The sequence below is a fragment of the Pyrgilauda ruficollis genome, unplaced genomic scaffold (genome assembly GCF_017590135.1).
Source record: "Pyrgilauda ruficollis isolate IOZ18807 unplaced genomic scaffold, ASM1759013v1 scaffold17, whole genome shotgun sequence".
Lineage (NCBI taxonomy): Eukaryota > Metazoa > Chordata > Aves > Passeriformes > Passeridae > Pyrgilauda > Pyrgilauda ruficollis.
The window spans coordinates 8,729,654-8,871,533 of NW_024515875.1; the positions used below are offsets into that span (position 1 = coordinate 8,729,654).

General features: G+C 44.4%; 6 protein-coding genes across 10 annotated transcripts in view; 2 read left to right on the forward strand and 4 right to left on the reverse strand.

The window, feature by feature from the left end:
* Positions 1–25,854: 25,854 nt before the first annotated feature.
* Positions 25,855–47,200, reverse strand: CD58 (CD58 molecule). 2 transcript variants are annotated; one of them, XM_041463985.1, is made up of 10 exons: positions 47,023–47,199; positions 39,759–40,052; positions 38,801–39,055; positions 36,253–36,348; positions 33,893–33,955; positions 33,656–33,712; positions 32,015–32,062; positions 30,488–30,559; positions 29,519–29,587; positions 25,855–27,267 (listed from the first exon to the last, which is right to left on the reverse strand). In XM_041463985.1, exons 1-10 carry the CDS (start codon positions 47,063–47,065, stop codon positions 27,254–27,256), a joined length of 1,011 nt encoding a protein of 336 aa, XP_041319919.1. In that variant the 5' UTR covers positions 47,066–47,199; the 3' UTR covers positions 25,855–27,253. The 2 variants fall into 2 exon arrangements, with proteins under 2 accessions (XP_041319919.1, XP_041319920.1); XM_041463986.1 differs by lacking the exon at positions 30,488–30,559 and having other exon boundaries at positions 47,023–47,200.
* Positions 47,201–51,963: 4,763 nt separating this feature from the next.
* Positions 51,964–70,692, forward strand: PLA1A (phospholipase A1 member A). Its single transcript, XM_041463902.1, has 11 exons — positions 51,964–52,039; positions 54,450–54,651; positions 55,490–55,667; positions 56,386–56,494; positions 59,272–59,373; positions 60,184–60,273; positions 61,125–61,292; positions 62,347–62,436; positions 62,895–63,003; positions 66,798–66,962; positions 68,253–70,692. Exons 1-11 carry the CDS (start codon positions 51,967–51,969, stop codon positions 68,335–68,337), a joined length of 1,371 nt encoding a protein of 456 aa, XP_041319836.1. The 5' UTR covers positions 51,964–51,966; the 3' UTR covers positions 68,338–70,692.
* Positions 70,693–70,816: 124 nt separating this feature from the next.
* Positions 70,817–81,868, reverse strand: POPDC2 (popeye domain containing 2). Of its 2 annotated transcripts, none has more exons than XM_041463900.1 (4): positions 80,922–81,868; positions 78,485–78,593; positions 74,720–75,224; positions 70,817–71,262 (listed from the first exon to the last, which is right to left on the reverse strand). In XM_041463900.1, exons 1-3 carry the CDS (start codon positions 81,464–81,466, stop codon positions 74,766–74,768), a joined length of 1,113 nt encoding a protein of 370 aa, XP_041319834.1. In that variant the 5' UTR covers positions 81,467–81,868; the 3' UTR covers positions 70,817–71,262; positions 74,720–74,765. The 2 variants fall into 2 exon arrangements, with proteins under 2 accessions (XP_041319834.1, XP_041319835.1); XM_041463901.1 differs by having other exon boundaries at positions 74,858–75,224; positions 80,922–81,867.
* A 5,299-nt stretch (positions 81,869–87,167) lies between these two features.
* On the reverse strand, positions 87,168–89,568 carry LOC121351722 (cytochrome c oxidase copper chaperone). Its single transcript, XM_041464086.1, has 3 exons — positions 89,341–89,568; positions 87,771–87,879; positions 87,168–87,374 (listed from the first exon to the last, which is right to left on the reverse strand). Exons 1-2 carry the CDS (start codon positions 89,457–89,459, stop codon positions 87,795–87,797), a joined length of 204 nt encoding a protein of 67 aa, XP_041320020.1. The 5' UTR covers positions 89,460–89,568; the 3' UTR covers positions 87,168–87,374; positions 87,771–87,794.
* Positions 89,569–101,989: 12,421 nt separating this feature from the next.
* CFAP91 (cilia and flagella associated protein 91) lies at positions 101,990–133,538 on the forward strand. 3 transcript variants are annotated; one of them, XM_041464097.1, is made up of 18 exons: positions 101,990–102,108; positions 102,957–103,030; positions 105,123–105,274; positions 108,105–108,188; positions 109,495–109,560; positions 111,300–111,481; positions 112,191–112,368; positions 112,705–112,862; positions 113,105–113,287; positions 113,439–113,581; positions 119,701–119,817; positions 122,842–122,913; positions 124,197–124,343; positions 126,833–127,054; positions 128,293–128,441; positions 129,636–129,727; positions 132,943–133,213; positions 133,293–133,538. In XM_041464097.1, the coding sequence occupies exons 3-17, from the start codon at positions 105,147–105,149 to the stop codon at positions 133,194–133,196; spliced, it is 2,175 nt and encodes a 724-aa protein (XP_041320031.1). In that variant the 5' UTR covers positions 101,990–102,108; positions 102,957–103,030; positions 105,123–105,146; the 3' UTR covers positions 133,197–133,213; positions 133,293–133,538. The 3 variants fall into 3 exon arrangements, with proteins under 3 accessions (XP_041320031.1, XP_041320029.1, XP_041320030.1); XM_041464095.1 differs by lacking the exon at positions 101,990–102,108 and adding an exon at positions 102,375–102,498; XM_041464096.1 differs by lacking the exons at positions 101,990–102,108; positions 109,495–109,560 and adding exons at positions 102,375–102,498; positions 110,352–110,417.
* Positions 133,539–140,790: 7,252 nt separating this feature from the next.
* Positions 140,791–141,880, reverse strand: part of GSK3B (glycogen synthase kinase 3 beta) — a 149,400-nt gene continuing 148,310 nt past the window's right edge. The window contains exon 11 of the mRNA XM_041464119.1: positions 140,791–141,880. This exon is cut by the window's right edge and continues 4,745 nt beyond it. The gene's annotated coding sequence lies outside the window, so the exon portion shown is untranslated.

Sequence of the window (141,880 nt, forward strand, 5' to 3'; positions counted from 1 at the left end):
TCTTCCATTTAATTGAAACCGAATCAGCCTGTGCATAGTCAAGGTTAAAAGTTATCTTCTGCCACATTGTTCTGCAATGTCTCACTGGCTGTCAAGACCAGGTCAAACACAACAGCAGCTGTGGTTCGTTTGCTGCCTTTTTAGTGAAGGAATGTCAGGCAGTGCATCCTAGAAATCCAATGTTAGTAGCAATTTTTTCTCCGTGTATGAAGTTAAAACTTGTAGTAATGGCAATCCCTCGTTCTGTATATCATTCTAAAAACATAAGGGGCCATCATCAATATCCAGACACAACCTTGGATAACAGCAGCAGAACTACAGCTGTCTTTCCTCAAGGTGATTATTTGAACCCAAACAAAATCTGTTTTATCACCTCTGCTCCTGCTTTTGCCTTCACACTCAAAAATATCATGTACAGGCAATACTACCACACACTCCACTGGTCTTTGCTCCTCTGAGCAGCACAAATCTTTCAGTCTCAGAGGTCCAGCCATGCCAGTTGTCTATTCAGCCCCTGAAAGTCCTGGCATACACAGACCTGCTCATGAGGTCCTTGTCTTAGCATTCAGGTACTTCCATTGTTTCTCCTAGTTTCCCATATACATTGGTTATATAATCTTGGATAGAGTATTGGTTTCCTGCTCAAGTTAGTATTACACTCCTGCTCTCATATGTTCCTTTGGTCATCATTGTATCTTAATATCTGTGCTCCTCCTTCAACTAAACATGAAAAGCCAGGATGGAAACCACACAAATCCCACCTAAAAAGCCCAGACAAAATCCCAAGCCCTCCTCGTTATGTCTTAGTCTAAAGCCTGTCTCGAGTGTCTCACTCCTGGCAGGCTGTGTTCTTCCACATGCACACTTGAGCTGCCAAGGAGGGTCCTCTTTCTCTGGATGACTTCAAAGAGAAAACACACTGCTGGCAGGAGTTCCCAAAGAATGTCAGTGCCATGGATTTGCCCTTCTTCTCCTAGGACATGGTTTACTGAGGTATGTAAAGTGCCTTGAGCAGTATCTGCAGTCATCCTTCTTCCCTTTCAGTGGGAATCTAGCTCCCTCATTTGTCTCAACATTAAAGGAATCACTGGATTATTATTTTTCCTGACAAGCACCTTTTCAATTCCAGATCCCCTTTGTTACAAGATTTGTCTTAAAGTGTACCCACTCACACAGACCTATTTCCCCCGGTGCACCTGCTGGTCTCTGTAGCTTCATTTTGTCTTTCCCCCTTGCCCTTTGCAGTGCTTCCTGCAGCCTCTTCTTTCCAGGTTTATGGACTCATGCTTCCCTGGCATCTGACCTCAAGCCATCCCTATCTCTTCTTTTAATTTTCTTCTAGGTTCAGTTTTTCTCTCCTTCTTTTTGCTATTCCACAAGCTTTTTCTTGAACTCCAAATGAAGAAGGAGTGAAGAAGCAGGGAAGAACTTGCATGTGCCTGATAAACTCTGCTCTGTTTGCTCAGAAGATATGGTAGAAATGACCTGAGTGCATTCCTGTCTACACTGAAAACCTGAAATCCTGAAAAGAGATCTCAGATTTCAGCAGCACAGAAGTTGAAATTTTAATTTAGATTTACCCAGATCCCAGCTCAAAAGTGGCCTGCTGATTTAAAGCAGAAAAGCAGGCTGTAGCAGCACAAGGCCAGAACATACAACAGCCTTTACTTCAAGGCAGCAATTAGAAGTTTGAATGGAGAATCTCATTTCTCCAGGAGGTGGGCAGCTACTACTACTTGCATTGTACATGACGGTGACAGAGGTTAAGTTACCTGCATGTTATTGTTGACCCAAGCTAGCTCCAGACACCTCTGTTGTCTGCTCCTTGGCACCGGGTGAGAGCTGCCAGGAAGGTGGGGAATGCCTCCTTTGTAGATAGCCTAACTGTGCTGCCTTAGAAAACACAGGTGGAGGCAGAAGTGATGGACATATCTTCAGCACTGTCATCCGAGTGTTTGAGCCTCCCATCAGAAGCACAGTCCTGTTGCCAGCTTGGGTACAGCACTGTTCGGCACAGCACCATTGGGTAGCATTCCTTCAGTGGAAAATATGTGTTTCCTCCACAAAGTTTCCATCCCAGATAGAAGGGTTGTGTCGTCTAAGGTGAGTGACATGATGCTCCCTCTTGCTGGGCCGAGGAGCAAATTGCCACAGCACAGCAAAGGACATTGTTGTCATGGGCCCATTTCCCCATGTTGACCTTGCTCAAGGTCATGCTGCATGGCAGCAACAGGAATAGAGTGTGTGAATTCTAACTCCTTATCCCACTTGACCCAGAGCCAGGCTCAGCTGGGAAAAAGCAATATCCGTCCAAGCGCAGCGGCGGTGCCCGGGTGTTGTTGTGCAGCTCAGGAACAGGTTAACACTCGTGCTGAAACCCCCCGCTGTGCACACAATAGGCAGCGAGAGGTGCCAGCTCTGGAAGCTGGAGACCTGGGGACACGCTGTGCTGGAAGTGCTGGGGCCCCATCCAGCTGCACCAGCACTCCCTTGCCCGTGGGACTGCGAGTTCCTCCCTGGGAAAGCAGCAACGCCCAGCTGACTGCGCTCCAGCCCTGGCAGGAAAACGCTGATTTTATGGACAGTGCCCAGCTGGGGTGATTAAGGCTGTTCAGCAATGCATGGTCCCACGAGTGAGTGGTGTGCACACCTCGGAGCACACCTGCACTCTGGGATGCTTTTTGTGCTTATTTTTCACTAAGTTCTGTGCGTTTGGGATGCTTTTTCCTAGAGAGGCAAGGGAAGAGCAGAGTGTGCTACCCCACTGCCCACCAAGCAGCTTCAGCTCTGCCCCAAAGGCCCTCCTGGAGGAGGATGTGTGGTTGTTTACCCTCATCGAGACCTATCAAATCTGTTAGCGTGGACCTTGCAGAGCCTGAGGGATTTGGGCACCCAACCACTAGGGAGTAAAATGTGCTGCTTTGACTTCGGTGGAAAAGGTCATGCATCGCATGCTACTGCCAGCTAATGAGAAATTAGTCTGGACAATTGATCAATACACAATCTCCTCCGCTAATCATATTGATGGAAGATGAGCTCCATCCCCCAGGAAGGGCAAAGGCCATTGAGCTAAGCCATTTAGCAGCATTTATTTATATCCTTGGTGGTTCAATAATTTGAGTCTTGCCCAAAAGCATCAGGCTCCTGAGGGCTGGGTAATATTGTCCAGCTGGAAAAAAAACCACAACACAACAAGTATTACTTAGCAGAAAAATAGCCTTTTAATGGAAATGAACACTTTTAAGGGAAAATACATTCCTTTTCTCTGCATTTCAATCACACATGTACATACCAAAGAAATTCTGAAATATTCTATGTAAATGGTCATAAAAACATTTTCTAGGGGGTATACTTAAAAGAGTTCTCAAGGTCTCAGGACATATATTACTCTCAGTTGCACCAGAATGCCTTTCTGTAGAAGCCTACTTATTCTATTAAAATAGAATTTGTCCCCCACTCATCCATCCTAAAACCATGCCTTTCTTCTGGCAGGCACAATCCATTTTGTAAGAATGCTGGCCCCATAGGTAAGGTGAGTTCACACTTGTGTAACTAAAGCCTATGTTGAAACACACATACACACCGAGGGACAAAGATGATGTCAGGCACAGCTGTTTCTGCAACACAGCTGGTTTCCCGGCTTCCCTATGCAAATCCCGCTCTTTCTGAGCTGCAGCGAAGCGGGTGGTAAAACTGTCAGTTGGAAGTTGCAGCTTGTCCCTGCCTGGTGTGTGGTGCTTAGGCTGTCCCTGCAAAAGCTGACAGAGCCCTTCCGCTGCACTACGTAAACTGTGGAGAAAGGCACTGGTGCTCCCAAAGAAGCTGTTTACTTACACAGTTGCCTGCTGGTACTTATTTACAGAGTCCTACTGACAGCCACCAAATCTGCTTGTATAGCTCTGGAGACAGTTCAAACTCTCTGTTCCCAGGCAAGTGATTAATGGTGTATGGAGAGAAATTGGGACTGAGGATAAAACTGAGCTTTCAAAACAAGAGCCTCTGATCTCAAACTGAACAAACATTTCCCCTTGCCTGTGTCAGCTAGTTTGATTTCCAACAAAAGAGCAGATTGCTTGGGAAACCACAGTCACGCCAGTGAATTACTTTTCTACAATCCGGAGAGAGTTCTCTCAAGCACACTGTCCGGCTCTCTCAAATCAGGTTGAAGGCAGAGCTCCCTCTGCAAGCAGCTAGTGCAAATGACGCTCAGAGGAAGGTGTCCCAGCTCAGACCTTGTAAGGAACAAGACAAAACTCTTCAGAGCCTCACCTCCTTATTAACCCTTAACTTATAAATAGCCATAGGGCCAACTTGTGCTTGGAAGATGCACCCAATCCTGCCAGCAGCAGATCCAAACATGAAGGCATCAAGGGAACAGTTAACTCACCCTTTGAAAGGACTACAGAAGCCAGAACAGTATTTTCTCACCATATCAAAACATCTCTGAACAGGAAAGAATTACTGGCATTGGCAAAGAGGTGCTCCACGCAAACAGGTCTGTGGCAGCAACACAGAGAGCGCTGCGATAGCAGGAGCCCAAGGTGCAGTGTCTGGATGGCGTGGTCAGATAAGGCCCCATCCACAGAATGTATGAAATGTGCTGGGTGATTAAAAACAGCTCTGAAAGCCCGTGGGTTTTAGCCTACCTGTACAGAGCACACATGCAATATAGACTCATATACGTGCACGCACACACACACACACACACACACACACATTACTCATGCTGTGGAAAGTGCACCCAGCCCGAAGCCATTGCCTCAGGCTCTGCCAGTAACTGATGGGATCTTGCTGAAAAGTGCTCTAAGCACAGGTTTAACTCTGTGTGAGCCTCTTCCAGCTGAGCCCATGGAGAACGCCGCTATTGTGAGGGCCAGAGCCTTCCTGCCATGCCAGCACACGCAAAGGCTGACGTTTCATAAGCCGCCTGCCATCGGGAGGACAAAGTCCCGTTGAGTGGGCATTGGCTCTGCCTCCCCTAGCAGATAGCAAGGGATCAGCTGAACTCCAGTTTGGCAGCCTCCCATGGTATGGCACAATGCTAGCCAAGCATGTGAGGCAGAGCCATTATCAGTGCCCTGCTCCTAACAAAGTGAAGACATTCTCTTTCATCTCAAACTAATATTTGTCCCTGTTCTTTCCAAGTAGAGGAAAAAAGATGAATGCTGTGCCAGATCCCCTGCTGTGATACATATCTCCTAATCTCTGGCTTGTATGGTTACAGGGAGGCTGCAGGCATGGGAAAACACTTAAACATCCGAATACAGGATAACATCCTGAAATCAAGGTGTACAGTAGAAACAATAAATAAAGGTTCTTTGGGAAGGAGGGAAGACAAAATTAATTCTGTGTGTTTTCCCACCACAATGGCTAAGGAAGTTAAGGATTACAGAGGGCAAGTGAAGAAGGCTGGTCCAGTCCCTTTTGGGAGAAAGAAGGTGCTAACTGCCCAGATTCCATATCCTGCTATCTCCTCAGTTGCCTTTATCACCAGAGGCAGGAAAGATGAAGTTCTAAGACTTTTCTCAGCTCTTTAGTCCTAATTTAGGGCACAGACAAGTCAGCCTCATGAGTTAGCCAAGATACTGAGCACTGAAGGAACTTATATCTGCAGAGAGTAATCCTGATTCTGCGTGACCATTGTGTATTTTCTTTATAACTTTAACCTATCCATGAACTAGATTCACTTGAATTTCTACTTAAAAATAATCCACCTGTAAACACTGACTTAGAGCTAAGCTGAACCTAAGTGATGTGACATATACTAGAGACAGACACCCTGTTCCTGCTAGGATGCTGAATATTTTACACAGAGATCTTCTGGAAGCTGCTTGCGTGTCTATTGGCCATGATGTAGTGGAGATGCTGAGTCCACAAAGCACTGAGCTGCAAGGTCCTGGTTCTAGGCAGGCAAAACAGGACACCTGATAACAGAGGGGTGTCTGTTCCTCTGCAAAGGTTAGACCAAGACTCTAACAAGCAGGGAGGCAGGAGAGAGGCACAGCTCAGGGGGTCACTGGAAACTAGTTCAGAATGACCTGAGAATGACCAGACTGCCCTCATATCTTCAACCATGTGAGCCCTCAAGAAATCCCAGTAGAGAAGGCACTAGAGAAGATTTTGCTCTATGTGATTGCAGCTCCCTGAGTCAGCCAATTGTGGAAATAGAAGACTAACATTCATTCAACACATTTTGCAGCTAGCTCTTGTCCAGAACCAGTTGATGACACGTGGCCTCTGAACTGTGCAGAAAGGCAGAGAGGAAAAAGAGATGAAAGCTCCTGTATGGCTCATGCCAGCAGTAAGCATACGTAAGTGGACTACAGATACCAAGAGACAGGTTTCAAATCAGTCTCAGGTCTTTTGCACCTATGTCTCCCCTGAACTGGAACTATTTCACATCCAGCCAACTCAGAGCACAGGCAAGGAGGTGGGCTTTGCCCCTGCTGCCTGTGGAAGGATGTGCCCTTGCTGGCTTCAGGAAGGAATGAAAGAGTGCAGTGAGCCTGAAGCAGGGCAGATTTTCAGCTGTGCTTTTTATTCATGTCCAGGCTTCCCCAGTCTTTGCAGATATGGGTCTCTTCATACCATCTCCCTGTGGTGCTGGCTGGAGGGGGGAGGGGGAGCAGAGTGAAGGAGAGCTGGTGATAAAATGGACCACACATCCCTGGAGTGCTGAGTGCCCTTTACTCACCAGCTTTCCTTTCCCTTAGCAACCTGCTAAACTTTGATCTTTGCAGGTTACTACAGACCTCTGACACAGCACCTGCACCCCTGAAGCCAAGACAGCGTTTGGCTGGGTGACTCTGGAGGTGTGAGCAGGTGCCTGGTCAAAGGGATACGTCAGGAATGCAGAGATACCCAGCACCACACAGGGGACAAAGCCCAACATCACAGCCAAGAGGTTACAGAGCAGGCTGGGCAGCTGTGTGCAGCCTGTGGGGTCACCTCAGGAGGTGACCATAGCACAGCACTGCTGTGGTGTGTGATACATGACAGGGAGTGGAACAGGCCCTCATCACACGTCTCACATCCAGTGGCTGGGCATCAGCAGACCTGCAAAACACAGTTAGCCAGCCTTGGAGCATGCACATTTCTTGACTCCTCAGTCTATTCCAGGCACTCCTTCTGTATCCGGGTGACAAGGGTCACTGCAGTCCTTTCACAGGGTGCCAGTGAAGCAGTAGGGAAAGAGCCAAGGTAAACTCTTGAAGAAAAGCAAAAGCCACCACAAACACAACTGACTGAGCCCAGCAGGAGCAGGCGTGTGCTCGCTCTTGTCCTTTTAAACAGCATTCAGAGAAGTAGTGTTATAAACCAGTGGCTGCTTCCCAGGAGGCAGGAGTCCTGGCTGCCATGGCCAGCCGTGCCAGTCCCTTTGATTTTTGGCTTTGCCTAGGCCACATGACCTCTATGTTTCTCTTTCCCTGCTATTACAGCATGTGGCAAAGCACAGGGACTCCTTCCAAAACCTTTGCCCTCTTTGAGAGGACCAGCAAAGGACCAACTCAGCTTGGCACTGGCCAGCGAAGACAGGGACAGCAAAACGCCAGTGTCAAGTACGCAGGCTGCCTGCAGAAGTGCTTGGAGCACAGATCTTCAGGAATTAAATCCCCAGGGAAACAGCCACTGTTGCCTATCTATTTACTTCCAGCCACAGAGCTCTGCCTCCACAGGGTCACTATGCTGAGTGGTGGAAGGCAGAGGCTTGGGCATCTGTCTCTACAGGGTACCTGGACATGATGGACACAAGCCAAATATCTAAGACACACCTGAGACCTATGGCCTGACCCACCCTCTGCCAGTATCTCAGCTTCTACCCCTCAGCCAGGGCACTTCTGCAGCTGGTGGAGCCCCATCTGCTGGGGTCTCAGCCCACCCTTTTTATCATAGCACGTGCCCTTCATGGGCCTCCCATATCTGCCAGGCTGAGCAGCCACAGAGGAGAAACCCTTTCCCCTCTGTGTAAGAGAAAAAGCTTCAGAAAGGCTTCACAGCAGAGAAACCAGACTGGCTCTCTTCTACCCCCTCCCAGAGCTGAAATTACCAGCTATTTCAGCTAAGGAGACCCTTCCCTGGGTGGCTAGCACCTGGGGATCTTGCCTTTAAATCTTCATTTTTTCCTGTATGTCAGTCAAGTGAAATTATTCACAGATGCTTTTTAAAGTACTGGATGCTATCTTACCAGAGACTGTCTTCTTAATTGTGTTCCTGGTTGACAGCCTGCCAGGGCCTCTGCACCGTGTCCAGGAGTCAATATTTTATCTAGAAGTTCAAGGGAAGCTCGGTGGAAATTGTGCTAGCCTTGAAATGCCAAAGGTAACTCGTAAATATTTCCTTCCTTTCCTTCCTGAAACGTTGCTAGTAGAAATGTATTTTCTGAAAGGAAATGGCTCCAGACCTAGGCTAACAGCTGGGGAGATTATTCATGGAAATCAGTGCCCTGAGGCTCTGTATCACTTTCATCTGTCTTTCCAAAATCCCCCACCTTATGGAGACCAAATGCATCACTCTTCCAGGGAGGTGAAGGGAGAGCAGCTCTCCAGCAGAGGAAAATGTGCTCATCCTGAAAAGGTTTCTTTGTTCTCATTGCACGGGATCGTTTTTCTCCTGTGCAGCAGATTTATGTGAGGAACAGCAGTGGCACAGGGCATAATGATTCCATTTTGTTTAATAATTAACTCACATGGTCTCCGCGTGCCACGCGTTCCAGCAGACGCTGCAAGGCTGTGCCAGTGAGAGAGCCAAGCAGCAGGTGGGCAATAAGGAAAAACCCATTTCTCCTCCTGCTCACTGATGTTGTGCCCTGAGCAGTTCTGGGGTTCTGTTACCTGAAGTGCGCTGTCCCAACAGCTCTTAGAACTCTGCAGGCTCAGAGTATTTTACTCTGAGTAACAGTGCAGAGTTACTGCAGTGAACAGTGCACAAAACAACTGCGGTGAATTTTTTCAATGGGGAACATACAGCAACTAACTCAAAGAGCAAAGCCAAACTGTGCAGTAAGAGTGAATGGAAGCCAAAATCCATCTCACTGCTTTTTTTTCCAATTTTCCAGCTGCCATCGAGAAGCTCTGTCTTTCAACCCATCTCTGCTTGGTTTGCAAATGGCCAGGAAATGCTTTACAGTGAAAAGATACATGCTTCAGGAGAATTTGCTGGAAACTTTTCACCAAACTTTTCTCAAATGTATTGCTGGTTCCTCAGAACCAGATAATTTTTGGAGAAAAGATGTTTTCAAAGAATTTGTCAGCTTGAGATACTGCTGAGGGAACCCCTTTTCTAAGTATCATAACATTTAGATTTTTTTAAAAAGAAAAAAAAAATTACTACAGATATACAATACTTATACAATACTTAGTTGTCAATACAATAATACTTAGTTGTTAAAAGCCATAAGGCTCGATATAGTAAGATGGTTCTAAAAAGACCACTTTAAGGTTACTGAAATGAAATATTTCAAAAGGGGCTTCCTCTCCCCTAAAAAAATATAAATCATTTTAAATATTAGAGATCTAAACTTTTTCTCCAAATATAAGGTAGACCTCTTTCCACAATATCTCAAACATTTGGGAAAGGGGAAATCTCTTTCAGCTCAGCTTGGCTTTTAAAAAACCAGAAAACAATAAAGTAGAATGGAATTTGGCTGGAAAAACCCAAAAATCTCAACCAGAATCCTTTCCTTGAGTGAAAGGAACCCTAAGGTTATCAGACACACTTGCAGTCAAGGCTGAGGCAGCTGGAGTTTTAGCAGCACTTCCCTTCCTGACCAAACGCCTGAGATGCCATCAAGTCCACATTGCCTGGGACCTGAATTCTGTTCCTCTATCTCTGTCTATTTTAAGGCATATCCCATACACGGTCCTTTCAGCTCCTCACAGTCAGGAATGTGGCTCTTCCTGGAAACCACCTGCTCAGGGAGACAGCTGGGCTTTTCCTGAGGGCCGGATCTACGCCGCAGCCCTCCCGGGTGGGTCAAGGTGTCCTCCTTGCAGGGATTCACAGCCTCAGCACTCGGGGCAGACCATCAAATGTGGGAGGCGCTTTGGTTTACACAGTTACCACTTGTTACCAGCCCTCAGGCATGAGATCACGGTACAGGTAGAACCTGGCACCCACATTCTCCCCACCTGCTCGACACGAGTTTCCTTTGCAGGCCTCCTCTGCCCTCTGCGCTCATCAGGCTGAGTCCTGCTGATCGCTGGTGCCAGGTGACTGCTGCTCCATGGCCTGTGGAGGCTGCCAGCCAGGCTTTGTCACCCTGCCTCTCCAATGGTCTGAAATGACCTTCAAGAAATTGGCTGCAAGGTGAAAGTACACTAGCAGGTTGAAGCTGGTCACTCAGCATCCAGGGATTAGCGCAAATGAGCAAACAAAGCTGGTTTGATTTGTCTGCAAGACATCCTAGTCTAAAATTCAGAGCTGCAAGCCCCAGAGCAGAAGCTAAGAAGAGCCAAAGGCCAAGGTAATTCAAATTCAGAGGACTGGAGGACTCTTGACTGGGCTACCTGGGACAAGGATGAGAGCCAGTGAGAAGTGGGAGAATATTATTGCAGACCAATAACTGGTTACTGAAGTCTGGATGCCAGTCAGTGCCCTATCTTCTCTTCTACAGTCAGCCTCATGGAAATTCTGTATGATGGCATCATCCTTGGTTCAAAGAGGGAGAGAAAAAGTCCAAACCACTTCAGTAATGGACAAGTTCCAGAGGAAATCCTTGAAAATTCTCCCCCAGCTGAATGTCCTAGTAATGTTCCAGTGGTTCCTGAGAGCCCTCATACAGATTTTATCTGCCCTGTGACTGCTGAATTGTATCATGTTACTTACCCTCTGAGTACCCAGTCAAGAACAGACTGGCTGGGGGGATGCACAAATGCACATTGGCACCGCAAGATCATCAGGTAGTTTCTTAATTCCTTCAGAGGAGGGTTGAGTGATCTGGGAAGAGTGTGGAGGATCTCAAGAGACCTCAAATCCCTGCTTTTTTGCTCAGCAGCACCACATGCCTCCTGTGATGCCAGGTCTGTAAGGTCGGTGCCCAAGCTCAGGGCATAGTGAGGAATTATAGCTAAAATTCTCCCTCTTCAGTCCTTGAACATGCAAAGGGTGGCTCCACAATTCTTCCCAGGGCCATCCAGCTCAATGATGTGTGACTAACTCTTTCATTGACCAAAGACCAACCACTTCCCTCATGTGACCTTACATAACTGTTCATCTATTCCGTTAATGAATGGAGCTTGAGAAAATTTCCATTGCCTAAGGCCCTTAGGGGAAAATGTGCGAGCACTGTCTCCACCTTTTGTGTGCCGATGTGGGATTTTCCTATGGATTAACTGAATACAGTAGTATTATTTTTTGGTTGCTGTCATTGGTGACTGAAATGGTAAACTAACTGTTGGGTGCCAAGGGGGCAGGGAAAAAAAAAAAAAAAGGAGTCTCCGCCTGAGCCAGAGGAAACAGGAGACTCCCCCTGCTAGGAGGAGCAACAGGGACGTCATTGTGTCACCAATGTGGTCAGGGACTGCAGCTATTCCCAGGCAAAAGCTGCTCTGTTTATTCAGCCCCGAACAGAGCCAAAACACCTCCCAGCTTCTCCTCACTCCCTGCAGAGATCCAGCAGTGCCAACCTGCTGGCACCCTGGGGGCCAGACCCAGTCCTGAGGCTGGCAAACATTCTCCCTGGCCTGCCGTGGTCAGGATGGAGCAGTCTGATGCTGGCAGCAAAAAGGGATGATATGCTCCTCATGGGTATATTGGCATGTCAGAGGTACCCACCCCAGCATTTACAGCAGGTAGGAACTGGCAGGAAGATGGGAATACTCCAGTATTTCTAAAAGCCCCTACCAATGCTTCAGATTTCCCTGTTTTTACCACTTCACAGTGGTGCTGCCTAAGATACAAATTATTTCCATCATAAAAGTCCTTTTGCCAGTGGAAGACTGGGTAGGGCAGAGCTCAACCTCTCCCCAAGCAGTGTCATGCATGTAAAGGTGCCTGCAAGTGCTAGAGACACATGATTTTCAGAATCAGAATTCATGTTTTTCTCTGAGGATGTACTTTGGAACCAAGGAATATTTTGGATGTGCAATGTGGCCTCCCCAAGGTGTGGGCTACAAATCTCATGGTTTCGGAATGTTGCTGAATCTATGAAGGTGGCTAGCTTGAACAGGACATGACTGGACTACCATGATGGATGGGAGTGGCAGCACTGAAATAATGGAGGATGCTCCTTTTTCATTTTATGGGGAGAAAATGCAAATGTTGCTCAGGCTCCTGTAATGCCTGGTCCATGAGCAATGATAAGTAAATATTTAACTGCAGAAAGAACATTGCCTTCCAGAGACTGAAGCAGTCAAGTTAATCAGTTCCAGACTATATTCAAGTCATGGGTGTCAAGAGGACAATACAGGTTCAAAAGCCTTAAGGATGTTCAAAGTCTGCTATTACACCTCAGCAGTTGCCATGTCTTCCCTGGGATGCTAAAAAGGAGGATATTTTCACCTGCTGAGAAAGCAGGATGATGAACTCACTCAAAGACATGCTTCATAGGGTGGGGGAAGGGCTGAAGATGTGGCAAACAGGAGTTTGAAGATTGTCTTGTTGCATCCAGATGGTGCTTCAGAAGCTTGGGAGAGGAGGCTGCTGCAGCAGCTGGACTGGGAAAGCCCTCAGGCGGGTATGGAGACATTCCCTGCCCTGGCAGCCCATGGGATGTTCACCATCAGAAATGACAGAAGTTGCCACTGGTAGGAGTTCTCAGGCTTTGGAAAGTGCTCAGTTTCTGCCAGACCCTCCTCTTACACAACATATTTCCAGTTGTTCTTTTATGCAAGTATAGTTTGTTCTCATCTGTCTCTCCCTTACAAAGCCAGTCTGTTTCCTTCAGAGATTATGCACAGAAGGTTGTTAGTACTCATGTCTCTAATAAAACAAGTTTCTACAGATATGAGTTCATATTTTCATATAATGTCTGTAGGGCTTGTGCTTCACTCTTGGAGCATTGGAAAGAGGCTTGGCTTTCAGCACCCTTTCTCCCACCGGTATGAGCAGTTGATGAGCTGGGATCTTGGCTGCTCTTGGCTGCTAATTCACCTCTAACTTCTGCTGCTGCTTTGGAGTTGAGACATCTCTGTGGAGAAAAGAAAACACTTCAAGAATATATTTATCTTTGGGTCCATCTGTCCTCTGATGTATTCCCCACAAAACCCCCTGAGGTTCAAGGCACATATTTTCACTCCCCTGTTCCAGACATTATTCTCTAGAGCCCATTTTGCTTTAAAGGGCCTCATTTAAAGTTGGGAGGAGAAAGGAGGAAAGGGATTCAGTGTCCTAGTCCATTTGGATGACCGAACATCTCTTAAGTGCTTCAGCCAAAGCACTCATCATTTGCTATTTGGGGTGCTTTTTTGTTAACAGTCAAGAGTCATATATTTTATCATGAAATTGCAGTGTTTGTATATTATTCAAAGCTCAACTCCTCCTAGAGAAATGACAAATCAGAATAATGGTAAACTGAATTCTGGCTACAAAACAAAAAAGCAAAAGTCTGTGTTGCTATTTCTCACTTTGGATTTAAATCCTCTGGACTGAACAGCCCTTACCAGGCACTGTGTAAAGTTTTTTTCTAAAATAAGATGACAGGGGTCAGGGGCCCAAGCTAAGCTGATTAGCACAGCTAAAGCCGTATCACATTGCTACAGTGGGGTCATATGATTGATCACTGGGATAAATATTTAGGAAGCTTCCCAAGGGAAGGGAAATAGATGGGACTGGCCACAGAAACCAGGCAAAATGGGCAACAGGACTGTAGCTAACGATGGGTCTGATACCATTCACCTGCCATAATACAGATCAAAAAAGCAGGGGTAGCTCTGCCATGGGCATTACCTCTGCCCTCAGCCTCTCCTTTGGACACGTGTTCTGCTGCACAGGACTCTGCGTCACCTTCACTGACAGGCAGCTTCTTCAGCAGGCAGGACAGAGAGGTGTCACTGTGTGCCACGCAGCCCCCATCCCGCCAGGCTTTGTGGCTCAGGTCACTCCTGCTCCCCTGTCCCTGCAGCCAGGGACAGCCCAGTGCCCGCTGCGCGCTCTCAGCAGGGCAAGTGGCCTTTCTGTGGCTCTGACTGTCCCGTAGGCAGCAAGGGACCCTCCGCGAAGGGCAGGCGGGCCAGGAAATTTCAAAGGGGCTCTGACAGCCCCCAAACCATGACAGTATGTGAGCAGTATGTGGGGGAGAGTGGAACCCAGCTCGACTCAGCCCCTGGTTCCTGCTCTCGGGCCGGGTTGTGCCCCTGGTTGTGCTGGGCCTCTGCTAGGAGGGTGCTGCTGTGCTGGCCTCAGGGAGCAGAGAGGCCTCTGGGCCCCCTCTTCCTACCGTGGGCAACATCCTGGCCTGAGCCCAGGCCTCCATAAGCACAGCCAGGGTCTGACTCGGCTGTAAACCTGCTCACCATGAGGCACTCAGAGCCCTGACATGAAAAGTTTCCCAAGCTCCCTCCATAAGTCACAGCAACCAAAATTGTCACTGGGAGGGTTGAAAGACAGGAGGGAAGGAGGTACTGCCCCAGTGACCACCTTGGGGCCTGCTGCAGCCCCCAGGGAGGCTCCTTAATCCTGCTGAGACATGGGTACCTAAAAGGCACAGGAGCAAGGTGCAGGAATTTAGAAGGATAAACATGAAAACAAGGAGGTTGTGGGCAATGGAAAGTGAGCACACAGCCATCCTGGAGAACCTGTATTATTAAACAGGTGTGAATGCCAACTGCCAGCTGCTCTGGAGGGGATGGAGGGCATTTGTTTTCCATACATGTGGTGCTTTTACAAAACCTTTCCCCCATCAAACTTAAAAAATGAAGCTGCCAGAAGTTAACCTTCTCCTCTAACCCCAGTTTTACCAGCTCTCATTTCTTCACTGTTTTCCTTTCCTGCCTTGTTGCAGACCGAGGTTGTTTGCCAGAAAATAAGACAAAGGCTTGTTGCTGCCAGAATCTGCCCTTCCAACAACAAGGAATAGCAGTAAGTGAGCAAGTAGGAACACACAGAGCTGTACAGAGAGCAGAAGAGAATGGCTCCTATTATTTTGGTAAGTTGCTGTTGACTTTGAGGCAGGACTCTCAGGGAAAGGTAACAGCTGGTGTTAGATAAATGATACAGCTAGAAAAAAAAAAACAGAAGAGCTTTTAGGAACACAAATCCTTCTTCTGAACTGAAGCAAAAGGTTGCAAACATCAGCCTAAGCACAGATTGGAAAAGTTTCCTCTAAGTCTCTCTCTTTGGGGAAAAAGGAGGCTTCACAGGGAAAGAACTTGCCTTTCTTCAGGGAGCAAAATGGACTGGATCCTCGATCCCAGTTCTTGTGCGTTGGGATGGTGCTTCCCCACCTGTAGAAAGCATGGCTGTTGCTGAATGCACCAAACCAAACCTGTTAAGCTACTCCAATAGCACCCCCAGTACTTGTGCAGCATTGGCAGATGCTCTGCCCCATTGCACCGCTGCACACGAGCAGTTTGTAAGTGCCACTCAGGCACAGACTTGTGAAGTTGAGCTGTGATTTACAGTGGCCCCAGACATTTCAGGTCAGCTTATGCAATTGCCTAATTCAGTCTTTGGTGCAAATATTCATTGTATTTTACAAAAAATCAGAAAAGAGCAGTTTTTAGGGAGAAGCACCAGGGTTGAGCAGAGCTCAGGAACTTTATTAGCACTAGAAGAAGCAGGTGAATTAAGGAGGCTCAGCATAAAAATGCTTTTGAGCTGAGATGTGATGATGGTCAAAGAAGCAAATATGCTCTGCCAGGTTGCAGGGTCAAGAAGCAATAGTAAATTGAGTAATCTCAAAATGGCCAAAGGACTGGTCTCAGGAACAGCAGACAGTTCTGGGATCTGTACATCTGCTTGATTTGAACTGCAGCACCATTTGTCCTTGGGCATATGCCTTGGCTTTGACATAGTGCAGTGGGGATCACACAGGAGACTGCACTCAAGTATAATCACATTGTGTGTCATGGGAGAAACCCAACAGCCTGTGGGTAGCAAACTCTGCCCCTGGTGCTCAGCCACACAATCTTCCTATTGCACAGCACGGACACTTTCTGACTTGCTGTCTCAGACCTGCTTCACCCTCTGCTTTCCCTCTGTCACAAAACTCTGGAGATGCTTCTCCAGCAACAACACTATTTTGTTCAGGAGGGAAAATCCTAGGGCTGATCCACCCTGCTATCAACAAGCAGGTGTCTCAGATAGTAACAAAAGAACCAGCATCAATAATGGAGAGGGGAGAGAGAGATAGAAGTGCAATGAAGTGGAGAGAGGGAAGCCAATCAACCTAATGAAATAAGGTACAAGGTTAGTGAAGGGCTATTTATAGACTCCAACTGGTTCAGCCTGGTGCACTTAGAGGCCGGTTCAAACTGGCTTCTTAACAGCAGTAATAATCATTACTGAAAAGAAAGAGGAAAAAAAAAAAGTGAAAGCTTGGAAAATTCACTGCCGGAGGTAAAGCTTTAGAGCTGGGTCTGGCTGGAGTCAGAAGTAACTGCATTACTGAGAGATTGAAAGGTTAATAGGAAACCAGCTGACACTGAAAGGGAACAATTAGAGAGGTTAAGGGGCTTAATATTAGATTAATGGTTGCCTGGAGGAGCAAAAGCAGAGATTTCAGGAAAATGGGAGAATGGTGTGCAGAAAACTATTTTTTTCACAGATGAAGAGCCCCAGGTCTGCTCCTGCCACTCTCTGGATAAACTGGAAGAAGATGGCTCTGTCACTCCTTGCCTGTCTTGCTCAGACTCCTGTTTCCATCTTTCTTCCTCTTCTCCTATCTATTTGTCTCCTGAAGTCTCTTTGGGTTTGTTCTCCCCAATGTAAGCACCATCTGTGCAGTCTTATCCTAGCATTTTTCTTGTGTTCCTCCTCTGTCCTCACTCTATCTCCATAATAAAATAATGCTTAGTATTCGTAAGCACCATCTGTGTGGTCTTATCCTAGCATTTTTCTTGTTCCTCTGTCCTCACTCTATCTCCATAATAAAATAATGCTTAGTATTTCCACAGCCCTTCATTCCTCTCCAATGTGCTGCTCTCCGGAGGCAGGGGTGGTGGGAACTTTTATTTGCATTGCCTGTAACCAGGACTCAACGCTTTACAAGAGAAGGAAAAAAAAAGGTTTGACAAAGATCAGATGACATATCTGTTCCCCAGCATATTCTGCATAACTAGGTGGGCAATAATAACGCTGGTGAGGTCCCTGACTACATAAGATGAGCTGTTCTCCCCTCCTCTTCATTATGAGATGAGTAGCAAAGGATTTGGGATGGACTCCTTGCACCTGTTCAGTGCAGACTCCCCAGCTGTAACATGTCCTCTCCCATTTCCCCACGGTCACTGCAGGGACACAGTCCCTGTGCAGTCCCTGTACCTCAGTGCCACGAGAGCCTTGTCACATAGCACCACCATCTGCTGCTCAGGACCATGCTGGGAGCACTGAACTCCCTGCACCACTCTGAGGGACTCTTGAGACGCAGGGAGAGATTCTTCCCTCCTGCACTTTCGGTGGCTGCTGCACTCAAGGACCTTCCCAAATGCATGTGCTCCTTCCACAGGATAGGGAGAACTTTCCCCAAGTGCCTGGCCCTTGATGGCTGCTTCTGTAGTCAAACAAGTGCAAACTGGCTGGATCCATTTTAATCTTCCACTGCTTCCCACAGTGCAGCCTCCCCTTTGAAAACCTCTGCTGCAAGATTAGAAAGCAATGCTCTCAGCACTTCCTTCTAGGGAAGTGTAAAAGCCAGGCTGGCACTAGAACACTTTGCAAGCACCCAACAGAAAAGTTTCCTCATTTGTGATAATGACAGAAAATGTCCCAGCCTAGAGAAGTTATGGTGATTCATGGAATATTAGCCCCAAAGACTTGAAATGCAGTGTTCTGGCTTAATGCAAACCCATGGGGTCCTGAGGAGAAAAAACCAAGGAAACTCTGGCTGGCATCAGAAGGCAACTCAAGCTGTTTGCTCTTTATATCCATGACAGCTGAGCACTGACTTCTTACCAGTGGGACACTGCTAATCAACAGAGAGACCAGAAAGATGGCTAGAGAAGCATTCACTGGATGGGTCTATCCTCAAGTCCCTCTTTCAAGCAGCCTCATCTGCTTAAAAGAAATGAGCCTGAAGGGACAGGTCCTTCCTGTCACCTTCCCATTCCACATAGGAGCACTTCTCAGATCTACAATAAAGCTTCCCTATGAGCCTGGCCAGCCACATCCCTGGAGCTGCATGTCTGCTTCAAAAAATGTGATATACTCTGAATACTGGCCTCTGCCAGAGCCTGGGGGTACCCATCACCTGCAGCCTGAAATGCCCCAGAGTTCAAAGCAGATTTCAGCTAAGGATCTTGAAGTGCTGTACAAACAGCCATTAATCCTCAAACCATCCCTGGGAGCCAGGCCTGTAATTATTTAGCACACCATTTATCTCTGGAACTCTCTGTGCCCGTTCTCCCAGCCTAGGGATGAAGAGAGGTAAAACAATAGCTACCATTTCATAACAAACTGCAAATTAAATCGACCGCAGCTCAGCCGTTAAGGGAAATGTTACCTTTTTCCATAATCACCTCCTGCAGGCAAGTGCAACAGCTATTCTTTAACAGCTAGGTAAACTTTGACAAAAAAAAAAAAAAAAAAAAAAAAAAAAAAAAAAAAAAAAACAAGCTCTGAGTGAGACAGCCAACAAGTGGCAAAAGATTTCCAAGAGCAGAAATCAGGAATCCTATCTCTTGGTTTCTTGATTTATCAACTGAATTGTCTCTGCTGCACCCCTCACCCCCCTTAAAGATGACCGCCAAGATAAAAAAATGCTGCCTATGCCCTTTATGTGACTTTGTAATAGATTAAGGAGCCTGTAGGATTTCAGTCCAATGGAAAAAGATTAAGCTTTTTTCCACTTGTTTTCTTACATTAGAAATGCAGGTCTTCTGGAGCCTAGAAGTCTCCAGTCTGTCTAGATCATGACAAAACTAGGACCAAACAAAGACAAGAGGGCAAGAACGGAGTGGAGAAGAGGAGAGGGGAGAGGAGATCGAGCCAAACTCGCAACGTGCTGTTTGCAAGCAACAACTGCATAAACACAGTAACAAAATGACGCACAAAATATCTGTAAGAAATTACGTGCTATTCAAGAGTTGATTTTCCTGCAGCTCCAGACAGGGTGTGAGAATCCACAGAGGTCAAACTCTGAGTACCCCAGGAGATCTGCAGAGCAAGAAGAAGAGGGAAAAAAAGAAAGAGATCCTCGCACCTCTTTTTTTCCTTCTCAAACAGAAGCCTTAAGTGGCCTGAGATCTCAAAGAAGACAGACCCATCCCATAGAGGAATGAAGAGAACTGGGTAATAAAAGCAGATCAATGGCTGTCCTTTCTCTGCCTGCTGTGTTGGCCAGATTCATGCAGAGGAATCCCTGGAGAGAAGTTGAAGGGAAGGAGCATGGGTATGGGTGGAGTAAACCAGTAAAACAAAAGGCAATTAAAAAGTGAAGCGGAGATGGAGAAAGCGACAGAAGGACAGGGCTGGAGCAAATGTCAGCACACAGAGGAAATGGTCCCACTTCAATCCAAAAAGCAGAAAGGTCACTCGGTGATAAAGCTGCCTCTTCTCTGCCCTCTTCCTACACAGCTCCCTCCCCTCTCTGTTCCAGGGAGGCAGCAGGATCCCTGCTCTGGTCTAATCCCAGAAGGCAGTAAAGGAAAAATTCAGTCAGTTCCAGCTGTACCTGTTTAAACTATCTCTGCAGATGGGAGGTTTAATTAGAGCTAGTCTGCAATATTCAGGCTTTGCACTGCTTTAATAGCCTGGGATCAGAACCTGTGTGACCAGAGGATGGAGGGAAGGGCAGTGAGGGGCCGGGGGGTGTTGCAGCTCTATTGAAAGAAGTGCAGTAGAACAGGTCCTGTCTAGATGTGGCTAAGGAGTACACAGACCACGTTCGCACAAGGGCATTTTGTTGCAAGCCACTGAGTATTTCAGGGGCTTAAATCCAATTCAGGAAGCAGAAGCCTTTCCTCAGGAAATCTGTTTTTCCAGTTCTTTGCAGATAGCTCCTCCAGAAACCTCCAAGCACAGAGCATTAAATAATAATCTATTAAAATTATCTCCCTCCTGTCCAACTACCTGCCAGCAATGCTTCATTGCTATCTCTATGTATCCTGAAACCCAGGAGAAGACCAAGAACTGCCTGCAGTAACCAAATGTAAATCTTGTGGCAACCCCTTCCCTATGTCAGGGAGCAGGTAAATACACTCCAGACTGGTGCCTTGAGCTATCAGGAGACCATTCCCCCATTAGAGGAAACTGGAAGGGATTGTGACGAGCTTTTTATCGAATGCCACAGCAGCGAAGCAATTGCTGATCTTAGAGCGGTGCCTGCTGGCCAGTCATATCAGAAGCACTTGGAAATATTTCCACAGTGGATAAAATTGCAGTCAAGTTCAGGAAAACATTTATACGGAAGAGGTGCATGTCCAGCTCTGCTGTGCTTGTGCCAGAATCTGCCATTCAAGTTCCCACCTGCTGCAAACAATCTGTCCTAATTCACAAAATTAGGTCTGGTATTTACTTCTATCAGATCTCCAGCCCCACACTGTTTCTTCTCTTTATTCATTAAGGTTTTATGATTTTCAAGCCAATCACCATGTAATTGATGACTTTTTATTATTTTTGTATAACTGATGTTATTTTGATAATGCAATTCCCTGTAAAATTTCAGCTTCTCAACAGTGTCTTCTCAACAAGATCCTTAACCTGTTTGGTGTTGGATGCTGAGAACATAAGGCACTTCGCATCACTTAGGCCTTTTGAAAAGTCCAAAATTTTACAGACCATTGCCATACAGAAACATGCTCAAAACAGCAACAATGCCACTTGTGCAGGCTGGGTGAAACAGCTGCCAAAGCCACTGTTCTTTTACTGTCCTTATGTCATGCTGGTCAAAGAAATGATATTGTGGGTGAAACGGCTCTGATCACAGAGGTAGTGTCTTGCATGCTTACAAATAGAAAAATACAAAAGAAATGAAATTAGGAAGTAATTATGTCCAGAGATATAATGTAGCACTCTTATGTCACTGTCACACAGGTATAACAAGGTATTAAACTGGAATTCATCCTCAGCCTGAGGATCTGGAGACAATTTAGATATGAACAAAAGAAAATAGGTAGTGTACCTTGTAATTCCTGAACTTATATTATGAGGGAAAATAGAGTTCTATCAGAAGATTGGAATTATGTCCCCCCAAGCCCACATTTCTTCCAGATAATGACACACACCTCACAATACACACAGACACAGATCTCTACCCCTAAGGCAGGAGTTTAAAATGGCTAAGATTGGTAATGGCAGAGGGCTGTATCCTGTTGTAGCATCCATCTTCATGGGTCTTCCAGAGGCTGAGACAGTACAGCAAACTCTCTCTTGGACCCATGTTTTCCCACTGATGGCAGGTGGGGCAGCCTCAGGTAGAGATTTCTCATTACTCACATCTGTTTGCTGTTTTGCTGCACTTGAACTGTCAGTTTGACATTTTACATCCTCAACATGAGCCGGGCAGATATAGGTGGGAGGTGGGCAGGCAGACAAAAGCAACAATAAGGCTGCTAAATGCCTTTCTGAAGAAGAACTGGATGTGATCTGTACATCTGTTTGAGCTCCCCCATGCTGTACATAAACCAAAACTTTCAGCTGAATATGTAAGGTAAACACTGGCCAAATGTCTGTGTTGAACTGGCAACTGCACAAATTTGAGCTGTCCTACTGTCTCAGAATATAAAAGGACCCTCTCCGCACATCCACTCCAGCTTGGGAAATGGTCAGAAGCTATGATGTGGACCTTATAACTCAAAAATGTCTGAAAGAAAGTGACTTGCTTAAAAGTGCATCTTGGGTTATGCGCAAAAGCTTGTGGGTTACACAAAGTTAATGTAAAAAAATCAAATGAAATCTTGAAGCAGATAATTCTTCTATCAACAACAGGAACCTGCTGAAAATAAAAGTCTGTTTTGAGAGCTGGGTGAATAAGGGAAGACTGCAGAAAATACTGAATTCAGCAATCTCTAGTCTTCAGTATTGGACTTCGCCACTGCAATGAACTTCTGTCCTAATTTATTTGGCTTCAGAAAGACAGAACTGAAAAACAACAGATAATGAATAATTATTAATGTGGAGCACATTACTAGTGATTACAATGTTCCAAATCACCATATGAATGTTACCACTGTGACACTGTAGTGATTAGAAAAAGCATATTATGAGTTCAGGTTAATATACTCCGAAGTTGACCAGAGGACTTTCACACTTAATCAGTGCTGTTCAGCAAAACTCGTGGTTCAGAGGCATGATGGAGCCTGAGAACTGTAGTCTGACTGCATTCCATACAGTTATTTACTTGGAGATCATGTAACACTGATCCCAAATTAGGTATTGTTTCCCATGACCTTTTTGCCTGTTAGGTTGGCCACAGGAACCAACCAGCTCCACACCACTGGAAGCCAGTGAAGCTTTTCCCATGACCCTGGCACACTTCGGAGTAGATGTAAAGGGAGATGTGATCTGCAGCATCCCTGAGTCACAACATCTTTTCACAGGGAACAAGTTCCCCATCCCTGTGGGCTGGCTCTCAACCTCAAAGTCCCACAGCCAGTTCCTCATAGTTTTCTTATTAAATCTGAGCTTTGGCCCATCCTGCCTCCTGGCTTTGCATTACCCTAAATCCTGATGATATTGGTGAGATCAGCTCCCCAGGGATACAGGCCCCTCTTTCATATGTCCTAAAGATAAGTTTAAATACTGAATGTCTCACCAATTTCTAATTTCTCTAGGGAAAAAACCCAACTATATTGGCCCTTGAAAACATCTACAACCAACCATCCCACATGGCAAATCACCCCCACAGTCACCAAATGCCCAATGAGTAAGTGGGCAGCAACCTGCCTCCTACAGCTCTTAATGCAAAACAGCTAATCCATAGGTGATTAATCTCAAGGAACATTTTTCTCTCCCTCTGAATCAACAGCCTTCCTTGGGAAGCTTCACACTCCACACAGCAGAGGGAAGCTGGGAGTAATTTCCTGCACTGCTGGATCTAAGTCCTGCCCCAGCAGAGCAATGTCACCCAGACATACAGAGCTTCAGGCTGCCATTCTGGCACTTAAAGCTTCTTGCCTCTTTTTCAGGTGTTGTCTCTCTGAGACACCACCACCATCAAGGTGATTAGTTTAGTTAAATTAGTTGTTTAGTTTAGCTTAACATTTACTTAAAACTGAGCATTTGCAACTGGAGCTGAAACATCTGAAAATGTAATTCTCAACCAGACCTAGAAGAAAATGCCGATATCAGTGGAAAATGCCAATATCTGTTGCCAGGACTGCAAGACACAGCTTATTGCAGTACAAGGCCAGCATTAAAAAAGATTAATTTATGGAATTAATTTATGTTTGTAGCCCTAAAATTGTCTGTTTTGCAGTACTCTGCACAGAATTTCCGGACCTTCTATCCACTTACCCCCACCAATCACTGATTGTTCCGTTCACTTACATTCCATCTTCCCGCTCCAACTCTACACTCTCTTCTCCCCTCTCTTCCCCAGGAAGCAAAAGAGAATCCAAACTACACACTTGAAGTGCACTGATACTCCCCAGTGAAAAGCAATATAAAGACAAATATAACTGGGTATGAGATAGAAGAGCAAAACACATTCTAAAATGGAAAGAAACTTGCCATTTATAAGGCTAGGAATTATTTTTTTTCTAGGTAGGGAGGCACAGCTGATAGAAAAAGCTGATAAGCTTTGTGACCCACAAGCATATTCTCAGATATCCAACAGGGATGAAGAAGCAGCTGCATTTTTCATATAAAACTTCATAGATTAGAAATTTAAACGTGTCCTTGAGCACAGGATACACTGGTTTTTCCCATGACTGCACTTGTTAAGCCACATTGGCCAACATGGTGCCCCACAATTAACCTTACTCACCACCTTTTAAGGAGGAAAATTCCCTTGAGGTCATGCCTAAGGCAAAGTTCCTCAGAATTTTGCTACATGCTCCTTAGGGTCCCTAGAAATGTTTCATGTCCTTGTACCTGCCCCATGGTTCAAACTGCACCCAGAGGCGGTCGAGCACACACGCCCACCTCGCCCTTTTGCTTTGGGTGTCCCTAAATTAGGCTGCTACTGCTTGAAGAGGATTGCAAACCTGTGTTCCAGCAGCAGGATGCCACACACGGTGTGTCAGCTCCTTGCAGTTTGCCAGGCATAATCAGTCCCTGGTTTTAAGGCACAGATACAAGTCAGCTCACAAGGCAGCCACCTGCTGGCATTCCTGCTGTCCCAAGTTTTGCTGCAGTCCTGCTCCTGGAAGCCAATCCTCTCATCTCTGCTTGTGCAGCTCCATATGAAGCTATCTCTTAGGCACTGATGAAGGCTGTCTCAACTCACAGGACAGCTTTCACACTGGAATCCGTAAGAGATTGTTCCCAACATTTGCACAGCCAATGCTGATGTGTGAAAGATGCAACTTTTCAACCAGCACAGAGAGATCCAGCACAGTGTGTTTGCAAACAACTGAAAGTTGTCATGTCAGCACAACATAAAGCTGCCTGCATAACTGTGGCTTGAGTTTTGTGACCAAAATCCACACTTTCAGCTCTACAGCAGATATCGAGCTTTGATCTCATTTATTCTGGGATTAATTAGGAATAACATCTCCTGTAGTCACTGCTTTCAAAGGTTAAAGCTGGTATAAAGCAAGGAGTCAGGACTAAGGAATCAGTCAGGCTACGTCTTGTGAGCACAAGTACTTAACAGCAGTCTCTGCTCACTCTGAGTTTGTTTATTAACAAAAACAGGTCTTACTACCAGCATCAAGGATGTTGGAGGGCATGCTCACTTCCTGAAATACAGTCAGCATTTCCTGGGTTCAAGTTTTTCACAGGCCAAAAATAACTGCGTTCCGAGTGAGCTTCTACTCTCTGCTATTGAAAACTGCCTGTTTTTCCATTCACTGCCAGTAAGATTGGACAGAAGCTTTTCACAGAAAAACAAAGTTTATTCTTCTTTAGTTTCTGTGAGGACATTTGAAGAGAAGAACGCAGGGAATGGCACTGCAAATACTGCCACCAAAACCAGCAGGAGGTCACGTGAATTTATTCTCCCAAATGTCTGACTTCACATCCTTATAGGAAAAAAAACCCCAAAATCTACCCCTCATTAAACCAAAGAAACAACAATACCAATTAAAAAAAAAGCTTCACTGTTGCTTGGAAAATTGTGGTTTGCTGTTCTACCAGAAGTTTCTCATGCACAGAAGAACCTGTGCAAGGTAAAAGAGTGAAAGCTGGCAGTGAGAGACTGTAGTTCTTGGTATTATGTCAGCCTGCCATGTAAATGGGTTTTTCTACTTCTGATCAAGCTCCAAAATTCCACAAACTATTCTGAAGACTTCCAGCAACTGAGGTTAATTCACCACAACTACTTTATTTTTGAAGGCTGTTGCTTCTTGCTTTGGAAACAATGTCAGTTATACCAGCTGTCAAAGAATTTTCAAAACCACACTATATGAGACCTTTCTGTGTTGTTTAGTATGAAATTGCATGGGATGAATGGAGACCATGACACAAACTGGTATAATTTCTGGAAGTAGTTTCAGCCAGTTCCACCAACATTTTTTTTACTATTATTTCTCACATTAATAACAGAAAAGAAGGCTTTGCCCAAGCAGGCAAACAAGCTATAGGTTTGCTTTTACCATGATAACCACAACAAAGGATATATTTGTGTGGAGACTTGTTAAAGTTATTGAGAAGCAGACAGCATTATCCTGATAAATTTATTGAAGGTGGAATGGAGAAGGACACTTGGATCAGGAATACTGATCCCCAAAACCCAGCAATCAAACAAACAGATAAAAAACATCTATAAAATACATCATTTTGGTTGTGGATCAGTTAGTAACTTTTAAGGTTAAATTAAAAAATGCATGCATATATTACAAAAAGACAAGGTTTTTTACATCTTAAATATTTTTTTAATAAATTACATTTACAGAGAACAGTAGACATAAAAGGTTTAGTCCTATCAAAAGTGACTTTTGAACGTTTGTACACTGTACAGTATACAAGCTGTACACTCATGCAATACAGCTGCAAATAGAAGAAGAAATTGTGGGAGTGGAAAGGGCAAAAGTCGAAACAAGGGGAAAGCTGAAGCTTCTGATCTTCGGTTACCAGTGCCAAACCTTCATGATTCTTTACACATACCATGTTCAAAATGAACTAAACTGGCTTTCAACTTTCATAAACAGCCCGCATGTAAACATAATGAAAAACCCTCCATAGCTTGATGTTCTGAAAATATTAATGCATGGTGTTTTTCTTTTTGATACTTTCTAAACTTCATTATATACACGACCTCAGTTTTCAAGTTTTTGTTCTAGTCTAAAGCAACTTAAAAACATACTATTATTTCCTAGGAGTGAGTAGAAGTGAGATGACATTCTCAGAAAAATATGAAGAGCAAAGGCTTAAAAAGTCCTAAAAGTTCAAAAAATATAAAAAGCTTTAGGAAAATCCCAAACATGTTGTTAATAACATCTTTGTTCCAGTGCACCAAGCTGAAATGTAGTTTTATCACAGAATGAACCACTGTCAGGAGATGATCCATTTGCCAGGCACCTGGCAAATCTAGTACATAGCTTTGTCTAGAACCAAGACTAGAAAATGCAAACTTCCACCCATCTGGGCCTGCTGAAGGATAAAGTTTTTTTTCTGACTGTAAAAAGACACTGACAAAAAAAGTGAAAACCAATCAGTTTTTCATTTGGAAACATTCATGCAAATATATAAAACTTTGTAAATCTCTAAATATTAACTACAAAGAGGCTTTAGTGTGTTAGTAAAAAAAAAATCCATAAAACACACTATATAACAAAACATATGGCTTGTTAAAACTGTACATAAAACAATTCAAAAGATTTTGTCCATGATTTGTGCTATTTGTCTTCACATAGTAAAACTAGAAAAGGAGGCTGTCTTTCCTGAGGAAGAAAAAGAGGCACTGGAAACAGTTCAGCCTGTCTTCAAGGGGCTTATTGATGAAGTTCTGACAACTCCATTCCTTGTGGAAGCCCTTCAAGTGTAAAGGTAGCACCTCCTTCATCATTGAATTCTACTGCTTCTCTTCCATATTTGTTTGGGCAACAAAGCAATTATTTGCTTATGCTTTAAGATCTGAAACAAAAGAATAGGAAAAGCACAAAGGTAAACTACTAGGTCTTTTCTTCTAGAAATTGAACTAGGTACACGAGAATACTGCAGGCTTTAGATACTAATGAGGTGTTGTGAAGATGCACCAAGACACTGTCACATGATTCGTAACAATCCAGTCAGAGCAGGTACACGACCAATGGTATCTGATGGCCCCTAAACATTTTACCCAAATTATCTCTTTATGATTAGGCACATTCCAACTGGACCACTTTTAGAACATTTATTACTTACTACCAGCCACCTGCTAAGCAGCTGGTAACCTGCAAAGTTGTTCTGACTCCATGACTTTGGATCACATAATCAGGCAATTAAGACACCACTGCTTTTCAAATGTTTTATGTCTATAATCTCAATATCAGCTGTGCATCACACATGCATATGTTGCTGCTGCTATTTCTTCCACACAATAATGCCAGGTGCTTTTGGAGTTTTCTGTTTTGAGGACTGAAAATACAGCTCTTATTTGACAAGAAGACTGAAGGCCAAGGGAAGTTACAGTGCAGGAAGTTCAAGACTACATGCCCAGCCTAACTCATCACATGAAACATGCATCAGCCTCTAACCAGGCTGGTTTCCAACAAAGCACCCACAAGCCCACTTACACTGGTATTTCCACCTTGTTGCACACATAGCAACTCTATAAGGGGAGCCACCTGGATGAGCCAGGACACCATGCCCTTTGGTCTTTGCTCCCATTTTGATAGCACTTCCCATCCCTTCAACTAATCTCCAGCTCAGCATCACTCCAGGACAAGATGTCAGGAGATGGTCCAGGAGAGAAGAGTATGGTGACATATGGTACACAGCTCTGTAGGTGATGACAAAAAGAAAGCTGTCCCTAGCTTGATTCCCATAAGGTCCCTGGACAGGCTTGAAGTATTTTTATGATTCATGTGTTTAAAATCCAAGCAGGTTTACTGCTTTACCTTAGTGACAATACTAAAGAACAAGATCAAAAAGCCAGTTGTGTGTGTGCACGTTTGTTTGCTATTTCCTCATATCTGTGCAGTTAGAGGGTCTGAATATGAAATAGAGGTCTGTCACTTTACAGCTTGAGGGATAAGCATCAGTTTTCATTACCCCACCTACCCCCAGAACACACAAAATGTTCTGTTCTCACACAGTTTGCAAACAGAACTGAAGCAAGCACAGCTGCATCTGGTGCCTCAGCATGACATAACAACAGACCAGTTTCAGATGCTAAACCTTTAAGGGTGATGCAGGAGCACAGTTGGTTAGCCCAGCAAAGCAGCACATCACGTGGACCAGGAATAATAATCTGAGTTACTTCATTTGGCTTTCAGTATTACTCATTGTCAACTAACAGGATCTGACTCAGTTCTTACGACACACCACACCTTCCTCTGCAGCTCTGCAGACTGTTCCAAGTCCGTTTCCTGGTTTCATGACAGGTTCATCAGCAGTTTTGTCTGCATTACAGAGTCAGGTTTTTTATACTCAGTCCTAACTCTCTCCCACCTTCCCGCTCATCCATGTTTTCTCATATTCGGAGATTTTTTTCACCCCTCTTTTCAACATTGTCTTCAGCAAATACCAGAATTAATAGACACAATAGCTTGGTTGGTAATTCAACAGAAGTATCAAACTTGGCAGAACAAAAAACTGCAGCAGTAAGGTGCCACTTGCTTTCACACTGCTGTGCATTTGAGAATGTTTAAATGGATTATCAGCAGACTCAAAAGTGGACGTGCACAAGGCAGTCCATTAAAAACGCACTTTTGAGAATGTTTAAATGGATTATCTGCACCAGACTCGAAAGTGGACGTGCACAAGGCAGTCCATTAAAAACGCACTTTTGCAGCAGTAATAACATTTTAAAAATAAAAATACTATTTACTTCATCATTATAATTTTTAAATTTTTATTTTGTGCATGTTTTATAATGTATGTCATACTTGAATATTGTAATAATTGTATATAACTTAAAAATACACATAAATTTGGTGTGCATGTTTGAAGTATTTTTCTGATGTGGTAGACAATCACAAAAGGATTGGTGACCACTCACCTACAACACAAAAATCAGAAATTAGTATAAAAGGCCCACAGTTACACCACTCAAGTAAGGACTGTATAACAGACAAAATGACATTTTTCCTTTTTTTTTTTCCAAGAAAGGAACATCATTCACAGTCAGCCTCTGTGTCAGTCAGCACACTCACCCGGGACAGAGAGCTTCACCCTCACATACCTTCTTCAGTGCAGCTGGAAGAGTTGTTCGGGTGCCCCCCATTTTCAACTTCTGTATCCTGGGTCACTTCTGCAAGGACAAAGGCAATACTCAGACAATCCTGGACCTCACAACACTCTGCCTCTCTGCCCCAGATGGATCAAGAACACTCTGACCGGGATTTGGACCATTTGTTTGGCAACAATAGTAACCCTGACCAACACGCCTCACTCCCATGGGATCACCATCCAACACCTCCCTTCTCTCCTCCATTCCTGATCTGCACTGTCTTCACAATCCCTCACCCACCCTGTAAAGGCCAAGCACAGGAAGCACTCAGCGCCCAGGGTGCCACCCATTAGGTGGCATTAGGCAAAAGTCTGAACAAAGAGTGCTCCACAGTCCAGGCACTTACCCCCTTCATTCATACCATGGCCACCTGCACGGTTACTGCGTGCATACACAATACAGAAAGGCTCCTGGAGAGCATCCATGAGGATGGTGAAGGGTCTGGAGGGGAAGCCTTATGAGGAGTGGCTGAGGTCACTTGGTCTGTTCAGCCTTGAGGAGACTGAAGAGAGACCTCACCACAGTCCACAACTTCCTCGTGTGGGGAAGAGGAGAGACAGGTACGACCTCCTCACTCTCATGGCCAGTTACAGTACTAGAGGACATGGCACGAAGCTGTGTCAGGGGAAGTTTAGGCCAGATATCAAGAAAAGGTTGTTTCACCCAGAAGGTAGTTGGGCACTGGAATAGGCTCCTCAGGAAAGTGGTCACAGCACCAAACCTAACAGAGTTCAAGAAGCATTTGAACAACACTCTCAGGGTTATGGTGTGATTTTTGGAGTGTCATCTGAAAGGCAGAAGCTGGAGTCAATCCTGATGTGTCCCTTCCAACTCACCAGATTCTATGATTCTATGAAGGGACCATGGCCAGTTTGCCTGCCAGGTTGGCAGCATTGCCTGCTCCATAGAACAGGCACTTACCTTCCTGATTTACACCATTCTTAGATATCTGCTTGTCTTTCAGGGCCCTGTCATTCTCATTCAATGCTCTGTCTGAAAAGAGATCAGAGAACAACTGCAGTCCTCAGGAGTACAGCCCATTGCTTCTGCCCCTCCCCAGCACAGGCCACTGCTCTGTGCAGCCCAGGGCTCAGAGCACACCTTCCCCTCTGCATGTTAAGTACTGCTGTGCTGTCAGCAAAAGCCCTGCTTGAAATTGCTTTGTACACACGTTTCAGAGGACATCGTAGCCTTGTCTGCTATTTTCCATCCCTAGAGCAGTGACTGCCTGTTCCCCAGGTGCTGCTGGCTGCCCTGCACAGAGGTGCACTAACTCCCCTGCCTGATGTTCCCATTCTATTCTGCATCTCGTGTCCAAACACACAACCTTTATCTATGGACCTGATTTCTCTCTTGCCTGAACTGTGCGTTTCCCTCCTTTCTACTTTAACTCAGGTGTAAAATAAGCCTCCTTTGCCTATACCCATGTCTATGTATATGGAAACAATTACACAAGTGATGACACAGTCCTGCAGTGCACCACACCTTCTACACAATCCCTGTTTCTCTGGATGAAAGAAAGCTGTTACAATCCATGCAGGAAGAATAAACAGCAAACCCCAGGGGCTTCTGAATTTTTTGTTTCTCTGGATGAAAGAAAGCTGTTCCATACCCACTACAATCCATGCAGGAAGAATAAACAGCAAACCCCAAGGGCTTCTGAATTTTTTTGAGTTTCTTTTTCCTTATTGTCATAACTGGTGATTTTTTTCCTTTATAGGAAAGACTTCTGCCTTCTCCAACCCCTTATTATTAGCCTGTGGAAGAGTTAGTGAGTGAATGAATCACTAGTGCAAAAGACTGGGGAAAAAACTGACATTTGTTCTCGACTTGAACAATAAGGTTGAATTTCACTAGTCCTTTGGAGTTAAAAGAACTTCTAGAAAAAATACAGGTCCCAGAACATCCTTAAAATTTGCACTGACTGGACTAAGAAAACAAAACTGGAGCTTTGCTTAACTGCTTGATGAATGCAGTCAATAGACTTTTCTAAAGCACACAGCAAGTGGAAGATACAGCAGGCTTTGGTCCATAGAGAAGCACATTTCTGGATGAAGTATCTCCCAAATATGAATTCTGCAAGCTGGTAAGATCCCATCTCTAAATTGGTGATGAGGCTCTTATCTTTCTTCCGTGTTTAGTTCTTTTTCCCACAGATGGCAAAAGCAGCATCATTCTCATCATATCAAGAGGGAAGATAAAGCCCCAAGAGGGTGTTGCTCTGTGTTGATTAACAAACACAGCCTCCAGGTCTTTCTGATTTCTCCTCTACTGATCTACCCATCAACATTTACTGTTCCTAAAGCAACAGGTTCTTCTAGGCCAACAGGGAAATGGCAAACTTTGTACTCAGGACATGCTAATATGGCCTGGACTACAAAAGACCATGTGCAAAATTACTTTTCCCCTTCATATTCCTCTGGTTTAGGCCTCCATCTCACTTCTTACCTGCTTCAGGTTCTTCATTCTCACAATGAACAGCGTGTGAAAATGCAGCTGCAAGAAAACAGAAATCCTTTTCCAGAAACATGTATGAAGGTGGCACAACAGTCTGCAAAATATGCAACTCAGCCCTCAAGTGACAACTTTAAAAAGCTTTAAAAAGCTTATAACACTTTTTAAAGATATTCCTGAGAACCACTATGTTATGCCACTTTAAGGACTCGCAATTAATTTAAACTTCAACTTCCCTCCAGCAACCACTTAAGGTCCAGACCATAACCAACATTGTTTATATTTATGCCTAGAACTTTACAAAAGTCTAGCCAATGTAGATCTATTGGTAAAGCTGCACAGATCTGACATAAAGAGCCAGAGACAGCTGAGAAGGGAATCTGCATCTACTTTTTTTCATCTGTGTTGCACTAACACTGTAACTTTCAACCCTTGTTCTTTGCAGACCTTAAAGAATCTTTAATAGAAATGTTCTAAAGCACATTTAAGTGTGGTACCAAAATGAGGTTTTTTGGGGGGTTTATTGGGCTTTTTTTCCTACCATCCTCCTAATTTTCTCACTTTCAGATTCATCCATAGTCTCAGCTTCAGCAGGCTCTGAGCCATGGGCTAGAACCAGAGCTTTAACAAATGTAAGGTACCAGACTGAGCACCCACGTGAAGGCACTGTGAACTCAGCACCAGAACAGTCCAAGAGGCCACTGAGCCTCCCACTTGATGGCAGGAGCTCTGGCCTTCCCCCACTAAAACACTGTTTTGTCTGGTAACAGAATATTTCTTAAGAATCCTCCCCTGCTCTCCACAGTATGCAGAGAGCAGGGGAAGATTCTTAAGAAATGTTCTGTTACCAGAAATGCCTTGGGGGTTAATTTTGTGTGGTTCCTAAAAACAGACCACAGTCTTGGCAACAAAACTCATATGTTAAAGCTTATGATAGCCAAATTCACCCCTATGAAAAGGGCACAGAGAAAAGGAGTTGCCCCCTTCCTTAGCTGCTCACTGTATAGAGTGATTTCTACATCCCAACACACAAGAAGCCAGAAAACAGCGCAATATTGCTGCAAATTAAGGAAGTAAAAAAAACCCAAAAGACTCCAACAAAACACTAAGAAAAAAACAAAAAAAAATCCACAGTCAAACAAACAAAAACCCCCAACAAACAAAACAAACAACCAAACACCCCCACCAAAAAAAAAAAAAAAAACAACCAAAAAAACCCCACCTCAATGCAGATTAGAATGGAGAGCAGAAGCCCAGGCAGAGATCTGGACAGGAAGAGAGGAATGACAGATTGCCCTACAGGGTGCACTTTTTCCAGCCCTCATCCTGAGGCCAGCCCCAATTCTCCATTGTTAGAAAGGTAATTCACCTTCAAAGACAGCTGCTGACCAGGAAAATCTCAGGTCATTCACTGTCAGTAACTTTGCCAACCCCACCAACACATTCACTAGGTGCAGGTCCCTATAATCATCCAATACTGGACCTCAAGTGAGATTTTGATTCTGCATGTGCACACTTTGAATACCAATTCAAAAGCTCAGACCATGCAAAAAAAGGGTCAGAGCAAACCAGACTCCCTGCTCCAACCAAGAGCAGGTGTTTAGAAACATTAATACCCCAATACACGTTTCTTACCTCCCTCTGAATTAGATTGTTGTTGGCTGTTCCCAGGGAAAAGTTGCTCATGTTCTCCTATAAAGAAATGTATTTGTTTTAGAAAGTATGTATTAATGAACTGGAAAAAATAATGACACTCACAAAAAACTTACTCCTTTACCTCTCCAATGAAAGATTACACTGACACAGAATAAAAACTGACAAGCCCAGACCAAGTACCAGTCTGATTTCCACACATTTGTGACACTATCTTACCTGAGCCATTTGCTGGACTGTTATTCTGAGCAGTCCTTCTTTCTAGTCCACATTTAATTATACCTGCACACAAATAGAATAATTGGAGAAATTACTCAGAAACAAAGTTTTGCACCTCTGGAAACTTGCTGACAACCTCCATCCGTTCCATCCCCCTCTCCAACCCCCAAACCAAAAAATAATACACTTCACTGAAAACATGAAACTGAATACTTGACTTGGAGGAAAAAATGAAATACTGTTTTTAGGGAAAGACAGTCAGTGAAAGATCAAGAGAATGGGTTGTTCCTGTGACAGCAAGTCAGAACACATCTAATCTAATCTAACGTGGAGCTTAATAATTTCTGATTATATGTCTTGTACTTAAAACAGCAAATTTCTACTGTTTGATTTTACCTGTGCAATGCTTATCCTACCAAGGTATAACAGGTTTGTTTTCTTGCATGTTCAGACCCTTATTGTTTCAAGGAAATTAACTGAATTGTTTTGATTCTAACTGATGATCAGTTTTGAGTGACATTCTTTGTGTGTTAACACCAAGAGCAGTGTTGTTTAACACCACCAACTTAAACAAGGACACAGAAGGCACTTTCAGAAAGTTTGCAGATGATATCAAACTGGGGAGAGTAAGGGACATGCTGGAAAGCAGGCTTGCCACTCAAACTGACTTCAACAACCTAGAGAAACATGCTGGCAGAAAAGATGTGCTATTCAAAGGCAAATTCCTGAATCTCTTAAGTCACCCCATGGACCATTACGGGCTGGGCTCTGCCTGGCTGGGAAACAGCTCTGCTGTTTCCTTTCAGGAAAGGACCTGAAAGCATGAACGAGCTCAGCATTACACAGAAAAATGTGCCCTTGCTGTAGAAGGCTTCCAAATACTGGGCTGTGTTAGCAGAATTGCAGTCAGCCTATCAACACAAAAAATTCCTCATCTCTATTCGATATTTGGGACACCACATGTGGAGTACTCTCTCTAGTTTTAGTCTCCCAATTAATGTAAAACCACCATCTTTCTGAAGTTAGTCCAGCAAATGTCCACCACAATGTCTAGGGGCAGGAGCAAGGAGGTGCTGAGAGAACTGGGTTTGTTCAGCCTCAAGAAGAAGGGTAAGAGGATGATGGCTCACTGCAGTCTACAACTAACTACAGAATACAAAGGAAACCCCTCTCAGAAAAAACCAGGAGGCAATGGCTACCAGTTGCCAAAGGGCAATCCTGAGCAGAAATAAGGACAATATCCTTCCCTACAAGAGTGATTCAGCACTTAAACACGTGCTGAAAGAGGCTGGGAAATTCCCACCCTTGGAACTGTTCAAAGTTTGACTGGACAAGGCCTTAAGCAACCTGATCTAGCTTTGAAGTTGGTCATGCTTTGAGCAGCAAGTTGGATGAAACTTCCAGAGATATATTCCCACCTAGTTTATTTTATGATTCCATGCCAACAGAAACTAAATGGACAATGAACAGGAAAGTAAAAGGTCCACATGCAATATGTATCTATTTATGTCCTGATCAGAATATCATCAATTAGTCCTTCCCAGATGGGAGATGCCTCCAGTACTCTTCACCCTGCAGCCACCTCCAAGTGGTAGCCCCATCTGGAAGTCAACATGAATCTTCCATGCAGAGCAGGCATAGGATGAAGAAATATATTCCTGTTTGGGACTCTCTCCAACACAAGGAGAAAAGATAGTGTGCCACTCTTTTTCAAATCAGAAGACAATTTAACACAGAAATCAAAAAACATGGCAGAAAAAGATACAGTGACAGCCTATAATTACTATTTCTGATTAAACGGTCAGATTTACAAAAAAGATACTTGAATTCAGTGTAGGGATGGATCGAAAAACAAATACAGAACTCCAAGATGATGGCAACACAAGCTGTCAGGAGGCACAGAAGGTTCCATTTATCAGTTGACCACACTGAGTTGTCAGACTGGACTCAGCATATGATATTCTGATCTGGTAGAAGCCTGGCCCAACAGTAAATGTGATCTTGAGGGCAGCTTTATAATGCTCTCAAAAAAGTCTGTGAAAACATGCTCAGGTAAGAATGGGAGAGGCTACAAATACTTGGTAAGTAGAAACACACTGTAAATCAAACACCCAGTCTGAAGGAGAACTATGCAAATGCAAACTGCAGTGTTTCCTAGGACTCAGAGCCCAGTGTCAGAATGCAACAAAGTCCAGTACATTATTTCCTTCAAATCTATTCATTTTTGCCTAAATTGGACTTGTTTCTTCTACTGATTTTACAAAACACTTGATGGTCAGAAATTTTCACACATTCTACAGAACCTTAGATGAGTATAATCTGGAAGCACATAAAGCTCAGTTGGGAAGTGTTATACATACCTTTCCTGCGCAGGAATTCTAGGATTACCACTAGGATAACAAATGCAGTAAGGAGGGAAATAAGAATATTTCTATGTCGTTTGTGAGAACTGTCTCCTTTAAAAAAAAATTTAAAAAAAAGAAATCATACTGGTTAGTTAGAAAGTAACTGTATGATACACTAGTTCAGTAGAGCTACAACCCCAAATATGCTTTATAGCTATTTTTTAAAAAGTAACCTCAATAAATTAATGCACCAAAGTGAGTTATTAGCAAAACCCTGAGCCATCTCCAGGACAGTTACATGTTAAGTACCTCATTTCAGTGAAGGCACATCACCCCTTGAGAGGTAATGGCTATTCCAGTTCTTGGAATGGCCTGTGAAAGGTTGGGCCAGATTTCAACAAATGAAATTTCAGCAAATATCTTGTATCGGGTTTGCACTGCAAGGTTTTGATGGTTTCTGTGAGAAGGTGCCAGAAGCTGCCCCCATGTCAGATAGAGCTAATGCCAAGCTGGATCTGCTGCTGGCCAAGGCAGAGCCCACCAGTGACTGTGGTAGTGTCTCTGGGATAACACTTCTAAGAAAAGGGAAAAACTGCTGGGCAACAAAAGCAAGGGTGAGAGGGGAGTGACAATATCTGAGGGAATCTGCCCAACAGACACCAAGGTCAGTGTGGAAGGAGATGCAGGTGCTGGAGCAAGGATTCCCCTTTAGCCCATGGAGGTCCCCACGTCAGAACAGGTGGATGCCTGAAGGAGGCTGTGATCCCATGGGAAGCCCACAGTGGAGCAGCCTCCTGGCAGGACCTGTGGCCCCATGGAGAGAGGAGCCCATGCTGGAGCAGCTTTGCTGGCAGAACTTGTGACCCCTGACCCCATGGGAAGCCACACTGGAGCAGTTCAAAAAGAAGCGTTGCCTGTGGGAAGAACTCGTGGTGGAGCAGTTCATGGAGACTGTCTCCTGTGGGAGGGACCCCACACTGGCTCAGGGGAGAGGGTGAGGAGGCCTGCCCCTGAGGAGGAAGGAGTCTCTGGGATAACACTTCTAAGAAAAGGGAAAAACTGCTGGGCAACAAAAGCAAGGGTGAGAGGGGAGTGACAATATCTGAGGGAATCTGCCCAACAGACACCAAGGTCAGTGTGGAAGGAGATGCAGGTGCTGGAGCAAGGATTCCCCTTTAGCCCATGGAGGTCCCCACGTCAGAACAGGTGGATGCCTGAAGGAGGCTGTGATCCCATGGGAAGCCCACAGTGGAGCAGCCTCCTGGCAGGACCTGTGGCCCCATGGAGAGAGGAGCCCATGCTGGAGCAGCTTTGCTGGCAGAACTTGTGACCCCTGACCCCATGGGAAGCCACACTGGAGCAGTTCAAAAAGAAGCGTTGCCTGTGGGAAGAACTCGTGGTGGAGCAGTTCATGGAGACTGTCTCCTGTGGGAGGGACCCCACACTGGCTCAGGGGAGAGGGTGAGGAGGCCTGCCCCTGAGGAGGAAGGACACGTACAATGAGCTGACTCAAGCCCCACTCCCCATCCCCCTGTGCTGCTCAGGGAGACCTGCTCAGGTAATGATATTGGGAGCAAAGTTGAGTCTGGGAAGAAAGGAGGGGTTTCAGGGAGATGTTTTAGATTTGCTCTTGTTTCTCATTATGCTGCTCTGATTTTGACTGGCAATAAATTAAATTCATTTTCCCAAAGTCGAGTCTGTGATGGGAATGGCCAAATGACCTCTCTCTGTCCTTGCCTCAACCCATAAGGCTTTTATCATATTTTCTCCTTCCCGCCCCAGAGAGGAGGGGAAGTGACAGATCAGTCTGAAGGGCACCTGGCAGCCAGCCAAGGTCAACCCGCCACATGCCTCACATCTAACAAGTTTCTCCAGTAAAGGAAGAATTCTGTACTAGTAAACCATGACAATTACTTTTGCACAGAAATGAGAACTTTTGTCAGTTAGGGACTGCCTTAGACACCCTACAAACCAGATGGTTCCAAACATATTCTCACTTTGTGTTTAAAGAAACCCTAAAAATTCAAGCCCCAAGCTGAAGGCTGTCCCAAAGCAATAAGCAACAGGAGGAAAATTCTCTTTTCTATCTTATACCTCTCCATGAAGGAGGAAGGAACTATGCTCATTGACTCATGCACATGCTAGATGAGAAATTATTTTATCTTATGGCTGCTAGATGACTCACTTGAAATGGCTGAACAGTTTCACTCCAATTCATGGAGAGCAGTAAAAGAGGACAAGTTCCTAGCATTAATTACATAAGGCCAAAAGGTTCAGAAGAGATCTTCTGAGACCTTCTAATCTTTATTATTACTCAATCAAGTCATGGCTAAAGGTTTTGTTCTGTGGAGATCCCTGCAAAAAGTATCCTTCTGGAGGGATCAAACTGTCATCCTCATACTTTTCATAAACTTTATACACACTTTTAGCTGACAAATCACTTCTGGTGCTTTTTACTCTTTAAATTCAACTTCCTGGGCAGTCAGGAGAAACCTTACAAAGGCCATGCTGCTTCCCAGACAAACCTCTCAGACCTGTGTTTGCAATGTGACACATTTGTTACCTTTTTCTTCTGAAAGGCATTGCATCAAAGAGATTTCAGAGCTCCTTTCCGTTTGTGAATATTTAATGATACATGTAGCATTGGTGGTAATATCAACATTCTTCAAAGGGATGGAAAGCTCCTGGTTCAGATAACTGTGTGGACCGTTACTGAGCTTCCAAGTGTAATTCAGAGGCCACTGGAAATTTGCTGTACAGTTTAATACAAGTTCACTATCACTGGTGTTGCAACTTATTTTAGGTTCTGGAAGGGAATCTAGAAGGAGAGAAAACATTCTGTATTACTTTAGTTTCTAAATTCTTTTCACTAGTTTCTAAAACATGCTAATTCCTTTAGTTATTACTTTATAAACTATAAAGAATTTCAGCACAAGACAAGGGCCGGAGCAACAAAAGCAGCAGGAGAGCACATAGACAAAAGTGTGGGGTATGTGCACACGTGCCTGAGAGAGAAATGTATTTCTGAAAGTGACCTGTAAACCACCTGTTTGTGGTTCTCCCATTCCTAGTCCAAGAGTCCTCATGGTCCACCATCCACAGGACTAATAGACACCCTGGTCACATATATTTCCCAAAGATTACTGGTGAGGCTGAGTAGACCTGCACAGGATGATGCCACAGATGTTCAGGCATGTGTAACATGCCTACAGGAATATCCTTAGTAGATATATAATGCCTGGGATTACCTGATCAGCTTGCTCAAAAAGTTTCATTGTCTACCTGAAAGTGCAGTGTGCCACCTACACACATTCTAGAAGTCATCCCAAGGTGAGTAACGATGGGCACACAAATGAGATGCCACTTTTGAAAATTTGTTCAAAGTGACTGAGCAACTTAAAAATACAAAGAACAGCCCCCTCTGTTTCTGTTTGCTTCCTTGACAAATACACAATGCCCTTTCTAGACATTTTAAAGTGAACAGTGGTTCACATTCTTTATGCAGTTCTTCTAGTACTTACCTAACACATCAAGTATGAAGTTTAACTGGTGATCTTCCACATAATCCCGGTACACTAACTCATATGTGCCAGCATCATCCTTCTTCAAGTTAACTATAGTCAAGGATCCATTCTCCATAAGTACACTCCTGTCACGGAGATGACCAAAATATGTCGGTTTGTTTTGCTCTTCCCATTCAGCCACTTTATCCTTGTTTTTCTTCCAGACAATTTCCACTATTTTTTGGTCTATTTGTACTGGAAAAGTAAAATTTTCTCCCATGATGCCAACTACTTCCTTATTGTCCTCATGTGCTACAGGGGGAGGGTAAAAAAAGAAAAAGTTACGTCAACAATTGTTTTATAAAACACACCTTGATGCCCTATTCAACATCAGATACATTCAAATTTAGGTTAGAAGCACATGACAAAGTTGCAAACCAAGGTACACATCAGTTAAGAATTACTCAAACCCAGGCTGTCAGCACAATTGTATGACAGGCACAGCAAAGGAATTCACTTTCCACATTCTGGTCCCAGGCAGAATAATTGCCCCAATGATCTTCCCTATCCTAAGCCACTCTATCCTCAGTACTTTCCCTCCGTTCACTTGAATTAGGCTTCCTGCCCATGATCTGGTGAAAAACATTAAATGAAGAATTGTCACCACCAAAATCTGTTTTAGCATCTTGCTGCAGAACAGCCAGACTGAAGTTCCTGCTGATCAAATAAACTGTAATTTTTCCAGTATGAATACTCACAGTTAGTAAAAAGCACACTTCTGACGCAAAACTCTTACTGAGTTCAAAGCTCTTAAGTCATTGGGGTATTACGGATTTCCCTTGAAATGTCACTTAAGCAAGTTTATTTCACAGCCAGTATGTGTGAAACAACATCCCATCCTCTGAGATCTTGCAGAGCTGTCAGCAAGAATGAAGCTGTTCAGAAACCCCCACTGCTCTCAGCTTTGAATCAACTACATTCTGCTAAAAATGCCCAGACATTACAATATAAATAAGTAAACCACAAGAGAAGAGAGATAAGACATTTTCCCTAATTTTCAGTGAAAACAGCTACATTTGTGAGAAAAAAAAACCCTAATACTGATTTAACAGACAAAATCCTGCTGGGGGAAGGGACCACAACCTTTAAACCATCAGAATCTCTGTGTCTCTGCATCAGTCTTCAGCAATGACCTCCCACTTCTAAACAGCTCCAAATGGCTCCAGAACAATTGCAAGATCACTGCCGTGGCAGACAGGGACATAGACAAAAACACTTTGGTTTCGAGGTCAAGTTACACTTGCATTTAGGAATCAATTTTGGTCCACAGTAGCTGGTAACTTTTATCTTCTATATTGAAGGAAGGGCATGGTTAAGATACACGAGGTCTCACATTAAGGCAGGATTGCCAATATGCACCATGTAAAACTTCCCTTTAAACAGTTGCTATGCATGGTGAAATAAATATTTCAGATGTCTACTCCTCAAGCCAACTGTTCCAAGTGACAGGTGGTATTCTGGGTTTTATCTTTTTTAATTTATTCCTAAATGGCATGAGTTTAAGGACCCACCAATTCCTACATCCTGGCAGACAGAACGTCAGCTAGGCCTTCCTTTCCCACTGGCAAAGGACAGTGCTCGTCAGCTCTTCTGCCACACCACAGAAACACAGACTTTCTCTGACCACACAATGAACACAAGTAATAGAAACGCACTTCTGCGTGCTTGGCTAGAGAACTGCACACCCATGTCTCCTCCGTGCCTTACTTTCTATGGAATACCCAATTTGTTTGCAATTTACCCATGAAAGCGCTCTTCTCACACCACTGGAGTTGCAACTGCTTGTTGTCTGCACTTACACGGTCACCTTTTCCAGGCACAGGGATTGTAGAAATAATCAGAGTAAGCTATCAACTCCCACATCTGTCAACACAACCTACCTGCTTTCTTTGTATTCTACCCTGTTCAGGCAGATTTAAGCATTTTACTTGAGCATCTCTTTCCACCTACCTCAATTAATGATTTCCAGAAGAAAAAAGAACTCAGAAATCCAGGCTTTGTGTCTGGAGACCACAAGATTGCAAGGTGCTGGGTAGGGTGGAACACTATTTTGATCTGACAAAGCCTAGAGTCTTGTTTGAGACCTTTGTTTCACAAAGATAATTTCCAGGAGTGCATATTCCTCAAAAAGTCATCCCTTACTGTCTAAGGACCTATGGTATTCCTAGTATGGAGAAAAAAGTCCCTGCTCTTCCCACTGTGAATTCCACCTCTAGTAGCTTTGGCTCACAGACACAACCAGGCTGTGGTGACTTGACACCAGCAATAGCCAAACCTTGGCTCTTGACAAGAGCCTTCAGCAAGGACAGCAGCTGCTTGCTGGGCCCTGAGAACACGAGCAAGGACAGCCACCACTGCTCAGCCAACCACTCAAAATTTCCTACATTTGGCTATTGATCCAGGTAAATGCTCCACATCTTCACTCTCTTTCAGTTAGTCATAAGTGCTAGGCTGGAGTATGAGAGCAAAGTTACTGCTTCTTCAAGCCCAGGAGTGAGACTGAAGGAAAGCAGAGCTGAAAAAAACACACATTTTCTCTCCAAAGGTTCTGCATGGCACAGCGGGGCAGTGCTGTCTTCAGCACACTCTCTTCTTGCTGGCTGGTGGAACAAGGGCTTGGCAGCAAGGAGCTGATGAACTCCTCCCAAGGGCATTCAGGGCTCCCAGCAGCAGGACAAGGAAAAAGTTATTCCTCAAGGATAACAGTCATCTTCTTCCACCTCAAAACTCCAATCTCGCTCCTCCCAAGGGCATCCAGGGCTCCCAGTAGCAGGACAAGGAAAAGTTATTCCTCAAGGATAACAGTCATCTTCTTCCACCTCAAAACTCCAATCTCTGGGTTTATTTTCGTGTTTCACTGGTCTAGTGAAAATGCGAAGAAGTCTCCCACTCAGTGCCATCAGCTTCCTTTTTTCAAAGAAATCATACAGAAATATTGCATAAGCTCATAACCACTCATCTTTGAGCTTCTGGAAAAGCATGTGTCATCATATTTTCTAAGTTCCTGAGAAACCCTTCCCCATCTTTTCTACTTCATTTTATATGGAAACATATTTCCTATTCCACAGTGGTGAGCAAAGAGGGAGAAGTGACAAAAAAACACTCTCTCATACACTCCTTTTGGAAGGCTAGAATTGCCTTTTCTTTAATTTCTCTGCTTTCTCCCTCTCTTCTTGTTGTAGCCCATTATTCCAAGATAAAGTTCACACAACAAAATAGTGCAGTGCTAAGGCCTCCAGTAGCCTCTGCAGAAACCATCAGACTACCTGCTCCTGTATCTCCTAAAACCCACTCCAAATTCCTTCTTATGCCAAGTCTTTATGTTCTTTCCTTCCAGTCAAATCACATGCTTAAAGTGGCACAGATAAAGAGGAGCTAACATTGTGTGGGCAAAGCCCCTTCTGCAAACCCACCATCTCACCTTGTCTACATCATCTTCTGCTCTCACTTCTCCAGCAGCCAGACCCACACAACGCAGTGCTGTACTCAAGTTTTAATACTCCCCAGATTAATTCTGACTCTTTCAGCATTTTAGCAGGCTAAAGGCATCCACATACAGTTCAGACTAAGTAGAACCTAATACTCCATTTACCAGCAATAAATGCTTCATTACTGTTTTTGTCTATCTGGTTTGACTCGCTTCACTATTTTTCTTAGAGCTGACATAAAGCCTAGTTATTTTGGAGAACATCTGTAAGCTAAGCCCTTTTTTATTTTTAATGCTATCATTAATATTTTTGGTCTCAAATACCTATTTGATATGCATATAGGTATATAATAGATCTCTACAGATCTAATTTGACTTTCGAAAGTCTAAGACCATTAATTACATTAAGGCAAGAAACTATGAGAAAAAATTTTCACTCTGTTCATCATGTAGTGTTAAATAGCAATAGCAAAAATATGGTTTCATTTTGGTTTCAATATGACATAACCTCAGCTCTTGTCAAGAGCTTTTAAGCAGAGGGCAAAGGTTTAGTTGGACTTTTTTCCCCCTCTATGTGAGGAATTTATAACTGATTATAATTCCTCTGTTTATTCAGGAAGAGTCAAGAGTAAGGGGGCAGGACAACACAAGCAGGTGTCAGCTTCACAGTGTTGATAAGTGATTTTTCCATTTATATTATTTAATATTGTGTTTGACATTTATATTAGCAACACACAAAATAACCACATTCCACAAACAACCTGAATTTGTTAGGAGTCCAGATTTTCTCACATTCATCACAATGGCTGGTAAGTTCCTATGACACCTCTCATGGAGTAGAGAGACACAGAAGAAACATTAAGCAACCCCAGTGTTTTTTGCATTTTTAAAAATGTGGAAAGGAACATACATTTGTGTGTACAGAGAAAAAAAAAGACAGGAAATTAAAAAATAATAATAAAAAAAGGAAGCCTAAACTTGTTGAACTACCTAATGACACAGACACAAAAATCCACATTAAGGGAAGTTTGGTTTCTATGCTGGTCACTCTCAGAAGAGGTCTGAAAGAAAAATCATTTTTATCAGCTCTCACGTTATTAGTCTGTGCTCAGTACTGGAGATGGCAACTTCTGCTTTTAGGTAAGCCAGGTTTTCTCAGTTTAACCCAATCTTTATAAAGAAGTTAAATTGAGAAACAAAGCAACCATTAATGCAAACATGCAATGAAAATGGTATTATGGATTCCATCTAAATATGCAAGAACTAGAAGGCACTAATACTGCATAAAAAAGAGTTGATGCTCAGAACACTGAAAGAGTTGTGTGGCTTTCAGATGAGCCTTACTACAGATGCAGGATGCTTCTAGATGCTCTAGTTCACATATCCAGCTTACTTCCCTTATCCCCTCTGCTTTTGGGGCAGGATCCTGATGCAGCTAAAGGAAGTTTGGCTGCCATCTGCATTGCAACAGAACACCCTCACAAGTGTGGCTTGCACTGTGACACCCCTCTTGGCGTGGTATTATTGATTCACCTCCTCCAAAGGGAGGACAAAAAGATCTCTCTGTGGGTTCCTTCACCAAACTAGGCAACAGATACCACATTAACTTTCTTTCCACCCACAGACAACATCCAGGATCCCAAATCTGAACCGAGTTTTGTCTTGAACTTCCAACAACTGAAGGAGCGTGCTCTTGGTAGGTCTAAAATCAAAGTCCTTCCATAGCCTTAAGGTGAAGATTTGTGCTGTAATTGAAAAGTCTGAGGTTTCATCAGAAAAAAAACTGACTTGGCCTGGCATTGTGAAAAGCAGGAATCCCTATGTGGTGAGTAGGAATTCTGAAGACACCAAAGCTACACTGCAACTTCTGGCTTCCACAAGGGAATGAAGAAGGACATCTCCCCTACTCCAAACATTCAGCAACGTGACTGGGACAAGTGCAGTGCTTTGAATTTGGATGGAGGAACTGTTCTGGAGGGGAAGGCTGACAAAGGACGAGGATCTACCAACAGCATCCTGGTGTTTAGAACTGGTGTTTGCAAGGCTAGAAACTTGTGGCCAAGTTGAACTGCTACCGATTTACTTCATGCACTAGATCAGTCTGACTTTCAGGGCCTTGATTTTCACGTGGAGAGATGATGGATTATATTACCTTGTTAAAATTAACATGAAATATTTACACATAGTCAACACACATAACGCAAGCATACAAACAAGAACATGGTGTGAAACCATGGCTATTTCGTTTAGTGAAGAGCAGTAAAGTGTTTGTATTCCCCATCTCCCACCCTAATCAGCCACTTTAGAATCAAAGTTTTACAGAGAAGACAACATAACTAGCTAAGTTTTTCATTAAAGGAGGACATTATGATACCTGCAGCCACAATTACCCTCTCTAGCTGTCCAAGCACTATCACCTCTTCCTTTCAACTGTGAGTTCTTTGGAACCTGGAGTCTTTTTTCTCTAGGCAAATCTATAGCACGTGGACTGAGATGCTGAGTAGCAGCAGCATGCCAACTTACATTATGCAAGGTAACAAAGTGCCTTGGCTCACAGAGAAAATGACAAGAAGATACTCAGTTAATCATGCCTTAGTTCACACTCATTTAGAGCTCAGCAAAAGCGCTGCAGGTGAGATAAGAAATTGCAGCTAAGCTTAACACAGGCAGACTCATGCAGGTGTGCAGTGTCCTGGCTTCTCCCCAGTCCTCCCTGCACACCGGGACCCCCAACGCTGTCTTACAGAACAGGAACTCTCCATATCAATTAAATAAAGCAAATTGAAGACCTCAGGAATAGTGCGAGGAGGAAATCACAGGGAGTTTCTCGGAACTCTCAGCAGCAGAGAAGTTTATTTTTAAACAGGAGGATACAACAGCTCCTATTTTAGGCACATTCATGAAACTCCCCAAAAAAAAAAACAAAACAAAACAAAAACAAAAACAAACAAAAAAAAAACCAAAAACAAAACAAGGAAAAGTCAGAAGCAATCCCTTAGACTAGAGGATGACAAGGTCTTCATAGATTAAATCATGTTTTTTTTGGCCCATCTAGCAACAGCAGCTCGCTCTGATGACAACAAGAAAGTTTGTACATCCATCTTCGATTTCAAAAATGAACAGGTTTGGTTTATACTCCTCATGTTCACAGCCCAGTGCGAGGGCTATGCGTGTAAGGACTGTGCTCCTAAGGCACAGCGGTGGCATTTGGATTAAGAAGGCCTTTGACGAGTATTTCAGCAGCAGTTAATGGTAATCATTTACTCGTACCACAAAAATCGCCCGCATCCCCACCCCAATTTTCCCGCTAACACAAGTTTGAAACAAACGGGGCACAGGAGCCTGCCGACAATAGGAAGGGGAGTTCCTGAGCGTGCGGATGGCCGATACACGGGCCGGTACATAGCTCGATACATAGCTCGATACATAGCTCGATACATAGCTCGATACACAGCTCTGGTTTTAGGCGCGGGTCGGAAGCCGCCGCCCGGCTGTGCCCGCCGCCCCGGGCAGGGCAGCGAGCGAGCGCCCGGGAACGCCCGTCCGGACAGGGAGCCACTGTCGCAGGGCTCGGGAGGGGCTGGCGACGCCTGGGGCAGCTCCCCGGGCACCGCGGGACCCCCGGCTCTCCCAAATCCCGACCTCGCGACACGCCCGTCGGAATGCCGGGGAGCGGCGGCCGCGGCTGCCCCGCTCCCGGTGCCCCGGGCGGCGCGGAGACAGGGAGACAGGGAGGGAGGGAGAAAGGAAAGGGAATGAGTCGGGAAGGGTCCCCACCGCCGTCTCACAACTTACCCAGGAGGGGCGAAAGGCACAGGAGCCAAATCAGCAGCCACATGGGTGCCCCCACACGATCACTGCGGAGGCAGAAACCAAGAGCCGGCAGAGCCGCGCCCCGTCCCGGCGCAGCCCGTTCCTCCGCACCGCCGACGGCAGCTTCCGCTGGGAGGGCCCGAGGGCGCTTCTCCTGGGAACCCCGGGACCCTGAGGAAGAGGCGTTTCAGCCTCCCGTGCGTCCCGGGCGGTGTCGGATGCCGAGCATGGCCTCGGAGTGCCAGCCAAGGGGGTTTGTGGGGCGTGGGGCGCAGCTCCAGGAAGCGCTGGCCGCAGAAGCTGTCGTGTTGCTCGTACATCAGGGAGGTTCGGCTGTGGTAATTGAAAACCTGAAAGTAAATCAATTAATTGTGTTTGTGAGCCACGCAGATTAGGTGAAGAACGAATTTCAGCAGGCGGCACGCAGCCGCCCCCTCAGAAAATGATCACAGAATAGTTTTGTCAGTTCCAACCTCTCTGCCATGGGCAGGGACAGCTCCGGCTCCTAATACTCCCTGGAGCCTGGTGTTTGACCACCCTCGTGCTCCCAAAAATGTCCACTGTTCTCTTGGAGGGAATATCTCCTTTTGAGGGGTGGGCTCAAGGCTAAGCCTGGCCAGGCTCTCCTGTTCCACCCAAGGTGAGATTGATCTCTGGGGGAAGTGAGTGAAGGAAACGAAATAGAACAGAAACCGACTCTGACTTCTGGGGGTTTTCTTTGACTCCATCTGCTCAGCAGCCCATTCACAAAACTCAAACACACTTAGATTCCCTTTCATGAATGGATGACTGGCCTCTTGACACCACTAAGTGGTTTTGAGGAAGAACGGGAAAATCACAACAGTTTGGAAAACATAAGTACTTGGCATAAGTACTGAAAAATTGCTGCTCTGACAAATATTCCAGAGGCAGCTCTGAGTCAGGTTTCCTCTCATGGCAGTGAGTTGCTGTGAGTGGATGCTTCAACCTCCTTCACCTGCATCCCACTCTCAGTGTATTACCCTGGCTTTGAAGAGTCCAGGTGCAGAACTTACAGCCCCAAAGCATGCTCAGCTCCCAGCAGCTTGTCTGCCTGTCCTGGGGAACACCTGCACAGCACAGTGCCGTGAGAGAGGCTCTCACCACAGGTTTATCTCTTGGTTGGATTTCTCCCAGTACACCTGGCCCCCACACTCACTGATGAGCAGCTGTGTTGGACTATTCACTGCCCCTTTGAGAGACTTCAGCTTTGCACTTCACACAACACAATCACAAAAAGAAATTGGCAGCCATGGATATCTCTAAGCAGAGGTCCTAGCAGAGTAAACACTGAGGTTATTCCACCTCTGAGGAATTTTTTTTTCTCCCTTCGTTTTCATACTGTAAGCTGCTCTGACTCATCACTGAAGGCTGCAGCGTGAGCTGGAGTGGCACTGCATCTTGAGCTGAGCAATACTGTCACATTCAGTTCTTACAAAAACAGGATAATACTGATCCCTTCTCCATAGCTGTGTTGGAATGCCCTGACATGTAACTCACAAATGGAGACAGGCCCATCCCATAAATTCCTTCTGCTCAGTGACAGAAGCCACATGGAACATTTCTGTCCTTCAGGTACATTTTCCCCTCTGTTCTTAATCTCTGACAAGTGTCAAAGGGAGCCTCCTACCCTGTAAAGGCTCCGAGTCACAGTGTTTACACCAGAAATGTAACATGGCCATCTTCCTGCAGCACTCTCATGGCAGGAGCATATTCTCTGCTGCTGACTCATCCTCTTCTCAGGTAAAATGTCCTCCCAAAATGTCGGAGGCTTTGGATTGAACCTTGTTGCTGGGAGGATGCTTGCACACTACAGCTTTCCTGTAGGTCATGAAATCTTTGAGGTTAGGAGAGAGAAATCTGAAGCAAACAGTTTCACTTTGAGACAGGTTATTTTAGGGTGGAAGGAACCACAGGAGGTCACCCACATGCACTTAAGGCAGGCCTGTGTTCTTCCTACTGAGCTGCTCCAGGTTGTAGAAGATTATTAGGGCTTCACAGGGCAGACAAACTGAGAGAGAAACTTGAACCTAGAGGCTGGTGCCCTCACCTAGGAACTTCTACTTGGTGATACATGGTAAGGATGCGTTCTCCCTTATGCATACTTATACAGGCATACCAGGTAGATCAGAAAGTGCTCAAAAAAGGCTCAGATGGCTGGTTTTCCTCCTTTTCTGACAGAGTACCCAAGCAGACTTGCCCTTCCTCAGTTGTCAAGACAATCTTTGATGTTTACTTCCTGCTCTGTCATTGCTGGGACACACTTCTGAAAGCAGGGAGGTCAAATTGCTTTTCGTTGAGATGAGAACTAATCCTGGTTCCTCTGTCAATCCTGGGAACAATACACAGGAGTCTGCATGCTTAGCACAGAGCCATAGTTTCTACTTCACAGACAAATGACAGAAAATGCAGGAGCTCTGAGACTAAGTATTCCAGCAGTAGTGGGGATCCAGAACTTAATGAACAATGAGCTAAGCTCTGGGTGTATCTCATGCCCTTCCTTGAGTGCAAACCTCTCTCCACAGGGAGAGGTTTTAAATAGTCATCATTTGCTTAGCTAACACTTGGTTTCCCCCAAGGTCTGGTGCTGCTAACCCAACTACATTGTTTCCAGTATCAAAAATTAGTTTTCCAGGCTAAGTGAATTTTCCTGTGATCAGATTTCCTTGACCATTGGGTATTTGCAGTGCTTATGTTCCTCTGCCAGCTGTTGCTTTGTTGGTGGGGACTCAACACTTTCAGCTGAGTTGGGCACTTTCAGCATTGGCTTGAATGTGCAGACAGCACATTTTTAAATTTTTCTTTTTAATTAAAAGAATATGTGCATAAAATCAAGTTTGTTTGCTTTCACTATCCTTGGCATTCTCAAGCAAATCACACTGTGCTTCATGACTGTGTGCTGTAAGGGACTGCTAAAAGAAATCTGAAGTGATTTGTAAGTCTTTGCAATAGTGCTCCCATTGCCATCATAATCACTTCCACTGGGAAGCAAAATAAGTGACATTAAGTTTCTGAATTAATATAACTATAATTACTCTGTAATTAAGTTCACAAGCAATAAAAAGAAAACCCTTTATACCAAAATAGCTTTACTAGTAAGAGCACTTTAAGCACAGAGCAACTTGAGTGGCTTTTGCTGTTTGCATAAGGAATTGCCACGGTGCGCTGCTATAATAAAAAAAAAAAAAATCCCAGGAATTAGTAAATCTGAGAATTCAGATTTAGTAGGCAATTTAAAAAAGACATTTCTTTTTTCAAAAAAAAACCACCAGTTTTGTGCATTTGCAAAATTGTTAAACAGCAGGATGTTGTTTAACAGCTCAGCAAATACACTAAATAAAACCAGATCTGCAAATCTTGGCCAAGGTTATGTTTAACTCTAGAGCTGTAATACTGGTGCCTGCTTTATATTACAAGTAATTTCAAAATTTCCATAGGACTTGGTAAAGAAGGAATGGGCCCATTGGAGTGCACAGGCTTTATCTTACAATCTGAGAATTGTAAGATAAAATAAGATGAATCTGATGCTGGGGATGAAAAGATGAAGCATTGCCTGGAAGCCAGGAGATGGCTATTGGCATTGCAGTTTTCAATCTTGGAAAACTGATGTGGTTGACAAACTCAGGCACATACTTGTGAGACACTGAGGACCTGCTTCTCTGACAAGAAGCCAGCTTGATCCTGGAGGCAAGTATTTCAGGGTCAGAAGCTATCTCTGTACATATCTCTGGGAGGATGCAGTTGGAGTGGGGGGCAGTAGTCCTCCAAGCCAGGCAGCTGAGGCTGCCTTACTTTCAGTGAAAACTGGAGAAATTTATTTCAGAAGATTTGGAAATAAGATGAACTTCTGCCTAAAACAGCCCCAAAGCCTTCAGCTGGAACAAACTGGGGTAAGGAAATCATTGCTATCACCAATACCTCTAAAGAAAAATACTGTCTGATGTTTTTTTGAAATGTCTTTGGTTATCTTCCTGATCAGACTGAAGAAATTTCTTCATTTTGTTGTTCAACTAAGCCACTGTAGATTAGTACCTGGACAGGGAACTTTGCTCGTTACCCTTCCTGCCATTTAGCACAGCAAAGCTGCCTTGTCCAGCACGACAGACCAACACAGAGGATACAGGTGTGTCCTTACCTGAAAGTCCATCTCAGCCAGGGATGTGGGACCTCCACATCATCAATGTCATGTTACACATCTGGGTGTGCTCTTCTGCTTCTCCATCTGTATACATCAAAGTGGAAAAGTTTTTTATTCAAAGGTCTTTTTGAAGTATTTGCATGTTCATGATGCTGGTGCATTACTGAAGGGTGCCCCCACCCTAAAAAATGTAGTCTGGGCATGTTGTGGTGATATGACCACCAGTTACATTTTAGCCTGCCTTTCCCTCACTTTTCAGATGTAATCCACTGTTTTGCCTTATTTAGACTGTTACAGGTATCTGACCAAAAGCAGAAATACAGGAAAGACAGCAATGCAGCAGGAAAATGCGATGCAAGGCTGATATGAATCTTCCTGGCATGGACTCACTGTGAAGCCTTGTGATAAACCAGCATCCCTAATCAGAATTTGGCAGAAAGGCCTAGGTAGCAAGGATAAAGCACTGTAACTCTATCGCTTGCTGGGATTGGTTTCACTGGCTGATTTCTGAAGTGAGAAGTTTCCCTTGAGGAAAGGGAGGTAGGGAGGAAAGGAAGGTCAACATCTCCTTTAATGAAAAAGTTAGTGAAGCCTCTGCTTCAGATTTTGACTAATGGTTAAATAAGAGCAGAGGTAATTTCTCAAAATCCAAATTAGGTCATTTTCCCAAAAGTGCACAGGCTGATTGATCATTACAGAGTCAAGCTGATCATTAACCACAGCTGTTTTCCCCTGCACAATCCTTATACTTGTGTTGGCCGAACAGGAAGATGGTTGAAGATCCGAAGAGAAAACTGCTCATGGTTCTTGCTCTCCTCTTGCTGCCCAGCTCAGCACAAACAGGTAAGAAAAACATGAGTGACTGGCAAGGGATTGAAGGTTTTACAGAGAAGGATCTGAATTCAATTCTCCCTAAACAAGCTGTATGTCAAGAGGTCCTGGCAATAACCTTGTTAGGTGCGGGGGAGAAAAAGTAGTGCAAGAATGGTCCTTTCTTCTCTTATTTTTGATTCAATCACTCTCAGTGACTTAATTCCATTTACCTGATTTACAAAACCGATCCAGGTTTGCCCTGAAGTGTAAGGATGCAGAAAAGGGACCACTTGCCTCTGGCAGAGGCATCTTTTCCACATTGCTTCAAAAGGTCAGCAAGTGTGATCTGCAGTAGCTGAGAGAAAAATAAACAAATGCCACACTTCCTTTTCTTTCCTTAATCGTACTGTCAATGAGACTGCCTTAGTGGTCACATCTACAGTCCCACATCACCTGCAGCTTCACTGCAGTGCACCTCCTGCCTTACCTTTACTCACAATCCCCCTCATCTTATGCCATTTTTCACGCACTGTGCTGGCACTGGAACCACTTTTGCTACTTAGAGTGACTCATGGCCTAGATTTTTTCCAAGCTGATCTCTAAAAATATCTCTTTCTTCCTTGTCAGTGCACAGGAAGACCAAAATAAACAACAGCGAGGGATAGTCACATCCTTCTAGGGGAATCTGAATATTGAATCTCACCCCTTTGTGCTGGCCTGTAGGTTGTGTTTTGTCTAGCTGGTGTAAAGTATCTTCTGAGGGAAATTGGAAAGCTGGATGTTTGATTTAAAAGTACATAAGTGAATAATTATTTTATTGTATATCAGATTCAAGTCCTCCTCCAGTCCAGAAAGGGAAGGTGCATGTATTGTCACTGCAGCAAGATGCCACTATGCCAGCTCTAAAAGTAACACTGCTAGTGACACATACTGCTGAACTTCTGTGCTTTTTGTCTAGCCTAAATTTGCTCAGGTGTTTCACTAGCTACAGGTTGGATGTTTATTTTTTTCTGCCTAGGTCAAAGTTGCTTCCAGCTGTTATAAATAAGAAGCTTGACTAGGCCAATATTCAAGCAACAATCAATTTATTAATTAATATGGTAAAGTATGAGCAAAACAGCGCTGGGTACAGTGGGGGAAGTTTTCCCTCCAACTGCACACCGATGGTTGAGGCTTACAGGTATTTATAGGGGTACACACAGCTTTCTCAGCAGTTTCGATTCCCGGCAGTTTCTATTCCCAATTTTTACGTCACAATTCTATACACTATTGTGAGTTAGTTTTTCTCAGGATGTACCCCAGGAAAGAGTATCCCCAGATGGTGGGGTTCAACTTCCCAAAGAAGTAAGAAGTCTTTCAGCTGGTATGGTCCAAAACTCCAGATGTGTGTCCACCTTTTACTTGCAAAGACTATAAATCTCATGACGGTGATGTCCAGCTTCCCTTGGTGAAGCTTATCAATCCTTGAGTTGATGTTCAACTTCCTTTCTCAAGCTGCTTTTTACTGTTTTGCTAAGGTGTTGAGATAAGCATATTTCCTTTACATGCATTCTAAACCTATATTTTTAAAGCTCCTTATTACAAGCAATATTCTAAAAAAAAGGTTATTATTGCAAAGCTGTTTAAATGCTTAGCTACGTGCAGAAAGTTTCTGTCCAGCAGCAACATTCTTAAAACTTTAATTCAGATGCTATTTGCAAACAAAGGATAATTTCCAAGGCCTTTTTCCATGCTTTACTCCCGCAGTTATTTTTTAGAATTCATCTTTTAATTGTCCCGTGATCAGTTTCCACACAAATCACAATCACAAGTACACACACTATCTGTATGTACCTGACACGAAACACAACTTTGTATCTCACACAGTGGCAACCTTTTCCTTCTCATAAAGCACTTTCATCAAGTAAATGACTCAGCTGTGAAATTATCAGTGACATATTTTTTCATCAGCATTCTCATAATTATTTCTGGATTTTTGATGCTATTTTCAGTTAGACTTGTACCTTCTAATAAGCCTACCAAAATTTGAACAGAATTATCCCCATTCAGTGGTGACTACCTGTCAGCAACCATTTTTTTAAAGATCTAACAGCCACCTCATAAATATACTTAGTACCTGGTGTAGGTGGCCAATTTGCTTAAAAAACCAGCAACATATCACTCACCTCATGGTAAAACAACACTCAGAAGTCAAAGCTGGTATTATATCCATGGTTATTTTCCCAGACAGAACTGGTATTTCAACAAAGGACAGAAACAACTTTATCAGTTGGGTAAAGTTTCCAGATTTGTATAATTTTAATTTATGCTAGATACTTTTAATCTTTATCAACAGAAGTGAAATTGCCACCTTCATTTTCCTGTTGAATTAGAATAAGGGGTGGTTTTTTCCCATTGCACAGACCCAGACTAAATGTGCCACTCCCTCCCTCCTGTGCAGGGAATACAGACAGACTCTCAGAGCATCACTGCACAGACTTCCAGAGAGCCAGCCTTCTACGGGGCAGAAAACTTAAGGTCCAGTTTCTTCTGTTCACCTCCTTGAGCCCCAGCTGTGGAGAGCTGATTTCACCTGATGATGGCCTCAAGAACTGCAGCTTCAACAGCAGCCTGGAAACCAAAATCATCATCCATGGCTTCAGGTGAGAGAAAGAAGAGTACTGTGACTAAGTTTCCACTGGTAAAATAAACACTGCACGAGCATTCTCAAACACCGGGTGGGCTGGCGTGCAACTCTCCTGCTTGTGTGACCTTCTTGTCTCCCCAGCAGAGTGGCTGCATGAAAAACAACTCCTAAGAGCAGAGACTGGGATTCTCAGCCCCAAACTGGACCCAGGAATTTTCTGGGAGGCTGTTGGTGGAAAATGCTGCTGACACCCCACATTACAGCACAACTTGAAGTCTTTTCATTTGTGACCAGTTGCCTTTTCTTGTGCTTCACACCCTTTGGAGCCTAAAAAAAAGTTAGAAATTAGCATAAATTTCCTTCCTTCCTTCCTTCCTTCCTTCCTTCCTTCCTTCTTCTTTCCTTTTTTCAACATTTTTAGTTAAGAAGTCTTTTCTTTAAGATTCTTGTCCCATTAAATTTTCTTCTTGGATTTCATGCCCGATAGCCTGCGTTAATAAGCCATTTAGAACCACAAGCAGACAGATTATCCTTCTGTTCTTGAAAGTGTTGGGATTGGAGCTGTTTTGTTTTTTTTTTTAACTGCCATCATTCTGCAAACTTTTGTGCCATTTTTCAGTCAGGTGTGACCATATAATATTTTTTGTTTTGAAGTGCAAATGCCTGAATAGAAATTGAATAGAAAACCAGGATGAAACCACAGCAGATCCTGCAGGATCTTTTCAGAAAACCAGCCTTCGAGTCTTCAAGTGAGATAGCACACTCTTCACCAGATGGCATTAGGGGAACTGGGAAGAACAGAGCCTCCTTTGTTTGAGGAATAGCTAACATCCTTGTCTCTGGTGACTCCTCAGGGCTTTGGGTACCAAACCTTCCTGGATTGAAGGGCTTGTCCAAGCCATACTGCACACCAGCCGGGTGAATGTGGTCGCAGTAGACTGGGTTTATGGGTCTACAGGAGCCTATCCCTCCGCAGTGGAAAATGTCACAGAGCTGGCCCTCGCCATCTCACAGTTCATCAGCAAGCTCCTGGTAAGCTACTGTGCATTCCAGTGCAGGGAGCACGCCTGGGGAGCTGCTCCTAACCTGCTGTATCCAGGAGCTGGACAAGTGGATTTTTTTATTCCAGATTTTTCCTTTTTCCCTCTTTCAATTCAGGCTTGAGCATGCCACCATTTTTCTTCTTCCTTTGGAGTTTTGACATTTTCTGGAATAAATCCCAGTTGTCAGCTGCCTCTCCGGTTCAGAACAAACCTAAAGTCTGCCTTGGGTCTTCTCAGATCCATATTCACTGGACACTCTTCTTCTTCTGCTGAGAAATTTTGTCCAGGAAGCTAGAGGGAGTGAGATTTGAGGCTATATTATATTTGCTCTGGGCTTCAGATAAACTTCCCAGTATGTGGAAATATCCAGATATATCCCGTTCTGTTCGTGCAAAGCACAGTTGAACAAGACTTCTGCAATCAGGGTGATGAATCCTTGTGTTAACCAGCTAAATATAAACTCTAAATGAAATGTTTGCAGTGCTGACCAACCTGTTTAGGGCTGGGTTTGCATCCGTGCACCTGAAGAAAGGCCCTGAAAAACATGAAGTGCAATACCCATCATTTCCTTAAGTATTTGGTTTCCCACTGTACACCTCAAAAACAATCCTACATTAGGAGAGTTATAGAGCTGCTGTGTGGGCTGGGACAGGGTATGTCACCTTTCTGCTACAGAAGCAGTAATTTGTATTATTGTCACTCTGCAGGCCCTGGGAGTCTCCAGGACATCCATCCACATCATTGGGGTAAGCCTCGGAGCACACGTCGGGGGCCTGGTGGGGCACTTCCACAGCGGTCGCCTGGGACGGATAACAGGTATCACCCCTCTGAGTCTATCAGCCCTCACCTGCCCTTCAGGAGAGAGAATGAAAGGGCAAGAAAGGGGAGGCATTCAGAGTGGTCTTTTAATTTCATAAGGGCTCACTAGATCCAAGCTTATGGGCTTCTTCCTAGATTCTGACAGCACCTGTCCAACATCAGGCCCCTCCATGCTGCCAAAAGAACACAAGTATTTGCAAAAAGGTCCTTCCACCTCTGCTACGCTATTCAAACTGGTGCCAGCTTAGCAAAGTACAAGCCCTCATGACTAGTGAAAGCCCACAACACTCATAAGCTTTACTTCCAAATTATAGCATGTACATGTGGTTCTTAGAATTTAAGCCCACAATGCAATTGTGGGGGGAGCAGCAGGAGTGAGCTGCTCTGCAAGAAAACGTGAGCTGAGAGCCAAGGGCACAGTAACATGGGCAGTGGCCTCACAGACAAGGGATACAGTCCTGCTGTGTCTGGGCAAGAAGAGCAGAACAGGTCCAGTGACAGGAACCAGGGTCAGGCACAGTCCATTTGTAGTGATAAGGCAAGCCCAAGATCAAGGTGGGAAGTCAAGTCTGGACCAAGCAGGGCCAACAAGGCAAAGGCCAGGGCATGGCATCCCTACCACACAGCTCAGGCAAAGAACAAATGCAAGAGCCTGAGCCAATGTTGGGAGGACGCAGAGGAGGCTCCTTGCTGTTCTCCCCCACAAGCTGGCTGTTCTCACAGTAGGCTGGTCTAATGCCACCAAACTGTACCAAATGAGAGCTGACCTTAAACACAGTCAGACTCCTGAGTGTGAGGAAGAGGCTCCGCTAGGGGAATTGCAGAGCAAAATGGTTATAGGCTGATCCTGTCATTTAGAGGTTTTTGTGCACTCAAGACCTGTTCAGCCTTTAGGTGTGAAGCATGAATAAAGTCACAGAATCATTTAGGTAAGAAGAAACTTTGGAAGGTCTCTAGTCTACACACCACCACCACCATCACCCCTCCTCAAAGCGGGGCTGCATTGTATGTCATAGCAGATTGCCAAGGGTTTTACTAAATTCTGGGTATCCCCATCAACAGAGATTCATTTTGATAGGAGAGGAATGCCACTAAAGAAGGAACAGACAACGTCTCCAGCAGTGTGGCCTCAGCTCCTGCTGCCTCAGCCCATGCTGGTCTGTCTCACAGAGGTATCCTCAGGAAGGGTCCCACTCCACTCTTGGCTGGGCAGTCCAGAGAAATGTTAGTTCAGTTTTCACAGCTACCCATGCTGCATGAAATACAGGCATTTCTTAACAGGAAGTGAATTTCATGTTGGGCCCTTGTTAAAGCTGTGAATGAAAGTTTACATTAGGAGAAAATTGGAGTAGCCTCTGTCCTGCACTAGAATTTTATGATCAGTGATGTCTTCAGATGAGCAGAAGCAGACACATTTCCATGAAACCATGGTAATTAACTTCAGAGTTAAGCACTCTTCCCCTTTATGTTGTCCACATGTAATAGAAGCTCTGTAGATTTTTTTATTCCATTTTTATCTCTGCTTGAATACAATCCCTTTTCTACATTCCTGTTTGTCCTGTGATTTCATAGGCACACTGGGCATGCAGACTCCAGTTCAGATTTAGGAGACTGAAGACAGGTTGGGTTAGACCCAAGATATCCCTGATCTCTTCTGCCTCCTCACAAATTCCTCACACAGGAATTTGACCCCAGAGCCACAATTTGCTGAAGTGTATGTTCGTATTAGGTTTCTGCCTCCTCACTAAGAATTTTATGCCACACTAAATAACAATTTTCAGTATCTTTTAAAGCTTTTAACTACAACTTGGAAGTGGGTGGGGAACCTCTCAGATTTTTGTGCTTATCAAGATTAAAGAGCACTAAAGTCTTATTTTTAGCTTTTATTTACAGAAAGAACACAAAATAAGGCTTCTTCTTTCTTTTCCTCTCCCCTCACAAATGCAGACATGCCTATTTGTATATTGTTGATACTGCCTTCTCCATAGAGAATTAATGAGGCTGAGTCCAAAGCTGTGAAACCAGCCAGCTCCAAGATTAATTGGCACATGGAGCAGAGCTGCTTCCTAAACTATTGTTGCCTGGGGAGTGAAAAAAATGTCTTGTGAGGTTACTTTTCTATAAAACAAGAACAGGACAAAAGTCAGGAAAAAAAAATAATCTGCTTCTTGGTATTGCCAAGGACACTTTTCTGTGTTCCTTTGAGTCCACAGAAGTTGCTCCAGGAGCAAGTTTTAGGCAAAAATGTAGGTGATTGCTAAAGACTCAATTTTATTGGTGGGGAAAGGGCTCAGAAGCCTCTTTGGTTTAAAATTGTTAGGTAATATGAAACTTCTGTAATTCCTGAGTTGGTTAATGCCTGGGGTGCTGAATTCACCAGGTAACTGCTGATCTGCAGTGACATTTCTCAGACTGTAGTGCTAATACACACAACAGTACAATTTGGGAAAGCATTAAAAAGTTTGATTCTCTTTCACTAAAACTCCAAGAGAGACTATGCACCCTCTCTGTTAGAGGTATTTAAGGCTTTACAGCATAAAACCTTTAGTTAAAACACTGCCAAAGGGTGCAGAACAGTGGGAACAATGCAAGGAAGCTGTAGTGGAAGTCGTCTCTAGCAGAAACTATTCTGGAGCTTAATTGCTGAGACCTGGGAATAATTTATTATATTTGCCTAGCACTATTTTTTTAAAGTTCTAAATAAAATAACTGGTCCAGAAATAAGAAAGAGAGGGGCTGAAGAGTACTTGTTGAGGTGTTTGATTTTGTTACAGCCCTGGATCCTGCAGGCCCTAAGTACACCAGTGCCAGCCTTGAGGAACGTCTGGATCCTGGGGATGCCCTCTTCGTGGAAGCCATTCATACTGATGCTGACTGTAAGCTGGCTTCCCTCTTCCGCAGCCTGGCCTTCTGTTCCTCCTGGCATCGTTATTGATAAGGAGTCTGTAGGTCATTGTCCCTTTTTTTGCCAAACTACTATGAGGTCAAGTTCACTCTGAGGAAATGTCTTGTTCAGAAAGGCTTTGATGATGAATTCATACCCCAGAGCACTTTGAACAACAGACAGGCGGAGATTGCTACAGCAGAGTGAGTTTATGCAGAATCAGCTCAGCACGACTTTTACTGCCTAAAGGGAATTTATAGGTCTAACCTCACTTTGTTTTTTCCTGCCTGATGTAAGAAGGGTGACACCCAGAGTGCTGTTGGAAAGTAACAGAGTTAAACCAACAGCTGGTGCAACAACAGAGTAACTTCTCTAAAGCACTGAGGATCCACATAGGCAGAACATCTGCTAAAGAATAATGTGGTGCCTTTGAGTCACACCTTTTGCCTGGAGACCATGAAAACCTCTACCAACACAACTCTCAATTATCCTTCATAATCCCACATTAAGGCTGTGGTCAGTTTAGCTCTCCTTTACATAGAACCAAGAACTAGAGTTGCTGAGCTGGTGGTTAAGACACAGTTTCCAGTCATTTTGATGGCAGGGCCCGGAGCATTTTCTGCTCCATGCATCAGACATGCACATGTAGAAGCAGGAAGTCTGGCCTTGATGTCTCCAGCATCAGGACTGGCTCCAGTACTACTAATGCTCAACCAATTATTGGGACCTGTCATCAACATGTAGGGTAAAACCTACAGAAGAGCCAAGCCTGAGAATGAAGTGGCATTTCACCTCCTTTCAGATTTCGGGATCCGGATTCCTGTAGGCCACATTGATTATTTTGTCAATGGCGGCAAAGATCAGCCAGGATGCCCCCGATTCATCTCTGCAGGTAAGAGCACTCTCTGGCCATGCAGAGAGCTTTCATGGCCATTTAGCAGACTGGGAAAATGCTGCTTGGCAAGCAGCTCTTGCTACAGCCATGGCAGTCAGCAAAGTGAGACAAACATATTCACAGCCCACATCTCTTCTCAGCAGTACAAGAAGCAGGTGAAATTAAAATCACATACTGATCAAGTGTCTTGGCAGCACTGCTATCAAGAGATGGGATTTCAGTGGTGCTTCTCTGTGACACAAAACCCTAGCTTCAGCAGAGATGACACTTTCCTAGAAAGGCTCTTAGGTAGCACTAACAAAAGCTGCTTTTTGTTTTCATGCTGGAAGTTGTGTCTACTTAGAGAGAGAGTTTGTACAACTACTGTCCTTTCCTTCTAGAGAAGAGGACTTTCCACAGTAAACAGTGTGGACTCACTAACATTCAAATATGTTCTGTATGAGTCAGCTGCATTGAGGGCCAGCTTTCCTGAGATACCTATGGTACCTCATTTCCCATAGCTGGGCTTTCAGTGCAGGTGGGAGTCAAAGCTGCTGCACCCCCTTACAGAGAGCTTGATTGATGGCCTTATTGATGGGACATTGACAGGAACCTTACAGCCTGTGGTCCCTCTCTTCCAAGGGACTCAATCTGAGAGATAGATACACTTCTAACTTCCTGCAGAACTTTTCTTTCAGTGGGATCTGGGCTTGTAGCCACAGAAATACCCTGCAAAATATTATTAATGGGAAGGCGATCGCTGCGGTAACAGTGTTCCTTCATTCCCAGTTCCTGGGAATGAGCAAAAAGCCTGAAGCTGACAGGAAGACTCATGGCTGCTTTTCTCTGGTTGATTTTTTTCCTTGCAGGCTATAACTTCCTGATCTGTGATCACATGCGGGCCGTACATCTCTACATCAGTGCCTTGAGCCACCCCTGTCCCGTCGTGGGGTTCCCCTGTGCAAGTCATCAAGATTTCCTAAATGGTCATTGCTTGGACTGTGCAAAACCCTTCCTGTCCTCCTGTCCCAGAATAGGTACAGTACCAGCATGAGACCTGCCCGTAGCAGATGACAATACATTCCTGATGGTGTCAGTGCAGAGCACAGCATGTAGCCCAGATTTCTCTGAGCAGGATTTGCTTTGGATCTGTTTGACAAGCTGTTTTGTTTTATGGCTTCTATAGATACAGGATAAAAACTCATCTATTGACCAGGGTAGAACAGCAAAATCTTGAACATTTCTGATCTTTAAACATTTCCTAGGGCCCAGATATATGTTGAAAGAGAGTTTCCAGAATCCCCTGCCAGAATGAGTGGGCAATCAGCTCAAAAAAATGTCTTGTTTAGAGAAGCAGCTGGAAATTCTAGTTCAAGCCTGAAGTCCCGGTCTTCTACACTACTCAGTGTTGCCGAGTCACTTCCTTTTCATAAATTTCTCCAAAGATGAACTCTTTGGACTGGAAGAAGGCAATAGGTGCCTCTTTTAGGCTTCTGAAACCGGGCTGTGGCACAAGGAAAGGAAGTGTCCTCTGCTGCTATTTGCAGTGTGGTACCAGAGGAACATAAAGAGAGGCCTTTTTTGGCATAGGTTCTCTCAGATCAGCCACCTCTCCCCCATCCCACCAAACCATTTTGCCAGCTATTTAATGTTGCAGGCCATGAGTTATGATGGATTCCTCATTTGACCAAGGAATTCAATTTCCCTGGTGTTTGCACTGTCATTTACATCTGCACTAAGTTTCCTGACTCAGGTAGTCTTTAGTCTTGCTCATTTTGCATAGATGCAGCTGACAGCAAAGTTTGTTAGCAGAGGAATGAAAAGAAAGCCACCAAGAGGTTCTGTGGTGATGATTACCTGGGGTAGCCAGAGGAGGTTTTCTGAGGGAATGTTAAACTGTCAGACACCACAAACTTGTACTTGCTCTGATTTGCACTGGTATAAGAAAGGGACCTGTTCTCCAAGACAGGGGAGTCAGGCAGGGTGAAAAGGAGGTGACTGATAGATATTATATTTCTGTTATGTTTCTTACTTATATTTCTGCTCTGTCATCCATGGCTTTCCCTGCACTGACTTTATTTCCCCCTGCAGGCCTGCTGGAGCAGGCGGGTGTCAACATGAGCAGGCTGCCCCAGGAAGTGAAAGTTTTTTTAATGACCAGTCCTTCAGCCCCGTTCTGTGGTAAGTAGCATGAGAGAAAAAGGATCCAGAGGGTGTTGGCCAGTGAGGCAAATCCTCTGAGGAGCCCAGGATGGATTACAGCACACTACCCCATCAGAGTCAGCTGCTGTGGGCCGTGGGGTCTGAGAAACACCACTGAAGAGCAATAACCCTGCACATCTCCTCCATAAAGCCCTTTCCAACAGATTTGTTAGTGCGGGCACAGCCCTGAACTAACACAGCCACACGTGTTTCAGGGCTAAAGTACAGGGGATTGAAAATGCCTGTCTGTTCACACTGGGCTATGCAGACATGCTCCCTGTGCCTCACATAGCACAGAGACTTGATTCTTTCTTATGTCTGTTCAATCTTTTCTGCTAGTGGGGACAGTGAATGAGTGCTAGAGCCCCTCTTTTGTCATGGGCAGGTCCTACAGATAGTACATGTCCTCACAACCTCATTCTTTGCTTCTTGCTCAGTCCACCACAGCCTGGTTGAGTTCCAGTTGCAGAAGAAAAGAAACAGAGTCACCAGCATTGAGATCAGTTTCAGCAGCAACAGCACCAAGGACACAGCAAAGATCACCATGTGAGTGACAGTGCATGCTTCTGGCCTGCTTTTTCCCAGCTCCATGAGTAAGGATGTTTATCCTAGTCCAGAAAAAGCACAACAACAGTGTATTTCCCTGAGTGATGACCCACAACCTTGTTTCTTGAGTCCCACCACATTTTCCTTAAATGCCTTCAAGAATCAGGCATGTGCTACCCTTACTCAGTAACCCTGTCTGGGTCCATGTCTTTCCCAAGTGCACAAAGCATTAGGAACACCCTGGGAGCCCCTGATTTGCATAGTTTTGTGTGGCTATGCCAGTTCCTTTTCCACACCATACCCTGACCTGGCTGACCTGGCTCCACTTCAAACTGCAATCACTGTCAGAGAGAATAGCCCTGCTCTGGCAGACAGGGGGGGCTTACAGCAGGACCCCAATCCACCAGAGACTCCGGAGGGATGGGCTTGGTGGCTTAGACATTTCTCTTGATGCCCAAGAGGGGCAAAGAGGAGACAAGTGCACCTCAGCATAGTCAGAAATGTGTTAGTACTTGTTGCCTCTGCAGTAACGCAGCAATGCTCTCACTCCCATGGCAGGCAAAAGCAAGGGGTAGGGGACCAAGGCACACTGTATAGACAGAAAGATGCCTCTTGAAAGCACCACCCTCCACCACAACGTGTCTGATTAAAAGATCAGACTCCACAGCTTCTACAGCTCTGGCCACCAGGGGATTTCCCCACCACAAGTTCCCCAGTCTTCCTCACTTCTTCCTACTCCCTGCCCATTGCTCTGGGAAACCACAATGCAGATAACACATGCTGCTGTCTGCCTCAGGAAGCAGGAAAGCAGCCTGCCAGAGTCCCAGCCAGCTCTGCTGGGATCACAGGGGTTCCAGTGCTGGCTGCCACACAGTCCTTACTGCTAAGCCAAAATACTGTGCCCTGGAGCTAATTGTGTTGCTGATTCAGTCGTGGGCACCAGGAGGTAAGGGGCAGAAATGGGGAAGGGGAAGCCAGGCTCTAGGGTACTTTCCAGAGTGACGTAGATGCTTGGTCACAGATTTCCAGCCAGGCACCACAATTTGGGTTTGTACTCCAGCCTGGTGGAGCTCAGTCTGTTCAACTATTCCTGGTTTGAAATCCGAATCTGCCTTTTCCACGGATGCAGGAGGGAAGAAATAGTAATGCCCAGGTCAGACCAGGACCCGTGCGGCGCTTCCACTGGCATTTGTCGGACACTAGGTTTGGTGGGAGTCCAGCAGGAGGCATGTGAGAGCTGGAGGGAAAGGAAGTGAGCCAGGCAGGCAATCCCGAGGCTTTGCTGTACCCTCCGCTTTTAATGAGACAGTGGAGTTAGAGCAGGGTAACCGAGCCAGAGATGCCCTGCGGGGGGGAGCAGCAGCTGTGTTTCTTTTAAATGCCTTTCTTAGAAGCTCAAGGCTAAACTGAAACATTTGCTTACAGCAATAAACCTACAGATCTGAGAGTATAAAATTGAAGATGTCCATTTTATTTCCCACTAGTAGCAAAGGGGAATTTTCCCTGCTGTAGGCAAAGCTCAGCCTTCCAGTGCAGTCAGGTTCAGAGTATCAAATGGGCATCTAAACATAGATCCTCACATCACAGTTGAGACACTGATCGATCAGTGACTTATCTCAGATGATCTGTCATGTATATCATCCTGCAGTTTCCCAGAAGTGCAGAGGGACTTACTTGGGAGTGTTCAGCTAGTCTCAGATCTTCAGCAAAGGACTTACATGGTTTTGTCTTGCCTCAAACTGCCCTTCTCGTCTCCTTTCCCAAATATCCATTCCAATCTTACTGCTCCCCACATGTTGCTCAGAATGCCCCAAAAGACATGTCCCCAAGCTTCAGTAGCTGATATGGGGCTGATGAGTGAGGAGTTTGTTACACAGGACACTTCCCAGCTGCACTGCTGTGTGCTTACACATCACATGATGTCATCCCCTATATCCAAGAAAACATACCTCTGAAGCCAGCCAAGTCTCATAAATCCATCCAAACGTTGTGCAGGATTACACCAAGTGTCAGTCCTAGGAGTGGCTCTTTCAACATGGTTAGCTGTACTGTGTTCTCTGTCCATGGACAGCATGCCATAGAGAGATGGCCTCCATTCACTATCCATTATTCACTTTTATAACCACAATTTTGCCATGCTTCTTATTTTTATCAGCTTCGAGCCAGACACAGACACACAAAATCTAGCAACTACTGCTGCAGTCTAAGGGAGGGACTGGGTGTGCTGGTGTGGGTTGGCTGCTGTGAGTGCTGCTGTCAGCCCGTGCCTGAGAGTCACTTTGGTTAGCAGAATTGTGGGCTCTTCCTGACCCTTTTGGCACCTCTCCCCTTTCCCTGCCGTCAATCATGTTTCTGATCAGTCACCCAGGTGCTTCTGGGACAGTGCCAAGCCAGCTGCACACGTCATTCTTCATGAGCACAAGGAAATCAATTATCTCCATGCTCTAGGAGGTGCCAAATAGATGAAGTGCAAGGCCCCCTGGATGGACTCCATAGAAGGGACTTGAAATACCTGGGCAGCACAGATCTGTGGCACTCAACTCACTGGGCTCTGGTCATTGGCTCATTACCAAACCTCTGTCATTTCTCCGTTCACATTGCCTGGGTAAGAGCACAGGGATGGACAGAGGTCTGTCCCTCTATCCAAACATCCCACCTTCAATGAGATCAAAAGCAAGTAGCTACAGAAGAGTATATTAAAAAAATCTCAGTATAAGCATGTAGCAATACTTCCCCAAAGAGTTTCCCTGTATCTAGTTACATCTCAGGGACTTTCAGAGCCAAAGATGAGATCATTATCCTTACTAGCTTTTGTACTCCACAAACCTGTCCAGTCGCCCTCCCTTGACTTGTACAGTCGTATAAACTTCCAGGCATTCACAACATCCCAAAGCAAGGATTTTAACAGCTTGAAAGGAGTGGTACTCTGTGCAGTAGGCATTCTTTTTGAGCCTGACACCTCCTAGCTTTCGTTGAGGACCCCAGTTTGTGTACTGATCCCCATCCATGCCATTCACCATTTCACAGATGTTGACTTATCTACTACTTACCTGTTATATTATCTCCTTGAGCCAGGTCTTATGAGCTCTCAGAGAAATATAACACACCCGAGATAGCCCAGCTATCTCAATGGCATAAAATCAGCAGGATGGCATCTGAGGTAGAGCTGGAAACATAAAGTTTTAATAAAAGGCAAAATAACAAAGCTCTTTACAGAGAACTTAAGTTAGGGGTAAAAGGCTCTTGCTCTTCACAGAGCACCCCACAGAAGCGATTAGTTCTTTTGTTCTCTTCTTTTTCTAGTAAATTGTGTAGGAGAGACTTTTTTGCTTCTGTCCAATTGAGTATCCTTAAGTTTGAAGTGAAGTCCCTAAAGTCTTATGAAGTGTCTTTGCACCAAATTGAGGGAAGAAACTTCTAAGCTTTTTTCCTTTTTAAGGAGACAAAAGATAATTTAGCCACTCCATCAACAAGAAACACATTCCTACACTTACCTCTCTGTGGCAAGCTGAGCAGTGCTTCAATCAATATGCAACAGTAAGAAGAGTTGGTGATGGGAGGAAGGCTATTTATACAGCAATATTCCTGAATACAGAGATAAAACACGGAGAGACAGTCTGTAAGACGCTCATGCAATGCCTTGTTTTGACAGACGAGTCTTCTCACTCCATTTTGTTATGTGAAGGCTTCACAATAGTACTGCAGATTCCTCCAGTGTTTCCATGGATCTGCACGTGGACTGTATCTGCAGGCTGACTGAGCACATTCCTGACGTCTCTCATCCTGCCTTGCAGACCCAAGGACCAGGAGACAGGCAAAAGGCTGCTGGCCCACCGAGTTCCCCTCTGCCAGATAAACAGCGTGACCCTGAAGTATATCCCCAAGAATCTTTTTTGGAGCAAGGATGAGCCATCCATTGTTGGCAAGTTCTGTGTAGCACCACTGCCTCTCAATAGCAGGTAAGCCTCAGGAATGTCGTACTGGGATGCACTGAGCCTATGGACTCAGCCTGTGGTTTGAAGCAGTGTGTTTTTCCTCCTGTTTAGGGAAACATTAACAGAGGTCTTTTCCATCACCTCTCTGTCCCCATGTAACTCATTTTGTATTTGTGAAAGAGAAAAGCTACAAATGTGGTTTTGTAGTTTTCTAAAATTCTTCCCCCAGGATAAAAGTGTTGTGCCATGGAAAGTATAGGGCTGCAACTCACATCACCTTGAAGCTACTTAAGTCACAAACCATAGCAAAAGCTTGTACTAACTAGAATTTATTCTTTTGTCCTTGTTTGCCCTCTCCATCTTCCCCTGTCTACAATGGGCCCCCATCTAAAACATGACAGATGAGCATTTTTCAGGATGAGACAACAGAAGACCAATAATATATTTCTGTGTCTTATACAGCAAGGTTTATAAAGCACTAAGGCTATAGACAACCATTCTGGCATTTTCTCGGTCAGACATGGTAGAGTACATACCTTTAGCCATAGTTACCTTTCCCAGAGTAAAAGCAGCCAAGTCCTTCTCATTCTGAGAGAGATAATTGTCTTCTCCATCATACAATATTCTTGACAGGAGTTTCACAGATCCAGAGTTCTTGCAGACAGACAAAACAGCTGGGTTTATACTGACAAATTAAACTGTCCATCACATTGCTTCTGAAATACTGGCTCAAGGCTGAAGCAAGCTAGTGAATATATCAAAGCAGGTTCAAATTCTGTTTTGATGGACAGTAAGGAGGCTGAAGTTCTAGGCAGTAAAAATATATCCAGTAGACCCAGACTGGGGAAGAAAAAAGGCAATTCTATAGAAATACCAGGTAGTCCCTTGAGTATAAGGACTACTCCTTACTAGCAAGTTTTGCACTCCAGAGTTGGGATGGATGTGTTTTTATCACTTATGAATGGGACAGCAAGGCACATTGCCTGCAAGAGGTGCTAACCTGCACCCCTGGAAGCACCGGACTTGGTTTTGATACAGATAGCAAGCTGTACAGTTGCACAGGCTCACAACTGTGCTCCTGTCACTATGCTGGGAGCGCTCAGAGCAGCAGTGGTGCTGCACAGGTCAAGGGAAAGGTGAAGGACACAAGCCCGAGCATGTCCTTCCAGCCAGTTCATCCCAGCAGGGGCACAGCACCCCATTCCCTATGCCTTGCAAAGCAGTGCAGGGTCCAGCACTTTGCTTGCTTTTGTGTTAGGATAGCCACCTGCACGTGCCAATGCCCAGCCTGACCTCTCTGTGCTCTTCCCACAGCAGGACCATGTCATGTCTGCCCTGGAGCCTCACCCTCCCCAGCAAAACAGACATCTCGTATGACCTGCCTGCTGCTTGTGCCTAGCTCTGCCTTCAGGATACACAGAACCAGAAAGGAGTCCTAAACATATTGCTGCTCTCTTCTCTCAGATAATACTTTCACCACAAAACTGGATGGGTTTTTTACTCCCTGCATAAAGGGCAAGATGTAAAGGAAAAGAAGTGCACAGCAGATTGACAAATACAAGGTTAAGTAGTTACAGCAAAATCTTCCAGTTAAAAGACTGGATTGACACTTTTGTCTCACAGGTTCTGTACCCAGCTCTCAAAGTGAGACAGGAAAGTCATTTAATCTCGAGGCTTGAATCTGTATGAATGAAGGAGAGGATAATATCACTCTTTTTATAGTGGGAGTATTAGTATAATTCATTAGTGTTTTATATAGAAACTGTTCTGTAATCTTCATATTAAAGGTGAGAGGTATTATTTACCTCAGCAAGGGAAACTGTGGTCCAGGTTTGGCACATGAAGGAGCCATTCTTAGCCAGAACTCCAATGGGAAACTCACTAGTCCCATCTACAAGATGCTTTCAGAGGGAGACCCTATTGATTTCACAGCACATAAATCTCTCCGAAGCTCACATGAAGTGAAGCAGGCACCAGGAGCAGCACAGAGCTCTCACATCCAATTTTGCACTGCTTCCACCATCTGCCCAGAACAGAAGGTAGTAGGAGAATGAGTGCTGTAGCCACAGGACCACCTACCACAAATTAATCCCAGGAACTCAGCACAGCCGTTCAGACCTGAAAAAGTAGTTGAAGTCTGGAAATAATTGGTGGAAGATTACAGTGGGACCACAGAAACAACACACCCACGCCTTTTCCACACCACGATACATATGCAAATTAAAGAGGTGACAAGTCTTTCATCATTTCTGACCACAAATCACATCTTCTGTTGACCATTTTCTCTGGTTCCCTGTACTGGCTTCACTGAGCAATAGAAAAGTGCACCAGGAATTGCATGATCGGGGTGAGGGACATGCTAAAAGGAGAATTGTCTCAAGTCATTTGCCATGAGCTGTCACTCCTGATTCACTAGACAGTGTCACAGCAGGATTAGCTCCTGCTTTCAGTTCACATCCAAGATTTTGGGCCCTGCATTATGACTGTTTGGAAGGACAGCTAACAAACACCATCTCCAATACATACTTGAAGGGGGATAGAGCTGGACTCTGATAACTTGAGAGAGATCCAGGTTAGTTGGCACCATGATTGAAAAGTTTCCTGGGATCTAGTTGGAATATAAGCTCAGCCGACACCTGTGAAGGGCAGTGTGTAATTCAGCCCAGGCACTGCTTCAGGCAGGTGCATGAAGCGCCTTGACAGATGGACCGAGTACCACTGCACATTTCAGCTCCTTTGCAGAAGAGACCCCGGCAGCTCCCGTGTCAATCTGCTGCAGACATTTCCGAGCTGTGAAAGGCAGAGGGGTCAGGCTGAAGCACCAATGTATTGACAGAGCATGGTAACAACTACGAGCAGGATGATTCCCAGGCCTGGGGCAGCCCCATTCTCCTGCCCTGGTGTGGCAGCAAAGGCGAGCAGTGCAAGGAGCTGTGTACATCACAGATCCCACATACCCACCATTCCAGAAACAGGAGTGCCAGATCCCAAGGGCACAGGTTTTGCCCAGCTGAGACTTGCAAGACAGGCCAAACCAGAGGCTGGGCCACAGCCCCTGTGTGAGCAGGGCAGGGCAGGTGGGGCTGCCTCCACCAGCCCAGGGCTGACACAAAGCCAGCCCCACAGGCAGAGTGGCGGTGCGCCAGCACATCTGTGCCAAGAGGCACTGAAGGATGCCCTTCCCTGTGCTGAGGGAAAGACCAACATTCCTTGCTCTTTCCCTGAATACCTGCCCTGGAGAGGCTCCTACTCCCACTGCTCAACTTGATTGCACCAGGCTCTGTGAGACAGAGGGTTCTTCCACAGGTACTTCCAATTCCCTGACTGAGGAAATGGCTGGGGAAGCTCATGAGACAAATCCTGTTGCAGCTGAGCTTGGAAGAGGCCTTCCATCTCTACACGATTTTCATTAAGGCATTGTCCTTCCTACCAATGGCTGCTCTCTCCACAGATGTTTTGTATCCATTACTCTCTTCATCTGATGTTTGTGCACCCTGAGGTCACACCCACCCTGAGCACACAAAAAAAGGGTTCTTTCCTACACCTGATCCCAATCTCAATTCCTTCTCTTTCTTATTTCAAGAATCAATGCAAACAACCAACCAGAAGTTTTTTTTCACCAGCTTCTTTGAGAAGTTGTCCTTGTCATAAATGAGAAATCCTAACTCCTGGAAAAGTAATTTCTGGTTTTACTAGAGTGGATGCCCAGCGAGATGCAGAGCACCGAACTCTCCATTGCAAGCCCTTTACCAAAGCTGTCAGGCCCATTTCCCCTTGCCCTATCCACTCTGTGCCTTGAGATCACCTCAAGTGATCTCCCTCTTCAAATCCTCCCTCCCTCCAGCTGTTTTCTCCCTCTTCAAATCCTCAAACACCAATGGTTTCATCTCTGACTTTAATGGGAATCATTGAATCAAAGGGAACACAGATTCTGCAAGCAGGCTGGTATTGCTTGCAGGATATTGGTGCACTTTGGTGACAGAGCTGCTGACAGCCTCAGAGAGGCAGGACTAGAAAACAGACCGTGGAAGCACGCTGGGGAAGGCAGCTCTGGTGAACAGCCATGGGGTGGGAGGTGCTGGAGTGTCACACTGCAGTCTAAAGCATGTGCTTCATGTGCTCCTCAGTGTAGATATCTGCTGGCAGACGTCTCTGCGTGCTAAAGAGTGTCTCTGGTCAAAAACCTGTGTGAGCATCTGCTCCCTTGGAGGGCCTTTGGGATGAAAACAGCCTGTTGTTCCCTAGAGTTCGGGGGTCTGAGTGGGAGCCAGAGGGGCTCGTCCTTTGCAGAAAGGGTGAGAACTCTGGAGATGGTTTTCAGAGGCTGTAGAAGGAATGAGTAGAGAAGGAAGGAAAAGGGAGCCAGGGAAGAGAGGGGGGAGGGAGAGAGAGGGAGAGAGAGAAAGAAAGCACACCATTACTATCATACTTCCAAACTTTTCCAAGACACAAACCTCATGGAGCCCACCATTACCTGTTCTTCTTCCCTCCCCTCCTAAATGAGTGTGCAAAACTATGTAATTCTTCAACAACTGATAAATCAGGAAACAGGGTGCACCCATTCTGAGATGGCAAAAACAAACCCTTCCAAAGTGCCTTCTGTGATATTTGTTAAACAAAACCCACAGCTCCTTTGCTTTTTCTCTCAAAGCAGGTACAAAACATTAACTACTAACTTAGATACCAAGTTGTAGACCGTCAAGCATCCATCCTCCCATCTCACCCACCAAATAGAAAGGCAGCCCTAAAATGTAACTGTGAAAAAACAGGTAGCAACAGGTACACACCCTGCAAGCACTCGATAGCAAGAAACTAGAACAAATGCAATATGAACAGGAGAAAAAGCAGGTTGCTCTTAGTTGTTTAATTTCCTGGCAAGGAATAAAGCTTAGTTTCCTCTGGAGCACTGAGATATACTATACAGTTAAAGCAAGCAGTGAACAGAACCTTTGAACCTGTCTCCTTCAAACAGGCAGCATCCTCCTTAGAGAAGGAATGTGCTCATCAGTGGGATATCACAGTCCATCTTACTCATAAGCAGACTAGAAACGCTTTCAAGGAACTAGATTACATGAGCAGCAGGCCAATATGTCTTCCATCAATATTTTCTTGTGTATGACATTTGTAGCTCTTCGGGCATTCAAGAATTGCTCTCCTGAAACACAGTGTTGCAAGGTGGCTGTTGTAGTGACAGAAAAGGAAAAGGAACACCACCCACAGAAGCACTTCAGCACGGGGAATTTAGAGAGCTGCTGGGTGATTACCCACGTTGGGAGTTACTGGGGAAGGAGATGAGAGCACAGATCAGGAGAAAGCCCCTGGGAGCTCTGACATCTGGGACTTATTTTGAAGAATGACACTACAGGGGATTTCCCTGTTTATTACAGATGTAGGAAAAAGTTAGGAAAGTGCTTCACCTGAGCCATGGCAGACCTGCTCAGATTATTTGCTGAGCTGTGACAATTGTTTGGACAGAGGGAAAACCTGCAGCCCCTCTGTATCACTAATTTTTGTGGTGAGGCACTCAAGTCACTGTGGAATATTGTCCAGATGTGACAACTGCTGTTATGATGTGGGATGTGATGTGGGATGTGATGGGATATGCTGGGATGTGATGTGGTTAGGACACACAAGTGCCAAGTAGGGCAACAAGGAAGCTCTCATTCCACCACTATGAGCACACTAAACAGAGTTTTTGATTCCTTGTCTAATTACCTTAAAAATTAAAATACCACACTGTCTATTGTCTCCAGACTGATGGACACGGAAGATCATCTTCCTCTCTCCCCTCAAATACAAGCCTCTAAACATCTGGCTTTTATTGCAGGTCCCTGCTGCCAGAAGCAGCACTCCTGGATACTGTCTCTGTCACAAGATCTAGAAAGACAAGAGCTTCCAGCTCACAAGAGGACTGTGTGAAAGCAAGAATAGCTTTTTGATGTGCAGCAAAGTTTTGACCAACACACACACACCCCTTGTGTTCACAGTATTGCCTCACTGCCAAAAATGGGTGGAAATTTTTCAAAAAAGCTACAGTGTTACTTGCCTCCTTCCTTTTTTATTGCATTTGAAATTCTGGTTTTATTGAGCTTGATCAACCAGAAGAATTCTACCAGTGACCTGAGAATAGATATTCTCCTTCTGAGAAGACAAAATAGAATCAAAGCACAGGCAAAGTGACTTTGCTGTGTTCACAACACTACTTGCATTCCCTTGTGATTGCATGTTTTCACAGACACTCCGACAGCTAGGAGCATGGATGTCTCATAAGTGATTCGTGATTCCTGCCTCTCCAAGTAAGGACTGAAAAAGCTGCAAATTCATATCTCCAGCAGCCTATCAGCAAAACCAGGGGCTTCACATTCCTAGAAAAATGTGCATTTTTTTTCTCTCTCTCTGCCTCCTTAAAAAAGAAAACAACCAACTACATAAAACCAAACAACCCCAACAACAAAACCCTAATCAAAACTCTTGCTAACTCTTTATCTGATTCAGCCACAAACAAATACACTTGTTCTTTCCCTGGTCACTTTCTTCATACCCAGATAATATCAAGGCTCATGCCAGGAGCCAATGCTCTCTGCCACTGGGTCTGCAGCACAAGTAGACCCAAGCAGGCACAGAGAAGAGCAGGGTGCAATGTGGCTGTGTTCAAGGCTGCCTGATGGAAGGCAGCCACCCCAGCTGCAGCCCAGCCCTGCAACTTCCTTCCTGCTGTGCAGACCCAACTGAGACACATGCAGGGGTCACTTCTAGGAGAGAAATCCCAGTCCCAAGCTTGGTGCCTGGCAGCTGGATTACTGTGTGCGGCAGCAGGAACGCACATTTTGGGGTCTGCAGCTGGTGTGTAGCAGCTGGCATGCAGTGACTAGCTAAAAGTAGCTCAGGGTGGAATTTCTCTCTTGGCCACTTGGATTTGAATTTCAAGCACAAGCCACTCTCCCATCTATTTCTGTTGGCCTGCATTGTTCCTCTGCCCCAACAGCCACCAGGCACAAGAATGTTTTTCCCCTGTGGAGTAAGGAGCTGGCATTTTGGAAGAGATCATCTCATTCCCACTCACTGGAAAGCAGAGTTTGGGGCACCTTAAAACAATGCTTAGCCTGTCAGTCCACCTAGGGTGACTGGAGGAAAGACCTATGCCACTCAGGGCAGACTTTTCAACACCTTACTGATCTGGCAGAGGTGAATTTCTGCAGAAACAAGAACTGCTGGGATGAGCTGTGGCGGGCAGGGAGAGGAGGGACTCTGAGCTTTGTTCCCCTGCTGAGACTGAGCACTTGCAGGATTTATAGCAACTCCTTGCTACCAGTCTGCTATAAACCCTGGAGCTGTTTCTAGTCCTGTTGGCATCTCCTGGGATGTGGGCTTTCTCCCCTGCAGAACTCTCGCTCAGCTCAGCTCAGCTCAATACTGGAGTATCTCCTGGCATAGCTCTACCTCATGGTCTCAGTGACCACTGTGTACCACCTGCTAGCCTGGACACCATTTCTGTGTTTCTGCTTCTCTTCAGGGATGGGGAGAGAACTGGGCAGGGAAGAGCTTTCTATGTCCACGTTACTGGCCCTTCTACCCCACAGTACAGCTGGTGCTTGGAGTCAAGCCTCTATCCTGCCGCTTTTCCTTAGGAAAACCACATAGCTTGAGCCCACCTTCTGGGATTCCTTGGGGCAGTGGGCCAAAAAACACTGCAGAGGCGCAAACCCATGGCAAATGGGGTCCAGTGCTCTGTCCAGGCAGATGCATCACGGGAAAGACTTGCTCTGCAAGTGGGTACTTACGCGAGGGTCCCACACAGGGTGAGGTGTGCCCGTGCCAGGAGTGCCCTCACTTCATATACTCCCCTTCGCTCACATAGTCCATAAAAGACCCCGGCAACTCAGCAAAATCTTCCAAGACAAGACTGGTGGAGTCCTCACCCAGCAGATCACTGTCGGGCCGGGATGCGCGGGGGCGCGGAGCCGGCGGTGGCGGCGGTGGCGGCTGCGGCGGTGGCTCAGAGACGCTGGCCTGGCCAGAGCCTGGCAGCAGCTCCTCACAGTCCTCCGACTCCCCCTCGGAGGAGGCTGGCCCAAGGACGTGGTAGAGGCTGGGCAAGCGGATGTCGAAGCGGAGGCCAAACTTGGCGAAGAGCTTCTCGTTGAGGGAGTAGAGCTTCTCCGAGATGTCATAGCCCAGATGGGAGGAGAAGAGCCGGGCGATGTAGCGGTCCTTCCTCAGGAGGAGATACAGCTTCTTCCTCGGCCAGGTGATGTAGCTGCAGTCAGTCTCGGCTGTCAGTGTGACCTGTGGGGCAGGGAGTGAGTGGAGTAAGTTCCACTGCCTGGGCAGGGTCACCCACCTTGCAGCCATGTGCTTCACTCCAGGGAATGCCCTCAGCGCCTTTGAATCCTACTCTCCTTGGAGATGGTAGGGCTGGAGAGACAGATTTCCCTGGTTGAATGACTGGATAAATCCTTACCTATTGCTGTTTCCTCTCCCTAAGGAGGTAAAGAACCCATTTTCCTATGCAATTAGTAGCATGTCCTCATTTAACCCAGTCACATGGATGGCTACGATTCACCATCTTGCTTTCAGATGATGCTCCCTATTGAAATCTGAGGGATGTAGCTGAAATGAACAGGGCAGCACAGACACCCCTATCCCTCAGAAATGCTACAGAGGGGGCTATTTTTGCAAGCCCAGTCAGTCTGGGAGCAAGGAGCCCTGGGGGAAGCTGCTGACCCATTCTGCTGCTGGATTGCACAGCCCCACAGCCCTGCTCCAAGAAGGCCCTGAGTGTTGGAAGGGCCACCTGAAAGGCTTGCCTGGTCATCCTGCCATCCCATCTCTGCTGTTCTGCTAGACTGTGTAGGGCTGAATGGCCTTGAAGGACATTGCAGCACAGCTCATTGAGAGAGGAAATTAAAAGGTTTTATTGTGTTCATGTACATGAAGAAAACTCAGGTTTTTCAGATTGATTTAAGAGAACATTTCATTTTCCTTCTGGTTTTGCCAGTGTAAAGAGAGATCTTTTCCCCCCAAGTGTAGGACAAGAACAATTTCAGTAAAAAAATTATATAGTATGTAAGTGTATATTATAATAAATAATAATAATAAAGACAAGAAATGCAGGAGGGGTCAAACTGCCCTGGGCCAAAGAAGAACATCCGAGTGTAATGGAGACACTGGCATGTGAACAAGTGCCGGAACCAAAATATCCCGGGGGCTCCCTTTCACTCTGTGCCCAGGGGTCTCCTTGGTCAGCCGCCATGGCAGTGGGCCACTGGGAAGCTGAACATGGCTTGGCTGCATGTGTATGTCCTTGGGTTTGATATTTAATGCCATTGCCCTGCAAACAGCTGTCTGATGAAAGAAATATAGGAGATAAAACCTGAGAACTTTTCCCAGGCCAGGCGAGCAAAAAGAAGGGTCACACAGAAATTGAAATGACTGGAATCTCATTTTCTTAACCAGCCTCTGGCACAGTGATCAAAAGTGATCCTTTCTTGTGAGGGATTGAGATGCAATAAGCAAACCTGCCACCAAACCAGGACAGCAAGGCAGATTTCACTCCTGAATCCCCCCTGACACAAGTGCTCCGGCATCAGCAAGAGCCTGTAATACAGCCTTCTGGGGGAAAGTGCCAGCCCTGAAACCAAACTCCTTCAGGCACTGGGACCCAACAGTCCTGTGGGAAGCACACAGCCAAAGCAGAAAGCTCAAGGAAGGCAGCTATTCTCGTAGACTAAGTCATGCTTCTGCCATTTTTCAGTGGACTCAGAATTGAAATAGTTCAATCCAGAGAGCAGTGGGGCAAGAAAAACCTTGGGCAAGAAAAACCTTCCATGCCTTCCTCCAGCAAAGACCCAGAGTCCAACATGCACTTTTTAAACTAAATTATTGTGCTGCTAAGACAAGGTTGAGATAAGTTACAGAGTTTTATTAACTACTCAGGGTGAGAGGGACTAGTGGGTTAAGCAGCTGCCAAAAGCAGCACATCACCATGGTTCAGCATGTCCACCAAGAGTAAGGTCCTTCAAGGTACAGGACTGGTTAAGTGACACCTGATGACTGCTGGTCTCACACACCTGCTACTTCTTCATGCTCCTCTGTAAGCAAAAATGGGGTTTAGGCATTTCCAGCACATGGCCTTCCCTACCTAAGGCTCTACATCTCCATCCTGATGCCAGGCACAGCTGACCTCACTGACCAGCCCTGTCTTGCAGAGCAGGAGACGTGCCACAGCGTAGTGCTGGCAGGGCTGGCACAGCCTGGCCCCAGCCTATCCCAAGCTGTCTCACACCACAGATGAAGACCCTCAGGAGCTCTGGGAACATTTATTTCCACGGAAATCAGCTCAGAAAATGCTGTGGATGTCTTTGCAGGTTACATGCCTGCAGTCAGCCACTGCAGTCAGCTGTTTCCCTGCCCATAGCCCATCACTCTCCCTGCTGGATTCTTGGGCAAATACAGCCAAGGAGCTAGCAGCAGTCTGCTGCCAGATTGAAGACCTGTGCAAAACATGAAATACCTCCAGCCCTAGCACAGCCATGCTGCTTTTACCTCTTCTACTTCATTATCTTGGTCCAACATCCCTATTTCTGCTCACAATCTGTAGCCCTGTGCCACAGTCACATAGCCAGCTATCTCCTGCAACCATAACACTGGTGATGGCACTGTTTTCAGGAGCAATTACCATGACCCTTTCACACATGAGCCAAATTCAGACTCTAGGAAAGCAGATCTGGAGAGCTGCCCTGGTTTAACCAAGTCTGCTTGGGGCTACCCTCATGAGAAAGCATCATTTCCTCATGAGCATCCCATAATCCCAAGGGATTAGCAATATCCCTCCTGATATGCCCTAACTGACATAATGAGGGTTGACATCCTGACAGGTATCAGGCCATCCTGGGATGTGCGCTAAAGACAGAAGGATGTAGGCTTAAGTCATCTTCTCCAGAAGGAAAGCCAAAGAAACACTCTGGGGTGTTGACAACAAGGCCAAAATCCTGTCAGTTACTGCAAACGAGAATTGGCCTGGCCTCTCAGCAGGAGATCTTTCTGCTCAGAAAGAACCATATTTGGGTGTGAATCATCCTTTCTGCTTCTCCACCCAAAACACATGACCATCAGAAACTTCTGCGAGGAACGGGATGTTTATGGATTTACATCACTGCTGCACATTGCCACGGCTGCCATCCTGATGCTAGGACAATGCACCTTGCTAGCAGCATGCAGGGCAAATGCATCAGTACAGGTACTAGAGAACACCCTAAGGGAAGAGAGCTGGCAGCCTGACACCTCGATTCCCTGATAAACAGGAAGGAGTTCCACCCTCCTTGCTATCAGCAGATAGTAGGAGCATGCCCTGAGGTCTTCAGAACAAGGTAAGAAAAAAGGTTAAACAGCTGATCACACAATCCTGTGCTGGCTAAACCACCAGGAAGGGGAGGAAAGTATTCCTGAAAAGTATTCCTGGTGCTCTGAATGGCACAATGAGGCCTCTCCCCCTCCTTCTCAGACATGTAGCAAAGCACCAAGGAGTGAAGCTGAGCTGTGGTTACCTGGAAAGTTCCTTCCTCAGAAGGTCGCAGCGACTCCCACTCTGGAGAGTCCAGGAACTGGTATGGAAAGACGTAGTGAAGGAATTGTCCATCCTGGCACACTCGGATCCTGCAGAGGACAGGTGAGGCAGACAGGCTTAGGCCACAAAACAGATGTCAGACAAATCTGATAGCTCAAACAGTGTATCCCACCAGGGAGGAAAGAAATAATTGTCTCACACATGTCTCGTACCCTCTCGGGACAGCTGCAGGTGCTTTAGTGGTGAGGCTATCCCTCCTTTCTCTGTGGGATTTGCTGCCACTTCCCCATACTCCATCTGTGTTCTGTTTCTTGCTACACAGACAGCCCTCACAGGTGCAATGCTTGGTCCTAACCCAGGACTTCTCAGCCCACAGGACTGAAGCTTTCTAGGTACTTCTAAGCCAGCCTGTGGCTCTTTGTACTTGTATCTTCCTCCTGTCTCCAGGATTGCATGAGGGCATTCCCAGTCTTGGTATGGGAAGTCACAAGACTCAGGATCCCCCAAAATCCCACTGCCCATGGTTCCTCACAGATCACCCCAAGGGCTCATAGTTTGCTGTGCATTACCACTCACTTTCTCTTGGCCTTCTAAGTATCCCTTTTGCCTACTTTTGCTACAATTCCCTGCCAGGGTCAAGGTCAAACGTGCACTGAGTTCTGCTGTGGGAACAGAGAAGGATCTGCACAGGCCTGAAGCAAGGACAATGCCAGGGCACTCTGGAGTTCTATTCATAGCTCTGCATCACCAGACCTGGGGCCTCTTGCTTTCCTGTCACCATGTACCCCTGTTGTATGATGCACAAAGGAAATTCCTGCCTTCAGGAGTTAAAAGACTGTTCACCTTTGGCTTCTAATCAGCTGGCAGTGCTTCCTGGAAGGGTCAGGGATTGCAAGGCACATTTCCCAATCCAGGCATATTCTGCATTTCCAAGACCCCACTTGATCATTTTAAGAAAGAACACCATAACAGCAATGCTCTGCTGGGTCAGCAAGGACCCCACAAGGCAATAGAGTGGGTACTAGGAAATGTAAATCCATTCCCACCTCCATGGAGCATCCTTTACCAGCCAAGATGCATGTTTCCCACTGAAAAAGAGAGCCCAACAACTACCCACCATCACCATCTTACTGTCTGTTGTAGCACTTTCATGCCCACAGAGTAGCATCACGTTATCCAGTGCAGGTCAAGATAGCACAGACTCTTCCCCATCAATATTATTTATGGATACAGTAAACCTCAGAGCCAGCTGCTGACCAGAGATGTTTGGTAAGGTGAAGCGCTACTGGAAACACATATACCAAGTTTCCCTCCAGTGCTATGCCATTCAACATCCTGGTGGACCCAGAGTGCTCTTAACACATCTTAGAAAAGGGACCAACACCAAAAAAAGGAAGGTCAGCCATTCTTCTTTGCAAACTCCCTCACCAGAGAGGATTGGCCACTGCAGTAAAACAGGAGGCCCAAGTGATGCTTTGTATTCCCAAAGGAAAATCCTTGTGAGACACACCACCTGCAGCTCAGAACTGCTCCTATTTAGAGATCTTCTTCCTTTCCCATTCTTATGTAACATTAGTGCCACGTTCCTGGCAGCGGACTGGAAGCCAACACTATTGCTATTTGTATGCATCTGAATTTTGCAAATCGTTAAGTGGATATGCTGCTAAAGGCATGCCACAGGATCTCAGGTGAACAAATGCCAGTACTTGATCAGCACAGTTCATTCAATCAAATCTCCAGTGTGACTCTCTACAGGTCCCTGAGGTTCTCCTTGGTGGTCCAGAAGAAGGAATATCACAAATGCTTGACAGCACAGGGAAAGAAAGACACCTGATTAGGCAGGATCCACCACAGGAAAATACTCTCTCTTTTGAGGAAATGGTGCTCAAAGTGAAAAATGTCAAAGCCCTGAGGTTTGGGGTGTCGGGAACAGGAACTTCCCCTTGAACACTGCTGGCCAGGGAGAGCAGGTGAACTGAGGCCTCAGCACACAGCTCTTCGCATCACAGAAGTGTGCCTGGTACCCCCAGAGACCACAGGTCCAGACACACTGCTCTCCTGCCTTGAGAAACACATTCTCATAGCCAGTTTGCTCCCATCAGAAATAAGATCACTTCAAAATGACAGACAAAGGGGTAAGGATTCATCGAAAGTATCACAGGTAAGGCTGAGCTAGCCACTTCACTGCCCATAGCTTGAATCTGCAAACCATTCCCTGAAATGCTCTTAAGTTAGTAAAACAAAACTAACACCCCAAAAAGCATATTTCCCCCTTCCCCAACAAACTGATGCGTAACTCAGATCCTTTTCAGAGGGAGGAAACAATCCTCACCCCAGTTTCTACAGAGGGTGATAACACAACAATAAGCCACAGTGGTTTGCAGTCAGACTTCGTTCAGAAATGGGGGAGCCTTTACCTGCCGGACAGCAGCAGCGAGAGGCGGTCAATGGGCGTCTTGCCCTCCACCGCATAATTCTGGTCTCTGACTAGCGACTGGACCTGCTCTTCACAGCACTTCACGATTTCTTTGTAGACTTCCAGGGGCACCTGCAAGGGCAGGTACATGGTCTTGTAGAGGAGGTCAAACTCTTCTGGGATGGTGTTTCTGCGGAGCCGGTAAGCCAGGTGAGCCAGCTGAAGCAAGCAGGCGAGGACCAGCAGCATGTTCCAGATGAAGATGTCCAGCCCACAAGCGCTCAGCCAGCCCCACAGAGCATAGCAGAAGTAGCCTGGGGCCAGGAGGCCAAAGATATAGAGGGACCCAAAGATGCCACTTCCCCCCATGTAACCCAGGAGGACAATGCAGCTGGCCAGCTGGTAGGCTGCTTCCTCCATAATCTCCTTCCAAGCATCACACACCGGAGGCCGGAGAACAGCCTGGTCCCAAGAGGGGCTGTTTGTGCTCATCCTGTCCAACTCCCAACCCTCCCCAGCCGTCCTGCGCTCAAAATGAATTGTCATACACAAAGGGTGCTGCAGAATTTGGAAACCAGAGCTGCTGGGTAGCTGTTCCTCCTCCTCTTCCTCTTGTGCACCGTCTGGTCCCACAGCAGTGTTTCAAAGTAACATGCTAAAAATGTGCTGCCGAGTGTTTTTGCACTCGAAAAATTCCAAAAGCGTTTGCTTCTCCTCTTTGTGGCTCACAAAGCGTCGGCTGGCCCCCTCCTTAGCCACAACAGCGAGAAAAGAAGCTGGCAAATGTGGGGCCAAAAGAGCTCGGTCAGAAAAAGAGTCGAGGCCATTAGCTGGAAAACTCACAGACAGGACAGAGATCTCTTTGCACTGCCTGTCTCGCCTGCGCTGCAGCAAATGGAATAGCGACTGTCAGAGAGCAGCAGAGGGAGCTGGTGTTGAGTGTGGAATGTGTATCTCTTGGCAGTGGAACGGAGAGAGACCCCAAATGGATAACCATGTTTGGAATTGAAATCCAAGGAGCAAAAGCAGCGAGGAGAACAGAGAGCAAGCATGCACCCGCTACTTAACATAACTCAGGCAGCCAGATAAGCCCAGCGCAGCGCGAGGAGGGGAAAGAAGAAGGGAAAACAACCAGCTTATCATGGCAAGCTCCAGTCACACATCGGGCTCTCCACCGCTCTGCACTCCTGCGAGAGAGTGACTTTCACGCAGCACAAAAAAGGAAAAAGGTCACCCCCTTTTCCCACTGTGGTTCGTAACTGTGGCAGGGACTTGGCAAAAGAAGAGAGGCTGGCTCTCAATTAATACTTTCCAGGTCCATTGCAGCCTCTCCTTACTCCAGGGAGCTTCCTCTCGTGGGGTGTTTTAGATCAAGGGGCACAAGGAAAAGCTTTGTACAATCAGAGAACTGTGAATGCAAGGGATAAAACTAGAGCAAACAAGACTCTGGTACCCAGTTTCATCTGTCATGAAGATGACACTATCCTGCCTGCCAAAAGCTTTGTAAGTGTGTAACACTTGGAAGCACATTTTGTGGGGGAATCCTAGTTGAGGGATTACAGGCTCTGCTGGGAATCACCCTTGAGAAACATCATCTCACATTCTCATTTTCCTAATAGTTATTTAGAACCTGCCCCAGACCCTCATTTAGCTCAAATAGGACAGCCAACACTTCCCACTCAGGTAACCCAGGATATAGGCACAAGAGGGAGCCTTTGAGGTCAGTCCTCCATGGTCAGCTACACAAAACATGCATAAATTCAATTCCTCCCCTGCTTCAAGTAACACATTATCAGTCACACAGGCAGGATCTGCCCCACTGCCAGGATGCAGTTACATTTCAGGCATTGACGCAACCCACGTGGTCTCCCATCACAGTATGAAGTCAGCCTGCATGGGTCAGTGGGGTAGAGATAGGGTTTCAAGGGTGGTCGTGTTTCAGGCTGAGCTTGCAGCTGCCCTGCCTAACATGCCATTCCCATTGGCACCATTCAGTTAAAGACACACTGATTGCCTCTCTGAACTCACAGTGCTCTGGAATAACACTGTCTCCCGGGCAAGGCTGCAGCAATGCTTTATGGCAACCTTCAAGAATTAATCGTGGTTTTGGCCAGCACAATCTTATTTCTGCAATGATGAGGTCATGTGCAACAGAGAGCTGCATGGCTCCTAAGAGCCATCCTGGCAGGTTGACATGTGGGAAAGAAAGAAGACAAATTAAGCCTTGCACAGGGTGAGCACAGTCCATTCAGAAAGGTGCTTTCTGTTAAGGGTAAAGTGAAACAGGGAACCTGGTCTTCAGAGACCCCTTAACTAAGTGAAGAAATAAATCCTAGCTACTGAAGCAGAACAACACTCATCTGCAAGAGTTATGGGGAAATTAAGAACTTTCTCTTGACCTTCTCTCCAAAGCAAGACAGATGATCTTATAGGTAAAGCACCACAATAAAAATCTTGGGATCCAGGTTCTGTGTTTCATACCATTGCCATATACTTGCTATATGATCCCAACAACAACTAGTTGTCCTTGTTTTTCTGCCTTTAGGCCTCTGCAAAAAATCTGTAAGGAGCCTTCTCTCCAAGATAGACTGACATCTGATAAAATGGGGAGTTGGGATATAAAGATTGTGAACACTTAGGAAAAAGATACTTACATAAGATCTGTGAGACAAAACTGAACCGCTATGAGAAGAAATGTAGAACTACATTAGAGGAAGCATCCTGAGAAGCACCATGGCAATTTCTCCTACCTTTTCATACTACCAAAACGCTTTTGCAGGGCATCAAAGAAAGTGGAAAAAAGGAAGTTAATAATTTCATCCTTCAGTTAGGTAAATTCCTGAGTAAAAAATAAACTAGAACACAGTGTTAATGACTCATTAGGACAATGAGTTTATGTTCTGACATCTTCTAGAACATAAATAGTAGTGCTGCAGTGATGCTGAAGCACTGTGGGTGACGATGACTTGTTATGATTTCTCTGTGAAAGGCAGACAGGGAGCTTTCAACCCACAGCAATAACAGCACAAAGATCTCATTAGAAACAACACAACTTTTCTGCTGGATCCCAATGTGACATTGTAGAGAGAATGATACAGCACTTTAAATGGTAGATCTCGGAGCACACACTAGAGGTTAACTTAGTGTTTTCAGACTCAAACTTCCAAAAGGAAGATTTGTAAAGTGATTGAACCACCAAGACTAAATCTTCCTTTCTCCCTTGACAGTAGCATGGCCATACACATCATCTTCACAGCACTTTCAGTTTTCTACACAGCAAAAGTAAAAAAACCCTCTTATTACCAAAGAGACATTTTATTTTCATGCCTTACTTTGGATTGAATGCCCTTCATCCAGGGACACTGGTTCATCCAAGACAAGTGTTCAAAAGCCAATACTGATTCAATGGGAAAGGGACATACCAAAGTTGAAAAGAATTTGGAATGAAGATGGCAAGTTCATAGAAAACACCTGAGCAACATTAACACCCTTCCCTGGAAGTAAACACGTAACCATTACTACAAAATGTGTTTGTGAAAAACAGACATGTCAGACTTTTCAGCACTGAAGCAGGCAGTGTGGAAACAGGTACTTCACTGATTTCACCACTTAAAATGGACTCAACCAGTAGCACTTAATATTTAGCTGCATGTGATGATGCAACACAGCCTGCACTATGTTTGGCAAATAAATCCTCTGTCCTTGAGAGCCACACAACACAGAGATTATCAGTCCCACATCTCACAGCAGCTGCATGACTGGTTATTTTGCCCATCCTTTAGGAAATGAACAGGTTCAGTACTGATCCCATAAGCTGAAAACCAGTTCAATCACCTGTGTTGAGGACACTAACACCTTGGTGGCTTGAAGTCAGAGAGGGCATAATCAAACACCTCTTTTCTGATTTATTATCTAGTGCATTGTTGACATTAGTCTGTAGAACTGTTACTTACACATGAATAAACACTGTAGCTCCAAAACATACACATTTGATTTACAACTGCTGGGAAAGGTCTCAAGCCTACTCCAGACAGGCTCACAGTGAATTACAAAGGTTCAGAGATGGCATGTACTGTATCTAGTTGTGCTGCTCTATAGTTTAGGCAAGTTTCCTGCTACTGCTGCGCTTCACACTCTCAAGGTACACACCACCCTGTGCAGGGCAGGGTCTGTCACCAACACTGTCGGCAAGTATTAACGCAGGAACTCCCACTCCCTGAATGAAACACTGAATCCACTCCACAGGAATACCACAGTAAGAAATGAAGTCACTCAGCAAGGAATTTGATTTGACTACAAAGTTCTCCCATTGTTGCTTTAAGTGTAGAGCTGTCCAGTATCCTTTCTGTACCTGTTGTACACAGGTACATCAGCATCCCACTCATTTCCAAAAACTTTCTGAAGTACTTGCCACGTTTTTACCCTCATGGAGGTCTAAACATCCCAATTCTTAAGTGAAGAGAATTTGTGTAAAATTGTGCAGGAATGTTTTTTTCTTTTCTTGACCTGATATAAGCAGCACGCCAGTCTCACTTGGCCACTTCCTGCCCTGCTCTATTCTGTGGCACCATTTTCACGTTTACCATGCTACCACAAAGCTGGTGCTCATCTACCTCTTAGCATTCTCTTCAGTTCATGCTCTGACACACAATGGTTCAACAGTTCCTGTTGTGACGAACACTCCATGTGTGCAGACATGAGGTTTGATTCTATTTCTCAGAAGGCTGATTTATTATCTTATGATATATATTAAAATACTACATTAAAACTATACTAAAAGAACAGAGAGAAAAAAAGATGATCAGAAGGCTACAAAGAACAAAAATATAATAGAATAACAAAATCTTGTGACTGCTCACAGCCTCAGCACAGGTGGCTGTGATCGGTCATCAATTGAAACAATCCACATGGACTAATGGAAGATGCACCTGCTGCATTCCACAGCAGCAGACAGTTAGTGTTTACATTTCTCTCCCGAGGCCCTCAGCTCCTCAGAGGGGAAAAATCCTAGCAAAGAATTTTTCATAAAATATCATAACTACAGGTTCCTACCTCAAGACAATAATAAACACCAAGAAGAGCACCTGCTCCTCAAACAGCTAGTGCCACAGGCAGCTTTGAATGCTTTCTGCCAGAGCCAAACCTGCATCCCTGCTCTGAGGCTGAAAGGCAGCGTGGACAGAACTCTTGCCTCAAGACAGGACCTTCAGAAAAGATTCCCAGAGGAAGAGCCTAAACTCTCCTCATGCAACTTGTGAGTCTCAACTGAGGTAGCACCGAGTGTCACATACTAAACGTTCACAGCCAAAAACCATTGCTAACTCAGGATACACAGGGCCCGGCAGGCAGAGAAACAATCATGACTGCACTCATCCCTGCAGCAGGATCAAAGCCAGGAGAAAAATCAAGACAAAGCACAGGTTTGTCTCTTCAGTTTCTGAAGAGAAAACTCATCAGGAGAAAAAGTAATTATTGATACCATATTCAGGAAAGTCAACTCACCACAGGAAGAGTAACATTAGGGTTGCACAATTACATATTATCAAGCCAGAAAAGCCCCACCAGTAACAAGCCAGAAATTGCACCTAATGTTTCTCTAGATTGTAAGAAGGAATCAAAGGCAACAGCTACCTTCCCACCATCATCTCATACAAGTGAAAGAAGCCAGAAAACAAAAGCCCATGCGTGCATAGCCAAGACCAACACAAAAAAACTCAGAAAAAAAAAACCCTTTTACTCTCAGGCAAGTAACCTGTACATAAAAGTCACTTGCAGTAACAGGGAGCAGCAGTTCCCTGCTCCCTTTCTGTTGCAGAACTACTGGCTCAAGCAAGTTTTGAGATGGAAAGTACCTAATTTTTCATTACAAAGAATGAAGCTCGGGTAACGGTATTCAAAAGCCATTGGAAGAATTCAAACACGGAGAAATCAAATACAGTTTTGACTCTAAGGAAGTTCATTTCATAAGACTGTGGTCGCCTTTGTACAAACATAGTTACAGCTACTGTCACAAACAGCAATGCAAGCTTCAGCACAACTGCTGAAAGCTGCAAGAGTGCAATATAATTTCACAATTTGCATCAGTGGGAAAACCCACCAAAGTCCTCTCTGTTCAACCACACCACCACAGTACTCAGTAGGAAGAAAGAGATCCCATGTTAATGATTGAACACGCTTTCCTCATTCTCTCATAAGGAGGGCACTGTCATTTCTTTACTTAAAAAGAAACAGAAGTCAGGAACACCGGTCATTTTCAGGCTTTTATTAAGAGGAAAAAATATATTTTCTATAGCAGTGGTCAAGAGCAAGCAGTGGAAAAGCTACAGATGTGATGCATACTCTATCGTTAAAGACTCTTCATAAATAGACTCTGTTCATATTTGTTCTTTGAAGTAATTTGCAGAAATAATTTATTTTGCAGCTTTCCAGAACACAGTCACACCAAAGACATCATCTAGAAGAAAAAGGAAACACAGCTTCACAAAACATGGATTTTCACTGGATATTGAGCAACAGTTCAACAATCAACAAAAAGACCCCAGCACAAACCCACAAAAACCAACTCCCATGTGCCCTAGCACCAGAAACCTAAACTGAGGTTTGGATCTCTTAGCAGATGACAGAGGCAGCACCATTCTCACTGCTGAAGGGTGACTCACAGAGGCTGTGTGCTGCCAAGGGTTTCACCGCCCTCACAGGACAGCAATGTTGGCTGTAATGTCAATGAGGATTGCTCTGCCTTCTCTTTCGTAAGGGCAACACCATCATGAACACTACTCTGGGCCTTCCAGTGGCACCAGCTGAGGTGCCAGGGCACTTCAGAGGCAGAGATCCTGAAGGTTGTACTCACCCCACTCAGTCCTGCTCATCTCACTCATATTTTGAAGCCCAGAGCTCTCATACACTCTTTGTGAGCTTCAATTAGGTGCCCACAATTTTCTTCTCCCTTCTCAATAATGCTGCAAAACAAAAAGATTTCCAGGGTTCAGCAATAAAATGTTCACTTACTTTCAGTTAAAGAAACAGAACTGACAAACTGTTGGGGACAATTAAAAATCCCTATTAGGATCCAGAGATACTTTTTTTTTCTATCCTGTCAAGGGCACTGCTGTTCCAGACAATATAAAACCATCCCAAAAAGTTACCCAAGTCTGGAGCTGTGCACTTAAAACTCTGACAACAGGCATAAAAGAACTTCCTGTTAACAGGCCAGGGTCTATTCTGGGCAAGTCCGGATGGGGATTTGTTATACAACACAAGGCTGTCACATCATCAAGTATGCTGAGCTGGTCAGTTTCAAATTATCCAGCAGGGAAGCAACAAAATTTCTCCAGTAAGAGAACAATATAGAACAGGTTAATCAGTAAATGATATTTTAGTCCAACTTCAGTTGCAATTAAAGGACCCTGAAGCAAAAAGCAAAACAAAACACAGCACCTGTCCAGCTATTGTTGAAAAAATGATTCACCATACATGGTAACTTTTGATGTTACTCATCTATCCAAGTAAGAGTCTCTCATTGTTGGTATATCAGGTACACCACAAAAGAAGTTCAGACTTGCTTTTTGACTGAATGACAGAGCTGTTTAGGTTTGTTCTTAGTTTTTTTTCTTTACAATGAGCATGGACACGTCCCCTGGCTGCCCAAGGGAACTCCATCTGACCAGTAACATCCATCCTACTATCCTTTCCTTAGGGGGCCCTGGATTCACCTCTACTCTACCATGTAATTAGCCATGCTCCCCTAAACTTAGCAAAACCAGTGTTCAGTATTGTGTCACCTACCATCTATACCATCAGCAAAGTAAAAAAAAAAGAGAGACAACTTGGTCATCAGATTAAAGTTTTTTAAACTTTAAAGATTTACTGTCAAAGAAGCTCCATTTTGAGGATGCACTTTATACCATTTTATAGGTCCTATGATCATGACTAAGCCTATAATTACCAATGCAGCTATACAGGTCACTGTCGAATTTTGAACTTCTCTGGGAAATGTCATCCTCTGAGACTCAAAAAAAACCCCAGAGTATTTTGCTTTATTTAAAAGAGAATGTAATCTATACTCAGGTGAACAATAAAGAAATTATCACCTGCTGGTACGTGTTGCTTCAATCAACAACAGTGAAGATTTACAAGCAGCATTAAAAGCTGATCTTTGAAACCTATTTTAAACACGGGCTACGAGTTTTTAAACTCTTCGTTTCTAAAGTATCCTTTTAAGTTTTCTCTCCCTATTCACACTGTCCCTCCTCCCTCGGATGCTCCAGCACCCTCCGTCCGGGACGGGGAGCGCCCCCAGGATGCCGGGCGCACGAACCCCAGGAAGGGAGGGAACGCGGCGGGCAGGGCGCACACCCGGGGGAAGGGGGAAGGCCCGGCCGCGGAGGGGCGGCCGCGGGGAGCCCGGGGCCGGTCCCTACCAGGCGTCCCGCGCCTTCTTGGTCTCGGGGCAGGCACAGCAGGCCTTCAGCGGCTTCTTCTCCTCCCGCGCCTCCCCCGCGCCCTTGCCGTCGCAGCTGGCGGCGGCCATCGAGGACATGGCGGGCAGTTCCCGGCTCCCTCAGCCCGCGGGGAGAACGGGCCGGCGGCGGCCGTGCGAGCGCGGCTGGTTCCGGGAACCTCGCCCGCCCCTTCCCGGCCCGCGGCCTGCCGGGAGGGGTGAGTGCGGGCCCTCCTCCCGCCGCTGCCCCGCCTCTTCCTGGCCGTCACGCCGAGGCGAGCGTGGGCGCTGCCACACAGTGGCGGGGCGAAAGTGACATTTTCCAGGGACACGCAGTACTGAAGGAGCCCGAAGGGGAAGGAGGGAGCTGGCAGCGGGGAGGACAAGTGGCGTCGTCAGGCGAGAGCAGCTGTCTCCCGCCGCGGTCAGCAAGAGCAGCAAGTGACGCCCTCGGCTCTGCCAGCGCCGGGCTCCACCCTGAGAGTTGTGGCCAGCCAGCTAAACCGCTTTCTTCCTACTCAGCCAGTGGGGAAAACAGAGGATCAGTTCCTTGTGGGGGGCTACACGGACACAGCACAGTCACCATCACTGGGATCATTAATGTCACGGTTTCATGGCAGCGGCCCAGCAGGGCCGGCCCTTGGCACTGCTGCAAAAGGATGTGCCCTGATGCTTGATCTTTCATGCTTTCAAGCCTAAACAACAAGAAGGGATATTTAGTTTGTGAAACAGAGAGCAACTAACGAGCTCCAAGTGCTGTCCATGCTTGACATGCTTCAGTGATCTCAGACCTTGGGGGGGGAGTAACAAATCTTGGAAAGAAGAATGTGCACTGATACTGGACACAAAGAATGCAGAATTTACAGGCCAGAAGGACATCTGGCAGAATTTCCAAGATGAAGAAGAAAGTAATAAAGCCAACTCAGCCATTGTGTTAAAATAGCTCCAACTGGGTAAAAGTTAATTCTGGTAGGGGGAGATGGTGACCACCAAGTCAGGTACCACTGACTCCAGAAACCCACTGACTCAAGTAGAAGACTGAGCATGCAGACTATATTGCATGAAAAGTGAGAAAATCGTTAACCAATGGAAGATAGAATACTAATTTATAAGACAAGTATGTAACTTGTAGCCAATGAAAACAAATGCCTTTGTTTGCTAAAATGTGTAAATAGTAAAAAGCTTTGGTAGTTGGTGTGCTTGATCTGTGGAATACCACAAAACACCCAGGCTTGCACAACTCCAAAAGAAACAATGTCTTTCTTGAGTGTGTAATTACTGGGTTGTTGCACACCAGGTATAGTTCGACTTTTGTGGACAACAGCATGGGCAATAAGGGGAGAAGATACAGAGCTGCTTTTCCTTTGTAGTCTGTCCCAAACCAAGGCATCAGTAGCCACTCTTGCCTTTTAGATTTCTGCCACATACAAGCCACAGTTTGACTCTTAGGCCATAGTTTGTCACCTCCCAGTGCTACATTTGTGTTTGCCACCCGTCCTGACCTCCAGCATGATACGCACACTAGACTGGCAGGCACACTGCAGACCAAAGGGATACCCCACACAGGCAATGGGGGAAGGGCAGGACAGCAGTGGATGTGACACTGCTGAGACCTTGCAAATGGAAAAGATTAATATGCCCACGGGAATGCAGCTGCTGTGTCTTTTAGTGGGATGTTGCAAGAGTCAAAAAAGAACTGGTAGTTTCTGTTGTGCAGTAAAGGGATCCAAAATCGTAGGAACACTGACAAGAACAAGGAGGAACAGAAAGTGTCATGTAACACTCACTCACTCACCTAATCACCAGTGAATTATCCATGGATCTCTGCTCAGTAGCCTGTTCCCCACTATGCCATTTGTCTGGCAAGGTTGTTCAGGTGACCTGCACCCACACAGCCTCCTGGTTCAGCACACGTGCATTGTGAGGCCATGCAGCCAGGTGTGATGATCTGGAACATATACAGGTTGCACTTGTTGACCAAAATATTATTTTCCCAAATTCACACAAACACGCTGCAAGATAAAAGCTGAGATTAAAACATCTATCAAAAGCACTCATCAGTTGTCCAAAGCAGTGCCTTGTTCCTGTGTTTGTTAAACATACTAAGCATGTTTGTCTTTCCTTCCTAAAGCTTTATCTGCTGGCCACTTTCCAAAGGCCTAGATAGGGCTGTTGATAGCTCTATCTAACACAAACTCTGAGGGAAAGACTGTAATAAAACCTCCAAGAGGATTTCTCAAGTTTGCAGTTGAATGGTATCTATTATTTAGCTTTTTTAATATTAAAAAGAAAGTTTGAAAGACATTGATTTGGCCTGTAGAAACAAGGAAGACACAAACCAAAATACATTGTGTACTCTGGCCCAAGTTATGGAATGCCAAGGGCAGAGAGAGGTTAAAATTTAGTCGTCTTGAGAGATGACTTCAGATGGGTCTGCACAAAGGTATGGCCTCTGAAGACTAAACATCTCTGGAAGCAGCATTCCACTCCAGCAGCCTTCCAAATAGATTAAGGAGGACCACTGCTATTTTGGCCATGCTCCTTGCAGGGTAACAGTTTGTAACAGAATTGCCTCAGAAGAAGGAATCATTTATTGATGGGATCAAAGTACAGAGGCTGGAAGGGAAGAGAAGGAAGAGAATACCCATTAAAGCATGGTTAACACATTTTGATACTGATTGCACCAATTTGGAGTACAATGCAGAGGTGAGACCACAGCCATTTCTCTTCTGACATTGCATTGTGCATAAGAATTGATTGTTAACTCAGTGATTTTTGTTTTCTCTTTGTCATCTGTTTGCTGACAGTGGCAGAAGAAGTATGTTAGAGAGCTATGTGTCAGAATGAACAGATTTATCTAGCAGACAAGAAGGAATAGCTAAGGGCATGTTACTGAGATGAGACCGTGGGAAATTTGTTGGAACAAGTACCCAGGAAAAAAGATCCAGTGAAAATCTGAGTCTCTGAAAAAGACAATAAGAAAAGACCCTCCCTCAAGCTGCCATATAATTTGGCAGCCTGGTGCCACTTGTGAGAGTACAGGGACTGCAGGTAGCACTGGACATTTACAGCTCTTGACTTAGAGGACTAATGGGTGAAATAGGGAGAGACTACCCAGCTGTCATGGGTTTCCAAATTATTTGCCCTGTACAGCCTTTTATCAGAATTGAAGAACATACAGCAGGGGCTCATAATGTGTGAACATCACAGCAGCACTGCAGACATTGCCATTGGCTTCCTGTGTCTTCAGTTTCACCTACTAAAACAATGATTACCCAAAAAAATATCTACTTGTCTCCAATGAACAGGTTTTTCAAGGAACCTCAAAAATGTATTTATATTCATTGTTACTGTTAGGTTGGGTAAGCCCCTATCATTGTCACTTGAAAGTAACAGTCTGGGGTAGGCTGGGGTTTTCCAGATTTTTTATACTTCTGATATACATGATAGAAGGTACATTAAGCAGTGGAAATTTTGTGTGATGAAACTGACCTGAAGGTATGTTGGTATTTTCCATGTAGTGCCTATTCTGGGAACCACTTTATCATCTTGAAAAAAGAAACCTGTTCAATATAGTCTAAAGAAGTATTTTTGGTTTTGACTGAGTATAAACATAAGACAGCCAAAGCTCCAGCAGCCCAGTCAACCATATGTTGTGTTTTACTGTCAAAAAAAGTTGTTTGTGGTTTGTGTCAATGCTTAGATAACGTGAAAATAAATTATTTCAAAGCTCTGAGCAAGATGTCTTGTCAAGACCTGTTGCCTCTTATATTAACTGCCCAAGAACAGGATAGAGTTTCTCTTTCTGATCAGAGTTGCCGATCTGCAATTACCAAATGCTATCACTCAGCAGTGGCACCAGAGAGAGAATGAATGCTGGGATAGAAGGGCTTATGCTCCAATCTAGTACAATGGAAGAGACTCTAAGGTCATTATTTACACCCCCTCTAAGCTCAACTCCACCTTTAGGTGAAGGCAAGGGGTTCAAACACTGGACTGATATCACCTCAAGAAGCAGTGCACCAGTCCCTTCCCAGACTGAAGAGGCAAATCCTCATGTTTCAGGACTACAGCATGAATTCTGTACACAAGGATTCTGTACCACAGGATGGAACCATCCCCTTCCTGGGAGACCATCTTGAAAGTTAGTATGGAGGAAGTCTCCTTGCACTGGCAAGCAAGCCCTTAAAAACACAAGAGCAGAATCAAGATTACTTTAAAAGCTTTTGTGTCTCTTGAATGCTCTACAAAGCCAGTCCTATAACAGCTCCTCTCTTGCCAGAAACACAGCCAAATCTTCAGAGCATCAGCCTGGAGGTGGAAGGCAGTTTGAAAGGATGAAGTCACTTTCCAGTTTAAAACCAGAACTGCTGTCTCTAACAGCAATACTCAGCCCACAGCATCCCAGACATTCTGGGGTCTCATGCTGGGACCAGGACTCTGGTCCCACCCTCCCCAGTAAAGAAGACAGTGACCCTCCTACAAGCTTTGGTATAAACTTAAAAGGTATGAATGCCTTCCTCACATTGTTTTCTGCACATCTCTCACCAGTTTGTGCTAGGATTAGGACTATCATCACTTTCATACTATGCCCCTTCTTGTCACTGTCCATTGAAAGCATATCCAAACATATAAGTAAAGATGAGGAATTTGCCATGCATGCAGCACTGCAAAATCTGGATCAGTGAGTTCAGTATGCAGTCTCCCTGGTAATAAGGCAAAAGAAGGAAGCTGGTGTTTTGTTCTGCGCCACAAAATAACCTGCCTGCCCCACATATGTTAGAAGTAGGAACTATGAGCCTTTAGACACAAGACATGTGGCAGCTTTTCCACAACGCAGATATGCAGCAGCTGATGTTCAATGTGCATTTAAAGGCTGGTCAGGCTTATTTCAGTGCTTGCTGGGGTGACTGACCAGCTGTTCCCTTTTGTGGAGGGAACACCCATAAAAATCTGAGCATTTTGGAATAAATCTTATTGCACAGACTCATGGGAAGGACAGGTGTTTGCATTCAGATGGCTGCATCTGTTACCAACACAAGAAAAGAGCATGACAGAAGACAACTGTCTGTTTTCTGATAGTCTCTACACATACTAATTTAGAAAATTTTAATCTGCACCTGGGAAATAACACCACTAGTCCTCCAAAAGACATGAATCTGCAACGGACTGTCCCTACACTGCAGTCAGGCTCACTGTTTTTGGGTAAAAGTCAGAAAAAAATAGCCCAGGTTTAAAAGCACTTAGGCATGAAGCAGATATACATTAGTCACCCGTGGGGAAATTTTTCTTTCTCCCAATATTGCAGAGTTACCCAAGACAGTGGCCTATAAAGATCTTTCCAAAGAGGAAATCTCTTCCATTCTCAGTTCTCATTATTTGAAAGAGCAGGATTTTCAAACTTCTGCAAAAAGACCTATATGAATTGTCAGAACTGAGCACAATCAGACAGCTGAGCCACTGTTAATATAAACCACTACATGCACGCATCCCCAATTAGTCACCTCACAAAAAACAAATGCAGACCCAAAGTTCTGTTCTTGTACATCACAGCAAACCTCATTCAGAGCCCAAGTCCAGGAGCCTGTCCAGGAAAAAAAAAACATCTCATTGCAGTTCCATAAAATCATCCATAATACAAACTTCTAACCTTGATCCAGTCCAGTTCTGCTGCAAGCCAGGTAGTGTTTCTGCAACTCTCGTGAATGGTGTTAAGCTGTCAGTCAATTGAGAAGCAGCAAAACTGTAGGTCCACTTCTTTTCCACTGCACACATTCAATTTTTCCTTTTTTTTTTTTTCCTGTAAGTTTTGCTGCTATTAACAATTTGATTCTGCTTGATGGCAGGCCATTTTGATGCCTATGTCAGTGGTAAACCTGGCTTGTTTGAATCTATTCAAGTCTCTCATTGTCATATTTTATGAAATGTGAAGCTCCACTACAGAAAATGGTTTAACATTCTCAATGAACTGCAGGACCTGACTGGAAGCCTGGAAGGAATCATTCGTATTTACAAATACATGAGTCATTCCATATTTGGGATGTCACTGACTGCAGCTTCATACTTCTATGTACTCACATTCCAGCATCTCACTTCTTTTAAATGTTGCATCAAGACACATGCTGTGCAGTGCTGCAAACTGCTTCTAAAGAGCCTGCAACATCACATACCTTCTGAATCCATCCAGAATCCCCACAGCTGTTTTTCACAAAGTTACTAGCTAATGTGGAAAGTTCAGACACTCTGACATTTCTTTCATACCAATGGTCATTCTATATTTCAACTCTGAACACCTCATTCATTTGCACTCGTTTTCTTCTGCTTTTCTTTTTGCTGATCTTCTCAAGAATCTTTAGAATCCTGGGTCCCACCAAAATCAATGGGACTTGACTTTTAAGTGCTTAACGGTCAGATTTTAACAAGCATTAGGACATCTCCATATGCAGGTGGAGAGATTCTCAAGAGAGCCTAGTTACACTGACATCTTCCTTAATACATTATGTATCTGGAGTACAATTATTTTTTTAGAAGTGACATGGGAACATATGTCATCTACATGGCAGAAAATTTAATCTAAACATTCAGCTCAAGCCCACATCCTGACTATTTTGCCCTGACCTTCAATATGTTGTGCAGTGTTTTATCTAAGCACTGTCTTAGGTTGGTACTTACTCTTTATAACTCTACATTTTAATCCATGCTTCCTGTATGGTCTGGCATTAACTGCTCTAGTCCCTTCATTGAAATGAGAATGGGTTCTTCAAGGTCTGATTCTCTTCTAGGGATCCATGCATACAAAGACTTCAGAGAGTACCAAAGAGAGGATGTTTCCAGATCAACATACTAGAGGCTGAGCTCTTATCACGTTCTCAGAGTTGGTATGTCAAGACAATGGGGATGTGCCCTAGATCCTGTTTGGCTCAGTCTCCACCATGTGAGACTGGGAAGTGATGAGGGAAGGACTGTGTGTGTGCAGGCAAAGACAGAGGGGAAAGATAGGGGAATTTTCAAGACTGAAGAGAGTGCAGGTTGTGTTCTCTTACATGAGGGAAGTGATACTTCTACATCCTTTCCCAGTCCTTGAAAAGGGCAGTGTTGAGACCCCATCCAATTCTAGCTTTTTTCTGTCACTGGCCCCAGTGTTCTGTCACTGCTTCCTCACCTTTTTGTCTCTGGTAGGTCTGAACCCCTGGGCCCCTGGATGTATCCTAGCCCTCACTTGGCCTTCATCTGGTGGATTGCAATTAAAGCTGAGAGACGATAAGAAAATGCTGAAAGCTCTAATAGATTGTATTATGTTGCACTAATTGTTTAAGAGTAAATAAGAGTGTAATATATGGAAGAGTTTATACTGTGTCATAATAAGCTGAAATTAATCTCTGCAGCACTTCTGTCCAGATATTTAATTTCTGCGAAAGGAGTGGCTAAAATAATCACAGAAAATCAGGAATTTCTAATGCTTGCTTCAGATCAGGGAAGCACAAAAATTCAGTCCCCAGAAAAGTGTCTTAATACACTGAAACTTGAACCTGCAAGCTAACACAATGGTATTGGCATTTAATCCTCTGAATATTACATGAGAGGAGTGAGAACATTAGAAATTCACTAGTTCCCTAAGGAGTTCAATCCAAGATCCTTTTTTTCATGAGGCAAGACAACATGCCTGACTACAGCCCTGCAAATCATCCAAATGTCAGCTCTATTCTTTAAGAATAATCATTTAAGAAGATGACCCAATCCAAGTGAAGTGCTGTATATGAGTGTCCTCCAGAAGATGCCTTAAGTGTTGGTAAAATTTGGATTTTGTCACAATTTGAACCATAGACTGAAAAGGTCTTTAATTCTTCCTTATTTTTAAAAAAAAAAAATTTAAAGTGCTAATCAAAATCATTACAAAAGTCTTTTAGCAGGCTTTGAAGTTAATTCTTTAACTGTGATCACAAAGTACTACTACTTCATTTCCTTTGAACTTTGAATTTTTAGGATATCCTCATCTGTGTATTGCTTTTATTACAGGAAATATGCCCACAGTCATACTGAGAAAAAGAAGGCAAGAGAGAACAGGTCTCCTATAAAAACTTTCATCTATTTTTTTTTTCGTTTCAGTTTTTGTATGAGAAGATGCCGCTCTTACCACGGCTCTTAGTAAAAACAGCACAAATTAACCACAGACTTCACCTGTGAAGCCCTGTTTACCACAATCAGTACTCCAAGGCCATTTTTACAAAAGATGTCACAAGTTACAAGTGAGGTATTCCACAGTGGTTACCATGCCTTACCATAGCCAAAGATCAACACAGACACAAGGTCTCCATTCACAAAGCAGTAGATGTTACAGCATCTGTCTCCTCACATCTTTTTGACACTTACCCCTGCTTTCTGATGAGAATAGTGACCACATATGCCTCCTCCTTTTTGCTGACTGGAAGGAAGGCTCCCTTATTCTGGATTAAAAATTTAGCCATGACACTGACTGCAGCCTTGTGCTGATGCTTTCCTTTTGAATCACACCCCTGGAAAAGATGTTTATTACACCTGTGGAACGGACAGGGAACAAACAGGAATCCAAGGGATTACTTTGGATGGGTCCGAATCTATTTTACATCAATTCACGTTTGGATACAATAGCTGAACTGGTGGCACCCAGGTTAGAGCCTGTGATGGGCAGGACCATACATGGAGGAATTGTGACATCCTGTGGCAAAAATGGGAAATGGCACACAAACGGTTACGTATTTTAAATTACTTTTGGAACTTCCGGATATCAAAGCCTCAACAGTGCTTTCAAGGCTAGAACTTTGTTGCCTGTAGCTTATATATATATATTTTTTTTTTCTTTCTTTTAATAACTAGAAAAGGTTGCCACAAAGTATCACAGGCATCCAGCACCATGACAGTGCTGTCATTTGACCCCTGCTAAGAGCAGAAGATGACCATCTACGGAATGAACCTTAAAGCTAGATGAATGACATCTTGCCAGGGATTTCACAGATTGTCATGGATTGCAGGATAAAACTCACATTCAAGAAACCCTGTTTGCTCCCAAGCTTTGGAGGACAGAAGGAAAACAGACTAGAGACTCATCATCTGTTTAGCTCAACTTCTTTGCTTTATCCTCCCTAATCCTGCCTTTCCACACCCTTCCTCACTTTTTCAGCTCCTCACCTAGGCCTCTCCCATTTTCTTGTCCAAACCTCTTCAGTTCTGCTCTACTGGCTGCTCACCCTGTCTCTCCCTCCTCCCTGTGCCATTCTGGTTCTCTACCACCCCCCTCTCCTACTATTTGTTCTTTGCTTAGCCAGCCAAGTTTCCCCTCTAAAATCACGCACTCATGTCCAATCCATCTTGTCTTTGTTCAGCTACTGCTCTGCTCCCAACTAGTGCCTAATCCTACCCTGCTAAATTTTCTACTTTCAAACCCAGTCTGATTTTACAGTTCAAACACATCAGCAAGTCACACAGCATAACAAGTCCATCAACAGAGTAGCAGTAATTCATCTTGCAGAAAATTACACCATCTTATCTCAAGGTTAATGTGAGGTAAAATTAATTTGGCTCAGCCTTTGTCACAGGCAGCTAAACTAGTGCACTTTTCTGCCATTTTGCAACAGGCAAAGTTAATCCACTCAGACATTGTGCAGTAACTCTCAAGGGTGTGGACAGCTTATTCATACATCTGAGCACCTGGTGTGCCCTGAAGCAAAGTGGCTATAAAAAAATGTCCAGATAGACAACACCCCAGCTCACCAATACAGTCTTGTTCTGGAAAAGTTATTAATGAAAAAATCCCACCAAAAAACCAAACCCCAACCCCATGGCCCACAGGTTTAAGCAGAAAACTCATCAGTCATAGGAAATAGGAATCTTTTTTGATTGCTTACAGCTCAGTAAACTAGCATTCAAAGTTGACTGCAGCTCACTTTCACCAGAGCAACAGGATACGTCCCTGACATACACAGATCAAACTACCAGATAAGCTTTGAGTACTTTTCCAAAGTACTGATCATAGAGAAGACTGCCAAAGTGTAATGCCTGGGATCAAGTATTTCCTCAGAGCCTTGTGTATTTTGGAATATTTTTTCTTCAGAAATGTATGGTTTAAATTAAAACCAGGTAAATAAATAAATAAACAAGATCCATTCAGACCAAACCTCACCACTCAGCCCTCACAGTGCATTCCACAGCACACAGCAGTGTGCTATGGGCCCTGGCCAGGTCTCACACAGCTTCAGGTCCAGAAGAACATGGAGATTTCAGGCAAAGAACACTCAATATAATAATAATAATCAACATAACTTTTAACACTTGTAAGCTGTCCACTGTTTATACCCGTAGTTCACAGAGATTTCTTAGAAATACAGTTAAATATTAGCCAATATTTTACCCCCACACACACTATAATCAAAGCAAGTTCCAAAGCTCAAGCATAACCTTGAGCTTTATCACTCAGCCACATATACCTGTCACCTCCCATGAGTGAATACTGCTCTTCAGGCAGCTATGCAGTGACCTAAAAACTTTTATCTTTTATTTTTTGACAAGTTAGTTTTCAGCCACATCAGTCTCCAAAGTTGGTTCCCTACATAGTCTTTCAGCACTCAACAGATCAGAGGCAGCAGGGCCAGGCAGCTCATGGGAGTTGGTTCCCTACATAGTCTTTCAGGTGCCAGCACTCAACAGATCAGAGGCAGCAGGGCCAGGCAGCTCATGGTGAACAAAGAAAAATGTGCCAACATCTCACATTTAGTCCACTTTAATGCAGTAAAAGTTAAAAATGGGACTGCACCTTTTTGGTTGTACATGACTCCAGAGAGTACTTACCTGTTTGGCTATGCCCTAGTATCTTGTAGGACTCTCAAGAATCCATTTAGTTATTCCATTGTTCCCTCTCAACTTGGTTTCCATCTGGATCCATTCTACATAAGAAAAAAAGAAGTCCAGGCCGCCTGTATTTAGTCATCTCTGAAAACCTTAAAGTGGAAAAATACCAGAGGGTGGAGCCAAAAAAGAATAATTTTTTGGCCAAAGTACAGTTTACACACCTCATTATCCCAAGGCAGATGTTCAGCATGGAAAAATTTCTGCTTGGAAATCATGATACAAGAAAGGAAAACTGAACTTGATAATGAGAAATGCCAGGGAACTCTATTGAAAAGTGGCTTTTGTTGCCACATAAAAAATTATAATAAGGTATCACACTGTAAAACTCCTTAGGAAAATGAGGGTCTTTACAGCCTGCTGGGTATCTTTAGGGCATGGATCAATCCATTGTGGGAAGTCACATCCTACAGATGTACAGATGTAGATGATGTCTGTTCAGAAACAAAGCTGTGACAGCATTTCTTAGTTCAGACACATCTTCAGTTGACCCACTAACCTAAAAATGTTGTTGCTTCAGGCAAGGGATGGGCCTTTAAGAAAGTAAACTAGCATTCAAAGTTAAATTGTCTACAAGTAAATTCACAGTGCCAAGGAATTTGGAACTACAGTCCTAAAGTTGCTTTCCTGTAATGAGGTACTGAGGGGCCAGCATTATGTCAGACGTGACAAGCGGTGAATAACCCTTTGATATACGGTTTTATACACAAAATAACTAACATAAGGGACTTGCTTCAAGATTCTAGACAGAGGAGAGGGCCCATTTTCAATTTCTCTGGTTTTTGCCTATTCCTAAGCAGCACTGCCTGCAAATCTCCTTATGTTCACAAAAGCATTAGCCTTTTCTGGTTTTAACATTTAGCATGAAGAAGCTTCCAACTTTGTTTCTTACAGAAAAGGATGACCCCCTCCTTGAGGAAACAGCAATGTTTTGCAAAGCATGATGTTTATTTGTAACGCTTTTTACAAGCCTCTTGAGATGCTCTACAGATGAAAAAACCCTGCAGCCTCTCTGGGCAGTATGTACCAAGCCTATTTTCACAAAACCAGAGAAGCAGTTAGGTTGGATAAAGACGTCTGAGATCACTGAGTTCAACCTACGATCAAACACCACCGTGTCAAACAGACCACGGCACCGAGCGCCACGTCCATCCAGTCTTTCCTTGAACACCTCCACCGACGGTGATGCTACCACCTCCCCGTGCAGTCCATCCCAGTGTCCAATTCCTGCTAATGTCCAATCTAAACCTTAAGGCTGTGTCCTCTTGTCTTGTCACTGGTTGCCTGGGAGAAGAGGCCATCTCCAGCTGGCTACACCTTCCTTTCAAGGAATTCTAGAGAGAGGTAAAGTCACCAAGGCTCCTTTTCCCCAGGCTAAACAGACTCAGCGCCCGCAGCCACTCCTCGCAGGACTTGGGCTCCAGACCCTTCATCAGCTCCCTTGCCCTTCTCTGGGCTCACTTTCACCACTTTACATTACAGCTGCAGGAGTCCTAGGTGACAACAAGCAAAGCCAAGAATAAGAATATCCAGCCTTGAATCCTGTCCCTGAAACTGCTAAACCAGACTTCCTAAGCACTAAGCGAGGGTCCCGGGAGCACCACATGAAACAACTCCAGCAGCAGCTGCTGCAAAGCAGAAATCCACGTGTGTCCTTCCTTTCCCGGCCTCGCCCGTGCCCTGTCCTCCTCCAAGTCCAGCCACATCCCGCGCCAGCGCCGCTCTCCCGGAGGCGCCACAAGATGGAGGCGGCAGGGCGAAGCCTCAGGGCGCTGCGGAGAGCGGGCGCGCGGTGCCGCACGGAGCAGGAGCACAAGCAGCAACACCCGGGAGCGGCAGCGGAAAACCCCGAGGGGCGCATTTGTCCCCGGTAGAGTCACGATCAGCCGCCCCCAGGGCCGGGCAGGGCAGGGCAGAGTCCGTCCCGCAGAAACGTCGGGCCGCAGGGGAGGGACATTCCCGGCCCCGCCCGCCCGCCCGCCGTGGCCATGGGAACGGCAACAGTGCTGGAGCCGCTCGGCGGGGACGGGCTGCCGGCCGGACCTTCGGCTGCTCCTGCGGTACCGGGCCCGGCCGAGACGGCAGCGCTCTGCCCGCGGCCCCGCCCCGCTGCAGCCCCGGGCGGCGGCCCCGGTGCGGCCAAGGCCGAGCCCTTGGGCGGGCGCGGGGCCGGGAGTCGGGCGGGACGGGCCGTGAGGCCTCCCCCGCCCCAGGGACCCCCTGCCCTGGGCCCCGGGACCCTCGCCGAGCTCGGCACGAGGTGGGTGCCGCCCGAGCAGCGGGCAAGCGAGAGGGCTGGCGGCTCCAGCGAGGCTGGGACCATGGAACATTAGCTGGAGCAAAGCCAGCTCTGTGTCCCAGAGGGAAGCATCGTGTACAGTATGGTATTTCCAGTGATTACCGTTGCACCATGCCTTCCTTTTAATGTTTCATGTCTTCACATTTTCTGTTTAGGTTGACGGTGCCTCCAAAGAAAGCAGATTTTTCTACTAGATTTTTCACCTGTATCTTCCGCAGAGCAGTAGGATTTCAACTCTGAGGCTCATTTGTATGATGGTGACATCTGTTTGATACAGAGACATATATTTCAGTTCTTTCTTCCTAGTTTGTTTTATACTCTCTCTTGTAGACAGACTTTTAAAGAAGGAAGTGGAGCTTGATGATTCATGCTGATTCCTCAAATATGAAACTAGTTACGTTTGTTCACTTGTCTTTCAGACCCTCTGTACACACTGTGAAGTGAGAAGGACCCTCCAAAGTCAGATGTCCATGCTCAACTTGGTGATAGACTGGTAGGTATTGGCCAAAGACAGCTCACATGTTCACCTTGTCTTTTTCTGCATACACATGGGTAGAACCTCTGTCTCAGTCCTTAGCTGCTCCCTTAAAACAGTAAAATACAAAGCAGAGAAAGAAGTTTTATCTAAAACAAGACAACACAGGGAGTAGTCATGATTGCTGGCCTATGATGACTCCGTAACACCAATGTAGAAATACCCAGGAAATTACGTTCTGAGTAATTTCCTAAGCTGTGTGTCAGTATTTTTAATAGTCTATCTTCAAATGCTGTTAATTATAGCATCTATAAGTTACTTACATCTAATAAAATAAGTGGGCAGCTGCTGGGCTGTTGTTCAAGCAGAGCTGTCATTTCACACAGTTCCTTACTTACCTTGGGAGATACTTACACTATGGATCCATGTAGCCTACTTAGACTAAAATGAAATATCTAGCAACATCTAAGCAGCCAATAAAGACGTGCAAATCCATGCTGGTTCTTCATACAGAATTAGCAGAGTTTAACTTCCTAGCTAATCCTTACCTAGCTAGCCCATGCTTAGCTTCCTACTGCATTTGCTTCCCTGCTGTCAGTATTCCCCTTAGCTAGTTTAAAACCAGCTAGGGCGTGCCTGTGGGGGTTGCAGTCACACCTTCAGACAGCAGTGATTGATAGCTGCACAGGATGCATACAGGTAGAATGCTAGAGGAAAATAGACTTGGTGCAACTGCACAATGAATTGGATTTTAAACAGAATCCTCCTGAAGCCAGGCATGTGACTGAGGCTGCAAGACAGATCCTCTGAACTCAGACTTCATTGCTGCACAGCAAGGAGAAAAGCCCTGAGCAGCTTTCCAACAATGGAGTCCAGGAACTTTTTTTTTTTAAAGAATGTTGCTGGATATCTCTTACTGCGTTATCTCAGAATATTTCTTGTATCTGCACAAAAACAAAAAAGTGTTTGTCTGCTTGTCCCCAGAGAGACAGACCTGGGAACATTGCCTGTCATCACTGAGACCCTTTTAACAATGTGGCTGTTCTAACAGTTCAGGCCGGATGAAGTAAACAGGCATCCTATCACTAAAGTTGTCATGTCACAGGTGTCATGGTGCACATGGGTGTGGTGGCAGACTCTTGCATAAAACATGTTTTAGAATCAATCAGCAAGTGTATAATGTGCAATTCAAAACCCTACATCCTTGAATTCTTAATCTGTAGCTTCACAATTTGGGATGGACAGAGGTTGTGATAGTATTAGTTCATAGGGTATTCCAAACGCTCAAAAGTTGAACTCCTTTTGAAGACAAATGGAACAAAAATGCAATTTGGTGCACAGCAAGCAGCTACTCGTGGTAGGGTGCCTAGATCTTCATCAAATGACACTGTCTTACATTCTGGTGAGTATTCTTGAAATGTCACCTGTATGCATTTGAGTTAGCACCTGCTGAAATGAAAGGGGCAGTTCACAAGTCACTTCTGATTTTAGTCTGTACAGAAGCTCAAGCCAATAGAGCTGCATCACTTACAATTGCAAAGGTTTATTGGCAACCATAAATTTAGCAATTTAAGGCATATCTACCCTGGGAAATTAGTCCTTAAAAGGAAGAGTGTAGATGTTTAATGTGATCATTTTTGTATGCTAGCTCCCTTTGAGTTATTTTTAACAAATGCCAAAATCGTTCCAGTATAAAATAATGTAACTTTACCCTGCAAGTGGAATATGTTACTTAATTTCTAGAGCACTAGAAATAGATGGGAGTTACATGGGGTAATGTGCTAGAAGTTCACATTGCTGCACATTCACAGTTACTGCACACTAACTTCTTTATGTAACAAACCGTTAGACCTTTTGGTTTTCAGTACAAGTTTAGCACTGGAAAACAGCCAGAAGACAAATCTGTGCATCTGCTGCTAGTCTGGTATGCTCCACATCTTGAGAAGAACCATCTAACTAGCTGACATCATTAGCATACATATGCTGCCTTCTTTCCCCGTCCCAAATGTGCAGTCCCGTAAATCACCGCAGGCTGGAATTCTGCTCTCTTTAATGCTGTTTGAAGTGGCTAAATTACAGCCTCTCTTCTTTGTGTCCACACAAATGCTAGGTGAAGGCACCAATATTCTGAAGCATGGCTACTGGTATGATTCATTTTCCAGCCTGCAGTTTGTGTTTCAAGGATGAAGATCCAGTGATTGCATATATTGGGCAAAGATGGAGGGCTCAGCAGCGCCTGGAGGCTCTTCAGCAGCTTGCTGTGTAAGTGTTCTATGGTTGGACAATTTAAAATGAACATACGAACAAAACCAACAAAAAGCCATGCACGCTGAAGTGGAGATGACTGCAATTTGCTCCTACTTATATTTCCCTTGAAATTAAGAGATTGCAGCTGTTGTGGAGTATGGTTACCCATCTGTTTCTTACAGGGTGGATGTTGCACATTCCTTCATCCCTGTGATATCTGCTTTGCAGCGGTTGCCATGAAAAAGAGTTATTTCAATCTCTTACAGATCAGATGAGTTATGAAAACTTCAGTGACTCATGTATGTTACTTCAGTGGGAGCTCTTTGATTTTAGTCCCGTGCAATTGCAGCTGGTTAAGTTGCTTTTGCTGCTCCTTCCAGGGTCCTTGGGGCCTGAACCAGGACACTGCATTTTTAGTGCAGGAGTTTCTTGGCTGAGCTTTCTCCTGGTGTCACAATTTGGCTTGTGATTCAGCAGATATTAAAAAAAAGTTTATGTATTTTGCCACACCATAGGTTTTTTAACTCCTCTTGTAGCTGTATCCAAGACTGCGGGCAGCAGCCTAGGTTTTTGTCTTTAAAGGTTCTTTCTGCTTTAAGCAACTCACTTTAGGCCATGGGCTTTTCAGATAGTGCTTGCTCTGGGGTTGCTGGCACATGCCAGAAAATAATCAAAGATGCTCAAGAGTGATACAGTGGATTTTACACCTGGTTTTGTTCAGTTTCAAAGGCATATTCTTCTCATTTCCATAATAAAAACCATAAATTTGGAGTATTTTTTTCTTAATACTAATTTTAGTGTTTCAAACTGTCCCCAGTGCATGAACACCTCAGTGGCTTCTTACATTTTGTCTGCAATTCTGTAACAACTTGACACCTGTACTGCTTTAAAGTTAATTTACATTTCAACAACATGTATTTGCAAAATGTCTTGCAATTAACAAAAAATGAGAGCTACATCCCCGTGTTTCAACCTGCACTAATTGACAGTGCTGCTGATACGAAAGACCGAATATTTCCCAGCTGTCTTCTCAGTAGTTGCATTGCCTCTGCAAGGTTACTGGGAATAAATGCTCATTTATTTCAGCAAAGTCAGCATATATAAGTCAAGGACATGCAAGAGGCAGGATCTGTGGAATAAAAAGGGCTATTTCCCTGGGTTCCCATTGTGCCTATAACTATACCATAACAGGATGAACGGTTTATGCTAATAAAGTTAGATCATAAGAATAAGTGCCCACCTGTGCTGAATGAAACACAAATCCATCTGGATGGAGCAACAGTCTGATATGTAAAGAGTCAGCTAATGGAACTAGCCATCAGCTCAATTAACTCATTTGAATTACAAACACAACTTCACAATAATAGGTTGATTAGTGCTGAGCAAGTGTATCAGATTACGACATTGCATCTCAAAATATTCCCTTCTCTTTTCTTATGGGATGTGACTGAAAGCCCTGGGAAGAGATGACTTTAAACTTACCTTGGCAGTAAATTGTGTGTCATGGGAGGTTAATGAAGCATCTCGCTCCAAGCTTTCCTGTGGCAGCTAGCTGTACTGTGCCTCCCCAGATTCCACAGCACAGTTTGCAGGAATTAGATGAGGGCTTTGAAGAGAGCAGGTCTCAGCATGTAATCCTCTGTTTTGAACTCAGCTGTTGAGCAATGTTAAGTATTGTTAATTGTATCTCTGTAAATATACCTTTGTAATTAAAATCAGGCATCAGCAACCAACCCCAGTACCCACAAGCCCATACATCTTGAGGTCAGAATTCATACAAGGTGCCCAAAATGGTCTTACAGAAAACTTGGCCTTCAGGACTTGCCTTATCATAGCTCAAAGAAATAAAATCATCATATAATCAAAGAATGGCCTGGGGTGGAAGGGACCTTAAAGATCATGTAGTTCCAATCCCCTTGCCATGGGCAGGGATACCTTTCACTCAGAGTTCCATCCAACGTGGTCTCAAACACTTCCAGGGCGGGGCATCCACAGCTTCTCTGGGAAGAACTTCTGTTTTTTGTCTTTAACACCTGTGCAGCTTGAGAAGAGTAAGTCTGGAGTATAAAGTAGTTGTAAAATCAAATAGGAATATTGATTAATAACTTGGAAATTTCTCAGTTCTACCCATTATCTCAACTGGCTGCCTTAATGAGGTTTTCCACATGATCTTTCAAAGCCTTAAAGAAGACTCTTCAAGATGTTATAGTCAAAAATTTAAACCGTCTGCCTAATTTAAATTCAAAATGGGGAACAAAAAAAAAGAGTTCTTGCAAAATATATGGTTGTTCCAGCATAGATTTTGAAACATTCCCATGATTGTCCTAATTTTTCTTCATTACTGGAGAACTCAAATTGAAATTGCTGATTCTAAATTTTTAAACATTTGCTCAAAATCTCTTTACCTACTTTTCAAAGGTAGAAAGCATCTTCTCCTTTGCTCGTTCTGTGTCTTTACACATATTTGGAAAGTGTTTCACTCTTAAGATAATAAACTTCCTCCCCACACTTCCAATAAAAGTGGTTTCCTTTACAAAGTCAAGCATGTACAAGTGGTTAATCCTTTTCATAACAAGCTCATAAGAAAGTTTTAATAAAGGCAGCAAAGACCATTTCTTGACCACACATAGTGGGAAATAAAGTGTCAAACTGTTTTGCTACATAGGTAAATGTGGAAAAACCAAAATATAATTGCTTGTATAAGTGTGAGGCTTGGGGGAAATTTGTAGTGAGCATGTTGGATAGTGCAACCAGAGGGGGGAGAGAGAAAAAAAAAAGGCATAAGGAAAAAAGATAACTGCTCTGAATGTACTTTTTAAATTATGCCCTGTATTTTGGCTTTCAGAGGTCAGTCTTCTCTTCAGATACCTCGGGTTGTGTATGAAGATCCTGAAATTAATGGAAGGAATCGCTACAAATATTTTGCACGGTAAGGAATGAACTAAATAATTTGAAACAGGGTTCAGCTTCTTTCTGTGCATTTTCAAGAGCACCTAAGTAAACGCCAGAGCATTATTTTTTCTGTATTTTCTGTTAGTTCTTTGATCAGTTCTTTGATAAAATAGAAAATTTTAATAGTAAGTGGGTCTTAAAACAAGGTCTTTCTAAACTCACACTATGACAGAATTTTCAATTATGAGTTACCATATTAGCAAATATAGCAGACACTCTGTACTTAATAAGAAAGCTTTGGGCTGTGGATCATCCTATGCAAAGGAAGAAGATATTTACAAAGCCAGTGTGGTTCTCCAGACCCCTAGAAAGGTGTTGTCTTAAGAAGGAGCCTTTTAACTCCCAGTTGCTGCCAGGAGCAGAAAGGGAGCAAAGGGAAGCCTCGATTAACTTTTCATCCACATCCCCTACTGCAGGACTGCTCTGCTCCTTCCACAAAGACACTGCAGGTCAGCAATGCACTCAAGATCTGAACCAACAGCTACCATATAAACATTCTTGGCTTAGTCACATACACTTTGAATTGCATTCACTATTTTACTCAGCAGCTATTGGCCACTATATCCACTTTAAATATAAAAAAATTGCTATGTTTAATAAGTTGAAGTCTATTATGGCTCCTTTATCAACACACAGTTTTAAAGGAACAAAGACAATGTTATCTTCTGCAATACGAAATTAAGCTTCAAAGTCTCCCAAAGGCTAAGAGAAATTGATAGAGAACTGCAATATGCAGTTCTCTATCAAGAATGCCTAGGAAGGAATTATTAATATGTAGTTGAGCACAAATCACTTTCAAGATACCTCATAAAGTATTGCAAAAAATGAAACAATAAAATTAGATAAGTCCAAACCAGCTTATCAGCTAATTGTAGGAATGAATTTCAGGATTTCAAGCAGTTATTAAAAAAACCCACTACTCTTTCAAAAAAGTGAAAGTGAAATTAAAAAAAGTAAGCTAATTAGTGAAACATACACAAAATATTGGGAACACACTCAAAACTAACTTTAGTAATTGTCTTCTTTTGCAACTCCACTTTCTGCTTTGATTTATAAGAAAAGCACTCAGTCCTGGTGTTTACTGGTGAAACTTCCTCTGTTCCTCCTTAGCTATGAAAGAGTTCTTTAATATTTAGGCACAATTCTTAAACATGCAACAAACAGAACCACAGTTGTGGAAAATCAGTATTAACTCCACTGAATTTAGTGGGCTGTGGTTTTTCTGAACCGTAGTGATCTTTTAGGCTCATCCTTGTTGTCTTACTTTCATTCTGTCTCTTCAGACCTCTCAGGCCTTCTAAGCTGCCTCCAGCAGGTGTTCCAGAAGCTGTTGCTGATACAAAGACAGAGTAAGTAGTGACTTTTGGAAAATTACTGTTGTAATGGGTAACATCTCACTACTCAGCAGCTATTGGCCACTATATCCACTTTAAATATAAAAAAATTGCTATGTTTAATAAGTTGAAGTCTATTATGGCTCCTTTATCAACACACTGTTTTAAAGGAACAAAGACGATGTTATCTTCTGCAGTACGAAATTAAGCTTCAAAGTCTCCAAAGGCTAAGAGAAATTGATAGAGAACTGCAATATGCAGTTCTCTATCAAGAATGCCTAGGAAGGAATTATTAATATGTAGTTGAGCACAAATCACTTTCAAGATACCTCATAAAGTATTGCAAAAAATGAAACAATAAAATTAGATAAGTCCAAACCAGCTTATCAGCTAATTGTAGGAATGAATTTCAGGATTTCAAGCAGTTATTAAAAAAACCCACTACTCTTTCAAAAAAGTGAAAGTGAAATTAAAAAAGTAAGCTAATTAGTGAAACATACACAAAATATTGGGAACACACTCAAAACTAACTTTAGTATTGTCTTCTTTTGCAACTCCACTTTCTGCTTTGATTTATAAGAAAAGCACTCAGTCCTGGTGTTTACTGGTGAAACTTCCTCTGTTCCTCCTTAGCTATGAAAGAGTTCTTTAATATTTAGGCACAATTCTTAAACATGCAACAAACAGAACCACAGTTGTGGAAAATCAGTATTAACTCCACTGAATTTAGTGGGCTGTGGTTTTTCTGAACCGTAGTGATCTTTTAGGCTCATCCTTGTTGTCTTACTTTCATTCTGTCTCTTCAGACCTCTCAGGCCTTCTAAGCTGCCTCCAGCAGGTGTTCCAGAAGCTGTTGCTGATACAAAGACAGAGTAAGTAGTGACTTTTGGAAAATTACTGTTGTAATGGGTAACATCTCACCAGAAAAAGATCAGGAAACTGTTCAGCTGGTGACACTATTTTTCATAATGAACCAACAGGAAAAGCTTATTAAGAGGTAAGGTGCTGCTCTCATCATTGAGAATTCTAGAGGAAATAGATGATGGACTGTTTCAGAATTTGCTTGCAGTATATAAGTAGTGCTTTGTGAGTAAAGGATGTGCCTCTAGTGTGTTAAGATTGTGAGGCTTGAAACAGAAAGCTAGGTGTCTCTGAATTCTAGAAGAGCTACCATTGCAAAGAAAATTCTCTAGTAGAGCAATGTTATTGGAAAGACTTTTGATATTTTATTACAATCTCTGTGATAGATGCAATGCTGCTCAGAGATGTAGAGCATCAGTAATGTAGTCTAATGTGTTTTTCAGAGAGTATCAAATTTTGAGGTCACATGATAAAATTCACTTCCTGGTAGAGTTAATGGAGATTGCATGTGCTTGTATCAGAATTAAATTTTTATTCTGGAATTGTTAGAAAGAGAAACATGTAAACTAAATTGAAGCAGTCCTACTTCATGTTACTTCAAGGATTTTGTGTCCATTAAATGCAATGCTTTAGACTGGATAGGTAGGGAAGATTTGTACGAAAGCTGAAACTAGAAGATTTCTGGATTATTTAATTAAGGAGGGTGTTTCAGACTCAGTGTAGCCTCTATCTGCTTTTACCAAAGATAATGGAGTTAACATCAATGGGAGTAATGTTAAGATGAACTGAAACATGTTTAAGACTCCCACCTTTAACTGATGTGTTTCTGGTTTGTTTGCTTGGAGGTTTTTTTAGTGAATGTGACCAATCTTCCATCTTGCACCTCTTTTTAGGACAGAGTCACGTGTCCTGTCAGCTGCAGGAGACAGCCAGGTCCTTGGCCTCATGTTCCGAACTCTGGGGACACAGACAGATTACAGGGATGGAGAAGCACAGACAGATCCCTATTCTCCTGAATACGTAGTCCGCAGTGGCTCAGTCCCTGAAATTCTGACACTTGCTACCCTCACTTGGGGTGAGTTGTGAAATTAAGATCAATTGTAATAAACATGTTGTCTCTTTAGCAGGATGTTCTTTTCTTTTCAGTGTCAGGTTTCAAGTCTATTGCCAGCTTTGGTGGTCTTTTTTTGTGTGCATTTAGGGCAATTATTTTATCTGTTTCTAAAATAAGTATGATATTTCACTACTTAATGGTGCTGTTCTGGGGCATTTAATGAAGGGTTTTGAGGACCATTCAGTATAAAAAGGTCATGTTACACAAATGGGAACTAAGAGCAGTTTTTCCATTTACCCACTGTTCTTCAGCTGCTCTGACTTTTGAACATCATTAAAAAAAACAGTATGAAGACTGCTGCCCCAGAACATACCTGTGATCCTCATTTCCCAGTGTCTCACCTGTAACAATGATGGGCACTGCACATGCCAAAGAAAGTGCTCATTCTCAGAAAGTATTTTCCTAGAAAAGCTTTTCTCCCTCTGCAGCCTGCAGTAGAAGAATGAAGTGCCAGGGTTAGCGTGCACCGAACTGTAGCAGCTGCAGGTCCTACCACGCCTCATACTGTAGAATCTCACTGGCCTGAGAAGTATTTACTTCTGGATTTTGACAGTTCTGCTTGTGTTTACCCATGGTCCTGTACCCATCCAGCCCTCTCATACTTTTTGGTGGTGGCTATTTGTAGGGTTTGCCAATCTCCCAAAGAGCTAATGTTTCTTGTCCCTGTAAGGTCGGGGGCTGCCAGCAGGACAAGCTGAGATGGAGATTATTGACCGCATCCGGGAAAAACGCGCTTGGGAAGCAGCTCTGCCACCCATGGACAGTCCCTCAAACATTGCAAAGAGGTTGAAGATGATGGAAGCTATGGAAAGGAAGGAGTGGGCCTATAGGGAAGAGGAAATAGATAAGTAGGAGTTCACTTATACTCTTTTATTTCTTTTAATTATTGGCTGAAGAGAGGAGGAGCAAGAAGGTTTAGAGGATTGGCTGAAGGGTACAACAAGCCTTCTAATTCTGTGAAAATACCCTGATTTTGGGAAGGGATATTTTTCTTAAATTTAGTCTCCAGGTCTGCTACCATAATATATTTTACCAGTGCTTAATTCCCTTTTTAAAATGAAAGATTGAATATGAGAAATGCAATATGAGCTATTTGTAAAGCTATGTAGCATTTGATGGTGACAGCATTGCACAGAACACTGCTGAGTACACTCAATACTGTCTGACCTTTTCTTTCCTTGCAGGTTGCAGAAGGTTCAAATGGAAGTCTTTAAGAAGCTGCTGCAGAGGCGAGAGGAGAATCAGAATGAGCTGAATGCCATGCGCTTGAACAACCACTGGCAAAATCATCAGAAGGCTAAAGAAGAGAAAATAGGAAAGATTCAGCATGACTGTGCATTGAGTAAGTCTGAAAGACAGGAAGAGAGGGGTATGAGATAGTTTTCAGACAAGCCATTTCTATTTTCACAAGGTTACCATCTATTCAAAATGAAATAGGTTGCATCCAAAATACCAATGTTCATGGCTAGCATTTGGTCTGTCGTGTTTTTATTTTATCTAGCAAAAGCTCTTGTGAATTTACAAAGATACGGCTTTTATGGAACTATTTGTGTGAACTGTCTCACATTTGTATTTCCTTTTCAGTGCTCAGGAAACTGATAGCTAAGAGGAAGAATTGGATGGGAAAGCTGGAGAGACGAGATATCATCAGGGAGTACAATGACTTTGCATCACAAACATACGCTCCTTTGTCTCGAATTGGTTTTTTCCCAGACAACAATTCTGACTACTATGCGGTAAAAAACTACTATCTTAACACTTTTGCAGGTAAGGCATTTTGGAAGACTTAGTTGTGGGAGGTACTTACTTGAGATATTACCAAAATTCAAGTTTCCCTCCCCATCACTCCACTACTTAACCACTGTTTTTATTAAAATCCTTGTATATATTATAATCTTTCTTCATATTATAATCTTAGGATTGTGTGAACTGGAAAAATCTGTCCCGTCTTCTGTCTTCCCGCTCAAGATTAAAGCTCCAAAACCTAAATGCATTATCACTAAGACTGGCTATATTAAAAGGTCAGGAAGACTAGAGGTAGTCCTGGCACAAGTTCACCAGGTATGACACTGCATCCAGCAGCATATCAGTTCCTCTTAGATTTGAACTGCTCATAAATGCAATTGGGAAGATGTGTAAGCTTCTTCCCAATTTCCTGTGCTGAATTCTTATTCTGTAAAACAACTTCTAGGACAGAAAGAATCAAACATGCAGACTGTTGTAGGCTTGACCAGTACTGCTCTGATACTCACCCCATCAGTACTCTCACTCCTGCTTCTGCTCCAATCCTATAGACAACAAGCACCCACAAATCTGTCTTCCTACAGATCAGGTATTTGGATTGGAACATATTATGTCAATTTGAAATTCTCACCCTTTTCTCATTCTCATTGCTCCATTTTATAATACACTACTGGCTACACTATCAAGCTTCCAATAATTAAAGAAAGCGAATCTGGATTCATATTCTAAAATTTTTGTAGATTTAGAAAGTAAATTTTAAGTACATATTGTAAAAACATCTGTAGCAAAGCATGATTAAAATGACCCCACTCATAAAATCAGGTCACCATGGTGGATGCATATCACTGTTACTCCCTAAGAACAGCATCTGATTTGCAAACAAGCTAATAGCATTTTGCATATCTTAATTTATCACAACTGTTCATGCAGATGAGGTGTCCATATATGCAATTAACCACTGAAGAAAGAAGTGCCTCATTTGCATCTTCAATCACAATATTTGTAAATTACATGTACTTTTAAGTACACGTCTTGTGATGCTGTTGAGGGTTACCTTCCTGTAGAATAAGGAGTATTCTCGGCTGGCTGCTGTATCTTTGGAAAATAGTGACTCTAATTTGTAAAGTTTGGCAAGTTTCACTTATGTTTATATATATATATGTATGTATGTACATATACCTCTTTTGTCTTGGTGTAATGTAATAATAATTTCAAAGCAGACAGTAACCTGCTATTGCTGAATTTTAAAGTGAAATCTTGCTCTGAAAAATCAATCATATTATCCCAAATTTAAATTCTGCTGGATCTTGTAAAGATGAGATATTGCATCTCATTATTATCCAGAAAGAAACTTTTCAAATGAAATCTTGAGTGCTACAGGAATTGCTGAAGAGTAAGGACAAAACTCCTAGTTTTAAAGACACAGAAGTGTTGAAGGGGTTTGAGTTTGGATGGTTTGCATAAAATTTAAAAAGTAATTGTGTAATCTGCATCATAACACAGTTCTCTTTGTCAGCAGAACGTTAGTTCAAGCTTTTGGAGCTGAATTCCAGTTACAGCACTTGTATTCTATTTGTTTAAAATACTCCTCATGGTTTGAAAGACTGTGGTGAAGTGTCTAAACTGTAGCCACAGAAAAGAAGTGTGAGCAGCCAAATGCTGGCTGCTCACACAATAATGTCTCTTCAAAGAAAAACTGGTGGACAAAGGGAGATGGAATGCAGAACAAATGCAGACAATTCTGCACATTTTCTTTCTTAAATCAGTGTAGATCCCTTGGTCGGCATTGTTTTATAGCAACTGAGAGGCTAACATAAATAATACTCATTTCCCCACCACAAAAATGCCAAATGTATATTCTTTTAAAATCACAAACCATTTTCTTTGCAGGGAAAAATTATTAAAAAAATCCATTATGCAAAATTTAACTGCTGCTTTAGATATACAGAAAAAGACACCAGACTGGTTGGTCCAGACAAGCAGAAAGTACTGACACTGTGAAACACCCAGACTGCCTCCACTGTTACATTTAAACAAACTCTCTGTTCAGAGAATCAAGAAATGACTGCTCCAATTAGCTCTTGAGCTCTAGGCTGCTGTTCCTGGTCACTTCTTCCATCAGAAGCTTTTGCTTCTGAAGTTCAATGGCTGTAGCATGTTCTGGCTTAGCAGAGCCTTGCTGACAAGTCCAGCTCAAATGCTGCTGGAGCTGTCAAAAACAGAGCAGTAAAGCATGCAGAGTACTTGCATTAATAGAATTTAGGACAATCCTCCCTGAGAGGAGCATTCTGACCACTTGGAATAAGCAGTCCCAATTGTGCCAACAAACCTCCCATCACACACAGTAGAAAAGAAGTTTAAAGCAGGTAATTAGGGATCATCTTACAAGGGCACTGTGTTGCTTTGCCTTATTTCTATAGCTCAGTAGCCAGATCAGTTTTCTATTCTAAAGCTTTATTTTAATGCTCTCCTAGCACACTTAATCCATACATTCTCTCCCATAATCCTAGAAATAAAGTGGAATCCTAGAAAATTCAGAGAGTACATGGAGATCTAGCTCTACAATGATTTTTTAAAATTTTTCTGGACTATCTAGCAGCAAATGACAAATATAGGAGAAATGCTAGATACTGGCCTCAGAAGTAATTAGTTTTAATAAAGCAGGTTGCCAAGGCTTGCATCTCTGGCCAAACACAAGGAAATATGGATGAGTTCTCCTCATTATATTCCTTTTTGTTTGCCATATTGAGGGTATTCCTAAGCTTAAAGCTTTTTAGAAGGGATAAGCAATAATCCAAGTAACTAGAAAAAGGATCTGTGTCCTCCTAGGAATGAGAGCTGCTTCTTTCAGACACTAAACTAAGCCAAAAAGAAGTGATTTTAGAAGCAAACTTTTTTAGGACCCTCCTGAAACCTTTTGCAGAAGTATTATGTACACTCAGTAGTCTTTGAATAATTGTCTAAAATAAGAAAACATGACAGAAACAGGAGTGAAAAAAGAAAATATACAGTAAAAAACAAAAATCTTTATCTTAAGCCAGGTCAGTAAAAGGACAGAGAAAGATAGTTCCTAGCCAGCACAGCTGACAGTGCTTTAAGGAGTGCAAGTGAGCCATTATATAGGCAGCCTAGTATGAAAATCCAAGGCATTAAGGATGTAACATCCCAATACAGGTAACTACTGCAGGGAGTAAATGCAGCTAGGTAAGTGAATACACCAAGGAGTGCAGGAGGTGGTAGAACACATCCCAGTGCGGAACAATACGTGACTTCAGGCAGACCCTGAAGCATCAGGGATGAAGCATCAGGTGGTTTAAAGTATTGTATCAAGATGAGGTCAGAACCAGAAATTTCTCACCTCAGCATTAAGTGCAATTCTCACCATGTCTGTTTTCCTTCATCCAGTTGCTGGAAAGAGGTAGAGAAGTAGAGGAGCCAAGAATGTCTCTGGAGAAAATCTCTGCCAACTTCAAAGCATAGGAAAGGCTGTTTAAGCAGTTATTTCTTCAAGACCAGATCTCCACACAGTGTTGGTTGGCTCATGCTCAGACAGGCTCTGGGAGCTTTTATGTCAGTCTTGATCAGCCAGGATGCAGCAGCCACGCTGCATTGCTAAACAAGTTGGCAGCCTGTCCTCAGTGATCCTACCTGAGGTGGAGGTTGGCCTCTTCTCCCAGGCAGCCAGTGACAGGACAAGAGGGCACAGTCTTAAACTGCACCACGGGAGGTTTAGATTGGAATTAGGAGGAATTTCTTCACAGATTAGACATTGGAATGGGCTGCTTAGGGAGTGGTGGAGTCACGGTCCCTGGAAGTGTTTAAAGAAAGACACTGGACATGAAAAAAAAGACAGACTCAGTGCCATGGTCTGCCTGCCATGGTAGTGTTCAGTTATAGGTTTGACTCAGTGATCTGAGAGATCTTTTCCAACTTTATTGATTCTGTGATTCTGTAATCCCACAATTATCATTTGTGAGCAAAAAGGAAGAAGGAGAACCACGACTGCATACTTTGTGCTGTACACAAAAAATACCTAGAATCTTGTGGAATGGAGAGGATCACAGAGAAGATAAGGCAGGAATCTAAAGAATGGATTGAATGCTTTCTTAGAATGGAGAGTTGCTTCTTAAGCCCTTATCCTGTCAAGAGTCCTGCTTCTTTCAGAAGCTGGCTGAGAAGCCAAGGTGTATGGTGAAAAGCATGAGTGCCATTTGCTGTTCACTGCATTTGCCAGGAGAATGGAAGAGATGACTTTTGTTCTTTCACTGTGCAATCCAGTCAGATCCTACCTTGACTCTGAACCTGCTACCTGAATGAAAGAATGTAGTCTGTATCAGGAAAATTGGAGTATGATATGTAGACAGTAACATTTGGTATATGTTGCTCAGAAATTTAGCACTTTTATCTTTTAAAATCAAGTATTTTTGTAGTCATTCTTGAGTCCTGGTATTTCTGTTTCCAAAAATGAGAACTTGTTAAGCTGGGCAGAACCAGTTTAGGCAAAATCCCTATATTTTCTTTTTTTTTCTTATGTTAAAATGTTAAAATAATTTAAAGCATCAAATTAGAGAAGGCAAATAGTAAGCTTTTTTTTCACTTAGTAAAGATAGTCAAGCAGGTACTAGATAGTGCTGACATGAAAACGTAAAGCCACTTCTAAGAACTGCAGCATATCTCAAATCTACATTAATAAGGATTCCCTCCTGTCCAAATTAATAATGGATTTTTCTGTCTTTAAAAGTTGTTAGTCTGATTGTATTTTGTTATTCTGGTTAGCAGGAAACATTTTTTGGAGGCCACAGTTTTATTAGGAAAATTCTTATGAATGCGAGATTGTACTAATAAACATAGTAGCCATTGTTTTCAAGAGAGTCACAACTTCAGCAGCTTTTTCTTTCTGCTTCCCTTGCCCTGCCATGCAAATCTCCTTATAAATCTCTGTTATAATCTTCATGCTGGAGAGCTCTAAGGTCTTCACATACAAAACACAGTTCAGAAAATCTCTCAACTTTTTTTGAGCTGTAACCATTTCACATGGCTGAAAAGCAGTTTATAGGCTCTGATTCTTCCATTATTAACACGGACCATTTAAGAAGCTTTCAGTAGGAAAGTATTTTATCCCCTCCACCTAGAAACCTCTCTCCTTTTCTGGAGCAATTCATTATCCTAACCTGAAAGACCAGATCCTACATGCAAGAAGGGTTTTTGTACAATGACTACTGGAGTTTCAAAACTTCATTAATTTCACAATTAAATTCTGTGCCAATACCATCACTTTCCTGTTACTGGAGAGCTAAATTCAGCATTGAACTTTTTTTCTAAAGTTTCTCTTTTGATTTCCCTCCCTGGTGAAATACTGTATTTGAACATTTGAAAGAGAGAGAGTGAAAAAAGGAAAATGCACACTTTCCCTTGCTGAAATATGATCTTTTAACAATAAAGACTAAACTCCAACCCATACAGTAGTAGGATTATAGTTTTGAAGGAGCTTTAAATGGATATACTCCCTTCCCTTTCTGTGCAAGACAAAGTGTCATGTCCTGCAGCAGGCAAGCATTGTCATGCTTATCTGCATATCTAGTTCTAAGGGGCTGGTGGTGGGAAATTGGCAGGACTTGGGCTTTTTAAACAGTTTGAAAATGTCTTGAAAGAGCTGAGGATGTGGTGGCACTTCCACTCTAGTCTGCTGATGAAGTGTGGCATCTGCCACCAATCAGCTGCAAGCAAGATAAACCCACTCCTGATGGGCTTTTGCATTTTCTTGGTAGAAGGAAGTTTTTGGGCAAGACAGTTTCTCTTTTGCCCCCAGTCCACCTGTACTGTTGCTGTGTATGCCACGGGGCTGCTGGGCAGTTGTAGATGAGCAGAGCAGAGTTCCAAAACATATTTTGCTAGGAAGGTGTCATTTGGTTCAATCTTGTGCAGTAGTAGCTTATCATACAAAGACATTCCACTGTCACAGAACAGTGACAATACCCTCTTCAAATGAGCCCTTCATAAAACACCTCCCGACTGCACAACATTTCTAAGCCACAGTAACAAGCATTACCTATTGCTAAAGGCAAAGAGTTATAGCATTCCTAGAAAATTAATTACTTGGGAATTAGAGATGAAGTTCATACCCATTTTAGATTAATTTTAGTTGTCTCACAAGTGCTGATGACTTATTAGTAAATACAGTAAAATGACTCCTGCTTCCTTCTTACATAGGATTTTGACATTCCCATCAATGTCTTCTGACCAACCTATAACCTCATCTACTAACCATACTCAGTTTTTCAGTTGATCTGCAGTAAGAAATAGAAGCCACAAGCCTGCAAAGCTTTCAGCTCCCTGTAGTCAATGTAGTCAGCAACAGTCAGCATCTAGAGCACTGGCCTTGTTATATTGTTCTGTCTACCCAAGAATGTTCTTATTAAATTGGATGTCTTTTGCAGGCACTACTGGAGAAGAAGAATAAAGCCAAGGAGCCAAAGAAGCCTCCTCCTGTCTGTGAAAAAGTAGAAAGCCCTGTTCCTAAGCCACCCACTCTAATCCTGGAAAAACCATCAGTTGTAAGTGAGCTGGTTTTAGCACTTTTTTCCCCGTTGATCTCTGATTGTTTCCTACACAGTTGTTAAAGGAATGCCCAAGGAATGAAAGAAGGGAGCTTTATCCTTTTTGCGTGCATCCATGTTAAAAATATTCATCATTATTTCTTAAGACTCTCCTAGTCTCTATTCTATAAGGATACTAGCAGCCAAAGATTTGAAAATAATTTACAGTATCTGTTGTCCCAATCTTGAAGTAAACTTTGTTTTATAAAGACCAAAATTACTAGACGTGTTATTCCTTTGTTCTTGGGGGACAAAAAGGCATCATCATAATCTTCATCATTGTTATTATTATCATTATTATTATCACTGTTATTCAGTAGCTTCCAACCTTCTGATCTGACAACACTATCATAATCCAGTGAGGCAATTAAGTTTAGACTTATTGAAGTCAGAGAGACATTGGCTGCTTAGCACTGAGAGTGCACTTCATTAATTTTCTGGAGTGAAGCTCTTGTCATCATGCGGGATGCAGTGTTTGATGAACATGCACTGGTTCACAGATAATGATTCTCCTGCAGAGATTGAAACAGCAGTAATGATGTGTCATGGGGGCTGTGATATGCTGTAGGAAAAAATTACTTTTTAGGGGAGCTGCAACTTCCTTTCCTTTCTTAAAGTAACATACTTAAGAGCTGTTCGCCCCAATGGACTGTTTTGTCTTCTTGCTAATACCATTTTCATTATTTACTAAGAATCAGACAGAATTACCATTTAAACTTGTGAATTTAAGAGTAACACAACCATGAAAGTGAAGATAGAAAGTCTTATTAAATCATCCATGCTGCTGTGTTCCTTTGTGCAGTATGATATTCTATGTTTTATGCAGTCTATTTTAAGATGACTGGAACAAGAATTTTTTATCTCCTTGGGGAGAGCTTTCCACAGCTTTACCAGCTTCTAAGCATTAGATACTGTTTTGCAGTGGTGGGTTTACACTGTTTAGGCTTACCAGTTTGGCAGGTTTTTAAGTACTTTGAGGTAACATGTAAAGAAATCAGAAAAAATTTTCTACCACTTGTAGTCATTCTTGAGTGTGTTCACAGATTATAGTTGGGTGTTTTTTAAAAAGTTCCAATACAGTAGAATTCCATCTTCATGAATTTTATCAACATTTGGTTTATTTTCAAGAATTTTTATGTGTGAACACATAAAAGATGGAGCTCTCCAGTGAAGCTCCATCTGTAAAATCAGGCCACTTGAGCCACTGAAGAGCAGCACTAACATCTCCTGCCTTGCCAAATCTAAGTAAGGTTTCTCCTATCAGGTGGCTGTGAGGAGCAGTGAAAACAAGGCTCTTCTCTATTGTTAATGCTTCTCTTCCTGCCACACACCCATATGAGTCCCAGCTGCTAAATGCTTCCCACTGGAACTGAGGGTCTTGGAAAGAAACTGTGCCAGAAGAAAGTGGAGAGAATGGAGGCACTACTGCAAGCATCCTCAGCTTCTCTCTCCTGGTTATTCCTAAAGGACTTAATAGCCACAGCAAGCTCACAGAGCACCTCTGAATTCCTTCATTACTTTATAACTTTCTTCCAGCCTCCTCTAGTTTGCAGCCATCTCCTAGATTCTTCTATACCCTTAATTTTTCTTTTTTTCCTGTAGGGCATGATAGGCTTTTCATCTCCCCTCATTCTTTCCTGCTGGTCTGTAGCAGGCAGATGGACAAGCTGATGATTACGCTTGCTAAGGCATCATTTGCAGCATAAAAAACCAGAAGTACAGAAAAATGCTCCTCATAATAATTCAAACCTAATCTTACTTAATATCACACCAAGCAGTTTGGCTTACCAGTATGTGTGCCATCACCATCTCCAAAACTGTCCTGAAGGGATTTCACACTGTAGCCAGGTGATGTGGTAGAGTTCAGCTCTCTAGGACTGGAAATTCATTCCTTCTTTCCAGAGAAGAAGAACATACCAAATCACAAGTCCTCTTGCTAGTTCTGCTTTGCTCCTCCTGGGTGGTGGTGTGGAAAGGCAGGAATGCTTCCTTTTGCATTTGGAAAACTCAATCTTCATCACCTAAGAAAAAACAGATAACTAAGATTCAAGCCCACACAACTTCTCTCATCCCACACTCTTCCCTGCTTTTCCAGCACTTCTTAAATACCACATGTCAATGCAGACCTCATAGGTTCTTTATTAAAAAAAACGTGCTTCCAATTTTAAGATTTCTTTTTATCTTTCCCAGGCGCCCAATGAACTTTTTTCTTTTCCTACTGTCAACTCCAAACTAGAAAACCCTTCACCTAGAAAAAATGCTGCCATCTGTGCTTTGTCTACTTCCTCTATTTAAAATAAGCCCTATTTTACCTTGTGTGGTCATGTTCCCTTTCCTACCACACTCCATCATTCTTCCAAGTTGGTATCAATCACACAAGGCTAGGCCAGTATAGTTCTCAAAGAGACAAATCACAATGGACTGAGGCTGATTTTACTTCTAAACTATCACTTTATGAGTCTTAAATTTACTGAGTTACTCTGATAAAGATCACCACTGGAATAAATATCAAAAGAAAAATTGTAAATGTTCCCTTTTAATTTAAAACCCTTTTTTTATGGTTAACAGCTCTCTTGGACATATTCTGTCCTCTTAGTGTCTCGACTTGTTAAATTAATGTAGCTGATGCTTTTTTTGCAAACTTAGATTCAGTCAAGCTACAAATAGTACTTAAAATGCATACAGTAATTTTCTCCATCAACATCCCCTTATCATTAGGTTCTCATCTCTAAAGACCCTCTAAAATTTCAAATAGAATCTAATTATACAACCTTTCTTCCCAATCCCTTGTAAAACATGAAAGTACATGTTATTCTGACTCACCTTCCTTTCCCTGGAAAATAGAAGAATGGTGTTCAGAAACAACGAAGAAAAGACAGGATATGAGTTAGACTGTTTAACATTTAGACAGATAATCTACAGAAATCCCAGTCTCCAAAGAAATAGTTGATGATTGTGTTGATATTTGTTATGTTTTGGCAGGAGGAAGAGGAAATAGACCTAGCAGTGATTTGTTTGCAGAAGCTGCTCCGAGGCAGGGCTCTTCAGAACATGGTATTCTGTCTCTTTGTTTATGTCAGTCTTCAGAATGGTGGTGGGAATGACTGATTGCAAAGGGTGTTTGCAATCTTTCTTCCTGCACTAATCAGGGGTAGTGAGGCTCTTTGCAGTGGAATTACTCAAATGGCAAATTCCAGACTAGATCTGGACCGTGAGTACATTCTGCTATGATTATGGCAAGGTCCCAGGCACAAGAAACCTCCCACATCCCAGGAGGGCAGCTTGCTTTTCATACCATCTTTCTGGTTTCCACTGGTGGTGAGCTGGACCCCAGATGAGGAGCAGCTGAAGCCTACCACCATGATGTGCAGGACCCATCATTCTGCTTTCAGGGGAACAGAAGTGGGTCTAACTAAAAAGTAATTCAGTAGCCACCATGCCTCGTGGGTGTGATATTAATCAAGTCTCTCACTTGTGATCAAACCAGTCTTGAAGGTTTGGTTTTGTGCCCCAGAAAGTACAATTGATACTCTCTTGCAGTAGCTATTTAATGTTTTGAAGTGTTCCCATGCAGGACCCTGAGCTTTAGCAAACCATAGGATATTGTGGAAGTGGCTTAAGGTGGAGTATAGAGTTCCAAAGTGTTCTCCAGTTGTGTGATCTGTGAGAAGCATGGTTGGGGCCACTGAAGGATTGTTGACTTTCAGAGCATGAAATGTCCCACCATTTTAGGAATCTTCATCCAGTTACTGCTGGATCAGAAATACATTACTGATTTTGAGAATGACACGAGCAGGGTTGAAGTGATCTTTTTTTGCTCTTGGAAGTCCTGTTAGAAGAGAGTGGGATTGAAAGTAAAACAGTGTCAGGGAGGGCTGGGCCACATAACCCCATTCCAGGGATGGCAGCAGTTTCAGCAACCTCCCCACCAGTTTATGGCTTTGCGCTGTTGCTGGGCTCCCTCAAAATGAAGGTCAGAGGACACGAGATGTTGAAACACTGTGAAGCTTTGACATTGAGGCTGATATAAGAGAGTGTGCAGAAGACCATTACCCTTTTGACATAGGTGGTGGTGTTCCACATTCTAGTGGTTTGAGTTTGGGTGAAACCAAACAGAATAATAATAATAATAAAAAATTTAAAATATAAAATTAAAAAAAGTAGCAGATCTACAGCTATAGGGTTTGCCTAAATGCAAGCACAAATTTTTTAAAGAGAACTAAGTCTTGTCACAGCTGACCTTGCAACTTGGAGAAGAAGGGTGTGTTTTGCTGGCAAAAATATGTTGCTCTATATTCTCCATTTAATACGCTCAGTTGTTCACCTTTATTTTAAAGATATTTGAAGGGAAGGAGAGGCACCTGGATCTGATCCAAGAGCTGCGCACCACTCACGCGCTGCAGGAGGATGGACAGCTGCTCTTGAAGGCACAGAAGCAAATGACACTGTCTTTACAGCGACAGCGTGACTCACAAATGAAGCAGGTTTGCTTGCATAGATGGGAAGGTTCACAGCTCTATCCTGACCAGACACGCTGTGCTTGCAGTACCACAACACTTTCACATTTAATTTTTTATGTTTTCTGTTACCCACAGCGTAGAAGGCACCCCAATAGCAATAATTGCACTGGCCATGTACTGAATGCCTGAGGGGCTAAAATTGCTCTCTCACTGCTCTGGAGGCTCTGGGGAATCTCAGAAACAGACTGAGGCACCCTGACCACAGCTGCTATGCAGCCTGTGTTTGCTTTGTTTGCAGACAGAGCACTTATTTATATTTACAGGGCTTTGAACAAACTGCAGTGCCAGATGACCCTCAGTTTTCCCACATTTCAATCCATTTAACTGGTACTGTGACCTGGTATCACAATACACGCTTGTCACTCACATCTGTTGGATGTTTTCCTGAGTGTTTGTTACTGCTCTGTCATTTTCCTGTCCCTTTTCTAGCTTGGCACCCTCTCAGGCTCCTCCTCACACATAAAACCTCACAAAGGCAGCCAAAGCCAACTTATTTTGTAAATCCTGCTGGGCTCAAGATTTCTAGAACCTTAGCAATGGTGACACATTGAGGTACCTGCCACTGTATGCAGAGCAAAGAAATTTTGGGCTCCATTCTCTGCCAAGGATCTAGTGAGAGCCAGGGATGCAAATTCCCATCCTGTTTCCTTACAGTGCCCCAGCCTTCCAGAGGAAAGTGAGTGAAATGGCAGATGCTGGTCAGGAGTGGATCATAAAGAAGTTTTGTCCAGAGTTCACTACATTTCAGAGAATGTAGTATCTATCACATTCCTGCAAGTTTTCTTGTAATTTTTACTACTCTGCTGTTTTTTTCAATGACCAGCTGTGAGGCAATTTGGCAGCTTCCATATTGCAATAACAGCATCCACTGGCAAGTTGACCTGGTAGAGGTAAAGCCACACCACTGTTTCCTGCTGATTGGGCAGCAACAAAATTTCCCCTTAAATCTCAGTAAAAACTGAATCAGGTGACTGTGCTTTATCATTTACCATTTAGCATTTCCAGATACTCCCTCATGCACAGGAAGCCCAGGTGTGGAATGCAGGAACACAGAATATTTCTGCTGAGGAATTTAGAGAAAAATAAAAGCCTTAGGCATTATAAATTTGCAGTGCTCCATTTCTTCAGGAAGCCCAGGTGAAAGTGAAGGAGAAAGCAATTCAAGCACCATAATGACATTCATAGAGGAGAGAGAGCAAATGTTAAAGATACTGACCTCTGATCTCAGAATTTCCTTTGTGGAGAGCCACTATCCCCCTCTGCTGGTATCTGTCTCCTCTCACTTTTTTTTTTAACTGTCTCTGAAAGTTCACAGTCCAGGGCTCAGGTTTTCAAACATGTTGAACTTCAAAACTCTCTGGAATGCATGTGCAGGAGTTTTCTATGTGTGTGTTTCAGAAAGTCACGGATGACTCTCAGTTCTATAGGATTTGGTGGTCACAGGTTTTTTTCAGGTTTTGGACCATTTTAGTGTAAAATAAATGCTTCCTGCCTAAAGAGGATGGAAACTCCACATAAAACAGTCAAAGATGAGGACCTGAAAATTTTGGACTCATATATAACAAAAGTCTAATACAAGAGTGTTGCTGAGTTGTTTTCCTCCATTTCACACTAGTTTTATATACAGCACCTGAAGCAATGAAGAGGAGGGAGCACTTTAGTTCCATGTTATCCCTCCCTGTGGGGTGGTGCAGTTACTGCATCTCCATCTTCCATCTGAAACACCTGTGGGCTAAGTGCTGTCACTTCTAGATGTGTGCAACATTGACAATCCCACTTCCTTTGAAACACTGCCTGGGCAAATGGCACAGCTGTATAAGAAAGCTGATTTATTATTACTTGTCTGGGATATTTCAGCTCCACTTCAACTTTTATGTTTAGATCTATTCTGTAATTGCCTGTTTATTTCAACAGAACACAGCATCCCAGCCAGTTCCAGACATTCCCTCCTGCCAAGGCCTGTGGCTTTAGAGTCCGTTCTGGAGATAATGAACTCCCCATAGATCTTGTCTCTTTCTGTAGTGCAATCACACATACCCAGCCCATAGAACAGGATGTGCCTGGAACAAGGAGTGAATGGCACAGTAATGCTGAACACCTGGAATCTTGTCTCAGCTCTGTCACAGACTTTCTGATTTTCCATTACCCGGAATTTTGAGGTCTCATTTGCACTTCTGCAAACTTCATATAATTACTGTCAATTTGAATTTGTCAGCAGTTAGTAACTTGTACAATTTTAGGTTCAGTGCCTGAAGCTGCAGGTACTCATGGTTGCACTGTGCAGAAACCAGTCAGGGCATGTAACACATGAAGAGTGCCAAACTCCTGGGACTGTCCCGTGGCTGGTCTGAGTGGATGCTGCAGAGCTGTCTCACATGCCTGTGGTAGTCCTGGGACTTCATACAAGATTCCTGGGGTTTGTAACACAATTCTTTGCATTTTTCTTTTGAAAGCTGTCAGCACTGGAAAGAGACTTGGCCACGGTAGAAGGAAGGGCACTGGCGAACATGCTTGATTTTCTGTCCAAAGAGCTGGTGAGGCTGCAAGAAGAGCAGAAGATCCATGCTTTGCTCATGCTGGCTGAGAGGCAGAGGCGGATGCGGGAGGCAGAGGAGAGCGGACGGCGGCAGCTGGAGGAGAGCCGGCGGCAGGAGGAAGATGAGCTTTTCAGACAGGCAAGAGAGGGAGACTGCTGGGACTGTAGGCAGTTTGTAGGAACTGCCTTCTTGTGGGAAGGTCCAGATGGATGGGAGCTGCTTCAGTGCTGACTTTGGTGATGGCTAGTTCTAAAATTGAGGGGGAAAGCTTCGCGAAGAGAGGGTGATTGCTTCCTGAGAGAGCCATGTCCATTAAACGAAGGATGATCTGAATACCCCTACACACAGTCCTGTTAGGCCTGTCATGAATGGGTGGAGGTTTCTCAATTTCTCCAGTAAACACCTATGGAGAACAGATGTACCTAGATCACCTCTAGGAATAATGTTTTGTCAGCACTTGTTCTGCCCAGCAGAACTGGTATGTGCTTTTCTAGGAAGGATGCTTTTAAGCAAGGGTTTGGAAAGATTTTGCCCCTCCCTCCCGGCCCAAGTGGACTGCAAATAACAAGAGGTACAACACTTTGAAGTAACAATAATAGATAAAATAACCTTGAAATCAAGAAAAAAATACTGACTTACCATATTCCATAACTATTTTATAGTCCCATTCCTATTTCCTAGCTCTTGACTGCATGAAGCATATTTCTCCCTGTTGAAAGACATGAGTGGGAGTCTAATTGACTAAACCAATAATTTTCAAACCTTGTGGGAGGTGGTTAATACCAAAAGGGTCTGGCATCATGTTTATTTTTTTTAAATTTTAGCTTCTCATCTTTTATGTATTTCTGAGTGGTAAGCAGGTAAGGCCAAGGTGCCATCAAGCTTATGCCCTGCAGATTAGCAGATGAGCAACACCCGTTTCTAGAATCTAGGCTCTACAACTATTATAAAGAAACCAATAATTTTATCTTGGTTTTTGACTGGCTTGATGGAACTTTCTCCTTTAGGGTTTGCTCGAATGAAAGCTGATTTATTTACTGAAGTCAATATCCATGATTATTACTTGGCAATTGTTGCTCAGGAGACCATGAGAACTGAGGGAGCAACTGCCATTGCATTCACAGGACTAACCTGCTGCACCAGAATTGGATCTGTGAATTGGTTTTCTTTCACCTGCACTTGTTCAATCAGTTCTCAGAAAGAATTACTAGAAAATAAATTTTTCCAGAAAGCATCTCTGAAAACAAATCTCAGGTTGGCCTGCCTGAAACAAAGAGTCTTGTGAAAATCTGTTGCTCATGCTTCTCTGGAAATCTTCCACTATGTTCCTGGCACAGCAATAGGCAGAGGAACAATATCTTGGTGTTTTGTTCTAGGTGGTGGATGTTCAGGACAGAACTATTGACACCTACTTGGAAGATGTTATCCTGAGCAGCATGGAGAGGGCAGCTGAAGAGCAAGCCAGGGAAGAGATTCAGAAAAGGGCTGTAGAAATCAATGACATTGCTTACGAAATGGAGAGTCGGTAGGTTATTAAACAGCACGTGAGGGGCTGTTCACAGCAGCTTAGAACCTGCCTGACCATGTGCATCTGTGGCTGTGTGCATCACCCAAGCCATGGGAAGGGCAGAGCACTGCTGCTCGTGGTCACTTCATTAGTGTGGCTGCTGTATGGGAACCACGCTGCTCCTACCTGCTACACACTTATAAATCCATCAGAGCCTTATTTCCATACAACATGTGCCAGGTTCCCTTTGCAAATCACTTGTGTGATCTGTGAATCACCCTTTTTAGATTTCTCCACACCAGCGTGAGGCTGTGACTGAGCTTTAAGTGAATCTGGGAACTGCCTAAAGCAATACCCATTCATACCGATCTTTTCATTTATTTACACTACTACAGAAAATCCATTTGAAAGAGATCCTAAAAGATACAGCTATACACAGCCTTTCATTCTGGGGTGGCTGTTCTTTAAGGAGCTGCCAATTTCCATGGAGGTCACTCATATTGATGGCTGCCTGACAAGGCACTTGGAGTAAAGTAAGTTGTTGAGAACACCACAGTCTGTGTTTGGCTGGGGTATCAGCAGTGAATACTTCTTAGGACCTGCCAAACCTCCGTTTCAGTTTCTATGCTCTTTTTTGGTATTGAGCCATAAAAATCCCAATGACACAGTGACTCTCCTATGGTAGAGCAGCTGTGTATTTTGTATCTGGATGAATACAAGCAGAACGTTGGAGTCCTTGGGGGAATGAAGCGTACATAACGCATGCAGCCCCTGAGCCAACTGGGAACCCACCAAACACTGGCATGGAAAAGAGCATGGGGGCCAGCCAAGTGCAGAGTCACAAAAGGGAGGAATTTAGCAAACTCAGCAATGGACCAAAGACTAAATTGACAAAGACACAAACCCTCAGTGATATCCGTGTGCCTAACTCAGTTTGTCATCAGAGGGAACTGAGCTTCTCAGTACCTTTGAGAATAAGGCATGTAGGGTGATCCTGCTTTCCAAGGCACTGTTGAACACACTGGCAGTGCAAAGGGGAATAGTCACACTGTCACCTATTTGTAGGATAAAGATAGACCCAGCTGACAACTGCTGCCGTGACAATACACTCCCTTGGAAAGAGTGAGGATATTTACAAGGGAGACCTGTTTTTGCAGAGATGGTCTGGAGAGAAAATTTAAGTACTAATACCACTGTGCATCTGTCCTGCAGTCGAACTCGCCTACAGTCAGAAGAGATTGTAGCAGAGCTGGTTTATAATTTCCTGATCCCAGAAGCTGAGAAAAACTTTATGAGAGAAAGAGGTAAGGAGTTCAGTAACTTTATTTTCTTTGTGAACTGGTTCACTCTCCTTATTCTAGCTCCCTGAAAGGAATGATGCAGCCAAGAGTTGTCTCAGTTCCCTGAGATTCCTTTTTGGCACTCTGCAGGTAGAAAGTTAAGCTCTTTCATTCTTTTTTCTCCAGTTTCTCATGAGCTTTAGTCTTTTTAAATGGTGACTGAAATTCAGACCTGCTGTAAGATCTGGCATATGCTTTTGCCAAGAAAGTTTAGATCAAATAATCCTTGAGGTACCTTCCAACCTGGCTTGCTATGATAAATTTGGTGTATCTGCAACAATAAAACTGCATGAAAAGAAGCAGCCCATTGCACATTCAGAACCAAACTGCTAAAAATCTTTAAGTAGCACAGCTGTGAGTTGTGTTACTATATGGCAATTTCTAAAACTAAAGGAGACTTTAACAAGCAAATTACTTAAATATGTGTCATATATAGAAGGAAGGTTATACACTTTCCTATGCTTCCCTCTCCTCCCCTGTGGGCTGAGAGCAAGAGGTAAAGTTTTTAGGTTGGCTGTAGTGGCATCATGTTTTAAGGAGACAACCTTGCAGTAGTAAAGGATGTTTCTGTTTAACAAAAATAGAATAGCATCTGTCATCTACAGGGGATAAACACAGGAAAGCTGTGTATTACAATAAGTAATGTCATGAGTAAGTGGCTGTTCCTGACTGGGATGTTTCCACTGACCAGCACAGGTGGAAGATCTTTACTAAAGCAGTCACCCGCAGAAAGTGAATATGACCTAAGCAAAGCAACTGCATCACAATACAGCTTGAAAGAGTCCTTGCTGCAGTGCTCTTCTCTGCCTTGAGAACAAAGGCACTTAGTTCATTGCCTCTTTTATTGCATTGTGAATGAGAGCACAAGCCCTGAGTACGCAGTTTGTGGTCTCTGAATTGTGCAAACTTTCTTCTTCCTATCGTGTGTATTGCCACAACAACAGGACCTGCTCTGCAGCTGGCATTTCTGCACAAGCTTAAATCAGCTCCCTTCACTCTAGCACTGCTTCTGCCAGCCTTCCAGAGCAGGTGATGTAATGGTAGTCAGTGAAGCCTGCAGCCCAGGCTCTAACACACACAGGTTCGCCTGTCTCAGAAAGGAGAGCAGAAAGAAGACCTGGAGATGGCTTAGGATTCTGGACATACTGAGGACATACACCTAGGCCCCCAAAATACATACTGGGCTTAAATGCAGCAGCAGCTGATGAACAAAGCACCTCAGATGCACTCTCAAACAACAGAAGAAAAAAAATCTTCAGAATCTGTGATAGCTACCGTGAGTTTGCCTGGAAAGCAGAGCTAGACCAAATTAAAAATTAAAGTGGATGCTGGTGGAATAGAGCAGCAGGCAGTTTAGTAAGAGAGCTCCTTCTAATGTGATCAGGATAAATTTGTCACAATATTCTTGTGATGGCAGAAATCAAATGTCAGGAAGAGACCTGGCTCATACTCTCTTCTGCTATTGCTGCATGGGGTGGAGGGAGCTCCATTCACTTAAGACAGCTGAATTCTACCTGATGTACACTCTGATGAACACACCCTGCTGTAAACGTCCTGCAGAGTGATACTTTCAGGGAAGCAGAATCATTAACTATTCCATGGAAATCCAAAGGAAATAGTATCAAAGAATGGCATTAGATCTCAAAAACACATTAGTGTATTGTATTTCTGTGATGTCTTTTAAAGCTTTCCCTACAGTGAGCCAAATTATTCATTATGAAACTGTGTTTTAGCAGCCTGGCCCATGCTTGAGCATTCACCTTCCTTGAAGCTATCAGGAAGTGATCTAAGAGCACAGTTATCTGGCCTGTCAAAGGACCAAATCCATTTGTAGAGCAACGATTTGAGGGCTGCAGCTCAGTTTTGCCTACACTTTAGCTTCCCCTTAAACACCTGTTTTGCCATTACCTAGTTTGGGATTTTTTTTCCTCCTCATTTTGTTGCATTTTGATGCATAATCATTTTGATTATCCAATACTGGCTCACCCTGAAAAACCTCTGCACATCAATTCTGAGCCCTGTCTCAGTGGAAGTAGAAGTCACTGTGCTGATATGAAAAACCTCGCTTGGAAAAGGACAGTCACTTGCCAGTTTCAGCACTCTGTCCTTTAGATGGAATTCACTGTGGATGGAGAAAGGGACTGCAGCAATTCCAGGGGAGTATTCCCAGTATAGCTGATGCAGTTGATGCAAACAGGATTGAAGCCAAAATGCCTTGGGTAGAGAAGCCTCTCCTGGGAATGAGGGCTGGCTGATGGAGGTCAGCTTTTCAAATGCAAGTGAGATCCAGTTGCATTCACTGTTGACAAAGTGGACCTGGGAGATGGATAAACATAAACAGGGTGGGTTGGTAACGCTGAGTGACTGAGACAGGGACAGCAGAACTGTGTGCCAGCGTGCAGGACACCACTGCTTCAGATTCACAAAGTGCAGCTCAGCCTTGGAACAGGGCAAAGTCTTGGACTTGTGTAGGGAAGTGACAGGATGAGAGCCATGCCTTGTTCCTGCATCATTCCTCACACCCTCCATAAGACACACGGTCCTTCAGTCCCTGTGAGTGAAATAAAGAGGGAAAAGGCGAACAAGGAATAGTGAAGAGCAATAAAGAGAGCTGTAGGGTGAACACTTAGGCTTGGGTAATTATTTCCAGGTGGTGGGTTGGAAATATATGCAGATTACTTTGGATGAAAGGAGACAATCCTGCAGTAGCTGAGGGGAGGTGATAAGGTGGGCAGGGAACTTCATGTGTCAGCTGTGGCTCCAAGTCTTACTTGGAACTCAGTAAGAGTTTCTCAGTGCAGGTCAAATCCTGGCACAGGAGATGGCAGATATCAGCTGGATTCTTCCAGAGTCTTGCTGCAATTAACAGACACTGAAGGAGAAGTTATTTTAAAGCCTGATAATATATCCTGGCCAGTTGTTCCCAAAGCTAGAAAGGAGAACGCTTTGGCTGTGCTTCCCACTGTGGGGGCCAGTCTTCGAAGTGAAATGCAAAGTTGGTTGCTGCTATTAGATGGCAGTAGAACGCTTTCAGCCAGAGTTAGAAGGGCATGATTTTTTTTCATGAGAGAGTTTTCCACAGCTGCAGGATTGCTAAAAGCTACTCCTCCCTTCTCCCCTACAGAGAACACTTTGCTGTACATTTCCAAGTAAAAGCCTTACCTCTTTTTTTTGCACAGTGAGGCAGTCCCAAAGAAAACACATCTACGCTGCTCATCGGATTATCCACGGGGGCACAGAGAGGGCTCTGGCTGATCTGGCACAGCATCAGGAGACATCTGCCACCAAGAGAGAGGAAGATTCTCCTGCTGGAACCCCCAGCACAGCTCTGAGTGGGATAGCTGCTGAACCAAGTGCAGCTGACAGCACTCACCCTGCCACAGTTGCACGTGAAGTTGGACAAGGCTTCCACAAGGATCCCACAGCCTCCTAGGACAGAAGATGAGTGAGGTGGGTTTCCCTTCCCCTCTATGATTTGAGTTTGGAGCATGGTGAGGGAAAGGGAAGTACATTATATTTACTTTTTCAGGGCACCCTGAATGGAAAACCCTCTCTCTCCTTTGGGCTGTCCCTTCTGCTGCCTGCCAGCAGTGTTGTCCTGGAATCATTCTGTGTACATTTTGGTGTGGCAGCTACCTCCACTCCCTCCCCAACTTGCTTTGGACTTCATTAGCTAATTTTTCTGTTCTGATTATTTAGAGAAGCTTGAATGAGAAAGCAGTGTTAGCATTCCTTGTTTGTTTTCCTGGCACAGACAAATAAAAATCTGCACCTGGGCTTTTGGTGGTATTTCCTTGCTTCAATAACATTAAATGAAAAAATAGTCAATAAGTGGAAAATTTTGAGTTGAGACCATCCACAGACAAGTGTGTCCTACTGATTTCTTTAGTGGTTTAAGGCCCAGGGGCTTCCTGCATTAGCACTGCTATTAATAAAGCACAGGAGCTGAACAAAAACACTCAGATCATCTTTTTACATTATTAGTCCTTGGAGAAAGAAGAGGCGCCCCTGACCTCAGCAGGGTGGTTTCTGACAAGCAGGCAGTGTCTGGCACAAACCTAGGTGATAGCAGGGTGACACGGGCATGGTGGGGCTGATGCATTTTCCAGAAGTGTTCCTCTTCGGGCTGACTGCTTCCTGCTTTTATCACTGCAAAGAGCAATTCTGGAAAGAATCTGCTTTTGCTTGGAACAGTGTTAGTCCCTCTGGCTCTCCAGCTTCAAGGGCTACACAGAAAGGATGCTGGCTTTGCTGTGTGCTGGCTTTGCCGTGTTTGCAGGCACGGGGGTGCTCCAGCTCCAGATGTTGGCTCAGACAGGCACAGTGCATCTGCCACAGAGCTCAAGGCTTGCTCAGCTCTCCAGCACTCACGTGTCAGAATTCCCGAGGGCTGTGGCCTTAGTGCATAAAGGGACATTTACGCCAAGCACCGCATTTTGGAGGGGCGGGCACAGCCACGCCACCACATCCAAAATGCTCATTCATTGATGGCTCCAGCTTACACTGCCAACAGCAGTACTGGCCCTCAGTGCTGCGGTGGTAGCGGGCTGATCTCTCCCTGCTGCCATCATTTCTCCCTGTGGATCATCTTTTCCTTGTGCTGGGTCTGTAAAGCTCAGGTGTGGTTTGGCTAATCCCAGCCATAGTGCCTCTCCTACACAAACCAGCAGCTGGTCAAAAATGGTGCTCATTAATGCATTCCTGTAAGGATTCTGCATCGGGTCTTTGTTTTGTGGGTTAGGCTGGGGCAGGGTACAGGAAAAGGAATTTACAGGGAGGGAAGAGGGAGGAGAAAGGAGGCTGGATACCCCTGTATTCCACTGGGGAGTAAATAACAGCTGGAGAGAGGAAAAAGAGCTGTACCAAACCACTGCTGGTCTCCAGGTTGCTGAACCACGGGACTGCTGGAGTCAGGCAGCCTCTGTAAATGCTGCAACATCTGGCAGGAGTCAGAGAGTGGTGACCAGTTTTGGTGAGGACTCTGTAAGGATGATCCCATCAGGGACTGGGGATCTGGAGCAATTCTCATGGTATTCATAGCTAGTCAGTAAAAGGGAAAGTTGCAAATACAAAAATACAGAACAAAACACTCTGCACAGTGTGGGAGGAGAAGCTGTGCAGGCATCAGCCCTGTAGCCTCAGGCCACCTTGCACAAATTTAGCCTGGTTAAAAGGAGGGGGGAATAAAGTGAATCACAAGATCCACTGTAATAGGAGAGACATGGAAAACTTGATGCAGCAGAACAGTGGAACAGGAAGACCCATCCATTGAGGCATTTGCTGTATTTCTGAAGATGGTCTGGCAAAATAAACGTTCTGCATGTGGCTTACTGTACAGTTTGATGTGGTTTTATAAAGATAAGCATTCCAGGAGGTGTGGGAATGGACAGAGGTTGCAGCACTTTGGTCTTCTCTAGGGATACAGCCTTGCATGACAGTGAAGGGGCAGGGGATTCCAGATGCTGTGCACAGGCTGAGCTATAAATGTCCCAGCTTCTATTATGATTTAAGGGACACCATCAGGGTAAAGCCATCTTTTTCACATGACATTGCCTAGCATGTAAACTGAAGGCCACGGCAGGATTCCTGCAGGAAACTCTTCCGTAGAAACTGCTTTCAATTGTCATGTGGGTTTTTTTCTCAAGCTTTGCAGAATGTACTTTTGAGAAAGAAAATGAGTGCAGTGAGAGGGAATTGGGATCATAAATCAACAGCACAAGAATGCAGCATTCCCTCTCCTAGCAGGAGGCAGAACAACCGTGGGGAGGAGCCCATACCCGAAACAAACACAGCAGATGCCTCCAGGGCTGCACCAATACACTGCAAACACGGGGAAAATTCAGCTTGTCCCTTTTCTTTCACCAGCTGCCCACAGGGAGGGAGCCTGGCTGTGCTGCTCTGCTGGCTCCTGTCTCCTGGCAGGTGGGGGAGTCAGGGCTGAGCCAAACGGGCCTCTGGGGTCACTGTGCCCTGAGAATGGTGAAACACTGCTCTCTGCAGTAAATTAATGAATGCAAATTGTCCCAGGGCTTCCCTGCCGATACAGCTCTGGTGGTGTGGGAGGAGAAAATCCTGTGGCACCAAGAACAGTTCAGCAAAAAGGACTTGGGGCCCTTCTTTACTGGAAACGTACAGTGCCTGCATTTCTGTCAACAGAAAACCACACCAAACCCACACTCCCCCATCTCTCCTGCCTCCCTTAAAAGCAATATGACCATCACAAAAGCTGCAGCCATAGACCTGGGTGTGGTGCTGTTCAAAGAGTTCCTGCCACTTTCTGAGCACAGCTGTTCCCTCTGCTCCTGGTCTTGCAAGTGTACAGGATTTGCCTTATACTTCATTGGGCTCAATTCAGCCCTCACACCATTTTTTTAGGAGAGTGGGATTAACCCTGCAAGTATGATCCTCATGTGCTCAAGGCTTTTAACAAGGCCCAGTTGCATTATTGCTGACTGTCTCCTCCAAGTCCTGTTTCCCTGCCTTCACCAAAGTCCAGCTCATGCAACTCTTCCTGTGTTTTAATGATTGGTGCATCAGTATTGTGCTGGCATCCAGCCTCCTCACCACAGTGCCCTCCAGAATCGGGCCTGGGCTTGGATGGGGAGCTGTTCTTTCCTGTGCCTGCCTTCCATCCCACCAGAGAGGTGGGAATCGGTTTGAACACCTGCCAAAACTGCCAACTCCCCGAGACAGAATGTGCACACCTGGATTAGTAAATCCAATTTTCCCGGGACCACCCTGGACCAAGGCTCCCACCTCTCCTCCCAGCCACTGCCTGGAGCAGAACTGGCAAGGAAAGCACCTCAGCAGACACTGTTTGTGTGAGCCAGAAAACGCCAGCAGGCCGAGGGCAAGGGTGTACGCTGAAAGCCGTGGAGCAGGGCAGCTCTGGCTCCCTGCTCTGATCCTATCATTCATTCCTCTCATTCCCATTTTCTCCCACACGCTGCATCAACCCCACACACCTTTTCCTCCACTTCTGGCTGGAGTCAAGGCCACTTCTCTTGGCCTCCTCCTGTGTGCCACATCCCAATCCTTCAAGCAGCACTTGGAAGCGATGTCCTATTCCCCTTTCCTTCCTGCAGGGCTGCTTACCTGTATCCACATGCGCTGCCTGGCTCAGCACAGCATCCCCAAGGGACCTGAGAGCTGTGGCTGCTCCTGCCCGCACCCACTGTTGCAGCTGCCCACTGCTCTGCAGCAGTTTGGACCCACTGCAGAGCCTGGCCAGATGGGATTTATCCCCTCCAGTTCCCCCAGTGGGGAGCTTGCATGGCAGCCTGCACTCCTGGCCATCCTGGAGCTCCTCAGTCAGTGCTGGGGATGTTGGTCCTTGTCCTTGGGGAGTGGCCGGGAGCGTGCAGTGCCCCTGTGGTGCTGAGTGCAGTGAGACAAAGGTGGTAGAGACTTGAAAGCTGCATTTGCTGCTCTCTCCATGGGTTACTGCAGGATTGATCCTAAGAATCTGCCTTTTGCTTGTTACTGAGCCAGTAACAGCCTCTTGCAAACACCCTGTTGGTTCCTTACCTGTTGAATTGAAGCCTCACTCTGCTTGCCAACATAATTTTTCTGCCTCCAGCTGAATGAAAATCATTTTTTTCATTGCTGTGCGGGTCCCAAATCTGTTGACTCCAGCAGAAACAGCTTCCATTGACCAACCTCTTCCTAGGCCTGGTGCTGTGAAACTAAAATCCTAAAAGAGGTGTAACTGAGATGGTCCAAAGAGTCCCCAGCTGGGCAGTCCCTTTTCCCAAGGCTGCTAACTTATGGCAGCATTCCAAACAACATCAATGATCTCCTTGAGTAAAAACGCTCTCAAACCACCTGGGTTTTTCCAGTAAGCACCATCTTCCTCCTGAGCACTCTGGCTTGGCAAAGGATTTGGTTACAGGAATGAGCTGCACAAGGGAGGAGGAGGGCTCGGCTGCTGTTATGCCAGAGGAAACAATCGTAGAATTGTTTAGGCTGTAGGGGACCTCTGAAGTCACCAAGTCCAACCATTAACCCAGCACTGCCAGTCCACCACTAAAGCGTGTCCCCAAGTGTCACATCTTTTTAAGTATCTCCAAGGACAGTGGGTGACTTCACCACTTCCCTGAGCAGCCTGCTCCAGGGCTTGACAACCCTTTCCATGAAGAATTTTTTTTCCCAGTATCCAATGTAAACCTTTCCTGGTGCAACTCGAGGCCATTTCCTCTTGTCCTCTTGCTTGTTACCTGGGAGAGGAGACCGACCCCCACCTGGCTGCAGCCTGCCCCTGGGGAGTTGTGGAGGCTGATCATGGGATCTGGTGCGGGGGTGGGAATGCCCTTTGCTTCCTCTCAAGCTCCCGTGCTGCTCCCACCACACACCTGACCCTGCCTCGCTCCCCGTGTCCCCCTGGCAGCAGCAGGTGTCTGGACCCTGTGACAGCTCAGCACTTGGAGGTGAGGTAAAGCACAGGGAGGTCAAGCAGCGATGACAATGAACAGTCCTGCTCCAACTCCTGCCTCCCACCAGTTTTTAGAAACTTTGCTTAGGGAAAAAAAAAAAACACCAAAAAACAAAAAACAAAACAAAACCAACCAAACAAAAACAACTCTTCAATCTCTCTGCTTAGCAATCCATTTCATTCTCAGTTCCCTGGGCCTGTGGCTCCTCTGCTGGGACAGGCAGCTCTGCCTGGGGACAGGGCTTGTTTGCCCACAGCCACATGTTCTCACTCTGCAAGGGGGCCCTGCAGCCAGCCCTGGCCTTGGGCACACTGCCCACTGCTCCCAGGGCACAGCACCCCGGTCAGAAACGCCCTGCTGCAGCCACGCCCTGCTTCCACAAGGGAAGAGGTTGTTCATTCCCCATTTGTCCTGGAGGATCCAGCCTTACCTCTGGAGTATGTGAACAGTGAGGGGTGATGCAGAGAGCAGGGAATTCCTGGAAGAGAAGGCTTTAACTTCACTGACTGCATGGGACACCTAGCCAACTGCAAGCAGACTCAGGGAGCAGTAGGATACACCAAGAAATATCTGTGCCAGGGCATCAGGAATTGGCTGGGTGTGCAGCAAGATCCAGGCTGCATTCCTGCACTGGCCAAAGGCAGGCGTTTGCTGTAAAGTTCAGCTCTCCCTTACAGCCCTGAGCACTCACCTGTACTCTCACCTGAGATGAGCTCCAGCAGGAGTTTGTTTTGGGGGTCTGGTCTCTGCTCCAAAGCCTCACACTGTACAACACTCACACCCAGACAGAGCCTGGCTTTCCTGTCGTGCCCAGTGGGGCATTGACACCTACACACCTTCCTTTCCTACCAGAGCTTGGATTTGGGAGCATTTGGGTCTTGCAGCCTTTGTGCACAGCTGGTTTTGCAAAGCCAGAACACCACCCTTCAAGACTAGCAGAGGACGACAGGACAAGGGCCCAGCCGAGCCCTTCCCGGAGCCCAGGGAGGGAAGCGAGGTTCCAGGCTGGCGGATGAGGTTGGTACCATCTGCTGGGCTCGCCGTCTCCAAGCAACTGGACGTGGTGCCTCAGACAAGCTGCAGTGCTCTTCTCTCCCCTCTGCAGCTTGCGGCTCGCTTCCCTCCTCCTCCTTCTTTGTGGCTCTTCTCACACAGAAAGCCACTTGGACCTTCCCAAAAGCTGCCACCTTCCAGATAACAAATGGTGCCAGGAGCCTTGACACTGACTTTTAATTCCACCGCAGATGGCTGGCAGCTCGCTCGATAAAGACAAAGCACATCAGTGGAGCAGACTCTTGTACTGCATTCAGCTCGGTGCTGCTTTGCTCTCGGATTAGCATTTTAAATCATCCCAAAGCGCTGGTGACCGACAGCTAAGTGGATTTGACCCTGGTTTGCAGATGGGTCTCAAAAAGTGTTTTCCCACAGAGTGACAGAATGATGCTCCCTGGAAGGTTGTGCAAGGACTGGCTCTTGATGCTAAGGTGTTTCATTATGTCTCATAGAAGGATGGTTGGAACACAATACAAAACTGCAACAGTCCCACAGGCAATGCTTGCAGGAGTTACAATGGGAGGGCGAGCTGGATAAACTGGACAGCTGCAGCCTCCATGCAGAAGGGTGAATGCAATCCTCAGGTAAGGAGACAGACAGGCAGCAGCTACCAGATGCTCTCCAGTGCCTTCATTGACACGGGGGAGAAAACTCTAGGGAACCTCTGGCTGCTTTTGGTACTGCAGCTTAAAGAGGGCGTTCAAAACAACTGCAGAGGAGATATAATTGGAAACATCACAAAGATGTGAAGGAGCAGAAGATCCCCTTCCAGTCAGCTTAGCAAGAAGTTATGAAGTGCTTGAGTTCATTTTGCTCTGACATTCAGAAAAAGAGACCTGAGACTGCAGCTGAGAGTTCCCATGCAAAGACAGCACATAAAGAGAGCCCACAACTTGCATTCCAGGTGAGGGAAGGTCAGAAGAGGCAGGAGGTCCCAGTGCATGTCCATGCAGAGAAGTGCCCAAGGATCACTGACCACCACCCCAAATCACCAGGGATTGTGATGAATTCCCACCAGAGGCAAGCTCTAAATGGATAAACTCACCCAGAGAGGCGCTGTAATTTTGGCAGCAATGCGTTTGCAGGTCCAAGTGGCCACCCTGAATGCCAAGGAGAGCAGTCCCAGTCTCGGCACGAGTCGGATGCATCCAGAATCCCGGTGACCTTGTGGGACAAGGTAAGTGAAGGGACAGCAGCCTCCACTCAGTGTGCTGCTTCTGGGCCACCTGGCCCTGTCCCCCCCAGAGCCCCAGGGCCCGCAGAACCCAAGCCCCGAGCCCGCTCAGGGAGCTGCGGCGCACCGGCACCTGCTCCGAGGGCACAGCTCCAGCAGCCAGGGGGGCCAGAACAGCTCCCAGACACACATTTGGCAATCAGGAGCTGATCCTGGCTCAGCACTCACAGTGTGGGCCCAGCAAGGGCCCCTTCCCACCCTGCTCCCTTGTCCTGGAGGGCCTCCGGAGTGGAGGCTCCGGCCCGGAGCCCAGCAGAGGTTTCATGGGAACAACCGCGGCTCGTGGCACACAGACAAAGCAAGAGGAGTCTCTTTGCAATATAAATTTGTTTTTATTGAAGCAGCAGTCACATGACCTCGCATCTAGCCTTTAGGATAGCGACAGAATGGATTCGGCCAGGTCAGCCAGCCCAAAAAAGGATTTTTATTTTTTTTTTCTTTTTTCTTTTTGCGCTAATAGACATGTCATGTTTAATACATACATTATCCAGTACCGGAAACCCAACTCAGAGATAGCTATGTGCTGATTTGCTGGAGGAACGGTCCACTGGACGTGGTCTCGACAAACTTTACAGATCACCACCAAATAACATTACTAATGGGATCCAATGATTTCAAAAAAAAAACAAAAACAACCCAAACAACCATGAGTGCAGGATTCAAAGCCAGCAGTTTACACAGGTTCTTAAGTTTGTATCTATAGGTGGACGGCAAAGGAAGATTGGTTGGTTTCAATTTGAAATATTTATGTCCCAGGGTTCCTCTCTCCATCAAATCAAACGGTATCATAGACAAGCTGGCATCTCTTTAAAAATAGCATGGAGTAACACAGCTCATTTAAGAAAACATGCTCATTTCTTGAGTTTTTTCTTTATTATTACAAAGATTCACGTCCACCTATTCTCGCAGAGTGGAAAGAGGCATGAGGGTGAGGAACAAGGGTCAGAGAAGGGAGAGAGGAGGAGGGAAGAATAGGGCAATTTTTTGAAATAAAGACCACACACTTGGTATTTTTTAAATTTCATTTCCAGGCTAACCTACTTTTTATTTAATGCAAATTACAGTACCAGTTAACTATTTCCGAACCGAGTCACACAGAACAAAACGTATTTACAAGGGGAATGGGGCGGGGGAAATAATAAAACATTAAGCATACTTTCCACAAAAAAAGTTTATATTTAAAATGAAAAAAAAAAAATCAGTCACAGAGGCATTCAAGTAGTAATAATGTTATACAGGTTTTGCTTTTCCTTTAAATCAAGACAGATTTGCACAAGTGTATGCAATAGTTTGTATACAACCCACAGTCCTTAATATATATATATTTAGATTTCTGTTTTTAAGATGGAAGTGATCACGCTAATTGGTGTGTACAGGCCCAAGTGATCCATCAGCAAC

What these genes read in the sequence shown, in the direction of transcription:
- CD58 (XM_041463985.1), bottom strand. Translation starts at nt 47,065, where the DNA reads ATGTGGCTGCTGATTTGGCTCCTGTGCCTTTCGCCCCTCCTGG. An exon ending in ATGCCTTTCAGAAGAAAAAG is followed by an intron (nt 36,349 to 38,800) that starts GTAACAAATGTG and finishes TTTTTTTTAAAG; the next exon opens with GAGACAGTTCTCACAAACGA. An exon ending in CAGTCCAGCAAATGGCTCAG is followed by an intron (nt 33,713 to 33,892) that starts GTAAGATAGTGT and finishes ATTTCTTTATAG; the next exon opens with GAGAACATGAGCAACTTTTC.
- CFAP91 (XM_041464097.1), top strand. Translation starts at nt 105,147, where the DNA reads ATGGCTACTGGTATGATTCATTTTCCAGCCTGCAGTTTGTGTTTCAAG. An exon ending in GTGACTCACAAATGAAGCAG is followed by an intron (nt 124,344 to 126,832) that starts GTTTGCTTGCAT and finishes TTCTTTTGAAAG; the next exon opens with CTGTCAGCACTGGAAAGAGA. An exon ending in AAGATGAGCTTTTCAGACAG is followed by an intron (nt 127,055 to 128,292) that starts GCAAGAGAGGGA and finishes GTTTTGTTCTAG; the next exon opens with GTGGTGGATGTTCAGGACAG.
- PLA1A (XM_041463902.1), top strand. Translation starts at nt 51,967, where the DNA reads ATGGTTGAAGATCCGAAGAGAAAACTGCTCATGGTTCTTGCTCTCCTC. An exon ending in TCGCCTGGGACGGATAACAG is followed by an intron (nt 56,495 to 59,271) that starts GTATCACCCCTC and finishes ATTTTGTTACAG; the next exon opens with CCCTGGATCCTGCAGGCCCT. An exon ending in GACACAGCAAAGATCACCAT is followed by an intron (nt 63,004 to 66,797) that starts GTGAGTGACAGT and finishes CCTGCCTTGCAG; the next exon opens with ACCCAAGGACCAGGAGACAG.
- LOC121351722 (XM_041464086.1), bottom strand. Translation starts at nt 89,459, where the DNA reads ATGTCCTCGATGGCCGCCGCCAGCTGCGACGGCAAGGGCGCGGGGGAG. An exon ending in AAGAAGGCGCGGGACGCCTG is followed by an intron (nt 87,880 to 89,340) that starts GTAGGGACCGGC and finishes TTTGTTTTGCAG; the next exon opens with CATTATTGAGAAGGGAGAAG.
- POPDC2 (XM_041463900.1), bottom strand. Translation starts at nt 81,466, where the DNA reads ATGACAATTCATTTTGAGCGCAGGACGGCTGGGGAGGGTTGGGAGTTG. An exon ending in TCGCTGCTGCTGTCCGGCAG is followed by an intron (nt 78,594 to 80,921) that starts GTAAAGGCTCCC and finishes TGTCCTCTGCAG; the next exon opens with GATCCGAGTGTGCCAGGATG. An exon ending in CTGAGGAAGGAACTTTCCAG is followed by an intron (nt 75,225 to 78,484) that starts GTAACCACAGCT and finishes CCTGCCCCACAG; the next exon opens with GTCACACTGACAGCCGAGAC.